Below are 144,179 nucleotides of genomic sequence, written 5' to 3' on the forward strand. Positions count from 1 at the left end.
GGTTATAGTGAGGCTGCTGGTATAGATGTCTAAATTTTATTTTGCCGGCACAGATTTTTTTTTTTCTTTAGTAAAACTCATGTTGACTTGATTAAGTCAGCCCAATAGTCAATAGGTGAATTTGGTCAATAAAATTCGGTTTTTGCTATAATTGGCACTGACTCTAACCTTTCACAGCCCAGATTAGCCTAAAAAAGGAGCGTACAGCCTATATAATAAAAATTTAAATTTATACTCTACATATTTTTCTCCCCAAATTTTATTTAAATATTTATTAAGTTTAGGTCTTCTATCTGTTTAAATTTAATTTTAAGTTAACTTGGCATTGATAAGATTTAAGTCAATTTTATTCTTTTTAAGAGAATTTCTTTTTCTCTTTTCTTTTTTTTTTTTGGTAACATCTTGTAAAGGAAATATTATATGATCTGCAAAGTGCAGGGAACATGTTTTCTTTTTGGATTAGAATCACAACATAATGTTCTGGGCCCAATACTGAATCTCAGGTCTGATAGTCTCATTCAGGCCCATCACAGGCAGAATTTGTCCCGACAAAAAAACACAGTAATTTGGCTTGCATAAGAACCACCCCGGTCCTGTCGGAAAAAAAAAAAAAGAACCACCCAAGCAAGCAGAAAAAAAAATTTCAACTACCATGAAGGTAACAAACGGGATAGTATTAGTGCTAGTATGATCGCAGCATGTGCTACTATCTACTAGTACTAATTTCTAATAAGAATAATTTTTTTGGACAGGAAAAAGGAATGTGTTGAGTTGGGTTGAAAAAGATGTATTTAAATAAATAAATAAATATCAAAGCGATTCTCCACGTGGCATTGAAGTTGAAACTTGAAAGTGCTGATAAGATGTGAAAGTCAACTAAGTTTTACTTATATCTAATTGAGTATTACCTTTTGACCACCATATTCTTGATTCATCACAAAGTCTCATTTGATCACGGGTTTTCTCCATGATTCAATTAGGTTTGATACTTGTTCAAGATATGTTCTGTTGGGAGATAAGTTTAGCACTTGAAAGTTGAAAAGGCATAATGCTGTTGGTTTTTCTTCTCTAAGCTTTTCATGTTGTGACAAATCATCCCCACCCCCAGAAAAAGCTTAAATGGTTAATTATAGAGACATTTATTAATTTATATTTAATCCATCCTTTCACACAAGAATCTCTTCATAAAGTTAAAGCATGGGTAATGCATTGACTTATCTTACCTTGTGTTAAACTGTTAATATTCAAATTTTACTCAGAAAATGAGATCAACTAGAAGCTATGCTGTCATTTTACTATCTAGAAAACTTTTTGTACAGAAACACGAAAATGATTTTGTATCTAATCATGCACATTAAAAAGGATAAATAATCAATTCCAACAGTTGTGATGTAATCATGTAAAAGGAAAGAGCTGATGTATACAACATAATAATTAACAAAGGATGATTCTACCCCTTGAGAGAGAGCTACTTGATCTTTCAATTATTGAGTATCATGGAGGAACAAGCCTATGACTCATGTAATGGTTGTTAATCACTTCACCTATCAATTAACAACCTCATAACTCCAGAAAAGAAAAAATGTTAGATGCCTGACCAACACCAGAAACCTTAAAAAAGAAATTGTACATCTAGTGGTTGGTGACAACAGGACACAAGATGACACATAATTATTGTATATGGTCCTATAAATGAAACTTTGAAGCAGATGACACATTCAGTATTCTATAAGAAATATGTTTAATTCCACTTATGGCTTAGCAATAATTCTCCATTATAAATTACTCCTGACGAAATTGACTTGTCAGAAGGTGAAATTGAAACTTGCACTAAAGATACCCCAAAAACTATGTTAAAACATAGGGCAAGGATGTAAGCTGGAAAATCATTAATGAAAGCCAAGCTTATTCTGAATCTCATTAAAACTTCTACCTCCTAAATTCCTTGGATTACATACTAAAGAGGGGAAAATTGCTTCTTTTACACAATTCTGCAAATTGTTACAGAAACTTCCCATCTTTGTCCTAAAGACTAGAGGCATCTCCCACCATAGCCTGCATTTCTGAATAGTGCTTGCTTTATCTCTTCAGGGTCAACACAATTTCTCTGCTCAGCTACCTATGACCATGAAAACAATAAAATTTATGAGTAACTCGATATATTAGATTTTGCAAGCCTGGAAACACATTGAGATCAATCAAGGAGGGTTATGATATGAACCTCTGAGCAAGATGCTTGCATTGAGAAATCATTGAAGCTACTTATAACACATTGCTGAATCTCAAGGCCTAATGCTTCCAATGTATTCACTGTTGACAATAATAATCCTGGCTTCGTGGCACAACAGATGCTGATCCTGGTGTCCTTGTCTCTCCTCTCAACATCGAACTGCACAAACATTATTGAGTCACATACATTCATCATTCACAAAATTGGGGAAAATCAAGCTAGGAATTTGAGTAACTAGTGCAAAATCCATTACCTTGGGTGAATTTCTAACCATCGCTTCATTTGGCTTGAGTTCCTTAGAAACCCCCAAGAGATTTTGCTGACTTGTGCCCTCCTCCACTTCTTCCTCTTGCAACTTGTTAATCCTCTCCAGAAGCTCTTTCATGTAGTCTATGGTATCTCCAAGAATGGAAGTTCTGTCCATCTGTTGAGTATGACATTCATCATGTTAGTGTGAAATTACCAAGATTTGAGAACAAACCAAGAAAAAAGAAAAAAAAAAAACAAATATAGGTTGTGCCTGGATTTAAGTGTAATAATCATGAATAGACCACAAAAATAAAAAGGGGAAAACAGAAAGAAAAAAGAAAATTCTAATTTCATTTCTAATGATTGAGACATTAATACAAACACATGGCATGATAAAGTCTGAGGTTAAAAAAAAGTGAACTTTTTGGGTTGGGGGGAATGGGATGACCTTGCTGATCTTGGGGACAATTGATCTTAGCATAGAGAGACGGTCATTGAGGCGCTTCCTTCTCCTTCTTTCAGCCATAAGATTCTTTGATGGCTGGCCTTCAAGCTTCTTGGACTTGTTCTTCTTCTCCCCTACCCCACACATGCCCATGTTGAAGACCACAGGAACATGAACCTGAACATCCACGACAGCTTGTTCCTCAACCTTGCAGCCAAGAAATCCAGCATCTTCATCGTCCAGGACTGAAGGGTTATTATTATCGTCATCAAGATGTTGATGGTTGTGTGGGAGTGGGGGTGGTGGTGCATCATCATATTCATATTCATACTTGGTGGTGTAGGAAGAGTCAAGGTCAGGCATTGTGAAGGCATCATCGGGAAAAGGGTATGAGGTGGTGAATGGGCAGTCTGGTAATGCAGAAGGAGGAAAGGAAGAAGAAGAAGGGGTATCAAGAAAAGGGTCAAAGTAGTTCCAAGAAGAAGGTGAGAAGACATCATTACTAGTACAACTACTCCATGTGTCTTTTCTTGGAGCAAGCATAAGTTCCTCAAGGAAACCAAGTTGAGATAGCTCCATAACTTCGCTCTCTCTCTGTTTTCTTCTCTTTGTTCGTTCTTGTGTGCTCAGACTTGAGACTTGAGACTTGAGACTTGAGACTTGAGACTGTGACTTAACCACACACACACACCGGGTGCTCAACTTCCCCACCATTTTCTTTAAATAATTCTAGGTCCTTTTACACATGCATTTTTCTTTATCATTTTCTAATTATTTAACCTTTCATACAATATATAATATTCTTAAAATATATACTTAAAACTCATTTTTGATAGTTTATTCTTTTAACAATAGATATATTGGGATTTAATTTTTATGTATTCACCACGTAAAATATTTTAATTTAATAGGATAATGTTATATTAGTAATTAATTAACTTTTAAATTTATTATTAAAATATTATTTAAAATTTGATTAAATAATTGTATAAAATTTTTTGTATTATTATTAATGAATTAAAATTAAACTCTTTCAAATATGAATTCATTACTTGTAAATTTCTTTTTATAAGTAGTTAATCTTTTCAATGATATATATATATATTCTTTTCGAGTTTAAGTTTCATATATGGTCATTTAAATGATTATGGCATAATCAATGGTTATTTTATTGACATGCTGTACGAATATATTTGTAAATAATCTTTATATTGAGAATTTTTTTTTTCAACTTATAGATTTTAGCACAAGAAAAAACTACACATAATTGAAAAAAAAAAAGGAGTTGACAGCTAAATTAGTCACTATAAGATAAAGGCATTTTTAAATTTATTTTTGAAAGATTTTTTTAATTAAATTAATACTTTAAACATTACGAATTAATTATATCTGTCTTTTAGTTATTTTGCTCATAATTTTTGTCAATAATTGATGATGTGAAATGTTAACTAATAACATATATGACACATAACATATTCAATTAGACATTAACTAAATATATTTACGAAAATCTATTAATTTAGACACTATATCATATTAGAAATAGAATTTTTATAATTAAAAAAATGACAAAATTAATAAATTTTTATAAATATATTTAGTCAATATCTAATTAGATATATCAGATATTATATATATTAATATATTATTAATTAACGTTTTACAAAATCAATCTTTTAAAACTAATTTGATTATTAACGTTAGGAAAAAAAAAAAGAGAATCCAAAAAAAATTCAGAAAATATATATGGAGAGAAAATAATGAGACAAGATAAACATATAAGAGCATTTAACAAGTAATTAAAAAGATGAGGTAGCGTAAGTAAACTTTAATGAAGTCCAATATGATGTAAAATAAAATAGAGGTGTCGGTAAAGGCTTTCTTGAATGTTATTCTTATACTATAATACTATCAGGGTTCAATAATCCCTTCATCGAAGTTTTGATCATTACAGAATGTATTACAGTTGAAAAGTGCATTGTAATAGCACCCAGAGAAAGATTTAATTAAGATTGAAATGGAATCTCAATCTCAATCTCAAGGTGAATTACAGAATTAATGTCCTTTTCATTAAACTAATTACATACGCAGACAGAATTTGTATTTAATTCCCTCTTCGATTCCTTGACAATTTTCTTTGACCTTTTTGTCTTGTTGTATGTCCTTTTACTCATTACTCCCCGACCTTTTCGTTGGATTTTCAAATGAAAGAGCATTTTATTTTGTTAAATTGTATTTTTGTCTTTACCTCTGTATTTATGTCATTTGATGCCCACGTACCTATATTTTTTATTTAATTAGTTCCTAGCACAAAATAGACAGGATTTATTTTATTTAATATTTATTAATTATTGCAAAGATTTGATTGATTAGTAAAGTTATAGAATATATATGTTGCTTGTATTGGATAAGTGATCGATAATAAAGTGAATAAGAATATAGCATGCATTATTGTAATATATGATTATTTTGAGGCACTCCCGAGGCAGAGTTGAAGTGTGTGATGGATCACATTGATTGAGGTAATATAATAATACTATACTACTATTATGCGACAACATGTAGCACATGCATGCAATGCAAGAACCCTAAATTAAATAAAATTGAGCCCAATGCAAAAACAACATCAATACACAGTTGATTGAAGACCGACCTATGGCTGATGATTCAGCGTTGTAGCCGGGGAACATGAAAATGAACAAAACCATAGTCACGAGCTCTTTCAATTTCTTTATATGTCCTTAATCCTTATAACAAGAACCACGAGACCCTCTTATGGGACAAGCTTCTACAGTATGTACTTAGTAGTGAACACATGTGAATATGTGATAGATCAATGTGATTTCCTCTCTTAGTTCAATTACGTACATGTTAATATACAAAAGTTTATATATTAATGTGTCTTTACCAAATAATCTAAATTTGTTAGAGAGAAATTCATAACATAGTAATCAATTATTATAATGTTTAAAATAGAATTGACACTAGGCCCACACACCACTGGTTTATATATATAGTGAAAATTTCTTGGTTGAGTTGGCTGCAATAAGTGAATTATTCGTTAGGGAAATAAATTAAATTAAAAGTATATAAAATGGTGGAAGAATGAGGAAGATTGGGTGGAATAATGTGTCCATTTAATGCTACATAATTGATACCTCTCATTTTGCCATGACAATAACAATGAATTATTAACCAACTTAGATGGTGGAGTGATGAGCTCACTCGTCCACTTAAACAAGTGTCAAGATTTTGTCTTATATATGCAGATATTCATTGACCAACGGTAAATTTCTTAGATGGGTGCGCTCAGATCCATGACGGATTAATTTTTGGCCTACCAGGTTGAAGAAAAAAAAAGAATTATTGAAGAGAATCTGCATTGTTCATTGATATGATGAAGAAGGGGGTGTATCGTGTATGTATAGTTGTGGTTCTGAATTTCTGATTTACATACGGATTCATCATAATCATGCCCTTTCGGAATAACCTCATTTTATTTTGTTTGTAAGGTAAGGACATTGTTGACGGGTTCTTTCAAGTCACAGTTCCAATATTCTTTGTTGGAAATAAAATCAAATTGAGTAGCTAGCGACATATTATACTAATAAGAGAGGGACAAACAACTGAAACAAGCAGGAAAATTAGTAGTAGTAATGAACACTATTAATTTCATGTAACAAATTTCACGTGCTAATTCATGGTTTGTAAATTAATTAAGACATTCTCTCTCTAGATATATATATATATATATATATATATATATATATATATACAATACGCATAATTAATTAAGATTGTAACATTTTCTTTCATTCCGGTATTACTCTATCTTATTTCTTCCCTCTACTTAATTTTCCTTCTCTTATTTAATTTGAATTTTGAACATATGCGTGATGTATATGTGATGCACAACTTGAAAATATAAGAATACGTTTTTCCTGAAACCCATCTTTTTAATAGCTTATTAGTGATTAGCCAATGAAGTTTGGTTCAATTAATTGCAGTGTCCACTCATTAAAATACATAATTAATAACACTCTCACTTACAGACTATTCATATTTTTTACTTATCGATTATTTTAAAATAAAAAATAAAATATAAAAATATAAAACAATTTCAATATTATTTTTATCTGATCATATTAGAATCAACTAATAAAGTATATAGAACAATTAAAAATAATGGATAATACTAAATATAATAAATGTGTAATTATAAATGTTATATGCATGTGACATTGTCAATATTAAAATAATATTGTTATACACTTTGCAAATAATATGTTGCATGGAATTGAGAATTATTATATATAATATGTATAAATATGGATGTTACATGTATACTTTATAGATGTTAATTTAACGATATTTTTTCAACAACTTCCATTATATAACTTATTCTTTACATAGATTGTTATAAGTAAAAAATAAAATATAGAAGAAAATTATGAAACAAATCTTAAAATAAATATTGAATAAAAAATAGCAAAAGAAAAGAATATAAAAAATACATAAAAGATTAAACACTTACGAAATTAAAATGTGTTAGAATATAATTAGGATTAATTAGTATCAATTAGTATTATTTAGCATATCTAAATATTTATTATAGAATATTACATTTTTATTATTATGATTCTCTTAATATCTATAAATACTATTTTATATTGTATCATTTAAGACAACTTGAATAAACAACTTGAATACATTCAATAATACATCAATCCTTTTTTTAGTTTAATCTCTTATTTCTAATAAAATGAATGATAAATATTTTCTACTGAGTATTGGGCGATTTTATATTTTGGTGCTTGTGTTTTGTTGACATATTATATAGACCTTATATAATATAATGAAAGAGAATAGAAGAGAAATATTGATCAAAACAATGAAAAAAAAATAAAAGGGAATTAGTCCGATATTTTAGACATATATTATTATTATTATTATTATTATTATTATTATTATTATTAGTAATAGTAGTAGGTTTAATTACTCGGTTGATCTTTATAGTTTTGTAAAATTTTTAATTAGGTTTCTATACTTTTTTTTCTTTTAGTTGGGTCTCTGCGCCATTTTTTTAATTAGGACTCAATTGAAAAATAAATTGGTGCAGGAACTCAATTAAAAGAAAAAAAAGTATAATGACCTAATTAAAAATTTTGTAAAACTATAAGAACCAATAGAATAATTAAACCTTATTATTATTATTATTATTATTACAATTAGTACATAATTTCAGCACATTATGTTGGTGTTATTATTATTATTATTATTATTATTATTATTATTATTATTATTATTATTATTATTATTATTATTATTATTATTATGTCAACGGTATCTCCTAGTTCCATAGGTTAAAAACTAATTCGTCGCGAATTTTAATTTCATTCAAGGGTTCTGTCGCTGGCCAATAAATTATTGTATACATAAGACGATATTCGAACATCCGACACTTATTTAAGTTGACGAATGAGCTGACTATTCGACCAATCTAAGTTGGTTTTATTATTTTATTTTATTTTATTGCTATTAATGCATATAAAAATCATTATGATATCTATCACCATTAATATCACATGGAGTGTTGAATTGAAGCTCTAGCCCGTAAGAAGAAGAAAGTTAAGAAAGATGTTATTTAATTAGTGAATGTAAAAAAGGAATTATCGGGCTGTTATTTGCTGTTTCTTAAATATTTCTGCTATAATTATAAGGAATATACAACAAGTTGCAATTTGACGCGTGTCAAGAAGAATTAATTAAGCATAGACAAATAAAAACAGAAGCAGCTATGCTACACGCCGAAAGAGTTAAGTTAATTATAGTTATAGATTGATTTAGAGCACGTTAGAAAAAATTGGAATTAGGCGTAGGGATGAGTCATGTATGATGTTCCATAAATAAATCATAATAATTTTGCGTCAAATAATATTCCAATGAATAAACACTATTATTGTTCTTGTCTTGTTTACTCAAACTAGCAAATTAGCAACGAGCGTGTACGCTTTCACATGTCATCTATTCTATTTCCAATGACTTCTTCTACGTAACACAAAAATTGATAAATATGAAAGGAGAATAAGAATATATCTGTCTCGATTTTTCTTTTTTTTTCTTTCTTTCTTTAGCTTAACAAGCAATCATTAAATTAAAGAATAATTCTATGATAATAACAAGTGAGATAGAAGATAAGCTAATAAGTACGTTTTTTTTTTCTTTTAGAAATGAAATGATTATGAGTATGACACGAAAAGGACGAGAAAGGAGCACATGTGTTATGTTGTGTGTATGGTAGAAGAAATGAAGAGAGAAGAAGAAGAAGAAGAAGTCACAAATCAGGAGGAAGCGCCCACGATATACATCGAAAACCGCTTTTGGGTTTTAACTTTTTTGTCTATTTCGTCTCTGTTTTTTTCTGCTTGGTTTATTTAATTTATTTTCCTTTCTTTCTATTTTACTACTTTGGGTCCCACTCTCCCCTTCTATAGTCTTCTAGATCATACCACTTGAATCAAACAACAATCTTTCATTTTTGTGCTTAGATTTATAAGCAAGATTGATTATTGTGGTTATTAATTGAGGAGGGGGCCGGGGGAAGAAGTGGAAGAAAGAGAGAGATTGCATGCAAGTGAGGGAGGAAGGGGCCAATTATATAGCTTGGTGGTAATGTGGTGAAAGTACAATGAGTGTGATGATTCATGATTCCATGTATGTCAGATAATTTGATTGCATTGCATGTGTTATACTCAATGATATGAAAATCACATAAGTGTTGCCTGTTGGGGATGCAAGGTTTGGTCACCAATTAACGTCAGAAGCGCCCCTTACCTTTGGTATTTTGGATCAATCCACCTGAGATACATATATGTATGTGTCAAGTGGGGTACCATGGTGGTTGTGATACATCATCACTCTTATGAATATGGGGTCATGACTCATATCCCTTCCTCATAGCCTCATAGCCATCATTTGATTTCACGCCACAATATATTATTATATAGGAAATTTTACTAAATTAATTGATAAAAGACATGTATATTACATGTGATTTTTTTTGTTATTCAAAAACACTTTTTACTGCAATATTACGTACGCTTAATTACCACCGGCTAATTTTTGTAGTTATGAAAGTTTAAAATGTGTTCTACTCAATTATAGAAAAATAATGTATTTTTTATGGATATAAAGATAATTTTTTTTAATTAAAATTCATAAATTGAAGGCTCAGTTTTGTTTCGGGTCAGATCTGAGGTAATAGAAAAATTTGAGCCTCAGATTTGTGTAAGCTAAAAATTTTTTTTAAGTGATAAGTAAATTGGTAGGTTAATTTTTTGGAAAAAAAAATTATAAACTTTCTTAGATTTGTATTTTTTAAAAGAAATTTAAAACCATAAATCTGACCATCAGATTTGTAGTATAAAAAAAAATTAAAATTCACATAACTGTGCTTTAAATTTGTGATCATCCATATAAAAATAAAAAAATATACCAATTTTTTACATTATTTAAAAACACCACTACAATCTCAATAATAAAAATAAAAAGTGAATTACTACATACTTGGCTCGATTTTTATTATTTAACCTATCTTTTTAATAAATTGGTATATGGAAGGTTACATGTGATTTATTTTGTTAATTTAATATTTTAATTTGACTTTTAAAAATATCGATTTGAGTTAAATTGATCATTTGATAATTTTTTGTTCGCGTATTATATAATTAAATATCATGTGACATATGACAAACTTATCTGAAGTGAAATTAATCATTTTGATTTACCTTATACATACGCCAGCATAAATTAATGGTGTGATCAATTTATCTCATGGAAATGTTATATATATATATATATATATATATATATATATTAAATACAGGAGTAAAACTCAAACATAAAATTTTTAGATAAGAATAGAAAGATTATACCATTTAAGTTAGATTTTGTTGGCGAAAATGTTGATATCTTGTATCGTATACATCAATACTTAACGATGATATCAATCATCACTATATAAATATATATCGCCAAAGAGAACTCAACATACAGAAGCTATCTATGTATGTGGGTAGCAATAATACCCCAAATAATGATGCCATAAAAGTCCCATAAAATAGGTGAATGTAACGAACATAGATATGTAGCTAGGGACACCTGCTCCATTTTCACAATCATGGCCGCGTCAAGATTATTATTATTATTATTATTATTATTTTCAATGCCACATTTGATGACATATATAGCTAACTATTTTGTATTGTACCGTGCTATAGCTAGCTCTCTATAGTCTACTCCGATCCCCCAGTCCCATCAATAATTTCTTTCAAGCAACCATGCAAACTTTAATGTACTCTAATCTAGGTTGAAATTTTTGTATATTCGTTAATGAAATGGTGACAATGATGATTAATCTGAAAATTGGAGATAACATATGTATGACAAATTATATTTGCTTGAGATGCAAGTCACTTCCCTTGTTGTTCCGTTTTGAGTTTTGACCCTTTCCTTGGTTCTTAGCAAAAATTGCGGTCTATAAGGAACGGAATTAATAATAGTATGAGACAGAATCTATAAAAGTTTTGGGTCAGGAATGGATATATGCTATAGCTAGCTATGATTCTTAGATATATAGTAACAACAAACACATGAAGACAAGTATATATGTCTATTCTATTTTTTGCTCGGCTGAATTCCCGGCTAAATCAGTTAATAGATTTCATATGCTTCTTACGTTCCTCTGCAACTAAAATCCACCAGTGTCTCGACAATCCTTTTTCTTGGATTTTACATACAACACACCACCTTCTTATACGCCAAATAAATATTGTCTCTCTCTCTCTCTCAATTCACTTTAATTTGTCAACGTAACAAATTAATAGATCCTAGTGTTGGTTATTGTATTCCTCTTCAATATTGGGTTTGGTTAAGATGTGCTCATATCTTAAAAAAAATAAATAAATAAAAAATGTAACTTTTTCATATTTTTAGGAACCAACACTTTTTATCAATATTAATCAACACCTTGGGTCAATACCTTAGTTTTATATATATTATTAGAATTTAAAATTTAATATTTAAAATTTAGAATTGATTAAAAATAATAAATTTTATTAGTTATATAATATTGTTTTTATTTTTAATGTCCATATCACGTGTTCTATAAACATGTATTAACTAATTTCTAATTATATTCTATTTTTTCACTCAATTACAAAAATATATACGCACATATATATACAGGGCAATTTCATGTGCTAGAATTGAACAATAAGTCCTTTAGCTTTCACTGAATGAGAAATGATAGGGACAAGAGCGAAAAAATGAAAAATTAACTAGTATTTTTTCAAATATAAAATAAAAATACTAGTCGCTTAATAATTGTCATATATAATCAAGTGAATATGAGTACGTCACATACATTACAAGAAATAAAAATGAATGAATAATTATTATATATATTACTAAAGTCGCATATGATAATACTTTATACAAATATATATATCAAATTTATAATTATATGGTTGCTAATTAATACAGCTTATAGCTAGTTATAGATAATTAAGAGCACATACACATACATGAGACATATAGGCACTAAATAATTTCTCTCTTAGCTTGCAATGCAACTTGTACATTCGCAATAACGGATGTAGAATTCGGAAACCCACCTTGCAATTGAAGTCAAAGATATATATTTATAGATGGGACATTAAGACAGAAAACACAATGGGAAATAGCTATCATGTTTATCTGGAAAATCTTTGATGGTAGTAATGATAATGTCTAAGGTGATGATTGCATCCATATCGCTTGGATTTAGTTAGGACTTTAATGCTGATCCAAAAAGGTGAATCTCTCAATCATATATAAATATTCTAATTCACAAACACTCCAACTTAGATTTTGTATTTTGGTATCATTTCCGTTTTGTTTCTTGGGCTAAATTGTGGTACCACAAACCACAACTTCCAAAAAATTTCCAATCGTTAGAAACTTTATCTACTATAGTAATTATTAAACCTAGCACTGCATGTGGAGCCATACTCCCAACTGCTTCAATATATATATCAACAAGTTTCCATGTCTTTTTATGTCTATTTTTTCATGCCACTATAATTCTGACATTATACCTTAATCATCATTACTGCTGCTAACTTTGTCAAAATTCACACGATAAAAGTCTCGATGGGATTTTTTATATTACAGAAAATTTTCCAAATTAGATCATTATTATACAACAAAAAGCTAAGAAAGAGAAACTCTAAATTAGGTGATCACCATATATATATAATAAAAAATTAATCATAGGGATATGTGCAGTATAATGGTGATCTTGAGTCTTATTTGGTGTATTCTTGTATGAAATAGAGTAATAATAATTAATGTTTTGGGTAACATTCGAATTAAATTCGACCACTCCAAAAATAATATTTTCTCTTATACACACAATCTGATATGATGAAAAAAAGAATATTAAGAACATGTATCTGATTAATAATCGTCCAAACTCTGATTCAATATTAAATTTGGTTGGTTATTATATTATTGTTTATGCTAGACTGTTAATTATTCGATAATAATTTCGTCAAGTGAGTAGTATCTGGCACTTCAATTAGACTCTGATTGACTATTGGTCAGATTGGGTCAAGATTCCTTGCAGCAACAGCCACAGCATGCAATGCAAGTAGCATAAACTATGAAAAATTTCCAGTACGAATATACATTAAGCTAATCAAAATTTATTCATAAGTTATGCTGATCGGATTGGTATTCTATATTAAAGATAATAATTGTAGGTATACCAGATTAGGGGAGAATGTCGTTTCTCCATATATACAATTTTTCTAGGATCAAGATTGTTTGCTCATTCCAGTCCAACAAACAATTTTATTTATTTGTTCTAGAAAATTGTGAGGGGAATATATTCCCTAAGTTCATGATATATACTATATGGTACTACTAAGTACTAATACTCTAAGTAATTAACTTTAATTTATTTATTAATATGCCCAAGAGCCAAGAATACTCTCTTCGTTCAATCAAGGCTAGAATATAGAACCCTATGCATCCATGCGACACAATCCAATTGTTTTTTCTTTTTCTTGTTTTGGGTCAACAATTTGAATATGGTTTCACTCCAGTGTATGGTCCTAATTAAATGGGCCACAAGTTCTGTCCAATGATTGTGAAACTGATTGTAATGCCCAAATAGATTTTTCTTTAGTTATCTGGGTTTGAAAGTTCAAAACTTGAAATCTTGCAATGCGCTATTTGATTGGTCGAATAGTCAACTCACTCGTCTACTTAAATAAATGTTGATGGTTTAAATTTGTTTTGTATATGTAACAATCTATTAATTAGTGGTAGACCCTTAAATGAAGTTCAGATCAAATTATCCTGTGGAATGGGAGATACCGTTACCAACCAAAAAAATTAAAGTTAAATTACACAGTTGGTCTCTACACTTTCAGTGAAATTGTAAATTGGTCTCTACACTTTAAAGGTTTATAATTGAGTCTCTAAAAAGAATTAAAATTTACAATTTAGTCCCTACCGTTCAAAAAGTGTTTGATTTGATAGAATATTCTCAGCATATTTTATATTTTAAACATGTGAGCTGCATATGTTTGACAACAGGGACCAATTTGCAATTTTAGTGAAGGTATAGGGACCAACCGTGTAATTTTACTATTTGAAAATAACCAAAAACTCCCTAGGCTATCTGAACCCACCTCGCCCCTCTCCAGCTCTCTCACTCTCACTTTCTCACTTTCTAAATTGATACCCCAACCTCAGCGTTCTCTGTCTCTCACCTGTAGAGGTGTTCAAATCAAAACCGATCCAAATTAAACTGCTCATCCAATCCAATCTAAACCAAAAATCGATTGAAACCGCACTAATTCGGATTTGATTGGATTTTATTTTTTGTAAACCGCTAGATCGGATCGGATTTTGGATCTACTTTTCACAATCGATCCAATGCAATCCAAACCGCACAATGTGTTATAATATTATTATTTTATTATTATATTTACAATTATACTTATAACATATTCAATCTGTTATACATTTTTATATTTTTCATATATTATTATTATTATTTAATAAATTTTTTATGTTTAAAATGTGATTTATTTATTTATTTTAACTAACCTATAATTTTATTTCTATTGTTATGTTATCATTGGTTTTTAAAAATATTGTTAAGACTTGCTATGTCATTGTTGGTTATTTAAAATTTGATGTTGAGACTTGTTATATATATTTAATTTTTTTAATTTACAAAACCGCAAATTCAATCCAATCCAAACCTCAAAATTGGATCAGATTGGATTGATTTTTTTTTTTAAAAATCATCTAATTCAAACCGCACCGCAAGAAAACATAGTGTTCGGATCGGATGAGTTTTTTTACTCAAAATCGATCCAAACCGCACTGCGAACACCCTTACTCACCTTGATTCACCGTCGCCATGCCGGATCCACAGCATTTATGCTCACGGGTCGGGCCTCGCCTCCTTCCTAGTTCCTGCAACTCACCTCTCTCATCCAACGATTTTTTCTTCTCTTCCAATCCCAATACTAAACACTGATAAATGAAAGAGAACAATTTCAATCCCAAACATGCTCAACGCGAACAATTCAATGTCTAAGAAAAAAATAGCAACAAATCAACATAAAAATAGTAACTCAATTTATTGGTGAATTCGGCGCGGCAATGGAGGCAGAGGCACGAGCCGAGGTGAGAGATAAAGAGCGTTGGGGTTGGGGTACCATTTTAGAAAGTGAGAAAATGAGAGTGAAAGAACTGGGGAGGGACGGGGTGGGTTCAGATAGCGTAGGGAGTTTTTGTTCATTTTTAAATGGTTAAATTACACGGTTGGTTCCTATACTTTCACTAAAATTGCAAATTGGTTCCTATTGTCAAATATGTGCAGCTCACATGTTTAAAATAGAGAATATATTGAGAATATTCTGTTAAATCAAACACTTTTTAAACGGTAGAAGCTAAATTACAAATTTTAATTTTTTTAGGGACCCAATTATAAACTTTTAAAGTGTAGAGACTAATTTACAATTTCACTAAAAGTATAGAGAGCAACGAGGTGTAATTTAACCAAAAATTAAATCTGTTTGTGAGTGAGAAAGGTCACGGGCAGAGTAATATGCTGTGGATTGGAATGAAAATTAGCATAGTGAAGTAAAAGTAATGAAACATTAAGAAAAAGCAAAGAATAATAATGTGTAAGTTGAGTAACAATGATTGTAAGTTGCTGTGCTTCATCATCCTTGTTCTCCTCTTTGATCACTTGACTTCAGAATCAGATAGTCTTGAATTCGCATGCAAGCCACCACGCCATAGCACCTATCCTTTCTGCAACACCTCCCTCACCATCTCAGTCAGAGCTCAATCCCTTATCTCACTCCTCACACTCTCCGAGAAGCTTCAGCGCCTCACAACCAATTCCTCATCCATTCCCAGGCTCGGCATTCCTCCCTACCAGTGGCGGAACCACGCTCTCCATGGTGTTGCAGCCACCACTGTTGCTTCCGCAACAAGCTTCCCTCAGGTGATACTCACAGCGGCTTCATTCAATAGGACGCTTTGGTATTTGATTGGTTCTGCCATTGGCGTGGAGGGAAGGGCTTTGTACAATGTTGGACTAGCTGGTTTGACTTTTTGGTCTCCAAATGTCAACGTTTTTAGGGACCCTCGGTGGGGGAGGGGACAAGAGACCCCTGGTGAGGATCCTATGGTTTCTTCTGCCTATGCTTCTGAGTTTGTGAGGGGCCTCCAGGGTGGTCCTCATGATCATGGACTCTTCGTCTCTGCTTGTTGCAAACATTTTACAGCTTATGATTTGGACAAGTGGGCCAATTTCACCAAGTATAACTTCAATGCTCTTGTAAGCTTTTACTTTCCTCTCAGGTACAATTATATTCATATTCAAAAGTTTAAGCTGTTAGGTAGAGACACATGAATGGTTATATTATTTGATTGCTTGTGTTATAGGTAACAGAGCAAGATTTGGAGGACACTTATCTGCCCCCATTTCGTAGTTGCATTCAACAAGGCGGAGCAAGCTGTTTGATGTGTTCTTTCAACCAAGTTAATGGTGTTCCAGCTTGTGCCAATGAGGATCTACTTGGACTAGCTAGAACCAAGTGGGGTTTTCAAGGGTAACAACCTTCCTCAAAAGAACAGGATTTTGATTGAGATTGGAAAAATAACTGTCATTGCTTGTTCGAGTGTAGGTATATCACCTCAGACTGTGATGCAGTGGCCACTGTTTATGAATATCACAAGTATGCAAAATCAGCAGAGGATGCTGTTGCTGATGTTCTCAGAGCAGGTGTTTTATTTCCCATTTTCATTTCAAGTGGATGAATGGTTTCATTGAATTCAATATACAATTTTTGTTATTGGTTTATTTTTAGGTGTGGACATTAATTGTGGAACATACATGCTTAGACATACTCAAACTGCTATCAAACAAGGAAAGGTAAAAGAAGAGGAGCTAGATAGAGCTCTTTTCAACCTATTCTCGGTTCAACTTCGCCTAGGAATGTTTGATGGCGACCCCAGAAAGGGGCAGTTTGGGAAATTGGGGCCATGGAATGTTTGTAGCACAGAGCACAGAACCCTGGCACTTGAGGCTGCAAGGCAAGGGATTGTGCTGCTGAAGAATGAGAATAAGATCCTTCCATTGGATAGAGATTTTATTACCTCTTTAGCTGTAATTGGTCCAATGGCAACAGAAACTAAATTAGGTGGTGACTACTCAGGTATGTTATGATTGTTACACGTTATTAGTTCTATACATATAACTTTGTAGTAAATACTAAATAATAATGGTTAGGAATAGGCTGCTCCTCAAGAAGCATATATGAGGAACTCCAAGAGTTTACAAAGGGATTCTTATCGATTTCATACGCTTCTGGTTGCCATGACATAGCATGCCAATCAGTTGAAGGTTTCAATGAAGCCATTGAAACTGCTAAAGAAGCTGACTATGTTATCATAGTTGCTGGAATTGACACAACACAAGAGGGAGAGGATCTTGACAGAGATAGTCTTGTATTACCTGGTGAACAGATGGCACTTATATCCGCCATAGCCGATGCTAGTAAGCGTCCAGTGATTCTAGTACTCACTGGTGGAGGCCCCCTTGATGTTTTGTCTGCTGATAGAAACCCTCTCATTTCAAGTATTCTGTGGGTCGGTTACCCTGGTGAGGCTGGTGCAAAAGCATTGGCTGAGATTATATTTGGACTCGTTAATCCAGGTTTGAATGAATGCAGTAATCTTAATAACTCTGAAATTTTGATGACTTAATTACCTCAGAGTTGGTATTTTTGCTGCAGCTGGAAGGCTTCCAATGACATGGTATCCAGAGTCATTTACCAATGTGCCCATGAGTGACATGAACATGAGGGCTGATCCATCTCGTGGCTATCCAGGAAGAACATACCGATTCTACACTGGCACTAGAATTTACGGATTTGGACATGGACTCAGTTACAGTGCTTTCTCATACAAGTTCTTATCATCATCACCAACTAAAATTAGTTTGCATAAAAGTCTAAAGGCAGAGAGATTAGAAGGTGTTGATGAGGTTCTAGTTGATGACATGCAAGATTGCAGCAAGTTGAGATTTGGAATGCAAGTTTCTGTGATGAACCTTGGTGACTTGGATGGAAGGCATGTTGTGATGTTGTTCTCTAGGTGGCCTAAAGTTCTACAAGGTTCTCCAACAACACAGCTGGTTGGTTTCAGCAGTGTGCACACTGTTTCTTATGAATCTATTGAAACAAGCATTTTGGTAGATCCTTGTCAACACTTGAGCCTTGCTCATGAGAGTGGAAAGAGGATATTACCCTTAGGCAGTTACACATTCAGTGTAGGGGATACACACCATACACTTTCACTTCAAATTTATTGATTGCATATTTTTCTGTTTCTTTTCAAGGCAAATTACATGTCTCGCACTTCTCATATTCTAATACCCTTATTTGACAACATGTATGCATGTACTTGCTACATTATGAATTAATAAATGCCATGAAAAATTTCTATTCCAAATTTTCTGTTGACATGACCAAAATGTTCCAGTAGACAAATTCAACTAGGCTATGTTTGATTGACTTCTTAATTAATCAAATTTTAATTACATGCTTGCTTACTCTCTAGATAATTCCTTGAGAAAAACTAAAAAGTCTTCTGCTATGGATTTATGCCAATTGCCCCTCTCATGATTATTTGTTTATCAAAGATAATGGAGGTCAAGTTTTCCCTCATAAACTTTTTTCTTTTTCTATTTTTTCTTTTGCCTTACATGTAGTATCATTTGACAAAGATCTAAAAGGGAATATTCCAATAAACGAGGCATCAAATTCACTTTGTCGCGTATAGGCAGACCAACTTTATTAGCCTCAGTTTATCATCGTAAACTAATGATTAAGTGTGTGATTACAGTTTACAAATATAAGTTTGTATAAAATTGATTTTGTAAATTTGATTCTGATGAAAAGTAAGTTTGTATTAAAATGATTTATGTTTGTTAATCTTTATATCAAAATAGATTATAGTAAAATAAATATTGTTTGGATTACACTACTCAAAATCACTTTTAAATAAAAAATTACTAAAATAGACATCAACTTAAATAATTTTTGTATATTATCTTATCATTTTAATTTAAATATTTGAATATATCTTATTAATTAATTTTATAATAAAATTAATATTTATATACTAAAATAAAAATAACATATAAAAATTGAAAAAATATTTTTAGTTAAAACTAATAAAATATAAATTTTAGAGAGTACTAAGAATAATAAAAAAAATTAAATATTTACTTTGCTAGTGATTGAAATAAATCAAAAAAAAATTTATGATATTTTTTATATAATATATTTTTAGTATTCTAAATACTCTTTTTTAGTATGTTATAATTTATTATTATTATTATTTACGATTAATTTTTTATTTAATTCATTTTACATAATAGGTTCAATAAATTATATTATAAAAAGATAATAAAAAAATAATTAAAAAAATCATAATTATAAAAATGTATAATGTCAAACAAATAATTAATACAAAATAAAAATAATAAATAATAAAAAAAGAGTTCATATAAACAGAAATAATAAGAATTTCATAAATAATACAATAACATGCATAAAGGATAAAGTTGATAAAATATAAATAAAGATTAAATGTTGATGACTAAAAGCCCGTTGGTAAAATGCAGAAGCTCAAAATTGTTACTTCCTATAGACGTGATTTTTGAATACAAAATCACTTCTGCGTTTATGAATAAAAAATTTACTGAGCCAAAAATTGAAGCTTTCAAAAAGTTTAAACTTACTTTTTCTCTTCCAACGTATTTCCAAACACACCCTAATTAGTAGTGATAGCAGTAAGCAACGTCTTTAGAGACAGTAGTTATAACAATATATTATACATGCAAGTAACAACCCTTAGTTATACCAAAGAGGTTTATTTATCAAGATTAATTTAATTATAATTTCAACTTTTTCTCTTTCATGCATGCTGAATTTTAAGGCTTGATTAGTGTAGGGGAGGCATGATCGGTGATCCTAATTAAACTACTAAGTCATGTCTCTGTTTAATTAATGATTTGAAGCGTTCTGGCTTTGAAAATACCGACAGTATTATGCGTTCCGTGAAACTTCTTATCAGACTTACTAAAACTAATTAAAATGATTTTATTCGTTTAATAATTCAAATATTATGCTAGTTGTATACTGTGAACTGAAAATGGACCAAGTAAAACGTTGTGTGCCACAGCCCACAGTGCCAGAAATATCAACATCTCTTCTATCTAATCAGTAAATATTAGAGTATAATTAGAATTAATTAGCATTAATTACAATTATTTAGTATAGGATATTATGTGTCAACGAGTTATAACTCAAATGGTAGTCTCTTTATAGTCACTTAGAAGTTGCGGGTTCAACCCAACATGTAATATAGATTCTTATTTCATAAATAGAGTAAAATATCGTTTTTGTTCCAACGTTTGGGATAAATCCTATTTGTGTCTCTGTCAATTATACATCATGAACGTTTTAGTTTGAGTTTTAAAAATCTCTTCTTGAAGTTAAAATAAAAATGTCTGGAATAGATTCGATAATCCACTCCGAAAAATAGCTCATCAAAAATTGAAACTAATTCCTACAACATTTACATAATTCACTTTTTTAGGGACATAATTGAATCTAAAGACAAATAGTGGGTATAATATTAAAATCGAACACATGCGAGTGAGACCTAATTGAGAATGAATACATCCAAGTGAGAATAATTGAAAAATATAATCTGATTTATTAGTATAATTGATATTAAGATAACATTGAATCACTTTTATAAACGTTAAGGATACAAATAGAACGATTTAAACGTTAGAGACACAAATAGAACTTACCCCAAACGTTGGGGACAAAAACAATACTTTACTCTTCATAAATATCTGATGCTTTATAGCTATAAAATATAACATTCATATAAACCACATTTTAAGATAAGTCGCGGATTCAAATATGTTTATTTTAAGAGTGAAAAATCAAAACTATACTAAAATACTTTATGATAAATGTTATAGATTACCATAGTTCTTTCATTTCTATAGACAATAATCCACCGAAATGCATGCGTTTCACTAAATCGAGAGAATGTGGTGGTGGCAGTGTAATCGTGTACGCAGAAGAATACGACACTTTGTTAATACTTAAGTGCACCTCAAATTAACAATAAGAAATCAACTGAGAATGCCGTTTCCAATTAGAATTGGAATTTGTGATAATCTCAGGTTGATGAATATGTATATAACAAATGTTTCATTGCCCAACTTTAATTACTTGCAAGTTTAGAATAACGGAAGCTTGGGACAAGGTTTGATGAAGCTCAAAGTATAGCGTCTTCCTTTTAATTTTTGGACCTTCAATTATATACTATAAGAAAATACTAATGTAGCTCTTTTTTTTTAAAGTTTTATTTACTGGTAACTCCTACTGTCCAAGTCAATGGGGGGTGCATGCTCTTTCTGCCTCTCATTGAGCCACTTCTGATTATCGTGTTGATTTCTCATCAGTTTCAAAGTTGAAAATCTGAAAGGGAATTACTGTTAAGCATAATATAAGGATAGTTGCATTGACACTCTTGACAATACAATTATTTATTCATTTTATATTATTTAACTCTATCTCCACAAAAATACGTAGAGAACAAATAGTTCCTTTTTTTTTTGTCTTATGTTTAATATCTTATTTTCAATCATGTTGCATCCATCGTTAGAGTGAAAGGGAGGGGGGAATGAAGGAAGAACAGGACCAATCAAGGACATTAATTACTCTCTCTAATTATATTAAATCACATAATCAAGTAAAGCAACAACAATTAATAAATATTTAGCATCAGTGATAATAGAACCGAAGAAAACATATTTAACTATGGATTTTGTACATAGTGCAAGCTCCCTAGCTAGCTAACTCCTCTTCTATCTCCTTGTTAGGAAGTTCCTACACGTTTCAAGTCAAACCCTTTATTCTTAACATCCATTCGAGTTCTATGATCTTCCATCTAACATTTGGATAAGTAATGATTTCAAATTCTTCCAATAGAAGAATTTTTATTGAGGTTCATGGTAGTAGTATACCGTAGGGTTGACCAAGGTGCCTTAGTTTTTGTTATCTGAATTAATAGTAGGACTAGTGAGTGTTGGTTGCATAAGGCAGAGAAAGAAGTGAGAAATTCAAGAGATTTGTATAGTGGCATGGCTTCATGTTTAGCAACCCCATGGGGTAACCTATAATGATGGAGAAATCAGATAATTTGGTATTATTAAGGCAGGTTGTGCCATATGTCTTATGTTTGTGCATATTTATCAGATCAGCTTCTGCAATTGAAGGTTAGTAAATATTACACTATGGTCATTATTACTAATGTGGAAAATAAAATCTTTAATAGTTGCATATTTTACCATCCTTAAAATTTTAACAATATCATTTGATAGTTTTAGTCTGATTTTGCTTAAATAATTAGTCTTAAGGGGAAGGGTCAGGTTTGGATAAGATTGTATGATATGCAGTTTTTTTCTCTGCAGGCTTTGAGAGCATAGCATGCTGTGCTGATTCAAACTATAAAGATCCATTGACCAACTTAGATTACAAAACAGATTATGCTTGGTTCTCTGATACAAGAAGTTGCAGGCCAATAACTAGTGTGTTAAAACATTCAACCTATGGAAGATTAAGAGTGTTTGACATAGAAAAGGGAAAGAGATGTTACAATTTGGCCACAACTAAGGATCAAGTGTATCTGATAAGGGGCACATTTCCATCTGAAAATGCACCAGGTAAAGGTTCCTTTGGTGTTTCTATAGGGGTAACAGTGTTAGGTACAGTGAGATCATCATCGCAGGACTTGAGAATTGAAGGAGTTTTCAGAGCCACAAAGAACAACACAGACTTTTGCCTAGTGACAGAAGAGGGTAACCCTTATATATCTCAGCTTGAGCTAAGATCAGTGTCTGAAGAGTATCTGCAGGGTTTGAATTCTAGTGTCCTGAAGCTGATCAACAGAAGTAATCTTGGGGGAAAAGAAGATGACATAAGGTACATAAATCTCTTGAGAATCCTAGGTTTAGGGGGCACTAGGTGGCGTCGCCTACATGGATTAACATTGATTTTTGTAGAGAATAAATACATCAGTAGTTGCAATTAGTGTTATGTCCTACCAGGCTTTAGACCAATTCCATCTAAGTAACTTGATGCATGAACCTATAAAACATGACACAGATTACATGCATCATTTATGATATACATATTTAATGTATTAATATTAAGTGATTTGTGCAATTTATAGTCTGTATCCTTATTTTGTTGCTCTTATGCTGTGAAATCTACAAGGACAAGAAAGACTTAATAATCTTATAATATGGGCCCATACTGGTTTTAGGTACCCAATTGATCAAAGTGATAGAATCTGGAAAAGAACTACTACAAGTCCATACACTCCTATATCATTCAATATTAGCATTTTGGACCACAAATCTAATGTGACACCTCCTCTGAAAGTTCTACAAACAGCTTTGACTCACCCTGAAAGGTTGGAATTCAATCACAATGGCCTTGAGGTTAAGGAGGATTACGAGTACCTTGTGTTTCTCTACTTCCTTGAATTGAATAACAGTGTTAGAGAAGGCCAAAGAGTGTTTGACATCTATGTTAACAGTGAGATTAAGAAGGCTAGTTTTGATGTATTAAGTGAAGGGTCAAATTATAGACACATTGTGTTGAATGCTTCTTCAGCAAATGGATCACTTAATCTAACATTGGTCAAGGCATCTGGATCTGTGTTTGGACCCTCTTGTAATGCTTATGAGATCATGCAGGTGCGACCATGGAAGCAAGAAACCAACCAAACAGATTGTAAGTATCATTGAAGGAATCATACAATGGCAATGATGACTTTAAATGTAAAAAAGAGAAATGCTTTCTAAACATAGATTTAAGTAACAATACTCATTCACTAATGGTTAGCATCATATTGTTCCTTTATATAATTCCACTTAGGTAACTAAAATCTATACTTATTTGTGTATGGTTCACTAGTGGAGGCGATTTTGAAGATAAGAGAAGAACTAATCACTGAAAACCATGATAACAAAGTCCTACAAAGCTGGACGGGTGACCCATGCATGCTTTTTGCATGGCAAGGAATATCATGTGATTTTTCCAATGATGCACCTGTTATCACTAAGCTGTAAGTCCTTTTATTCTTCTTGAAAATATGTTGCTAAGTTCATCAAACTGAGAGCAAGAATTACATCACTGAACTGTGGCTTCTTAATGATTTGATGACCGTATAAGATGTATATTATTGTTGGTTTTGCAGGGATCTTTCCTTAAGTAATCTGAAAGGACCACTTCCATCCAGTGTCACAGAGTTGACTAACTTACAAATAATGTATTACTTCCTTATAATAAGCCTTTGTTCAGTTGCTAGCATGTGTTTGTATTTTGGGACTCATTCCATTGGTGTATGTGCAGGAACCTTAGCCACAACAACTTCAATGGCTATATCCCCTCATTTCCAAGTTACTCAATGCTCACTTCACTGTAATGACTCTTTCCTCAATGAATTTTAACACCCAATTTTAGTTTTATTTGCTCTTACCTCTTATTAGATATCGATACTTCAATAAACACCTACTTTCAAATGTTGAAAAATAACATTTTTTTTGCTAAGAAAATAGTACTTACTTCCTCATCATAGAGCAATGTGCTGTTTGAAATTTTTCCAAATATTGATTAATTAGACTTTTTTTTTTTGGATCAGAGATCTGAGATACAATGATCTTATGGGGTCACTTCCACCGTCATATAACTCACTGCCACATTTAAAGTCAATGTAAGTTTTAGATTTTGCATTGTATTTCATCTTATATATTAAGATGTTGCTTCAGAATTCTAATCACTGTATGTTTGAGCAAACTCCATTATCTTGTATTCTATTATTACTTTGCAGATATTATGGCTGCAATGATCGCATGGACCATAAGCTTTCAGGAAACTTGAACATTTCAATCAATACAGAGTAAGAAGTATCTTCCTAAACAGGAAAAAAAAAAGAGTAGTTTTGAGACAAAGGAAATAAAATTGAGTGTGCTGCATTGATGTTTCAGTAATGGAAGTTGTCAGAAAGGGAATGATTTTCCACAACAAGTAGCAATTATTTCAGCCGTTGCATGTGGCTCTTTCTTGATTGCTATGGCTGTTGGAACAATTTTCATTTATCGTTATAGACAGAGATTAAATCCATTGGAAGCATTTGGAAGAAAAAGCAACCCAATGATAACAAGTAGGCATTAATTATTCTCATAGCCTCTAATGTTTGGTGTTCTTGGTCTTTTTGCATTATATACAAAATCAAGATTATAATTCATCTCATCATTTTTAAACTATCTCATAATGTTACTTAGAGTGTTCATTATATCAAAGAACATTGCTATCATCATATGATTTATTCTGTGTAGCATACCATATTATTTTGGTCCAAGATTCCAATCCAAACTGCAGGATTTATTCTGACATGTATTCCACAAACAAAATGCAGATGTGATATTCTCATTGAACAGCATAGACGATTTCTTGATAAAATCTATTTCAATTCAAGCATTCACTTTGGAATATATAGAGGTTGCAACCGAAAAGTACAACATTTTGATAGGTGAAGGAGGCTTTGGTTCTGTCTACCGTGGCACCCTAGAAAATGGTCAAGTTGTGGCTGTGAAGGTTCGGTCAGCCACATCAACGCAAGGCACTCGAGAATTTGATAATGAGGTGCACAAAACTTTTGTTTCAAATTTAATTGCTATATCAAAGTTCCAATAGCATTGTTTAATGATGTATAATAAAGTGACAGTGACAGAGCATAAAATAATGCATATGGCAATGATGAAATTTTGCTACTAGTCAATGATTTCTAACCAAAATAAAATTTGATACTAGTGGTATCTACACAGTGCCATCTAACTAGTCTATGATGGTACTTGCAGCTAAACCTGCTTTCTGCAATAAGGCATGAGAACCTGGTGCCTCTTCTTGGATATTGTAATGAAAATGATCAACAAATTCTGGTTTATCCTTTTATGTCCAATGGCTCTCTGCAAGATAGACTATATGGTAAGTACCCAATGATCATTTAAGCTGAAATGTTTTGATGGATGGGTTATGTTTCTAAAATTTCACTTGACAACAGGGGAACCTGCAAAGAGAAAAATACTAGACTGGCCAACCAGACTGTCTATTGCTCTTGGTGCCGCTCGAGGCAAGTAAATTTGATGTTGTATTTTTTACCAAGTGGTTCCAGATGCAAATATATAAAATCCATGCATCAGATTTGTTGGTTTATGGTATAAACAGAAATATTTAGGACAGAGATATAAGAAAAATACGTAGGTGAAAGGAATGGGAATCACTCAATTTTACTTTACTGAAGCAGTACATTTATAGGATTTTAATCCATGACACTACCACATCACCACTAAACTAGGAAGTGGGAACATACCCACTAGATAAGGAAGTGGAATAACAAAAACTACTTTTCTCCTAAAGTGCAGGAACCACTAATTGACTAAAACAACAAACTGAAACAATAATAAAAAAACTTAATGCAGTCCAAAAGCAAATAATTAACACTCCTCCTTGCTTTAGGATCTGCAAACTCCAATTTTCTGCCTCAATAGCTCAAACTTGCTGACAGGAAGTGGTTTTGTAAACAAATCTGCCAATTGATCTTCTGACCTGCAATAAACCAAAGTTATTTCTCCATTTTGCTGCATCTCTCTTAAGAAGTAGAGCTTGATGTTAAAATGTTTAGTCTTGCCATGACACACTGGATCCTTTGAAATCGCAATTGCTGCCTGGTTGTCGATAAACACTTCTGTCTTGTGATTCTGTTGGAGATGTAAATCACATAAGATCTTTTTCAGCCACAAAACTTGATTTACAGCTGCTGTTGCTGCTATGAATTCAGATTCTGCAGTGGATTGTGCTACTGTCTCCTGCTTCTTTGTGCACCATGAAAAAACTCCTGAGCCTAAACTGAAACAATATCCGGAAGTGCTCTTCATGTCATCAATGGATCCAGCCCAGTCACTATCAGAGAATCCACACAACTTGAAATTTTGACAGCTCTCAAACTTCACACCATAATCAACAGTACCTTTAATATATCTCAATACCCTTCTTGCTGCCTTTAAATGCATTTCACTAGCACAATGCATAAATCGAGAGAGAAGACTTACAGCAAACAAAATGTCCGGCCTTGTTGCAGTGAGATACATTAAACATCCAATCAAGCTCCTGTAATAGCCTTCATCAACTTTATCAGCACCATCTTCTTTGCTCAGCTTCTCCTTTGGTTTATTGGTGTGCTAACCGCTTTGCACTCCTCCATCTGGAATTTTTTTAAGATTTCCTTAGCATATTTTTTTGACATATGAACACATCATCCTCATTTTGTTTGATCTCAATTCCAAGAAAATAAGACATAAGACCAAGATCAGTCATTTCAAAAACTTGCATCATTTCTTGCTTGAATTCTTCAACCAAACTTGTATCATCTCCAGTTACTAAAAGATCATCAACATAGAGGGAAACTATGAGAAAATTTTTTCCCTTATGTTTTACATAAAGAGTGGCCTCAGACAAGCTTTTTACAAATCCTATGCTCAATAGGTGTTCATTTATCCTACTGTACCAAGCTCTTGGTGCTTGTTTTAATCCATAAAGGGCTTTTTTTAGTAGATAGACTTTATCTTCTTCTCCATGCATAACAAATCCCTCTGGCTGCTCCACATATCTCTTCTTGTAAAACTCCATTTAAAAAAGCTGATTTGACATCTAAATGGAATACTTTCCAGCCTTGTTGAGCAGCAACTGCTAACACCAATCTAATTGTATCTAATCTGGACACTGGTGCAAACGTGTCAGAATAATCAACACCAAAAATTTGTGCATACCCTTTTACTACAAGTCTGGCCTTGTATTTATTGATAGAGCAATCCGCATTAAGCTTTGTTCTGAACACCCATTTAACTCCAATAACTTTTCTGTCTTGAGGCTTGTCAACCTTTTCCCATGTGTTATTTTTTTGAATCATTGAAATCTCATCCTCCATTGCCTTTTTCCATTTTGGATCCTTGAGTGCTTCTTCACAGCAACTAGGTTCGCATACTGCTACATTGCATCTTTGATAAATGTCTGACAGCAGTCTTGTGCCTCTGATGGGATGATCATCTTCTAATTCATTTTGACACAACTCTGTTGTTTGGTTTCCGCCATAATCATCTTCAATATTGTTACAAGGTCCAATTGTTTTTCGTGGGTTCTTCCAATCCCATTGTTGATCTTCATTGAAATGCACATCCCTAGACACAGTCAACTTTTCAGATTGAGGATGATACACTTTGTAGGCTTTTGAAACAGAACTATAACCCACAAAAATACCCGGAATTGCTTTCTTGTCAAGCTTGTCGCGCTTAACCTGTGGAACATGTGCAAAACAAACACAACCAAACACTTTAAGAAAGGTTAGTGAAGGCTTATATCCATACCAAGCCTCAAAAGGAGTTTTGTCTTTCAAAGCCTTGGATGGAAGTCGATTTTGAAGAAAAACGGCTGTGTTGGCCGCTTCAGCCCAAAATTCTTTAGGCAATTCCTTCTCATGCAGCATGCATCTGGCCATCTCCATTACTGATCTATTTCTCCTTTCACTAACTCCATTTTGCTCTGGAGTGTATGGGGTTGTGAGTTGATGTACAATACCAGCTTCTTCACAAAATTGATCAAATTGTGTTGAGGTGTACTCCTTCCCATTATCTGATCTTAGAAATTGTATCTTGCACCCACTTTGAGTTTCCACCATATTCTTGAACTTTACAAAGACTCCAGCCACTTCATGCTTGAATTTCAAGAAAAAAATCCAGCACATTCTTGTAAAATCATCTATGAAAAGAATAAAGTATAGACTACCTTGTAACGATGGAGTTCTTTGAGGTCCTGCCACATCAGTGTGGATGAGTTGCAGCTTTTGAGAGGCTCTCCAAACTGTTTTGGGAAATGACACTCTATTTTGTTTACCAAATTGACAGGCATTACAATTTGGCAAATGATCAGAGAGTATTGGTAGACCTTCAATCATATCTTTTCTCTTCATGTTCAGCATCCTTTGAATATGACAGTGACCAAGTCGCTTATGCCAGAGTTCAGTGGGACTGACTTGGGTGATGTAAGCTGTCTGCTCCTCCACAATTGGATCAAATGAGAAGCTTTTTCCTCTCATTCCCTTAAAATCTCCCGACCGGTAGTGTCAAAGATAAGACAATGTAGATTTTCGAAAAAAACTTTAAATCCCTTTTCTAACAATTGACCCACACTAAGCAGATTTTGGTCAATGTCAGGCACATACAGAACATCTGAAATGGTTTTCATACCTGAGCTAGTTGAAATTACAATTGTTCCTTTTCCTTTTGCAGAAATATAGTCACCATTCCCAATTCTGACTTTTGAGAATTTAGCAGGCTTCAAATCCTTGAAAAAAGTTTTATCATATGTCATGTGGTTTGTACAACCACTATCAATCAGCCAGCATTCAGAACTACTCCTTGCTGAGAAGCATGTTGCCACAAAGATTTGATCTTCTTCATTTTGCTCTACAACATTGGCATTAGCTTCATGTTGTTGAAATTTGCCTTTGCAAATTACAGCTTCATGTCCAAGCTGATTGCACTTGTTGCACTTTGCGTCTGGTCTTCTCCAACATCTGAAGGGTGGGTGACCCATTTTGCCACAATGCTCACAAGGTGGGTAATTTTTCTTTTTACCTTTGTCTTTGCTTTGGCTGCTTTGACTACTTCCAACTTCATGATGCTTGGCTGGTAAAGCACCTTCAACCACGTGATCTTGTCTCATAAGCCTTCGCTGCTCTTGGGCCTGCAAGGCATGTAACACTCCTGCTAAGGTGATTTTGGACAGATCCTTCGTATTCTCCAAAGTAGTTATTGATGCTTCATATCTCTCTGGCACTGTAACTAGAATTTTTTCCACAATTCTAGAATCAGTGAATTCGGTGCCGAGTAATCTAACTTTGTTTGCAATAGAAAGCAACCTGTCAGAGTATTCTTTGATTTTCTCAGAATCTTTCATTCTCTGCATCTCGAATTCCCTCATCAAGTTGAGCACTTGCATGCCTCGAATCCTCTCATCCCCTGCGTATTCTTCCTTTAAATAGTCCCAAATTGCTTTTGGTGTTTTGAGAGTCATGATTCTGGTGAAGATTATTGATGAAACACCAGTAAAGAGACATGATCTTGCCTTTGCCTTCCTTGTTTTTTTCTCCTTGTGCAATTTTATTTGAGCCATGGTAGGATTGTTTGGCAGCGGAGGAATTTCGTAATCCTCTTCCACGGCTTCCCAAAGGTCCAATGCCTCCAAATAAGACTCCATTTTAACTGCCCAAAGGTCATAGTTTTCTCCATCAAAGGTGGGCGGAGCAATTTGTGAGAGACTTGCTTCACCTTCCATTTTCACAGGCCCCGTAAGAAGAATGCTGTGATACCAATTTGTTGGTTTATGGTATAAACAGAAATATTTAGGACAGAGATATAAGAAAAATACGTAGGTGAAAGGAATGGGAATCACTCAATTTTACTTTACTGAAGCAGTACATTTATAGGATTTTAATCCATGACATTACCACATCACCACTAAACTAGGAAGTGGGAACATACCCACTAGATAAGGAAGTGGAATAACAAAAACTACTTTTCTCCTAAAGTGCAGGAACCACTAATTGACTAAAACAACAAACTGAAACAATAATAAAAAAACTTAATGCAGTCCAAAAGCAAATAATTAACAAGATTCTTACCTAACTACAAATTCATATACAAGATGTTGGGACCACAGGAATATTTACTAGATTTCTGGTTGAACAGGTTTAGCATATTTGCACTCGTTCCCTGAGCGATCTGTAATTCACAGGGATGTGAAATCAAGCAATATACTTTTGGATCACAGCATGTGTGCTAAGGTTGCAGATTTTGGTTTTTCAAAATATGCTCCACAGGAAGGAGACAGTGCTGTTTCGCTTGAAGTAAGAGGAACTGCAGGATATCTTGATCCTGAGTAAGTGCACTTCTAGGATTTTGCCTTGATTTATTATACTGATCTCTTAGTAACTTTGGGAACAAAATATTTATTTCTGCAGCATTCTGTGTTTATTCATGAAAGTTAAGGTCATCACAAATCTTCCTGTGCAGGTACTACACAACCCAGCAATTATCTGCAAAGAGTGATGTCTTCAGCTTTGGTGTGGTTCTTCTTGAAATTGTGAGTGGCCGGGAGCCTCTCAACATCCATAGACCGCGGAATGAGTGGAGTTTGGTTGAATGGGTACGGAACAACTCCAAAAGCATGAGACTAGTTTCACCTTATTGCACCTACAAATGCATTCCATTTTTGCTTAGACTTTTTCAATTCTGTGATTTTCTAATCATAGAACTTGGTGTGCAGGCTAAACCGTACATAAGGGCATCAAAGATTGAGGAAATTGTGGATCCTGGCATCAAGGGAGGGTACCATGCAGAAGCAATGTGGAGAGTGTTGGAAGTAGCACTGCAATGTGTTGAACCTTTCTCAACAAATAGACCGGCCATGGATGACGTCATGCGCGAGTTGGAGGATGCTCTGATCATAGAAAACAATGCATCAGAGTACATGAAGTCCATAGAGAGCCTTGGATCCAACCGTTACTCTATTGTCATAGAGAAAAGGGTGCCACCCTCGACCTCGTCAATGGTAGAATCAACCATCATACCTCAATCCTTGAACCATCCGCAGCCGAGGTAGTATAAGGAAAAAACACTTGAGATGCACTTTCAGGGACTCCATAACGCATCTGGAAACTAAAATAATAGTTGTCTAGGACACTGGCATTCAAAGCTCCAGTTTTATTGTGACTCAATGTTTTCATCAATGCATTCAAATGGATAAACAAGTGGTAGGATTGCCACATACAACTAGGAAAAGATGCACCAACTTGCAAGTTTGATGACAGAATGCTCACTGTTTAACACAACTGCATTGACACCCCCTTCGTCAATTGTTTATGGGAGAGTACTACTGTACTAGTAGCAATATAGTTTGTTGAATTGAGCTAAAAGTTCAGACTCGGATTGTTTTCTTACACTTAGAATAGAGGCTGGTATACCCTTAAGTAAATCACGTTCTTGGGTATTGAATTTTTATTTGATCTGAGTAGTAAATAATTGTATGGTAGGTGAATACAGATTAAAAATATGACTAATTTTTTTATATGGATTAACAATGCGTTTAATACATTGTTATTAGAAGTGTGGGTGTTTTTCTTTGATATGGAATTTTTTTTAATTGATATTAATCAAATCAAACGGTCCAATTTATTTGAAAAAAAAAAACCAAGCTACAAATCGAAGGGTCTAATTTTAACTTTTAAATCTTTTATTTTTGAAAACAAAAATCAGAAAATCTAATTTCAATGTTCAAAATTTTTTAATTTTCAAAAAACGTAAATCTGATAGTCCGATTTGTGATTTTTTAAAAAAAGGTTAAACAACATAAATCCATAAATCCATAGATACGATTTTTGAATACCACTGTACAACCAAAAGAGAAATCAGAGGCACCGATTTCTTTAATCCCATACCATCGCAATCATATCTTGTGTCTCATCTTTTTGTCATACACACTCACATGCAGCATAGAAAAAATAATAAGCCTTAAAAATGTACCATGCGACATGTCTGAAAATCAGGTGGTGATTTTAAAGAGCGAAAAATGCTGTTCCTGTATTTTTTTTTTTTCGATTTCTCAAAGGGGCTGGATTAAGAAATTATCAATGACAATTGGACTTTTTTATTGATGTTTTCTGATAGATTAAGGTAAGTAAAGGTTACTTTTTGTTCAGTTGCACAGATTTGATATGGCAGTGTGAAACAAGCCATCTCCAAATCTCATGTATTGGTGATAAAATAACATGATGTTCTGCCTCCGATCTTCACCAAACATTAGATACTATACTCAAGCTGCAGCTGACAATAGGCCATTGTGCCTGAGCAATGCATCCGGTGTTGGTTCTCGTCCCCGGAATTGCACAAACACCTGAATACAGCAGCCAGACACGTTTCAGACATGAGATATGGATAAACATCAAGACAAGTGGATATCGAAGATACGTTCAGATGTGTTATCTGACCTCTAGGGGTGCCTTGCCGCCTCCAAGAGCAAGAATCGTCTCCCGGAACTTGCACCCTGTTTCTTTAACAGCCTGTGTAAAGAAGCATCAATCATGTAACTAGCAAAGGAGCATATTCTAACTAAACAAACAGTGAAATCCAGATTATAACGGAGAAAAACATTTCATAGGTTTGAAAAAAAAAAAATAGCGTAACTTGCAAGTCAATAGGTAATATAAGAAGAATACTGTTTATAATATTATATGTAAATAACAGGAGATTGGATATTTTGAAATTGATAATTGTTTTGCTATCAAATATACCTTGATGTCATCTAACCCAGCATCCTCAAATGCAGAGAAAGCATCTGCAGACAACACCTCAGCCCACTGCATCAAAGTCAAATTTACAAGAGTTTAGAATGTTTAGTGTTAAAAAACACACAAGTGAACGATATTGGCACCTCAAGATTTGAGAAAAATGTTGTTTAGTATTAAATCAACATATAAATACCTTGTAACTGTAATATCCAGCTGCATATCCACCTAAAAAATACAAAAACAGACATAGAATTAACAAGAACTTTTGTAAGATAACTGAGTGATTTCAATAAATACAAGCAGCATGGCAAACCTGCAAATATGTGGCTAAAACTGCAAAGAAACCTATCCTCTGGCAGTGGAGGAATCACTTGTGTTCTCTCAGAAACTCTCCGGTCAACATCATAGATGGATTCTGGTCCTCCAGGAACATATTTTGTATGAAGCTCTAGATCTACAGTTGCAAATCTTAACTGCAAATACAAAATTGGATATACATTAACAAACATATATAGGATTAATCAGGTAAGACTAGCGTAAGATCAGAAATAGCATAAAATATACATTAGGTAGTTCACTTTGGAGTTACATTGACCCATGAAAATAGTTTTGTTAAATGTAATTAATTCTTTGAAAAAAATAACTAAAATAAGTATTTTGCAAAAAAGAGTCACGCTGCAAATAAAGTATGTATTTCTATTAAAAATCTATTCCAACTGGGGTGTGTTTAAACAGACTTGATCCAATGATGAAAATCCAAGACAACAATCACAAGATGCCATCAAAAAGAGACAACAAATTTCTAAAATAATGAGCAGAAATAAGACGATTAAGTGTTAAATTTTACCAACCTGCCGAAGACTTAGAGACCCAGCACGATAAGTCCTAGCTGCAACAAGCTTCAAGTATACATCTTCGGGGAGAGACTCCCCAGTTTCAAAGTGCTTTGCAATACCCATTAGAGTCTCTCTGAAAAAAGAGACGATGTATCAAAATACATAATAGCAGTTAGAAAACCATTTTTTATAAATCAAAAGGTAATGTGAAAACAGATGACATATGAATGGTTAAAGATGGCTCCACTGACTAGAACAGTTGAACCAACCTGTCAAGAAGCACAATAATTGGGGTGCCCCATAGATAACAATTAAATGAGAAGAAACGGATGTCAATTCAAGAACATACTTTACAATACCCCAAAACAATGGTAGCAAGGAAAAGATGCAGCAGATAATTAATTATATAAAGGGTTTCACATATAAAGTTCACTCTATTTTACTCTAGTTTTGCCAAACGGAAGGCTTAAGCAACACCCATGTATGACAAAGACCACAAAGGTATAAAAACCAGTAAACCATGCACCGCATAATTCTTACCTATGATAGCACCAATTTTCCATGAACTGAGAAGGTAGCTCAACAGCATCCCACTCTATCCCTCGAATACCAGCAACCAAACCCTCATCCTGCTTGGTAAGCATGTGTTGTAGTGCATGACCAAATTCATGGAAGACGGTCTCAACCTGAGAAAAAGGCAAGTAAAAAGATTTGTTTGTTAGTGTTGTATTAAATGAAAAAGGTAGATTTGAACCTACATGTTATTCCCAATAGTAAAAAATCAATTTTAAACATAATGAGATTACAGTATTACACTTAAAATATGACCAAGAGTACATAGTCAATTGTAAAGATAGTGAGATTACATGTATGTTCAAACCAAAGCTTAAAGGTCAGAGCCAATCAATAAATGTCAATCTATTACAAACTTCTTATAGTCTGGCCCTTGACAGAGTCTGAAATTTGTGAGAACAACATGACTGGATACTCCCAGTTACCATTGCCTAATCGATTTGTTCCATTGTTTCACATATAATGATCACCGGTTTAAAAATATAACATGGATAAATATGTTAAGTACAGCTGACTTTACCTCACGGAATGTCATTAGGCTAGGCTTGTCCCCTACTGGTGGTGTTTGATTGCACACCATGTGGGCAACAGGTAACCTTGGCGAGATACCATCATGTGATAATACACGACTACGAGCAACAACTTCATCCATCCATGCACCTTGTTTTTTTTCAGAGGGACGACTGTATGGGTCAAAATAGAAGTATGCAATTGGACTACCTAAAGAATCTTTAACACGGAAGAACCTGACATCCTTATTCCAAACCTAAATATGAAAAAGAACAATCTTGCATGAGTAAAGTTAAAATACATTGACACCTAATAGCTAATATAAGAACCAAAACTGAATAAAAACAATTTAAGTTACCGGGGCTAGGCCATCAGCTGCCTCAATTTCAATACCAAAAAGAGTTTTTGCAAGGTTAAAGAGCCCATCAATAACCTTTGGGAGAGAGAAAAATGGGCGTAGTTCTTCCTAAAAGACACAACAACAAAGATCAGAGAATTCCGAGGAATATTTAATAAATTAAATAAAAAAACATAATTAAATGCAATGGAAACTTGAACGGTCATTTTATCATTAAATTGAAACAAAAGACCAGAAGCTCATATATGGTTGATATTAATAAAAAGGATGTGTATGAGCATATCAGAATTTGAAAAGAACAACAGACCAAAATATAAACTTATCGTATGATCTATATTATGTCAACATATGCTTATTATATAGGAAAATGCCAGAGGGCCAATACTTTTAGTGGAAGAAAATGGAGAGTTGGCCAGTGCTGGCTGAAATGCAAGGCAATGTAAGGAAAAAATGTTGGTCACCTAACATTTCTCAAATATATATCAGAAGACAGAAGTATAATTTTATTTGATTTTATTTTTTATGTTAAAATCACCAGAAGCATAAAATCAACAAAATATGAGTGTGTTCTTGATATATGATATCTCAAATTTAAATTATCTAACAAATTTTAGAATCAATTTTAACTGCAAGGGAATAATATGGACCAAGGTTCCATATACTGAATGGCAATAAGCAAAAGCCAATTGAAGATTTTTGGAGCTTCTTTGGAAAGCCTTGGTACATCAATTAGGTTGATTATGATGCTGTAGTTATGTATGTCTTTTTTCAATATAAATGATTAAACTTTTGGCCTTCCATTTTTTCTTCAAGAAAATAGGCAACCTTTATATCCAAGTAAAAAGGTTTTGCAGTTCATCCAACACTTCTTTTTTTTGGGTTTTTTTTTTTTGGGGGGGGGGGGGGGGGGGGGGTTGTGTGTGTGTGTGTGAGAGAGAGAGAGAGAGAACTACCTCATTAATATCATACTTTGATTCACGTAGCCTCTCACTCCAAAAGTTGATGTCCCAATGTGTCAAATCGTCAGCTTCAGCTGCACCTTGACTTTTGGCAAATTCCTTAAGATCTTCAATATCTGTAAGGAAAAAAGAAAGAATGGAACAGGTAACAATTTTCAAAATGCAACAAGTTACAGGACAATTTTAGAACTTAGTGTTATGCTTTGAATTCCTGCAAGAAGACACCTATGCTAAATGAACAATATTGAATGGCTCATCCATTTAGATAAGTAGCCAACAAGCCTATAAAAGATGCCATTTTCCCAGCAAAATTAATGAAGCAACCAGTAAGTAGCAACATAAAATTTAAATACTGACATAAGTACTAAATCTGAAGTGCATCAGATAGAATACCTTGCACGGCAGCATCCCAGGAAGCTTTGCGAAGCTTTTCCAGAAGTTCTTCTGCTTTATCAACAGTTGCCATTTTGGTAGCCATGCTAACCTGTGATGGATTGCATATCAGCAAGCAACCTACAACAGGACTATATCCTTAATATGAAAATAATTTATATACTCATACCTCAGCATAGTTGTTGTAATTGAGAAGCTTGGCCTTTTCCAGCCTAAGCTTTAAAATTTGATTAATTATGTCTGTATTATCCAAATCTCCACTTGAAGCACGCGTAACATATGCACGGTAGACTTCCTCACGCAAAGAACGATTACGAGCATGTTGCATTACAGCAATAAAACATGGAGCATCCAATGTGATAACCCATGGTCCATTCTCAGCCGAAGCATTTTCATGTCCCTGCATGTTTCCGCCAAGTAAACAACAAACAAAAGAAAGAAGAAAGGTAAATGTGAGATAAACAAAATGCATGTGAACAAATAATGAGTAATAAATGCTGTTTTGATTCCTTAACCTCTACCCCCCTTAAGAACATATGTTAACAAAACCATAATTATCAAAATGATATACCTTAGACACTGCACTTTGAGCCGCCAACCCAAGAGCAGTAGCAGGTAATCCTTCAATCTCTTTCTTATCAGTGATTTGCTTTTCAAACTTTTTTGTTGCATCCAAAACATTCTCCTCAAATTTTTGTGATAACCTTTCTAGTTCCTGTGAATGGAATCATGATAACCAAAATCAATAAAAAAAACCATCACCAGAATCTTCAGGTGTGAATGTCAATCACTTCCGTCAGAATTTGAGAAGCAAACAAAAAAAGAAAAAAAAAAACAGAAAAAAGAGGAAGTAGCATCATTAAATTCTAATCGCTAGCGAAGCCTCCATTGGAATTGATATTGTTAAAGAATTTCGGAGTTCAAGCTACCATGTATTGACCCTTTCCTATTAACAATTTTGGAAAAAGTACAGAAGTAATAGCAGTCAATGCAACTTTATCTAGATTATTTTTATGTCAAGCATACTCATAAGTTTAGATTTCAAATTCTGGCTAATCATAAACAAAGCCTTGATTTCATTTTCCAACATCATTTGACAAAGGAACGATCAACATACCTGTTCAATTTTGTTAAATTGCTCTCTTTTGTCATCTTCAAGAGAAACTCCATTAAGAACCGCCTCCTTTATTTGTGCTGCAAAGGCACAAGCAGTAAAGTGTAAAATGTGATAAAACGGAACTCATTCGACAAGACTGAAGTCAAATGCACGTGCATTATCAGATGAATTTTCTCATCTAACTTTTAACACCAATAAATTCAGTCAACTTAGTATCAGAACTAACATAGAGAGACAGAACAAAACAACATACTTCAATCACTTACTTTCAACTATACGCTTGCGAGCATCACTCAATGTGTTCCAATCAGGAGACTCCTGAATGGCTCGGAAGGCATTGTAAATGGGCTTGCTTTGCCCTAATCTAAGCTGGAACTTAACCTTCTCCGGCTGCAAACATAACGATAAAACATAAAGCTTAGCTAAAATACCAACAACGACTCTGAATTAGTGAAGTCTGAACTCACACTACAATCCGAGACAGATTTTTGAGAGAAAGTGTTCGGATTTAACCAGTAACGCGTACACATTTGATCAAATTTACCAACCAAACCAATACGTAATTAGTATAAATGTAAGAATGCGTATCACTCTGAATTAGATGATAAATTGAGCATTTTTTGGAAGATGAAAAGAGTACCTGAACATCTTCAATGGCGGAACGGAGGTCGGAATTATCCTTAACGGACTTGAGGTGGTTGACGATGCCCCAGACAACGGAGAGGCGATCGACGATCTTCTCCAAGGGTTCAACAAGTTTGGGCCAGGAGGGCTCAACAGTGCGTTCAAGTTCGTCCAAGTCAGCTTCCAGCTTCGTGAGGAGGCCGCGGATCCCCGGGCGCACGTGCTTCGCTTCCACCGCATCGAAAGGAGGGAAATCGAAGTCCTTCAGGAGTGGGTTATCGTCCTGTGTAGTTGCCGCCATTGTTGAATAAAGGAAATGAGAGTGTGCGTGAAAGAGTGAAAGAATGAGAGTTTTGTAACAAGCATAGAACCGAAGAGAATTGATTCGATGAGTGTTTAAACTTTAAATTGAATATTTTTTAAAATAAGTTTTCCGTAATTTTTTTTATTTTTGACAAATTTATAATTATGTTGATTTTTTTAATAATGACTAACGTATATTTTTTGTTTTTAAAATTTGACAAAAAATTTTAAAAATATTTTTAAATTTTATTTTGTTTTAATTTTGTCCCAAAAATTTTTAATTTGTATCAAATATATTTTTGACGGCTAATTTTTTTAAATATTTAAAACCAATTCAACAACAATTTCATAAGAACAACCCTCAAGAAAAGCAAATCAAGCATAAATTTTCATGTATTATTGTTAGATTGATCTTAAATTTTTTGAAAATTTAGCCGTCGAAAGTATATTTGCACTCAAAAATTTTTGAGACAAAATTTGCCAAATTTCAGAAAAAAAAAGTATACTTTATCCTTTAATAATTTAGTTTGACCCTAATTTTTTTAAATTGAACGAAACCACCTCCTTGAGCTAATTTAACGTGAAATTATCCATGCTTTTAGACAGCTGAACTACGAACTGAACCCTAAACCAAAAATCTTGCTGCTTCAGTTTTCAATTCAGTTGTTTAAAAAAATAAAACATCAATAAACTTATACATTTAAGTGTGCGATATGTTTCTTTTTTACAACTATGCTCAACTACCTGTATGCACTTTTTTTATGTACTCATATCAGTTTTGTTCTTCCTAAGGTGGAAATGAATGATTCTTTGCTTGTTCAAGTTAAAAAGAACAAACAGCATCGTTGTCAATGCTCCAAAAGATAAGGATTCTATTCCTATATCCAAGTTTGAAAGATCGATTTTTTATTAGAAAATTTACAACGAAAAAGGTTGAAGCTATGCCCAAGAATCATGCGAGAACATTCCTTTTCCATCAAATATCAAACACACTGATTTTAACCGGCAAAAAAAAAAAAAGAAAAAGGTAGTAATACCATTGAGGTTTAAGAATTTATATCAGCCCTATTCTGGTGTCAGTGAAAGAGACTCATTTGATTTATAAGAGATATATTTATTTCCTGCAATCGGAGGTGTCAACAAGCATCTATTCTGGAAATTTTGTAGTTGAAGCCTTTATTACATATGATATGCATTGATACATTTCAAGAAGATAATGATCAAGTTTTTCTAGATTCATACATAGACTAAATTTTATATGTTATCCTCTTATCGTCCTGTAACATGAATCAAGAAACTGATCATCTTGAATTGCATGCCAATAAGACCACGGTGTGACCTGTCACAATGCAAACTGAATCCGTGAGAGAAATTTCAACAAGGATTTTGAATGTGCCAGTTTAAGAAACTTGATCTTCAGTTAGAAATGTCAAATGCAAGATTTCTTTATCTTGAAGAACTAAAATACAGTACGAAATCATCAAGGAACTAGAATACCTGAAAACATGGTTACATCGTCAAAATGCATACCTATTGGAACATTTTCTCTCCTCAATCTTTGTATTTCATGGTTGCTTTATCGAAACCAATGGTTGGAAATTGCTTTGCATACTCCTCAACATTGTGGCGGAGCTTTGCAATCTCTGACTGAAAGGTTGAAGATGACTCGATTGTGGCCATAAAGTCCTTCAATTTCGTTCCTGATAAAAATATTCAACAAGAAACCACAAGTTAGCTTAATTAAGCAGCTGCAATCTCTCAGCAACAAGTTAAAATTTAAACCAGAATTTTCTGAATAGAAAACAATCATGCATATTGAAAGTTTTAAGGACCTTTGCTCTCTGCCTTTATCTTCACAGCCAATTTTACTGCTGCATCAAAAAACTCCGCTACCTTGACAAAATCCTCCTCAACAAATCCCCTAGAAGTAAGGGCAGGCGTTCCTGAAATCAACAAGAGCTATCAAGTTAATGACAAAAGACATTGAAATCTCAATATAAGCAATTGAAGAGTCTATACCCATCCTGATGCCACCAGGAACCATAGCAGAGACATCTCCAGGAACAGTGTTTTTATTTGCTGCAATATGAACAGCTTCCAACACCTTCTCAACTCTGGAGCCATCAATTCCCTGCACAAATAATTGGGAAAGGCATTGGTCTCACTTTAACATTACTTAATAAGATTATTTAGGATAAAATGCAGTCACAGCTCTAGTTTTTGGATCTGGCATAATATAGGCCTTTTTCAAGGGGATACAAAATGTTCCAGAATTAAAGCACAAGCAAAGCTAGTAACTTCGTGTTAGTGTGGTATGACTATGGATGTGTACTTGTTTGATAAAAAGGAGTGACTCTTTTTGAAAAAATAGGTAGGAGTTTCTTCCCATAAGGTCAATTCTGAATATTGTCTCACTTTCTCAAAAGCTTACCAAGTGATATCTAATAACACAAGCAACCAGCATTAGATGCAATAATTATTGTGTTAAAAGTACACCCATCTAAGCTTCTATTAAAGCAAGCCAGATGTGTCCGTTACCTTGTTCTTAAGATTCACCAAAACAAGATGATTCTCAGTTCCACCGGAAACCAGCTCATAGCCCCTCTCACTAAGAGCCTGCAAAATGTCAAAGATTCCATCAGTACATAACAAAGGTTATATATTTGGAACACTTTGTGGTATAGAATCCAATAGACACAACAAGAAATATTTGTCATTTGTAATGCACCTGTGCAAATTTTGAACAATTGCTGAGAACTTGCTCTTGATATGCCCTATACTCTGGAGTTGTAGCCTGCATTCACACGGGAAATGAATTATAAATACTGTACACAGAGCATATCTGAACATTCTTGCAATAGCAATATTTTACAAAGTTAAAATAATAAAGAACTCAGTATGGATTCAGACAATTTGGTTTCAAGAGTATCATTTAAAGATTTTGAAACTTATTCCTCCCACCCATTTGCATTATCCAATTGATATCATTCAAATTAGGTCAATCTCCAAATCCACCCCCAAGAAACCTTCATATTATGCTAAGATGAAAAAGCAGGGTACTACAAATCCAATTTATTGTCTCTGGCACTTGCAAATATATACATAAACGGTGAACCATAATAATATAATATGAATAAAAATAGACCCTTTCCATCAGAATCTGTCACAACTGAAAAAATATGAATCAAGAAACAAAGAGCATACCTGCTTCAATGCAACAGCCAAACCAGTAATGGTGTGGTTGTGCGGACCACCTTGCAGTCCTGGGAAGACAGCTTGGTTGATTCGGTCCTCGTAGTCATACAACACCTGAAAAAAAAAAAAGAATTACTGTATCGATGTTTGGCCAATGTCATGAATTTAAAACAGCACAAACCGGACCTATAAATAAAAGTGAAATTTCAGATTGAGAAAAGAACAAAACAAAGTCAAATGAATCTAAGCAATTTACCTCCTGTCCTTGTTTGTTAGTTTCTTTAACTCCCTTCCTGAAGAATATCATAGCTCCACGGGGGCCACGAAGTGACTTGTGAGTGGTGGTAGTCACTACATCTGCATAATCAAAAGGTGATGGGATAACACCAGCTGCAACCAATCCACTGATGTGTGCCATATCTGCCAACAGTATAGCTTTCTGTTTGTCGCACACCTGCAAAATGCTCATGAATTCAACCTTGGGCCTTCCTGAAAATCATTTAATGTGTACAACATAAAATCTACAAAAACTAACATACAATTTGTTACCTTGCGTACACGTGCATAATCATACAGGCGTGCATAAGCACTGGCTCCAGCAACAATTAACTTTGGCCTGAAGAGTTTAGCCATGTTTTCCATCTGCATTTTGAGATTTTCATGTCACAACGATGATAATATTACACAAAAGGGTACAAAAAATATCGGATTAGCTAGAGTTTGATTTTAAGAGGTTAGAGGTTCAAACAATTATTTACGATGAAGTAAAATTGTTTGATTTCTAATTTATATGCATGCAGTCTGTAACTAAACTTGCTATATGTATATCAGATGAATACTTTAATTCGTGGCGATTAAAATAAATATGATCAAGCTAATTATGCAAATAGCAATAATCTGTTATTAAGGAAGTAGCCAAATCAATACCTGATCATAGTCAATGTATCCTGTGCTTTCATTCAATCTATATGGCATTGTCTCAAAAAAAATCGAGACTGCAGAAATCTTTTTGGTGTCAGTCTGCATCGTGACAACAGCAACAATGTTAGTCTATCATATATATAATTAAACAGAAGGCAGAACAAATTAATGAAGAGAGCTTCTTGGATAGAGAAGAAAAAAGAAAGTTTGTTCACACATGTAAAGAATCCTAATTAACTGTCACAATCACACTAAGCAATGCCAATAGCAAACACAAAGTCTCAACTAATAAGAATTATACATAAATAGATATATAATAAAAGCATTAAATTTTTATGAATAACTACAAAGTGATTTCTATCTAATCCTTGAAGAAATTGCCAAAAGAAATTACCAATAACCCATGAACGTGATAGATTTCATTATCACAGGAAATGGTGGATGATGGAAGTTGAAAATACCTGGTATCCATGAGAAAGATGTCCACCATGAGGAAGATCAAGTGCCATGATTCTGTCATGAGGTTTTAGCAATGCAGTATAAACTTGAAAATTTGAAGGAGACCCAGATAGAGGCTGAACGTTCACTGCAGTTTATGGGTAATAACATATGAGAAAAATTGACACCTAAATATTTTAAAAGAATCTACTGAATATCAAGAAAGCTCATGAGCATTCATTTTGAAATTTAACCAGCAAAAAGTCTACAAGAGAATTCAACCTAAATGCTACTTCTGAATTCTGAACAAAAACTCGTGTGCCTTAAGTGGTAGAAGAAGAAAGGGGAAAAAAATAAAAAAAAAAGGTAATCACAAAGAATAGATCATGTCCACCTGCAAGCTTAGAACAATTAGAACAACAGGCCAATGACCAACAAGATGAAATAATGTGCAATCAACAAAGCCAAATAAAAGGGTATACCAATATAGTTATTGTGCAGTTACCTCCCCATTTAGCTGGATCCAACCTGAATGCCTCGAGGGCACGCTTCTGACATAGTCTTTCTGCCATATCAATGTACCTTGAGGAAGAAAGGCAACAATTTTTTAATTGGACTAGAAGCAGGAGTCCAATAATAAAATCCAAAATGCTAGCCACTGTATATTATTGTGTTTGTTGAATTATCGAGAGGTGAACGAACACAAAGAAGAAAAGTGAGTGACATACTCATTTCCACCATAATATCTTGCACCAGGATATCCTTCACTGTACTTGTTAGTCATGACTGAGCCAACAGCTTGCATTACAGAGACTGAAGTGAAATTCTCTGACGGTATCAGTTCAAGCCCCTTCACCCCCAAAAAAGTGATATTCAGATAAGTCATTCTAATAAGTACAAGCTACTGAAAAAAGAAAAAACTGAGTTCCAATCCTTATGTAATGTTCTCCCTAGGTGCGGTAATTTTGAACAGAACCACGATTAAAACAGAAATAATTTTGTTGTTCCATGGTCTCTGCAATCACATTGCACGCAACAATTGTGGCTGCATAAATGAAGAGTCTCATGACCAATAACATGTATGTAAATAAATTACCTTCCATTGCCTAGCTTTTTCGAGCTCAATTATATCAGCAATCTGAGGATCAACAACCTCAAGCGGGGCATTCAATTGCTTTGGCCACTGAAAATCCCAACAATTTGAAATCGAAACCATCACACTACAACCAAAATTAACCTTCTTTTTTTTCCTATAGTAGAAATGAATTGAAGTGATATCTTACTGTAACTCCTGGTCTCTCTTTGTCGTAGACAGCTTCATCAGGCAACGATGACTACAACAACCAATTTTGGAAAAGAAATAAAAGAAAGAAAGGAAATTAGTGAATAAAAACGGCAGCAACGAGAGAGAGAGAGAGAGAGAGAGAGAGAGAGAGAGAGAGAGAGAGAGAACAGACCTTGTAGCAAACGGAAGTGGCATTGAAGAGAGGGCGGAGAGGTTTGTCTATGGAAGATGAGAGCCTCCGAAGCGCCATTGCCATCGCCATCTCTCTCTCTCTCAGACAGAGAGTGTATTTGTGTGATAGTTAGTTGTTATTGTTATCCATCTTCAGAGTGCCTGTGACTCAGTAAGGAGAGCCATGGCGCCACGGTTTGGGAATTGGGACCCACCCTTCACACGTGCACTTCAATCATTGGCTCTATTTATAATATCATTATGTTTAAGTATTCAGATCTTGCTGATAAATTTTAATGAATAATTGACCATTTGTACCCATGAGAGTTCAGAACGCTGACAAATATATCCATCGTAGAACGAAACTGACTTTGTAACCACGAGAGATGGGCTCCGTGTGACAAAAATAGCCTGCCTTGGGTTGGCACCTGCTTCGGGTATGTAGCGTCCAACGTGGCTCTCCGAACCTCCCAAACATTAATCCACGTGGGCTATGCACGAACACGTAGCCACGAACCCTAATTCCCAATCCTCATCTCACCCTCTCAGTATCTCAGTCTCAACTCTCACCCTCTCACCCTCTGACGAACCTTAATAGCCACCACCATCGCCACCGCATCCCACCGCCATCGCCACCGCATCCCACAGCCCCTCTTCGTCGTCCCACCTATCCTCCATCGCCGTCGCAGAGCTCCTCTCCTCCATCGCCGTCGCGGAGCTCGTCTCCTCCATCGTCCTCGCCCAGCTCGCCACCTCCACCGTCGTCGCCGAGCTCTCCACCTCCACCGTCGTCGCCGGTAATACTCTGCCTTCCACCTCGGCTCCTATTCAATCGTCGCCTACTCTGTGCTTGATTTTATAATTTTTTGATTTTTCTGTTCATGATTTGTTAAGTCTGTGTTCATCTGTTCATGTTTTGTTAGCTGTGTTCATCAAAAGTTCAGAACATGTTTATAATTTGATTTTTCTGTTCATGTTTTTGTTCCTATTTGTTCATGCTGGATTACATGATTTTGGTTGCTACTTGATGTTTATCTAGAATACATGATTTTGAGTTGCTGCTTCATGTTTATCTGGATTACATGATTTTGGTTTCTGTTTGATGAATCTTCAATCTGTTTTTGGCTTTCTATTATGATGCGTTTATTGGTGACTTGGGATTGAATGATGATCATTGCAAGCAAATTGAGGCTGGGGCGTTGAAGGCAGTTGGGGAATATTTTTACTTTTTGCTGCTTCAATTTTGCTGCTTCATGAATCTGTTTAGAAATAGGGTTTTGTTGCTTCAATTTGATTTTTCTGTTCATGTTTCTGTTCCTATTTGTTCATGCTGGATTACATGATTTTGGTTGCTGCTTGATGTTTATCTGGATTACATGATTTTGAGTTGCTGCTTCATGTTTATCTGGATTACATGATTTTGGTTTCTGTTTGATGAATCTTCAATCTGTTTTTGGCTTTCTATTATGATCATTGCAAGCAAATTGAGGCTGGGGTGTTGAAGGAAGCTGGGGAATATTTTTAGTTTTTGCTGCTTCAATTTTGCTGCTTCATGAATCTGTTTAGAAACAGGGTTTTGTTGCTTCAATTTGATTTTTCTGTTCATGTTTCTGTTCCTATTTGTTCATGCTGGATTACATGATTTTGGTTGCTGCTTGATGTTTATCTGGATTACATGATTTGAGTTGCTGCTTCATGTTTATCTGGATTACATGATTTTGGTTTCTGTTTGATGAATCTTCAATCTGTTTTTGGCTTTCTATTATGATGCGTTTATTGGTGACTTGGGATTGAATGATGATCATTGCAAGCAAATTGAGGCTGGGGCGTTGAAGGCAGCTGGGGAATATTTTTACTTTTTGCTGCTTCAATTTTGCTGCTTCATGAATCTATTTAGAAATAGGGTTTTGTTGCTTCAATTTGATTTTTCTGTTCATGTTTCTGTTCCTATTTGTTCATGCTGGATTACATGATTTTGGTTGCTGCTTGATGTTTATCTGGATTACATGATTTTGAGTTGCTGCTTCATGTTTATCTGGATTACATGATTTTGGTTTCTGTTTGATGAATCTTCAATCTGTTTTTGGCTTTCTATTATGATGCATTTATTGGTGACTTGGGATTGAATAATGATCATTGCAAGCAAATTGAGGCTGGGACGTTGAAGGCAGCTGGGGAATATTTTTACTTTTTGCTGCTTCAATTTTGCTGCTTCATGAATCTGTTTAGAAATAGGGTTTTGTTGCTTCTGTTTGATTCAGTGACGAGTATAGGGGTAATTCATGATTCATCCATTGTTTGCTTCTATTTTCCTGCCACTTTGTTCTTATTGCTTCTTGCCATTGGTGTTTGATTTGGATCTGCCGATCTGATGCTTTTCGATTTGAGAGTAGTTAGACAGATTACATTACCATATGAAATCGTGGTTGAAAATTGCTAAATTAGTTGATTAGTTGATTTAGGCTTTGTGTTAGGTGCTTAAGTAGTTGATTTATGGTGTCTATTAGGTGTAGTAACATGCACTATTTTCTTAGAATGTGTTGGTTTATTTCACTTTCAGGAATGGTCACCATCCATATAACACTGTGTATTAATCATAGAGGACGGTTTGAGAGAGGGCCGTGTGGGAAGCTTAGTTACGTTGGTGGTGAAGTCACAGAGATAGAGAGGGTTAATGTTGATACCTTGAATGGTTTTTTCGTATCTGATTTGGTGAAGGACATAGGATATACATCTGTGTCTAATTTTTTCTGGCTGGAACCTGGGAAAGAGCTTGATGATGGATTGAGGGACCTTAAGGTTGACATGGATATAGTTAGGATGTATGAGGCAGCTGTGAAGAATAGTAACAGAATAAATGTATATACAGAGCATCCGGTGAATGAGCCTGTCTTAGTTGAGGAAAACAATATGACTCCATCAAAGATGAGGGTAAAGCGTTGTGCTAGAAGGGTTCCAACTCCGAAAAAGAGTCCAAAAAGAAGGTTGATAGTAGTGGAAGATGAGGATGATGCTGAAATTGTAAGTAATCTGCAAGTTAGGAAGGAGGACCGAAAAAGGAGTGAGACCCAGAACAGGGAAGAGGCCTATGAAGCACATAAACAGGCTGGTTTGGAGGCCCAAAAAAAGACAATATCAGTGCGGCCCAGGAGACAGCAGACCCACAACTTTCAGGATCTGTTGAGGCAGGACATGTTTCTCAGCCTCCCCCAACACCTGTCATACCAGATTTACCACCATCAACTCAGTCCCAACTTTTTCAGCCACCTATTGAACAAGATCAGCAACCAACAGCGTCTGCTTGTTCAGACTCAGTCCCTTCTTCTCAACCCAATGTCTCTGCACCTCTTGAACCAGAACAACTAACCCAATACACCCCACATCCATATGGGAATCCACTCTCACAATCAACCCCTCAGACAGTCCCACCATCTGAGACCAATAGGACTCCCCAAAATGATCAGAGCAATCCTTCAGAGGAGGTTCAGGGAAGGCCAAATGTGAACAAGAGGAGATCAACTAAGAGGCCCCCCTACAGGCCAGTCTTTCATCCCGAACCCCGATCCAGACAAGCCTCCAACCTTCTACGTCCCCGTTGATGATGATGATTTCTCTGATGAAAATCCTGGACATCATTGCTATGAATCAGAGGAATTGCATAGCATAGCAAGTGACGATGATACTGAGCAGACGCCAGTTTTTCCACAGAGCAATGTTGATGCCCCAGTTAACCAGGTTCGGTTGGAGGTTGGGATGGAGTTTGAAACTCTAAGCCACTTCAGGAAGGCTGTCAGAAAGTTTAATATCAATATTGGAAGGAGCATATTCTTTGCTCCTTGTGATTCTACAAGATCGAAGGCTATATGCTATGATAAGGATTGTCCTTGGCAAATATACTGTGCCAAGAGAACATTTCCAGCAAGTTTTCAGGTAAAGACATTTGTAAATGAACATACCTGTAGTAGGGACAATCACTGTAAGTCAGCAGATGGAAAGTGGGTCATAGATGAGTTGGAAGAGAGGATACGAGTGCAGCCAAACTTGACAATTAGGGAGGCTGACCAATACTTCAGATCCGAGTATAATGTACTAATCAATGAAAGGAAAATTTATAGATCTATGAAGAAAGCAAAAGAGCGAATAGAAGGTTCTGAAATTGCACAATATGCACGACTTCATGATTACGGTAACCAGATACTGAAGACTAATCCAGGTTCGACAGTAAGGATCCAAACGGATCCCGACTGCACAGCCACAGCCACCAGCAACAAATGCAACAACCAGAAAATAGGTTAAAAGGAGAAGTGTTAAACGCCCTCCTCCAGCCGGACAAAGACAGCAGCCAAGTACACCACCTACCAACCAGCCAGCAACAACTCCATCCACACACAACTCTCAAACTACACCACATCCACTGCAAGGTGCTAGTGCAGAAACAAGCACCCGGTTCATGCCCACACCTGGAGTTGTCACTCCAACTGCTACAGGTCGAGGCACATCTGATAGAGGGAGAGGTCAAGGTAGAGGTCGAGGCAGGATACGTGGAGCAAGCGGAGGAAAAAATAGTCTGTCAAGCGGGAGCAGTAACTTGACCCCAATATCATAGACTACTATTTGGGAATTCAGAATCTGGCTTTTTGTTGTTTTTAGTTTACACTTGTGAGATACATAACTCTTATGTTTTTTGATGCATTTTCATGCAATTGCTTAGATATGACTTAGTAAGGCTTTTTTTTAGGGTGTAAATTCAGTGGCCAGTATTTGACTTTTTTGTCTAATATCAGAATGCTTGGAACCTCCAGCATCCATATATATATAATGAACAATTTACTTGTTAAAGCAGTTATATACTTGCCTTCTTTTACCTCATTTTGATATCACTATTGTTATTGTTACAACACTTTCTTCATCCAATTTGGTCCTTACTCATATATTGAAAAGCAAAATTATCAGGTTGCTAATTTTCAGCTTTCTGTTTGATCCTTAAGGAGAAAGTACATATTTATGTCCATTTTGTTATCAGAATCATTTCAGATTGCAGCAACAGATTCAAACATTGTGTATCTACATCAATGTATCACATGTAAAGCAAACCAGTATAGATTAGAAACAATCCATATCATGCCAATATCATTCAAAAATTTTAACTATGATAGAACAAAGACCTCCAATTTTACAAGTCTTATGATTTCATAACCAAATACATCTCACAAAACAGACAAAATGCTACCCCCAGTGCAACAGTAATAATCATCACTCTAATTCCCCTAATTTCACCCTTAATTTCAACCCTAAATTTGTCTATCTTCTTAGCCATCATTGAGGATGCTTGCAAATTTCCCCCCTGTATTCAGAGTCAATCCATCATCAAGCGTTGCATAACAATGCTCGAACTTTCTCTTGGCTAAACATCTTGCCACGCCCTCCCATCCTTATTCGAGTTCATCCACCCAAACAAAGTATCTGCAATCTCTTGTCTGAGAGAAAAAAAAACCAAATTTGTCAACTAAAACTCAGAAATCATTGTCTCACCTCAACAACAACAGCAGCGGTCCCTTACCGCCCATAGAGGACATCTGATGAACCATCTGTTAGGGTTCGTAATCGTTCCAGACTCCATCAACACAACATCCCTCCCACAGAAACATTTGACGTCCAGCTTCTTCTCCTTCATCTTCTTCGAACTGGAAGAACTGCTGCGAGTTCCAAACTTGGCATCTGAGTTAAATCTGCGTGATGACATCGCTGGGGTTCTGAGATAACTCTTGGTGCGCTTGAATTGCAACAATGTTTCAGATTTGGGGTTATGGTTCGAATTGGGGAAGAGAACTTACTAGGATTTTCATTTCAACCATTACCTATATATACAAACGTTCAGATCCACGTGGATTAATGTTTGGGAGGTTCGGAGAGCCACGTTGGACGCTACATACCCGAAGCAAGTGCCAACCCAAGGTAGGCTATTTTTGTCACACGGAGCCCATCTCTCATGGTTACAAAGTCAGTTTTGTTCTACGATGAGTACATTTGTCAGCGTTCTGAACTCTCATGGGTACAAATGGTCAATTATTCAATTTTAATTCATTAATTATCACATTTTTTTACGTTTATATCCATCATATTTCGTGGACATAAAAAAATTAATAATTTATTTTTTATGTATACATAATATTTTTGTATTGATATATAGTTTGATTTTAGTATTATGATCTTCTGAGAAAAACGAAAGTTTTTATTCTATTTTATTTATGTTATACGTTAGTAATTCTAAAATTTAAATTTTGAATACTGATTTTTAAATAATAAAAAATAATTTACATTACTAATAAATATAAGATGAATAAAATAGGGAGAAAAAAGACTTTAGTTTAGACTTGAGACGCCTAATTCTCTGGTACCTGCATTTGCAGGAGCATGCATGTTAGCATGTATGTATGTGCAACTCATTGTCATTCATATTTTCAGTATTTTGTGTGAAAATAAAATGAACATAACTTGAAAATTGAGATATTTATGCACACACATTGGAAAGTAAAAGAGGCCATGAAAGGCCTATCCACAATGGCATATCCTCTCTTCTTGGCCACAACTTGATTAAGTCTGTCTGGGTGCGTTCAAAAGGCGGATTGGGTGTTCAACATTCTTGAAAGTGATGCTGCCACTTGCCACAAATCCACTCAAATTCTTCACGAGTCATAACAAAGCATAGATAATCCCAAACTCTAGCATGGTTGTTTTCTTGTTTCCCTGAATTCAATATACACCTTCGAACCAAATTCGTACTTTAGCTAAGAGGTTAATGTTTTCAAGAGTATAAAATAGTAGACCTTTTAATGCATTAAAAAGTCTCAAAAAAATAAGTAACTGATTCTTCTATAATTATAAAACATTAGTATAAACAATATTTTCAGTACAAAGCTTAACCGTTTGTTTTAACATTTTTTTTTTTGTCAATACAACACAGAACACACACCCACACTCCACTCACACACGCATTAGATACTCTCTTTTTAAGGGTGGACATTCTTTTTGCTTTTCCGTTATTTGGTCTATTTATTTTTTGTTAGATTACGTATCTGGTTTGAGACATTCATAGAGACATGGATTTTGATCCAGCTAGTATAAGAAGTCTTATGGCCTTTATCAGGGAACCATAAAGTTGTCTAAGCCCAATAAGATCTATAATATCTTAAATTGGACTAAAACCACAAGCCCACAACATGGCAAACCTACCCAGAAACGAAATACATTTCTCAATGAGATGAAGACTAAAAGTCAAAAGGCTCGCTAGAAGGAGGGCTTGAACCTCCGACCTTGTGGTTAACAGCCACACGCTCTAACCAACTGAGCTATTCCAGCTTTCAATATTATTTAAAATAAAACTAATATAATCTTAGAAAATACAAGATAAAACATTACCCTCCAGCATTTTTCACTCCTAACATTTCACTTGTTTCAATTTTTCATAATATTTAAAATAAATTTTAATTTTTTATTCATCATTATTTTTTTTAGTAGTGTTAGGGAGCCAATAACCTAAGCGTACAATGTATACAATTTTTTTATTTATCACTCTTGACCTTTCGGATCTAGAACTCTAATACCATATCCTGAAACCACTCATCCCAAAAGCGTAACCTGATAGGACAATGTAACACTAATAATCATATCTCTAATACTTTTTAAACCTTCATTGTACATATTGTACGCTTAGATCCTATACTTTCTCTTTTTTTTTTTTTTCCAAATTCTCCCAAAACAATCTCCTTAATCCTTATAACCCTCCCAGTCTCCCACACACTCTCTAGATCTCTCCCCTTCACTCTCTTACAACGCGTATTAGCACCACCACTACCACCCTTTCCACGCGCCTCTGTCATGTTTACTTCATCCTCCTCCTCCACTGATATTCCTTTCACCGCATCTTTCCTCTACGCATCATAATTACCATCGCGTTTTTTTTTTTGTTACCGTTTTTCTTTTCCCTCACTTTGTCATCAGCCATAGCTTTGCACCTTTGAGTTCGATGACGATTGTTGGAAGGATAGAATCGAAGAGCGCATAGTCGCATACCCCCTATCCATTGCTCATTTGCTTCGCTCAAAGTCGTTGTCCATGTCACCTCCACATCCATCACGTCTCTTTATGTTTCACCTTCTTATCTCCACTTTCACTTTCATGTTTCTGTTTCTCTTCTAAGCGCTATCTAACATGACTTCTATATGATTGGGTTAGAGTGGTAGCCTGGTAGCAGCAAGATGTGGGATAAGATGGAAATGAAATAGGGTTGCTAGTAGTGTTGGGATTGTTAGTGGTGAGAGAATTAGCATGTTATGACTGAATTTTGAATCGAGGTTAGAGTTGAGTTTAGGATTGAAATTGGGGTTAAGTTAGAATTATTTTAAAAGGGTTAGGTCCAATAACTTAATAATACAAGATTTTTAGATTATTGTTAATTATCACATCAATAATGTTACATTATTTCTATGTCATAGTTTTTTTAAATTGTACATAATATTCTTTTAATTTGGTAAGTGAATAATTAATTTATTATAAATTAAAATTTTATTTAAAAATTTATTATTAGTCAATAAATTATTACATACATAAAACAAAATTTAAATTCTGGTAACTTTTATACATGTGGCTGTAATTAGGGGTGTTCAAATCTAAACCGATTCAAATTAAACCGTTCATCCAATCTAATTTAAACCGAAAACTGATTAAAACCGCATTAATTTGAATTTGATTGGATTTTATTTTTTGCAAATTTTCGAATCGGATTGGATTTCGGATCTACTTTTTATAACCGATCCAATCTAATCCAAACCGCACAATGTGTTATAATATTATTATTTTATTATTATATTTACAATTATACTTATAATATGTTCAATTTTTTATACATTTTTATATTATTCATATATTATTATTATTTAATAAATATTTTATGTTCAAAATATTATTTATTTATTTATTTTAACTAACTTATAATTTTAATTCTATTATTACATTATGGTTGACTTTTTAAGATATTGTTAAGATTTGTTATATCATTGTTGATTATATAAAATTTGATGTTGAGACTTGTTATATATATTTAATTTTTTTAATTTACAAAACCGCAAATCCAATCCAATTTAAATCGCTTAAAATTGGATCGGATTGCATTGGATTTTTTTTAAAAAGTCATCACATCTAAATCGCACCACAAGTAAAATTAGTGTTCAAATCGAATGAGTTTTTGACTCAAAATCGATTCAAACCGTACCGCAAACACCCCTAACTGCAATAGTGCTTGATTTTTGGGGTAATAAAACGGCTTTAGGGTGAAAATTGAAGAGAATTAAGTTAGCCGAATTTGCTGTTACCGGCTGGCTAGTTTGCACTTTGCATGCATGTGGGCCAAACACTTGAGCCATCCCTACTCCCTCAACTCAACATGTGCATTGTACATTGCCCAAGTCAAACCCTTATCTACCCACTTAGCTTGCATTATTATTGGTCATGCATGTCCATCGCAAAATAGATATACAAACCTAAAATCTCAAACATACAGTAGCAATAGGTATTCGATAATGCTAAATAGACAAACTAATATGTAAAATTTATAATAATTAATAAATATTAAATAAAATTTATAAATAAATTTTGATTATTTTTTATTAATTTTTGTTGTTATCAAATATTTTTTATGTTTATTTTTAAATTATTACGTCACTACTTATTCAATTAAGATAGACCATTCAACAGCCGAATTTGGATACACAAACTAAATAAAAGTTATCTAAAATATTAAGAGAATGTTAATTGAGATCAATGTTTATAAATAAAAATAAAAAATAAATTAGTATTGAATAAAATAATATAAAATATTAATTATTTATAATATTTTGATATGAATAAATATAGAAAATTAATTTTAATAATTAGTTAATATTAATTAATTTTTTAATTATAAAATTATCTTTTTTTTACTTTAACTTTTTGGAGAAATTGGGACTTAGAATTAGAATTTAAAATTTATAATCTAAAATTTAAGACTTTAAAATTTAAAATAAAAATTTTAAAAAATTAATTAATATAACTAAAAAATTGACTTTTGTGGTCCTTAATTAAACTATTTTTTAAAAAAAAGAGCTCAACACAATAAGTAGAGTAAGAACAATAAGTAAACAGAAAAGTTAAAAAAAAACCAAAAAAAGCAAAAGAAATAATCGCAAACAAGCTCATCAGCTATTTTTTGCCTTTCTCCTTCTTATAGTGTACTCCTGATTTTTTACTCATAATTTTGTACTCGTAGAAACATCTCCAACCACTCCAAACTTACTAAAATTCTGTCAATCCGACTGCAATATTGACTTCTAAATCATGTAAACTTTCGATCTCTAAACGGAAGTTCACCAGTTGCATATCTTCTTGTATCCAATTCTTAGAATCGTCTAGTCGCTGTTAATCTGACAGCATCCTATCTTTCATCCACTTGTACAATCTCATTGAAGTCTCCCATAGAGATTGACATAACCCTGTAATATAACTCAATTCTTTCCACACAATAAATTTCTCTTCTCTTGTATGAGCCCCACACACCAAAGTAAGCACAATTGAAATTATTTTTAACTAAGACTCCTTCAACACACAATCAACGTATGACAACGACTCATTTTAAACATTATTTCACCCCAAATTAAATTATCCTAAGCACCCTTCGACCCAACATATTCCCATCCCCCATCATCATTCCCCAAATTCTTATTATATCATACTTCGTCACTATCTACCTCTTAGTTTCAAACAATCCTAACATATTCAATTTAATTTTTTTTCTCGAGGTTTTTGACCAAGCTCAATATTCTATCACTGTTTAACCCCTAAGATTTCAAGAACAAAATTATTTTAATAAATTATTACACACTTTTTTTATTTTTGGGTCTATAGCGTCATACTTTTTCTTTCTATTTTGTCAATATTCTTTTTTGAGCAATTTTATCATTCTGTACTTGGAGAATAGCCATGATATCATCTTTTTCATTGTATAAAATTGCACCTAATTTCAACGCAAAGTCTCAAGTTTTCCTATTTTCAAGCATCTAGTCCTTCAAAATACTGTCTCTATTTTCTTTACTTCCTTCATTCTTATCCGAACCACCATCATCAACAACCCTCTTCCTAGCTACTTCTTCATCGTGTTCTAGAAGCTCTCCCTCTCCCTTTGTTAATGTTTTTCTCTTTGTACCGGAACTCATGCTACTATCATTCATAATGTCATCCCTATCATTCGTTCCTTCATCAACATCTTCCACACTATCATCATCAACATACACACCCAACCCACCAATCCCTTCATCCAATGTCGCCATTGGGAGAGCAGCGGCTTATTTCACCACCACCAACTCCTCCTTGATCTCACGACCCAACATAGATGGCGTCAGAGTTGCGCATCTCCCTTGCTACGTTGAGCCTCTTCTGCTGCGTCCAGCCTTCAACTTCCCTCCTTCAACATCGGATCTTTCTCCCTCAGTCACCTTTGCTCCGGTCTCCAACGCAAGTGTCGCAGATGTAGCTTCTTGCACACTTGTCGTAGACCCTTCTCTAGCATGCCCATCTCTCTCGTGAAAATCGTGCTCCATTTTCATCAAGCTTGACTCGGGTTCTAGACCCAATCCAACATCATCGAACCAGTTGATTGAGAAAATCGGGCCCAATGATCCTTCTCTATTTTTTTTGACATCCTTAAATTGTTGGGTCTAGCACCAAACTTACAAAGAACCTTCTTTTTCTTATTCCTTTTGCCTTTCTTTTTCATCCCATTAAAGTTACCTTCATAAACTCATGTAACTGTATTTTCAAAGTCAGCTTCATAATTAATATAACCAAATCCCACACAATCCGCTCTCCCTTTTCATTCCTTCATAAATTGGTTGATATGTTATCATTTACACCTGATTTTGTTTTAAATGATCGTTAATCCACTCATTCAAAATAATTTCAAAAATTACCAATCTGTCATTGTCTTTTTCGTCTTTCTTCAGCTCTCCCATCACCACATCGGCTGCCTAGTAGTTGAAAACCATCGATTTTGTAACCTGTGTACTCTTTAAGCTCGTACTCACACACTCCCTTTCCGCAATTGTTCTTGGTTGTTCACATATATATATATATATATATATATATATATAGTCTTTTTTTCATTAGCTTCTTCGTAACAATTTAATCCAAAAGTATCTTGTCCCACTTCTTTCACTAGCACATTAAATCCGCTGATACCTATTGTGATATGGACCCATTCATTAATCATATCTATGATACAAGTATCAATTTGTCCTCATCCAACACTAAAAGACATACACGATTCTATCACTTTGTCATAACCGACTACTTTCCCCCATTGGCTTCCTAACATACTAAAGGTATCCATTGACCACGCATGTAACGGAACTCTGTAGTATTCTAACCACACTATTCGAGTTTCACATTACTCCGTCTCATCTCATCTCCATATACTATGGAAGAATTGCAAGAGACTATTCATTTTAAACGTATATGCTTTTTCTGCATTCAATACAGAATCAAAAGTCAAAAGAACTTTAGACACTCACAGTTCTCGTCCTTGGACAACTTGAGACATATTTTTTCCAATCATCTCCTTCAACGAACTAAAATCAATTGCCTTCGTCGTACCGCCGACCAGACTTCTTTGTAGCTAGTTCAGATTCTCTTTCATTATCAGTACTTTCACTTTCTTCATCCACCCATTTACATGCGTGTCTGGTTTTTTTTGGTGTCTCGTTAGTTTCTCTACCTATTATTTTTGGTTATCTCCTCTCTGATGCTAAGAATTTGTCTTGTTCCGACTATCACTTTCTTCTTAAACTGTCTTTCGAACTTTTGTTTCAATTGTCCTTCTATACTTCGCTTCTCTCACGTACACAACTTTTTCTTTCAATCTCATACGATTCATTTCTTATATAGCCTTTAGAGTTCTACTTTTCATTGTGTATCGAATAAACGCAAAAACATATATATTACCACTTTTTTATTTTCGTAATAGATAGATAGATCAGATGTCATTAATACGTCCAATCCAATTAAACAGATAGAATAATTCATTTTTTAAAATATTTTTAGAAAAATTATCAATAAAAATAAAAAAACTCATTTTTTAACTATTAATACTCTTCTCGATTCAAATTTGAGAATCTTTTGCATATTCCCTAATTAAACTATTTTCATAAATAAATACGTCGGTGGAATGCAATGCAAGCCTCACATCACATGCAGCAAATGGTGGAACTGTATATGCAGCTCGTGACTGATTGCACCAAAATCATATACATATACCCCATTACCACCTACAAATATTGTTCTCTCTTTAATTTATTTGTGATGTTTAATTCCTTGAAACGTGTAGCTTCCACGGATTTTATTATGCTCATGGTTTGACTTTGAATATAAAATTTACGTTCAATTTTCACACTATTATTCACAATGGTTTTTTTTCTTTAATTTCTTTTTTGGTGTCTTATTGACAATGGTCTTTGCAAGTAGTAAATGAATGCTTTTCGATTCTTTGAATTTTTATTCCATAAATTGCTCTTTTTTTTACCGTTGCTCACTTTCTCCTTTTTTTTGGTCGTAATATGCTCAATCAAATCTCTTACTTAATTCCATTAATTAGTTGGCCAAGATTGTCTTCGAACCTTTTTATTTTTTTATTGGGTTATGAAACACATATTTTAGTTTTGTGTGATATATTGCATTTTGAAATAATACAACAACAACAAAGCTTTGTCTCATTAAGTGGGATCGGCTACATGAAGCAAACGACGTTATTATACTCTATCATGTATCATACTTAAAGAGGGACCGTTTACATGTAGATCTCGTTTGACCACCTCATGAATGGTCTTCTTAGGTCTTCCTCTGTCTTTCGCCCATTGTCCATCTTCCATCTCATCCACCCTCCTGACTGGTTGTTCTATCGGTCTTCTTCTCACATGTCCAAACCACCTGAGACACGATTCAACCATCTTTTCCATAATAGGTGCTACTCCAACTCTCTCCCTTATATCTTCGTTTTTATTTTATCCAATCGCATATGACCACTCATCCATCTCAACATCTTCATCTCTGCCACACTCAGCTTATGTTCGTGCTCCCCTTTGGTCGCCCAACACTCCGTACCATAAAGCATAACCGGTTTTATAGCGGTGCGATAGAATTTACCTTTAAGTTTTAAAGGCATTTTTTTGTTGCATATAAAACCAGATGCACTCCGCCATTTTTACTAACCTGCTTGGATCCTATGATTTACATCCTGTTCAATCTCTCCATTATCCTGTATGATGCACCCAAGATACTTAAAATTTTTAACTTTTCGTAGGATATGTTCTTCAATATTCACCTCTATATTAGGGTTTTCCCTTCTCAAACTGAACTTACATTCCATATATTTCGTCTTGCTACGGCTTATGCGCAAACCATACACTTCTAGATCTTCTCTCCATAAGTCCAACTTCTTGTTTAGGTCTTCCCTTGACTCTCCCATAAGGACGATATCATCGGCAAAAAACATGCACCATGGCACAGGCTCTTGGATGTGCTCTGTGAGTACTTCCAAGACTAATGTGAAAAGGTATGGACTTAAGGATGATCCATGGTGTAATCCTATACCAATAGGAAATTTCTCTGTCGCACCACCTTGAGTCTTCACACTAGTTGTGACCCCATCATACATGTCTTTAATTGCATGAATATATGCGATCCTTACTCTCATCTTTTCTAAAACCTTCCATAAGACCTCCCTTGGCACCCTATCATACGCTTTTTCCAAATCAATAAACACTATATGTAGATCCCTTTTATTACTACGATACCTCTCCATCATCCTTCGTAATAGGTATATCGCTTCAGTAGTAGATCTGCCTGGCATAAATCCAAATTGATTCTCTGTTACTTGTGTCTCTTTTCTCAACCTTCGTTCTATCACCCTTTCCTATAACTTCATGGTATGACTCATGAGCTTGATCCCTCTATAGTTTTTGCAACTTTTTATATCCCCCTTATTCTTGTAGATAGGTACCAATGTATTCTTTCTCCACTCATCAGGCATCTTCTTTGACTTTAAAATCTCATTAAAAAGCTTGGTTAACCAGTTGATGCCTTTTTCTCCAATACCCTTCCAAACCTCAATCGGGATATTATCAGGTCCTACTGATGTCCTGCCATTTTTTATCTGCTTTAGAGTCTCTTTTACTTCGAAGTCTCGAATCTTTCGATATTAGTCAAAATTTTGATCTTCTTCCCTTGTGCATAACCGACCAAGGCTCGAAAGAGTCTTCTGTCCCTCATTAAATAACTCGTAGAAGTAGCTCTTCCACTTTTCATTAATCTTCTCCTCTTGAGCCAACACCTCTCCATCCTTATCCTTTATGCACTTAACCTGATCCAAATCGCTCGTTCTTCTTTCACGGCTCTTTGCGATTCTATATATACCTTTTTCTCATTCTTTCGTACCCAAAGATTGGTAGAGACCCTCATATGATCTTGTTCTTGCTTCACTTATATCCACTTTTGTCTCTTTCTTAGTCGCCTTATATTTTTCCCAATTATCTGCGTTGCGACATAAAGACCATTCATTAAAGCACTCCCTTTTTATCTTTATCTTTTATTGTACATTCGTATTCCACCACCAGGACTCCTTGTCTCTCGGTCCTATTCCTTTAGATTCACCAAAGCTTTCTTTTGCTGTTCTTCTAATAACTACTGCCATCTCCCTCCACATCTCTTTCGCGCTTCCATTCCCATTCCACTTTGCCTCTTCTCCTACCTGTCTTAGGAAGCATCTTTGTTTCTCACCTTTCATCCGCCACCACCTCGTTCCTGGGTTCTTCATATGATGTCTTTTCCTCAACTTTTACTCAATGCGAAAATTCATGACGAGCACCCTATGTTGTGCTGTCAAACTCTCTTCCGGGATAATTTTACAATTAATGCAAAATTTTCGGTCGATTCTCCTCAACAAGAAGAAGTCAATTTGAGAGCTTGTCATGCCACTCTTATAGGTTATAAGATGTTCGTCTCTCTTTTTAAAACATGTATTTGTGATGAAAAGATCAAAGGTCGAGGAAAAGTCCAAAATAGTTTTACCCTCAGTATTGATCACTCCGAAACCATGGCCTCCGTAAATACTCCCATACCAAGTCACTTATCTCCCAACATGGTCATTTAAATCTCCTCCTAAGAAAATCTTATCTCCCGAAAGTATGTCTTGAACCAAACTCTATAAATCCTCCCAAAACTTTATCTTGTGTTGTTTGCCTGAACCCACTTGCAGTGCATAAGCGCTAATCACATGGAAATCACCTCCTTCCACCACAAGTTTGATAGAGATAATCCGATCTCCCACCCTCTTGACATCCACTACGTCCTTTTTCCACTGCTTATCCACAATAATTCCAACCACATTCCTATTTTTCACCTTTCCTGTATACCAAAGTTTGAAACCAGAAGTATCCAACTCCGATCCCTAGCCTTCGCACCAACCCATTTTATTTCTTATAGGCACATAATGTTAATCTTCCTCCTTGTCATGGTGTCCACCCCTCCATGGACTTTTCTGTTAGAGTGCCTATGTTTCATGTCCCAAATCTCAACCTTCTGTCGCTCCGACCTTTACCTTTTACTTTGTGAACTAGCTTATTTACTCTCGTCCGTTCACGAAAACGCGAGAACCTTTACTCATTTAACACTACATCTGAGCACTGATGCAGCGGCTCTTGCTCATTTGACACCGTACTCGAGGCATACAGCGCATTGTTTTTGGGCAACGACCTAACTTTAGCGCAATAATGTCTTTGATTCATGTCATGGGATTCGACTGTAAAGCGATTTTTTTCTCTCTTTGTCCGATTTTGTTAATATGCAAGAAATATTTTTGTTTTGTTTAATGAGTTTAATTTTATTGCACTATTTTATACAATAATTATACATTTACAGCTGTTTTTTTTAGATGATTATTCATACGGTCAATGTAAAATATAATTATTTTGACTGATATAGCGTTATATAATTGGATGCACGTGTAAAACTATTTTAATTAATATCTTGCACTTTTTTTGAATTTGATCAACATTTATTTGATGAATGTGAATTTTTTTTATTTCTTTATTGGGTAGTTATATAGATGGTCAGCATCTATGACTCTGTTTTAGTAAACTCACTTAAATAAAATGCATGGATATGAAAATAGAAATAAAACCAAATTTTCTTATAAAAATATTTGTTAGAAAATAAAAAACAATCTAGAACATTTTAAAATTATTCTATTTTGTATTTGTTAATTACTGTTCATCTTATTTTTATATTTTTAATTATCATTAAAATAATTATTATTGTAAATATGTGTAATTACGAATATACATACACAAAATTATAAATATTAAATAAAATAAAATAATTTTAAATTATTGTTTCTCTAATATTATTGTTTTAATAATAATAATAATAATAATAATAATAATAATAATAATAATAATAATAATAATAATACCAAGAACTTGGATCCGGTATAATTTATTTTGCTATACTTTCTCTTTCTTTTGTTGATAATGTAAGAAGTTATTAACACTATTTCTTTGCTTGAACAAGACAATACACGTAAAATATAATGCTAGGGAACCAAAAGGGTATTAGCCAAAAATCAGCTAAATACCTTTGGGTGAATCTAAAATTTTTACGAGTTAATATATATGGATGTTTCTTCTGTTAAATATTGGAATGTTTCTTTTTCATACTAAATGGATGTTCTTTTATATATATTTTCGAATTTTTTTGTATTGCAAACGTGAATGTCTCTATTTCTTTAAGAATTTCATATTTTTTTAATTTTATAGATATTTAATTATTTTTGTTAAAATATAATTAGATGTTTCTTTTGTTAAATATTATGATTTTTTTTTTCATACTAAATGAATGTTTTTTTTTTTATATTTCTGTAATTGTTCAATTTTAGCTAAGATCAAGTGTGTATTTTACAGTCTCTTTAATCATCAAAACGACACCTAAATATCCACCAAACTATAGGAGAACGAAATGCACATTCCCCCTATTCATCATCAAAAAGATCTGAGGAATATCAACACTCTTCATGAACCACAAGAAATCCGACACGTTGAATTTCCCGCTCAGCGCCTCCGCTTCTCCTCCCCTTTCAGAACAACTCTTCTGCCTCATCGTCATCATCGATATCACATTGTTGGTCAGCATCATGAGTTCTGCCCCAATATCCACGGCCTCACCGGCCAACCCTTTCGCTAAGGAACCTCTTCCTCTCTTGCTGCCTCACGTGGAGGAGCTGGTGGAGCATTTTGCCGCCCAAGAGCTCCGACATGCACACCTTCTTCATGAACTTCCAATAGGATCCGTACGGGGCGAACACGAAGTCCTTGAATTCATAGGATAGGCTCTCCGCAGCTACTGTTTGTGTGTTGGGGGGTCGGAGAAGGAGGTTTCGTGGATTTTGAGGAACTCTCTGGCAACTTCAGCGGTGGAAGCCATGACGCAAAGCAGAGAGGGTTGAGAGAGAGAGGGGGTCTGTGTGATTGTTGGAGGTAGGTAGGTTAATGTGAGAGAAGAGAGGAAGATTTTTATAGATTTTAATTAGGTTTACCTAATCAATTTTAAATTTTTTAAATTTTGAATTTAAAAAATTTAAAATTAATTAATTATTAATATAAATTAATGTGGTTTTGTTTAATTTTTTACTGGTAAGCTTTTGGTTCTATATATTTTTCTAAAAGAAAAAAAAAACACAATGAACCAACTTTTAGTTGTTTAGGGTTTAAAATTTATAATTTTAATTATGAATTAAAAAATTATGATTTATGATATAAAATTTTAAATAAATAAAATAAATTTAAAATAATTAATTAGTATTATTGATTAAAAAATTCGCTCCCTACTGTCTCTAGCATTACTCATAAAAGAAATAGAGATATTTATTCTCTGTTTAATGAATAATGAAGTGGTAGATTGCCGTGAATAACTCATCATTATTGGCTGTACCAATTTTTTTTTTTTTCCGCGATCCTAGATGTCTTCACATGTAAATTATCAATAATTGACTACTCAATCATAACCAAAATATACATAAGTACATAACACATGGGCAAGTGAGACTGGCAGGACCCTTGTCCCTCATTTATTTTAGTGTGGTCCATACATACATATAAGATGAATATGGTCCTAAATACTTGAGTTTGTTATTAATTATAAGCTTAATTTTAACCACAAAAGTGTCAAGTGACAAACTATTGTTTTTAATTAACGAGACAAAATATCCGAATATGGCAAACAATTAATACATGTTCAATCTTCAATGTTCAGATTATGAAAAAGAAAAAAAGCTTCATAAAATAGTTATTTAGTTCTAATTAACACATATGTATACAGTATAGTATTAAGAGGCCTGCTACACATACAAACCTTTTTAATTTACAAGCTATACAAGTTGCTTCAAATCCAAGAAAAAAACACGCGCCCCTTCAACAACACGTTCACTCTTCGTCTTCTTCCTCAGTCAAAATGAAAACCATTAAAAAAAAATACGCGTCTCTTCCACAACACGTTCACTCTTCCCCTTCTTCCTCAATTAAAGTGCAAACCATCAAAATTCAAGGGACATTCGAAACAAATTACTACGATTCTGCAGAAATGTTCCAACTCCTCGCGAAAAGTAGAAGAAATCAAGAAGAAAAGGTACAAATCTCTATAAAAAATCACCAGAAAAAAGGAAGAAACATTATTCAAGGTACTATTCTAGATTGTCTCTGCCATGTGTCTCATCCTTAACCAGCAAAACATTAAAAAATTTCAAGAAAAAATATATTGTCTATCCCCGTTTTGGGTATATTTCTTAAATCCTTTGGGTGTATTTCTGTAATCCTTTGGGTGTATTTCTGTAACCGTTTGGGTGTATTTCTGTAATCCTTCCTGTAACCGTTTGGGTGTATTTCTGTAACCGTTTGGATGTATTTCCGTAATCGTTTAGGTGTATTTATGTAATCATTTGGGTGTATTTCTGAAATTCCATTATCTTCAAAACGATTTCAAAGCTTGATTTTAGAAACTAAGAAAATCGAAAAAAACAAAGCAAAGAGAGAACGCACGAAAGAGATCCAACAAATTTGGCAAGAAACACGAAAAAAGAAACGAAATCTTTTGAAAAATGGAAGTTATATATTTGTGCGTTAATTGATTTGAATTGATTTAAAATTCTGTTAAAAAGTCACGTAATATAAGCAAAACGTAAATGGGTGGATTTCATTCAGACTTGTAAATGCAAAACACTTATATGTAGAGATTAATCCTAATACTAAAATCTAGATATAAATGGTAATAAATTAATCCTCAGTCCAATTCAATAAGAAACTAAAAAAAAAAGAGAAGATGGAACAAAAAAAATCATACATATAAACCCACCTTAAAAACAAAGATTGAATAATTTCAACAAAAAACATAAGAGAAAGCTAAAATGGAAAAGGATGTCATAGCATCAAAGAGAGGTTCGTACTTAGGGTGCATGTTGTCACCGCCATGTTTTCCAGTGCACGATGAATTTCAGTACTCAAGAATCCACCATAAAAGCTGCAAAACAACCAGCAACAAGATTAGAGGAAGAAGGTGGAGGAGAATCCTTAGGAGGTTCATGAAGGAGAGCAAGAAGACAAGCATGTGCATTAGTGGATGTGGATCCAATAATAACAATAATAACAACAATAAAGCTCTGTCGTTTCAGTATGATCCTATCAGCTACGCTCAGAATTTTGATGAGGAGGCTAGAAGGCTTTCCCATGTCTTCCAAGATATTAGAGGTGGGATTATCTTCAATTCCTTGTGATACTGTAATTAAACGCTTGTTTAATTAATTTTGACTATCTAAGAAGGACAAATTGTATTCCCTTTTCCTTCTTATCAAGTACCAAAGGATCTGAGGGGATATATGTACAAATCTATATATCTTAAAGGTTGTAAATTAAATTATATTTCTATAAATTAAGAATTTCAACGGTTTTATAAACTGGATCTACACCATTGTTATCATGATCCAGATTTTTTTTCTTTCTTTTTTGTTATTTATTTGAACTTGTAAATCGCTTCAAACATATCATTTATGTTTTTATGTTATAATATGCTCCCTACTTTTTGAGAGATTCAATTATTTGATAAATGATCTATAAATATATTTGTAATTGTTTATTAAGCAAGCTTGAGATAACGTTATGAAGTGTATTTAATTTGTTCGTTGAGCTTGAAGTATCCTACGGTTATTTTGCTGCAATTAGTACTAATTGGAGCTTGAAGTTAACTGTTATTGGTGACTGGTGAGCTAATTCTTGACAAATCCAACCGAACATTTTTTCTTCTTCTTCTGTCTTTTTTTTTTCTTTGAAAAAAAATGAAAAATGAAATAATTTATCTACAGATAGTACATGCTTTTTTTTTTAATCAAATGAATTGGACAATCTTCGATCTTCAATCTTAAATATTATAACATCACAATTTACTCACAGTATACATTCATTCATATAACAGTAAAGAGTTCATATTCAATATTTAACGTATTCACCAAAGTTTAAATCCAAATATAACATATTAAGAGGCATATAATTTATCTCTAAGAGTTATGCCTCAACTGCTTAGTACAGGTTTATACTCCTATTGTATTTAAGTGTTTTCAATATTGAAATAATCTATAGCCCATTTTTATAATATATAGCCCAAGTTACCAAATAGGAAAGAAGATGGGTTAGAGGAAAAAAATATACCTTCTCTGCCCAAAAATAAATTGGATAAATGCTAAGACAAAGTTAGACTCAAAACCTTATGTCCAAATAAAAAAGTTAATCTCAAAACCTGAATCTTGTGGTCGAGGCCTTTTGTACAATGATAATTAATTTGTCCAGTACGTGAATAACCAGATCATCCAAAATCAAAATCTAACTGAGATCGTACACCCAAAAAAAAAAAAAAAATCCTAACTGAGAAATAGTAAATAGAAACTTTTAAAATATGATGCGTATGAGTGTATAAGACTATAATGTGACTGAATTTGTGAAATTATAGTGCCTAAAGTTAGAAGTTGTCTAACACATTTGAAAAAAAAATTATTAATGTATTTAAAAAAAAGTGTATTAGTGAATTATATGCTTTGAATTTTTTTTTATTTTATCTAAATACTAACAATAAATTATCTTTTCAGAATTCAGAATAATAAAGACACTTTTCAATATTTTTAACGAGTGTGAATATTAGATGGAAAAGTATAGGTAACTAATGACATTCTTGAACAATGTGTGAACAATGTGAATTAATATGGTTAAAAGAGTAAATTTAATGAGTAGCATTAAATTAGGATGTAATGTACTTGTATTTAATTGATGGTTGTTCATGTTGTTTAAGATAATCATTGTTCTCCTATCACTTCCCTTCTTATATTTAGGGTATACTGTAAAAAAAAAATTATCTTTATATAAAATGCAGGCCTAGCAGCAAGTCGGCAACTCTACCTGATGGTGTTTATTGATATAAGTAATAATTTATAACCTTGATTAGAAAGTGACCTAAAATTTATAGCGACTATGTTATTCAAATGAGTTATCAGTATAAAATATATATTGGAATATAAATACATATTAAAAATAAATTAAACCACATATATTTATACACAAATACATTAATAACTGATTTTAGTTGGTGTATGAAATATGAATAATATTTTTGGATTTCTAAGTCACATTATGACTTTTTCATGATGTTACTCCTAGCAGTCTGTTTCTCAACAATTTCCTTGCATCTTCAAATGTTAACTGTTGCAGACCAAGTAAAAATTAAACTACAGCTTTAAAGTTGACTGTATATAAAATATATACTGCCAGCTAAAAAAATCATCTTGATATACATCTTTTTTATGTTATCAGGGTATCTGTGATAATATTATATAAGTTGTCCTTGTGAAAAATAATATTAATTCCCTTTCATTGCTCTCAATTAGTATTAGTATATAAATATGTTTTATAATTTGAATTTTTTTTAACTATAGGAATCAAAATTTTATTTCTAAAAATCTGACTAGACTGAATGATTAAAATTTTATCAAAAAGATAAACTATTGCAAATGCAATTTATTCCTTTATTTATTTATTTAATTTCGAGAATTTTAATGCAGCTCATAGTCAATCTCTGCCGGATCTTCTTATTTTCTTCGAAGTTAGTTCCTTTATATATATTTCCAGGCACAAACGTTGACAAAACTATAATTGACTTATTCCATTAGTTGTTGTTTCTTTATGTTTTGTTGTGATTTTAGTTTTATCTCCAAGTTCTTTAAGACATCATTAAAAATATGAAAATGCTATTTGTACACTAAAATTAGTCACTAAAATCAACCATTAATGTATCTATGTATAAATACATGTGTGGTTTAATTCATTTTCAATGTATATTTGTATTCTAACATGTATTTTATACTGGTGATTAACTTTAGTAGCTGATTGTGGTGTACACTTAGCATAATTCTTAAAAATATTATCTCATTGTGCAGTGCACGGTTCATGTTGTAACCCTTCACTTAAAGCTAAATTTTAAAGTGTGTCCAAAGAATCCTAATTTACTACATTAGTATAATGTAACCTCGTCAAATCTATCGCATGTATCATCTATGATTCTATTGTCTTTTTTTTTTTTTGTTATAAGATTGTTTAATTTATCTGTAAAGACTCAGCATTGTCTTGTTCGTATGTCCAAACTCAACCTTTCTGATCTCCTTGAAACTCAGGGAACTAATGCATGGCTTCCACTTTCCACCATCATCATCCACATACCCTTATTCCACTAATCATCTTATACTCCATTTTCTTCTCTTTTTATCCTGCTTACTCAATTCAATTCCAAATCCCTTCTTTCAATCCTGGTGATGCCAACATACTCTACCTAGGAGCTGCAGCAACAAGGGATGGTTCTGCTGATTTCAATGTGAATGACTTATACACTTGCCAAGTTGGATGGACCATTTACTCCAAGAAGGTGTTACTTTGGGACTCAAGAACTGGTAAACTCACTGATTTCACAACTCACTATACATTCATCATTGACACAGGAAATAAAACCACCTATGGCCATGGTCTTGCATTCTTCCTTGCCCCTGTTGATTTTGAAATCCCACCCAATTCCTCTGGTGGATTTCTTGGATTATTCAACACCACAACAAAGGATTCAGCACAGAATCAAATTGTCCTGGTTGAGTTTGACTCTTACCCAAACTCTGAATGGGGTGAAACTGTGCAGCATGTTGGGATCAACAACAATTCAATTGTTTCGACAAAGTGGACCCCTTGGAATACTAGTTTACACAGTGGAGACACTGCTGATGTTTGGATTAGTTACAACTCCACAACTAAGAACTTGAGTGTATCTTGGAAGTACCAAAACTCATATGATCCTGAAGAACACACTAGTCTCCCTCTTGCAATTGATTTGACAAGGGTCTTACCTGAGTGGGTTACAATTGGATTTTCTGCTGCAACAGGTTCCTTTGGAGAGATTCACACTCTTCTGTCATGGGAGTTCAACTCAACTTTGGACAGAGCTGAAGGAAACAATTCAAAGAAGACAAGGTTAGTAGTGATTCTAACTGTTTCTTGTAGTGTTCTAGCAGTGGGAGCAATTGCAGCATTTGGAGTACTTTGGAATAGGAGGAAGAAGAAAAGCAAGAAAGATCAATTAGAGGCTATGAATTTAACCTCAATGAATGATGACCTTGAAAGAGGAGCAGGACCAAGAAGGTTCTCGTACAAAGAACTTGCTTTGGTTACCAACAACTTCTCCAAAGACAGGTTGTTGGGTAAAGGAGGGTTTGGATCTGTCTACAGAGGTTACTTTGCAAATCAAGACTTATCAGTTGCTGTGAAGAAGATATCAAGAGGGTCTAGACAAGGGAAGAAAGAGTATGTAACTGAGGTCAAAGTCATTAGCCAACTCAGGCACAGGAACCTTGTGCAACTCTTGGGTTGGTGCCATGACAAAGGTGAGTTCTTGCATACAACTTGACTCTCAATGAAAGAAAGTAGCAAATGTTAACATCAAGATTCAGAAATCCAATTTAAAAACTAAAACTCTAAACTTAAAACATCCTCTTAATTATGAGAATTGTTAAACTAGCTTCTAATAACTTCAGGGGAGTTCTTGCTTGTTTACGAGTTCATGCCGAATGGAAGCCTTGACTCTCACCTATTTGGTAGCAAAAAGTCACCAATACCATGGAATGTGAGGCACAAGATAGGACTTGGATTAGCATCTGCAGTGCTATATCTTCATGAAGAATGGGAGAGGTGTGTGGTGCATAGGGACATCAAATCAAGCAATGTCATGTTGGATTCCACCTTCAATGTGAAGCTAGGTGACTTTGGACTAGCCAAGCTCATGGACCATGAACTTGGTCCCCAAACAACAGGGATAGCTGGAACATTAGGGTACCTAGCACCAGAATATGTGAGCACAGGAAGGGCAAGTAAAGAATCCGATGTGTACAGCTTTGGTGTGGTGGCATTGGAGATAGCCACAGGGAAGAAAGCCCTTGATGTGATGGAAGATTGTGATGGTGAAAAGGGGTTGGTTGAGTGGGTTTGGGACCATTATGGAAGAGGAGAACTGGTTGTGGCAGTTGATGAGAGGTTGGGGAAAGATTTTGATGAAAGGGAAGCAGAGTGCTTGATGATTGTGGGGCTATGGTGTGCTCACCCTGATGCAACTATGAGACCGTCAATAAGACAAGCAGTTCATGTGCTTAATTTTGAAGCTGCCATGCCAATCAACCTTCCAACAAAGAGGCCTGTTGCAACATACCATGATCCTACTACTACACCAACACCAACACCATCAGTGCAAGATTCTATAACCACAAGCCTTCACACTGGTCGTTGATCATATCATTCCTGGTGCAGTTTCTTTTGTCTACACTTGTTCATCATGTAACTAATGTCTTCACTTGTTCATCATGTAACTAATGTCTTCACTTGTTAAACAATGAACAATAATATTTACAATTTGCAAACATAGACTATAATATATTTTTTTTTTCTATTTACAAAGAACACTACACATTGTTTATTAAAAAGAATAAGCTTGTAAGTTGTAATATAATTGATGTGGATGTTCTAGTTGGCTTTATCTATCTATCTCCGATTCATAGAAAATATCTACGTTTTTATTGTTCCATGCATGTGAGACAAGCTAATACCTTGGTTAAATTGATGTCTGATCCAAAGAAGTAGCAGGACTAGAGTTTTGCTTACTCAATACGTGCTCTATAATTTTTCCGACATTGGTCTGTAGAGAAGTGTCAGGAACAGTAATTTTTGTGATTTATAGTCATTAAATAACTATTAATAATGATTTTAATGATATGAGATTGGTGTAAGATTTCATCCAATAACTTATTTTTCTTTGGTGGTTACATGCTGATCCCTAAATTTTTTCTTTGTGTAATTTATTCTTATTTTTTTGTTCACAAGCTTTTAATTTTGTCGTAGTAAATAAAACATAACAATTCCAAAATTCGAGGTTTTAGCTGTAATTAACAAGGGCGCACCTCCCTAATTTTGGCGCAACTGGATGTATTTATAGATTTTGTCTTGCAATGTACAACAAAAAAATGGAAGATGTTAGCCACGTCGCTCCACACTAATTCCTTGTAGGATAAATTTTTGAAACTAAACCAAGTTGGGTTGGTCTAGTGGTTAGCTCACTAGTCCGCTTAAACAAGTGTCGGAAGTTTGAATTTCGTCTTGTGCATGCAGCAACTCATTGACCAGCAGCAAACCCTTAAATAGAGCTCAGACATAAATTAGTGTCACATATAGACGCAGACACAAATATATAAATTAAATGTTAATTTTATTTTTTATATTTTATGTATTGTATTTTATGTATGAAAAAATATAAGGAGTTAATGGAATATTTATACAATATGTACAATAAAAATTTAAAAAATATTAGAGATATAACCATTAGTATTACTCTTTTATATATTGATAATTTTAAAAATAATTTAAAAAAAGTTAAATTTATATGTCTTGAAAAAACACTCAATACATATATTTCGTGTATATATCTATATACCACTAAATTCATTTAAATTTATATATCAACAAACAAACAATCTAATAATTAGTGTCCATATTTCAACAAACAAACACATCATAGGAGACTAAATTATAAAGCACGGGCATTTCGCTAAGTTGACGTATTCGCATATCGGATACATTTCAGACACGACACTCACTAACACTTATCTGACACGCGTGTCTGTTATGTACAATCGTGTCTTAATAAAAAATAAAAAAATTTCCGGACACGCCTAGACACACCTAAATACCATCACGTGTCAGCGTGTCCAGTCTTATTCTTAACATATATTCTTAAAATAAATTTAAATATACTATATATTATTATTTATTAAAACAAAAAAATTTTAAATACTTGATATAATTAAAATAAGACATTAAAAATAATTAAAAATTTTAATTTATATTTTAATATCAATAAAATATCAAAATATCATTACGATTTATCTAAAAAATACATTATATTTTATATGTATGCGTATCCCTGTGTCATGTAAGATTTTAAAATTTGCGGGTCGACGTGTTCCGTATCGTATCGTGTCCTGTGTCCGTATCAGTGTCCGTACATCATAGATAAAAAATAAAAATAATTATCCTTTTTATCCACTAATCCAATATTTTAACTAAATTGATTATACGTTGGATATTAATAACTATAATCCCAAAACTACATTTAGAAACTGTCTAAAACAAAAATACGGAAACGAATGCATGTTCTCCCTTGAGTTGTGTCTCACATTATTATTTGAGTAAATATTCAATCCGGTCTCTGTCCATATTAAATTAGGACAACGCGATCTTTCACCAAAAAAGTAATTTATGCCAGTCCCTGTCTATGTATAAAATAACTCATCGCGTCCCCTCCCATATATTCCCGTTCATGGACAGGGATCGGCTTGGGTTACTTTTTTGGTGAAGGATGGCATTGTCCTAATTTAAAATGGACAGAAACCAGATTGTGTGTTTACTAAAAAAATATTAAAATTAGTAGTGTCAAAAAATATTACAAATTTTTTATTTTTTATTAAGATATAATTAGTTAAAAATATGACACTTATATATGTTGAATATATTTTAACACTTCTCGATATTCATCCGATACAGTAAATCAGTAAAAGTGTTGCACGTCATAATTAATATAACATGGAAAAAATATGTATTAAAATATTGAATCATTTGTTATATTGACACATTGTGTAATAAATACAAATAATACAACATAAATGTTAAAGATATAAAAGATAAGAGAAGATTGACGAAAAAGAATGACACAAAATTAAAAAAATTGATAATAGACAATAAAATTAGTAAATATTACCTTGGTCATAAGATGTTTCACATTGGCTATGTAAAAAGATTTTAGTAAAAAGAATTGGTAAAATATCTATTATACCCTTAGTAATGAACTAGTTATATTCGAAATTTCTTATTAACTTTTTTATTTTTCCACTGCCACAAAACAAAGTTAGGTTCTATACTTTCCAAAGAAAACAAAATCTGATATAAGAGAATAATAAATTTGTCAATAATAAAAAAATTAATTTTTTCATAACAAAAAAAGTTTTTTTTTTATGAATATTAAACTTATTTTTATATGGTGATTAATTTTTTGTGTTAAGGTAATATAATTGTATAAAATAAGTTCTATATCTACATTATTAAAATCTTTTAACTTTTTGAATTTATTGGAAAATTAATATATTTAGGTGAATTTTTTTTAATATATTAATTTTAATAAATTGAATAAGAATTAATTTAAAAATGAAAGAATATCATGACTTAATTTTTTTCTATAAAAAAGAATTTGGATATTTTTGTTGAAAATTGGTCTTTTATTGAAAAAAATTTGGATATTGCTGTAGGTGGAATAGGTCAAATATATAAGGTGGATCATAAGTCATAACTAAAACACAAAATACGTGTTGAACACTATATGTGCGCCATGCTTGGACGAATCTTTGACGACGCTGTAGTAACATCCCTTGCGAATCCAATTGTCAAATATCAATATTAGACAAAATATCACTTTTATTTATATACTTGCTAAAAATAATTTCTAAAATATCAACTGTAGTCAAGTAGTCTTTATATAATTTTTTTATAATATTAAATTTGTAATTTTTTTGACACTACTAATTTTAATATTTTTTTAGTAAACACCCAATTCAGTTTTTGTCCATTTTAAATTAGGACAACGCGATTCCTTACAAAAAAAGTAACCCAAGCCGGTTCCTATCCATGGACGGAAATACATGGGAAGGGGCGCGATAAGTTATTTTATGCATAGACAGAGACCGGCATGGGTTACTTTTTTTTTGGTGAAGGATCGCGTTGTCCTAATTTGATATGGATAGGGACCGGATTGGGTGTTTACTCTTATTATTTCAAATTAATAAGTAGGCCAGCAACCCTATATATATACCTACTCTCAACATGCACCATTATCATTGAACCAAAAAGACATGGCTGTAAGTCCCATCTCGGCCGTTTCGTTCATCTTAATCCTCTCCTTTGTCATCAATGTGAAATCATCATCATCACCATTTGACGTGTCTTTCAACTTCCCCCGTTTTACCCCAGATGATTTCATAGGTTTCGCCAACGATGCCACTATAAAACACGGTGCCATCAAACTCACAAAGAAGAACAAAACTGGATTCCCTCTCCAACACAGTGTTGGCCAAGCAGCATTCCTCCAACCTATCCGCATTTACAACAAAGCCAACGGTAAAGTCGCAAACTTCACCACAGAGTTCACCTTTCTGGTCAACAGAAATAGCGCAACAAACTACGGCGATGGTCTCGCCTTCTTCCTCATGCCACCGGATTTCAAACTCCCAGATAGAAAAGATTCCAGTGGTGGATTCCTAGGAATCTTCACTCATGAAAACACCCTAATAAATAATGATGACAATGGTCATAATAAGATCGTGCTTGTTGAGTTTGACAGCTTCAACAACGAGTGGGACCCGATTGAAGCGTACGAGATATCTCATATGGGAATCGATGTTGGGTCCATTAAGTCGGTGGCTACTGCGCCATGGTTAATTGAATTTGAGCCTGATGGAACCAAGGTGACCGCACGCATAAGCTATGATTCTAGGGCTAAGCGATTGAGCGTGAACGTGTTTTTTCATGATAAGGTTGCGGATTCGAGTTTGGTGTATGATATTGACTTGACTAAGGTTTTGCCAGAAGCGGTTTTTGTTGGATTCACTGCTGCCACTGGTGACTTGGTTGAGACACATGACATACTTTCTTGGTCCTTCAATTCTAAATTCTAGCTATAGGGACATGCATGCATGGAAATTGAAAGACACAACAATATATTGTTGATTGCATGCTTTAATTTGCTTTCTCTCATACACCATCATTCAATAGCTATATAAGGGCTTGATGGTTCTTATCTTATATCAGTGTCATGTATAACAAAATAATCATCATATCCTTTGAAGGATAAGAATAAAGCGAGTTGCTGCACACATCTGTATGAAGTATGAACTGTAAGCTGTACTCATTAATAATGGAAAAATAATCATGCTTAAAAAAATGATATATATCCATACTATTTTTTTATTAATTTTTTTTAATATACAAAGACAAAAATTTTATCTACTACTTCATATTTTAATTTTCACTTGCTTTGATTAATAAAGAACTTACGCATATATGTATTTTTAAAATGTTTAATAATTAATATTTAATATGCAAGTTTTATATAAAAAAATAAAAAATATTTTTTTCAACTTATAATTATTTAGGTGCCTATAAACTAATAATGAAAAATTAGTTATTATATTTAATGATAAATACTTAATTGATCAAAAAAAATATAAAATCTGAAATATATACTTGCAAATAATTAATATCATGTATAATTAACAACTCTCTAATAAAAGGGAAAATATGAGGAACCAATGAAAAATACTTATCTAATGATATTTTCACATAAAAATGACATGGTTAACTTTTAAATAATTTATTAAATATATTTAATTAAATATATAAAGCTATCTAACGATCGATAATGCTATATATCTTTATATGTAAAGATGTCAACCTTATGAGAGTATCTACCACGCACAGATAAAACCAGCTAAACAAAAAAATGTTATTAAAATCAAAAGTATTTAATTTGAGCCTTGGAAAAAGGAAATAAAAAAGCACAAGTTTTAGTAGCTAGTCTCAATATACGGGATAACATTTTTTGCAACGAAAAAGTTGTTGCAATTTGCAAACAATTTCTTTGCTTGCAATTGAATACTTTTGCAGCAAAAAATGTTGCTACACATACACGTTGCTGCATTAGCTAGAATTAGTTGCTAAAGATCATTTTAACCACATTCTGATTCGCTGCCAAATGATATAAATTTTCAGCTTCATTTCTAATCTATACTCATTGCTACAATTTTTTTTTTTTTTTTTTGCTATAATGAATTTTATTTAGCAGCCATGATGTTTTGTTGCTGAAAAAAGTAGAATATCAAAAAACCCTTGTTAACTACTATAACATCTTTAGTACGTAGCCACATAATGTCTCTACAAAATGTTTTAACCCACTACAAGAGTGTACCAATTTGACAGAGACTCTTCTATCTAGTATACAATCATGATTCGATGAAAATTGTAATCTTTTGTCTTTGTATTGATAATATAGCCTTGTAATGGCAATGCAAATTCGGTTGTATCTATTCGACATTCCTCATCTTTCTGTTGTTAGTGTCCAAGGAGACATGTACTATAGGACAAGTGACACTCAAGATCCTTGCACTATTATTTTGTTAACAGTCGGTATTTCCAATAATTTTCCATTCATCCAATTCAAAATCTTTCCTTGAATTTCCACCCAGGTTAAGTTGCTTCGTTGTGATAATGTTGAGTTAAAATTTACCAGAAATTAAAAAGGCGTATTCTTTTTCAAAAAAGAAACTACATAATATACTCTTTATGACTATATTATATATAAAAATATTATGTATATAATTTAACTTATTTTTAATATATATTTTTTATTAATAATTAATTTTAGTGTATATTTAATATAATTATTATATATCAAAAATATTATTTACACATTAAAATCAGTCACAAATTTTAATTATTATATATTTATATATAAATATATCAATAATTTAATTTATTTTTAATATATATTTTATATTTTAATATATATTTTATACTTAAAAATTAATTTTAATACGCAGTTAACATGATTCATTATATACATATATATAATCAACTGCTAAATAACTCCCAATCGAATTAACACACCAATATTTCTAATTCATTTTCCTGTTTAGTATCCACATACACAACAAGCATGGAGTGTAATGAATTGTTAATTTCTTTTCGCCCTCGTAGAAAATGTAAATGCTTTTTCTCCTATATGAGAAACAAGAAACAATGGAAGCTTATGCAAAAGTCAAAATGACATTGTTCAAGTCACCATTATTTTTCCAACGTTATTATTACTAGGTCAACTACTAAGCGTTCAAGTCTATAGAATTACAAATAAAAACTCTATAAATATAGTGGGTATAACACTTTGACATTATCCAAATCTCGATTATCTTAATTAGGTTTATTGAAGCCATGTCCTTATACAAATCAAAGCCCGTCTTCTTGATCCTCATTCCTCTTCTCATGCTGCACCGCAATTTAAGGACTAGTTTCGAATTCTCAGACTTTTCTAGTCCATACAGAAACGAACTCTTCATCTTCCAAGGCGATGCCTCTGCATCATCGAACGGTTCCATTCAACTCACGAAGATCGAAAACGGTAAACCAATCCCTAACAGTGTTGGTAGAGTCTCTTATGGCCTACCAGTGCGCCTCTGGGACTTGAAAACCCAGAAGCTAGCAAGCTTCACCACTAGTTTCTCTTTTCTCGTCTCACCAAATGGCGGAGACGGAATCTCATTCTTCATGGCACCTTTTCATTCTCCAATCCCCAAAGATTCACAAGGTGGATACCTTGGTCTCTTCAATCCCGACGCTTCACTAGCCCCCTTCAGAGATCCTACGGTTGCTGTAGAATTCGACACGTTTTCCAATCCATGGGATCCTAAGTTTTCGCACATCGGCATTGATGTGAACTCCATTGTTTCCGTTACTAGTGTGCCATGGCTGAATGGGATTGAGGGTTTTAACACTACAGTATTTGCCACTGTAAGCTATGAGGCAGTAACACAAAATTTAAGCGTGGTTGTGAGTTACTACAGTGGAAGCGTTCTTGGTGGGACTACGGTGAACGCCTCACTGTCGCATGTGATTGATTTGAGGAACGTTCTGCCGGAAAGGGTAAGCGTTGGATTCTCCGGTGCCACGGGACAGTTTGTTGAAGTAAACAATATTCTTTCTTGGAGTTTCAGTTCTGCCTTCTATTAGGCAATAATAATAAAACAAATAAGTTAATCAAATTGTATTGTATTAAGGAATTAGTTAATGAACAAATAATGTAAAAATATTATTGTTGATCCGAAAAATATTTTCGATGAAGGCATGTTGATTTGAAGTAATAAAGAGGTCAAAAACTTAAGCAGTTTTTGAAAAAATACAAGTGCAAGCATTAGATGGACGATCTCGACTTGAATTCGATCTCAAGGCCCTTCATTAAATTGAACAAGTCCAATTGAACAAGGTATTCGAGTTAGGTAATTGAATAAGTTATTCGAATAAATGGATCGATCAGTTATGATAGTGGAGAAGTTAAAGGTTCCCATCACGTTAGTAAATCATGGAAAACGTTTATAGAATCAAAAGGCGGGAACAGTTACCAACGAATATCATTCAGATTTTGTAATTAATTGTAATTAAGCGTCAGTTACCAAAAGTAGATTATAAATACTAGGAAGTCTTAGGGAATAAGGATTGGAACTTTAACTCAGAAAAACACTTAAGCATACTCACATCTCAGTAAATTCTTGAGTCTGCGATCGAGTAACTTTTTTGTAGGGTTCCTTCCATGTTTTCATTCTTTCAATTTATCTTTTTGTAAACTTTATCTTTTTTAAGTAAATTTATCTTTTAAGTACTCTTTATCTTCATTGTCTAATTTATATTTCTGCATCTTAGATTTTCATGTCAAAGCCCTTTGACCCTGTTAAAAAGGCTACTGCTTTTTTTCAATTTCAACACATATCTTTCCATTTTCAGCATCTTTCCTTTTCGAAAATCTTTCCTTTTCATTTCTTTCTTTGACTTATAAATTTTAATTTATCTTTATTCCTAATTTTCGTCTAATCAAAAATACGTTGATACACTTTTAAAAAATTGGTACCTGCAAAGAGGAGTGTGTTTTGCTCCCAAATCACTAGATATCGAACCACCATCAATTTACTAAAAATCAATAAAAGAATTATTTATACACTAAAATCAATCATCATATATTTATATATAATTTATTTTTAATATATATTTTATATTTTTATATTAATAATTAATTTTAATATAAGTTTAATATGGTTACAAATAAAAGGTTAACTAAATGCGAGACGACAATGACAATACAGCACGTGACGGCAAACTTGAGCACAAGATAATAAAAAGAAAAGAAATTGTCTAATCACCTTTTTATATAAGAATTATTACATACAAATTCTATATAAACATCTTGTAAAACTAATGCACTCACTAATTGAATATCTTTTACGTTTTTATCTCCGAGTTCAACTCCTATTTCTCTCATTCTCTCTCAACACATTTTCTCTCATCTTGCTTCACCATGGCTTGATACCTCATCTCCAATTTTTACATCCTCTATTTTTGGACATACACAATAGAACTTGATAAAAGCATAATTCTCTGTCTAGTATGTTTTTATAACTATCAAGATTTAACAAGGATCTAATTGAAAAAATATAAATTAATATAAAGACTTAATTAAAAAAAATAAAAATTTAATTAAAAATTTGATAAAATTATAAAAATTAATAGAATAATTAAGTTGTTAAGTTCATTTATTATAAAATGTAATTTGACAAAAATTGCTCATTTTTAAACCTAAAAATTACATATCCAATTAACCACTAAATGTGATTGTTATAAGATATCTTATTACTTAATGTGTTAATCATATATTCTAAAATAAATTTTGATCAAACAAAGATTATCTTTAATTCATCACGTCATATATCTATATATTCAATCGATTTTAATTTATACTATCAAGCTTGATTATTGTACGCAATAAAAATAGAGAAGTGTTAGATAAACAATGAACATAAGAATACGATGCTAATTAATATTGCCAAAATCTCATTGTTTTGATCATCCTTTACATTTTTGTCTAAGCACTAACTACCGCGTCATGTGCTCTATGCAAGTCATTTGGCTTCTTCATATAACATTTGATTTTTCTTTATTTATTTATTTATTTTTGGCAGGCTTTGAGAGTTGAGAGCTCCTTATATATACCTTAGTAATACATTGCTATTATCACAAATCCACAACAATAACAAACTCAATTAGAATAATTAATCATATTATAACCATGGCCATTATTATCCACATTAATTCATGGATTCAAATAATGACCATTTCATTCCTTATCCTAATCCACAATGTGAATTCAGCATCATTCACATTCCCAAACTTTTGGTCACCCACAAAGGACATTGTCTTCGAGGGTGATGCCGATTACTCAAACGGCGGTTTAACTCTCACAAAGATTGTAAACAGTGCTCCCATTGGCAACAGTGCCGGCCGAGCCTCCTATTCTTCCCCCGTGCGCCTCTGGGACGCCAACACCGGCAACCTCGCCGCTTTCACCACCACCTTCTCCTTCACCGTGGAACCATTCCTCTATAAACCCTTCGGTGATGGCATCGCCTTCTTCATTGCGCCCTTCGTATCAGAGCTGCCCAAAAATTCAAGTGGCGGATACCTAGGGCTCTTTAACGCCGACACTGCTTTGGATTCTTATAAAAATCAAATAGTTGGTGTTGAGTTTGATTCGTTTAGCAATGCATGGGACCCTAACACTGCTCATATTGGGATTGATGTGAATTCCATTGCTTCAGTAACAACAACGCCATGGCAACCGGGGAATGTTGCATCTGCCACAATTGATTATGAGCCTGTAAACACAAACTTAAGCGTTTCTGTGAGATATGTGAACGGGAGTTCGAGTAGTATCTCGTTTGTGATTGATTTGAGGACTGTGCTGCCTGAATGGGTTAGGGTTGGATTCTCTGGTTCAACCGGACAAGTTGTTGAAGTACACAGGATTCTTTCTTGGTCTTTCAATTCAACTTTCTACTAGCTGGCTTTGAAACATCATCTTTTCTATCTTTTGTTATTATTATTCCCACTCTATTGTTTGTGTTCTTTATTTATGTCTTCACTATCATTGAATGTTGAACTTGGCATTTCTACTTCTATCAAATTGAATGACATTGCTGTAATGCCCTGAAAAGTAGTAATGTGAATCGTTATAATTGCACGTCGCGCGCGTGCTTATATTAGCTTGTTCTTCATCATTTATAATTCTTCACATTTAACCATTTCTGCAATAAAAAAGAAATAAAAGAGTTGGGTACGTGAAGAATTGAAGATAGTTAAGATATTGAAACACTTCATGATATATACTGAGGTGATGATCAACATTTACTATTATATTTGTCTTATATCTAAATTTAATATAATTCATTTTCTATTTTTTATTAAAGTTAAAAATGTTGGCGTCTTTTATTCCTATTATTCTCTTACGATTTTTTTTGAACTTGTTAAAAAGTTTCAACGTAACTAGGTTATGTGCTTAATTGGTTCGCATATGCGCCTAAGCTTTCGTTTTTTTAGGAAACAAAATAAAAAACATTAACTTTTAGTTTGGTAATATAAGAGAGTTAACTATCAATTCACTATTCAAAAAATTCACGTGCTGACAAAAAAAATTATTAAAAAGATGTTATTAATAAAATAATCTTTAAATAATTTAAAAATACAATAAAAAAATTAATAAATATTATATTTTTTATAAGTGACAAAAAAATTTTATATTTAACAAACAACTTATTTATTTAATTTAAATTGTTGTGACAATATATAAATAAATATTAATTAATTTTTTATTTTAAAAATCTTATTTTGTGGTAATTTAGAATTTAACATTAAGTGTTTATGGTTTAAAAATCTAAAATTTAAGATAAATAAAATAATTTTATAAGATTCACTGAACAAAGCTCCTTAACATGACCTTTTTTTTATATGAACTTACCTTTTTAAATGTTTAATCCAATTAAATTATTTTTTTCTTGAAGCTAAGTAATAATTAATATTTATAAAATCTCACATGGTCTAAAATAAAAATTTGATAATTTTTCATGTCTTAAATTAGTTTTAGAATTGAATTAAATCCACTTAATTTATTATCGACTATATTACGTACATTAAAATCAGCTACTAGTATAATATATATATTAAAATATAAATACACATTACAAATAAATTAAACCACATATATATTTATATATAAATATATTAATGGCTGATTTTAATTATTGATTTTAGTGTACAAATTAAAAAGCATTTTTAATTTCCTACATATGAATATCTTGTTTAGTTTACGAGTATAAGGTTCCGTTAGAGACGCTTGCTTTTCTTTTAGGTCTAAAAGATTAGACTTAAAAGGTTGCATAAAAACCTGCTGCAACTTACAAAAACCATTTTGGGTACTTTTTTTTGTGTGGGTCAACTCATCAGGCAAACCATTTAAACCTCGGAGGATGTTAACGATTTAAGAGATGTGAAACGTAATTATTGGCATAATGAAGAGTTCAACACAGACACTACAAATATCATTCTCTAATGCAAACTCCAAACGATTCCAAGTTAATTAAATACTAAAGTTGTCAAGGTAAAGCTAAGTAATATATTCACAAGCACTGCATATGCTAGTACTCTATGAATAGCATTAGTTATCACAATTAAGACTGCTTTTTTTTTTTCAATATGATTAACTAAAATGGTTGAGAAGACATTTAGAGAAAAAAAAAATATTAAGGGGATAGAAATTGCCGGCATATCCTCCAAGAGAAATATATATTAAAAAAAAAAAAAGATGCCGGCATCGGCATATAGATGTTTCTTTTGTAACCACGTACCATGCATGCTGACTTGCTGAGCTCATAAATTGTATCTTCCGGTTGCCTGAGTTACTTAGTTTCTTAATTTCATGAATATACGTTTGGCCAACATATGCTTGTCCTATTCAATATTCTCATCCTCATGTCTTCACAAACAAAGTGCAGGCGGTAACGTTTGTTGATCAGGTCAAGCTATATTTAAAATTAATCGAGAGAGAGTATCTTCCAATAAACAAACAAAACTAATTGAAGAGAGAGTATCTTCGAAATATTGTTATAATTAGTTGGCTAAATAACCAACTTTGCTTCTGTCACTCTCCGTGTTTATAAACACTACCTTGGGTTTGGGGTTGGGTTGTCGCTAGTGATGACAGTCATAATTTAATACTAAAATTGAAGCAATTTAATTATTCATCTTTGAATTCCATGTTGCATATAGTTGAGGCAACTACTGTCTTGGCAAACTTCACCACCATTATTATTCTCTGCTTCTCGCCTTACAAAACGTAACATATGCCTTTCTTCTTGTGTCCTTCATAACTCAAATAATGGCCTTGTTTTCTATGTTTATGATCTTCACTTGGTTGACTTTTCTCTTTAACACCAAAACTGTAGAGTCTGTTTCATTCAACTTGGATAATTTCATGCCAAATCTATACCTAATTAAATTCGAGGGCGATGCATTTGTGTCGGAAAAAGTTTTACAGCTGACAAAGAACAGAATCGACGGCCCTATTACAAAAAGCGTGGGCCGCGCCTCGTTTGATCAACCGGTGAAGCTTTGGGATAAAGGAACAAGACAGCTCACTGATTTCACCACACATTTCTCTTTTATTATGAAAGCTATCAATCCCAACATGTTCGGTGATGGATTATCATTCTACATTGCACCTTTTGAATCAACCATCCCAAACAATTCAGTTGGAGGATTCCTTGGGCTCTTCAGCAGGGAATCTGCATTCAACACCACTGCCAATCAAATAGTCGCTGTCGAGTTTGACAGCTTTGAGAATCCATGGGATCCAAACCCTAATCATGTTGGGATCAATGTTAATTCTATAATATCTGTTGCAAACGTGAGTTGGAATAGGAACATGAAGAATGGATCCGTTGCTAATGCTTGGGTTTCATACAACTCCACCACCAAGAATCTCTCCGTGTTCCTTACTTATGCAGATAATCCAACATTCAACGGCAGTTTTAGTCTCTCACATGTCATTGATCTCAGGGAATTCTTGCCGGAATTTGTTAGGATTGGATTCTCCGCCGCCACCGGTGATTGGATCGAAATACACAACGTTCTGTCTTGGTCATTCAATTCAACCTTGGACTCTAGCGCGGGGAAAAGCAAGGTTGGTTTGGCAAGTGGTTTGAGTGTTGGATTCGGTATTCTAGCATGTTTAATAGGTGTTATTTGTTTTGTATTTTGGAGGAAGAAAAGAAACCGAGCGAGGAAAGACGAGGACGATACGGGGTTCGATGCTTCTATAGAAGATGAATTCGAAAGAGGAACCGGTCCGAAGCGGTTCACTCAGAAGGAGCTAAGCCAAGCGACGAACGGGTTCGCGGAAGAAGGAAAGCTGGGAGAAGGAGGATTTGGAGGTGTGTACAAAGGAGCAGTAGGGAATCCAAGAATAGAAGTTGCGGTGAAGAGAGTATCGAAAGGATCAAAACAGGGGAAAAAGGAGTACATATCAGAAGTAAGAGTAATAAGCAGGCTGAGGCACAGGAATTTGGTTCAACTCATAGGCTGGTGCCATGAGAAAGGTGAGTTTCTTCTTGTTTATGAGTACATGCCTAATGGTAGCCTTGACTCTCATTTGTTTGGAAAAGGAGTCATGCTTTCTTGGGCTGTAAGGTACAAGATTGCATTGGGTTTGGCATCTGCACTTGTTTATCTTCATGAAGAATGGGAACAATGTGTGGTGCATAGGGATATTAAGTCAAGTAATGTCATGTTAGATGCCAATTTCAATGCCAAACTCGGCGATTTCGGTCTAGCAAGGTTGGTGGACCATGAACTGGGGACTCAAACCACGGTTTTGGCCGGCACCATGGGGTACCTAGCCCCGGAGTGTGTCACCACTGGGAAATCAAGTAAGGAATCTGATGTGTATAGCTTTGGCGCCGTGGCGCTCGAGATAGCGTGCGGGCGAAGGCCGGTTCAAGTTAAAGAAGAGCCCGGCAAAGTGAGGCTCATAGAATGGGTGTGGAACTTGTATGGACAGGGGAAGCTTCTAGAAGCCGCTGATTGGAGGTTAGATTTGGAATTTGATGTGAAGCAAATGGAGTGCTTGATGACCGTTGGATTGTGGTGTTGTCACCCTGATTATGCTATGAGGCCTTCTATAAAGCAAGTGATAAATGTGCTTAATTTTGAAGCTCCTTTGCCAACACTTCCATCACAGTTACCTGTGCCTATGTACTTCGCACCTCCCATGGAGATGTGCAAATTCACCTACACTTCTTCTGGAACCACAGCCACATCTAAAGACTCCTCAAACTACTCATCCATGTCAGCAGGGTCCAGAAAATCTCTATTATAGCTTGCATATATGTATCGTGTATTTTTGTATCATGGCGAACGAAACAAGTTCCTTGTTTTTGTGTAAGTGATGATTGTCAACACTCTCAGCAGATGTAATTCTTCATATTTTGTATATGGTTTTTTGTTTTGCTTTGGGGTTCTGAAATTGGCCTGATTGCCTGAATAATTTAAGAGGTTCATACCAATTGTGCTAATTAAACGCAATCTTATATATTACTAATACGCTTTCTGCTATGATTACCACATTGCAATGGACAAAAAGTTGAGTGTGGCGAATTAAGTTTCTGTAGTATGTTTAGTATAACATGTATAAAATTAAATTATGTCTTAATATCTTATTTGATTCATAATAAATATAAAAATAAAATAAAAATATTTACTAAAATACTCTTGATTATTAAAAAAATATTAATAAAATTTTCGGTCTCCATTCTTTAAAATGTTAGTCCTTTGTATCTTGGAATTTTTTTTGGTCAAGAAGACTACTTTTTAGTTTTTATCTTTACTATATATCTCTTTCGTCTTGGGTCCTGTTAGATCTTATTGACCGATTGTACATAGCCCAAGTATTCTGGGCCAGAAAAATGCTGAATCGTTTCGCAGGGCCCAATCTAAAGGAGTATTCTACCAACCTTGGCTGCTAAGGAAATAGTAGTAAAATACCATGAGATCAAATTTTTAAATTGACAAACATTCTTAGACCAAAGAGAAAAAAAAAACATTGACCAAAATAAACAAATAAAATAATGTAACAAGACTAATTAACTTAAATTAGTCAACTAATTTACGATTTAAATCTCACATTATGCACCTAAGATTGGGGGTTGTCCAATCCATTGGGGTACCTAGGATTGGGGGTTGTCCAATCCACCGACCAAAAAAAAAAAAAAAAAATCTCACATTATGCATCTAACACCCTAAAAAGATGGATATTCTTAAAAATAATATTTTCACGTAAAAATAATATTACAAACTATTAGATCGTTTGACATGTGAATAGATATTTATGAAAGCATTTACCATCAAAAGAATATGCTAAAATATAAAACGAGTCAGCTAAATATTTTTGAAGGAAAAAAAAACCATTAATAATATTTTTATACGAGTAGTTAGATGATCCAATTAGACTTTTCTTTTCTTTTTTTCAGATTGGTTGTTACACACTCGATCTAAGCAAAAAGAGTTAAACAAGACATCATACAAAAACTAATTACTCCTCTTTAGCATTGCCATTAGAGAGAACGTTCCCGATCATTGTCAAAATAATCTAGTACATGTATACATTCTCCTATTGCAATTTATCTCAATGCTATTATGTAATAAATCACCATTCTACTACTAAAACACCTACTCCATGATATAATGTACATAACCCGACCACCACGACGCGTCACTTTAATAATGAAGTAAGCAATACATTATATTCTTAAAGCACATTCTTGACACTAATATGTCCACTAAGTGTTGTTGTTTACCGCTATTTGATTCATGCTTGTCTTATTTAGTATTTGCTCTCATCCTTATGTATCACCTGCACATTTTGAAACAAGTGGTTTAAATTTTTTTGTTTTATTCCTAAATAATCTTGATTTTCAATTTATCTCCTCTTTTCCTTCAATCCAAATATCCAATCAACAATATCTTTTTGGCTTACCACCATTGTAATATCTTTCTCAACAGCACTAATTTCTTTCAGTAAGAATTGAATTGCCACTTGTAACCTTTTAAGTAATGTTTCTCCTGCAGTATTTTCCTTCATTATGTTAATTGTTACCCATAAAGCACCTCACTTCACTACTATTATTTGTCAAGTACCTACCTACCACAAAGTTATTTACTTCCGGTAAGAATGTTACATATTGCCACCAAATCTAACATGTTCTTTTTTTATCTTGTCTTCTATTCTTTAGTATTGTCATTGCCTTTTATTTTGTAACACACCATTAATCAACATAATTTTTTACTTGCTCCTATCCACTATTTCATGTTGTTATCATATTTTCAAATACTTTTACATTACGACTCTTCCACACTACCCATATAACCGCAAAGAAATGAATACTTCATCTCCTCTTTTTGAGTTTATGAGTCTCTTGATTCATCCAACTCTCAAACCATGACCTCATATTATTATATCCTACTCACGATACATTTTCCTAACATAAAGATAGTGATGTGTGAGCATCTTCTTTATCTTTTTCTTGTGAATTTGTACTTAAATTGCTAAGTTTAATAAAAATTTAACACATTTTAACCATTATGAATACTACTTTGAGCTGTATGCAATTCTATTTATTATAGGTAGTATTTTGGACGGATTTCGCGGAGTTTAAGCCAAGGCTAGAGAATGAAGAAAACGAAAAATTATTGCTGACCACTCCATGCTGAACTTGGAATTTTCCGAATTCAGCGTGGAACTAATCCTCCATACAATACAATTCAGCCTTGTCCACGCTGAACTTGGGATTTAGCGTGGAAGTCACGCACTAAGGGAGAACTTCTTCTCATCCCACACTGAACTTGAAAAAATCCAAGTTTAGCGTGAATTCAAAGGTAAAGCGTGGAATTTATCACTGCCTCCTCCACGCTGAACTTGCACGCATGTCACCACGTTGAACTTGAGTTAATCCAAATTCAGCGTGGGCTCAAAGGAATACAAACAAGACGCCACTGCCTTCTCCACGCTGAACTTGGGGTTTTCCAAGTTCAGTGTGGATCCTCAATACACCAGTGGTCCCCAACCTCGTCTAAAGGGCTCGCGCAAATCATTCCTTTAATTTTGATTTAAACTTTTATTTTATTTTTTAATTAGGAAAAGATATTATTTAGTTTAGGAAATATATTTTACATTAATTAGAATTAGATATAAAAGGAAAAGGAATCAGCCATTCGAGCCACTTCCTTCTCCTCTCTTCTACCTCATTCTACAATTTACAATTTACCTGAATCCTAGTTTTTTCTCTGAACCATGAGCAACTAAATCTCCACTGTTAAGGTTAGGAGCTCTGTCTACTGTATGGATTGATACTATTATTTTTCTATTTTAATTCATGTACTGATTTATATTTCAAGAATTGTTTTCGTTCTTTATTTTATGAATTTGGGTGGAACGGAAGTATGACCCTTGTTCTAATTGAGTTCTTGTATAACTTGAAAAAGCTCTTTACTTGAACAACAGTTTGAAAACATATTCTCCTAAATTTTTAATTATCTGGACTTAACGGGATACATAACATATAATCCTCTTATATTTGGGTAATTAGGATCATAGTTGTAAAAATCGGACCGGACCGACCAGTTCGACCAAAAAACTGGTGAACCGGACTTTATATCGGTCCGATTTAGTATTCTGACCGCCTAAGGAAATGAACCGGTCAAAACCAACACGGTTCAGAATCGAACCGATCCGGTCAACAACGCGGTCAATGGTCAACCTGCGTGCCGATGACGCCAGCATGCGGGTTGTGAAATTAGAAAAGATGTATTACAAGCAATGGGAGTTGAACTTGGCTCTCCTAGAATGAAGACCAAGTTGACAACCACTACACTAACCCATTTCTTTAACGTTTTGAATGCTTTTTAAAATATATATATATCAAGTCTTTCTAACTAATACATATATATATATATAAACATGGAAATACTTAACCCATTTTTTAATTGAAGTATAAATTAATTAATTTTAAAATAAAAAATGATAATGAATAAAAAAATAAAATAAAAATTACTTATTCTAAAAAAAATAAATATATATAATTATTTAATTATATAAAAATATTTAGACCTTGAAATTATTTTTTGGATATAATTCATAAATTGTTATTCTTATTGTATCTAATTAAGATACTATATAGTAGTATGAACTAATTATATGTTTATCTTTATATTAGTTATTTATAGAATTTGACTTAATTGTTTTTAAAATGTTAGTAAAAATATGTATTTCAAATTTTAATTTTAAGTTTTTGACTATTTTATATTTTTTATTTATGTGAGAGCGATTTTACCGGTTGAACCAGTAACTTATCGGTTGAACCAATAAACCAATAAACCAGTAAACCAGTAACCTGATCGGTTCGATTACCGGTTTGGTTTTGACAACTATGATTAGGATTTCTGTGGTATATAAACTAGAATTGAACTTCACCCTCTAATTGAAATTAAGTGACCAAGGAATTGGCGGTTGATGAATTTTAGAGGAGACTAAAAAGGTCTAAGGAATTAGGGTTTAGTCACATATAATTTACCATGAATTAAATCTTGCATGATTAAAATAGTTAATAAAAAAGTCAATCCAGAAAATAAATATCTCTGAAGCCTTAACTGTTTTCTCTATATATTATTCACAACTTGTTTACTGCTGGCTTTATTAATTTTCTGAATTTACTGTTTGATGCAATTGAGATCCACACGCTCTTTTCTGTTTGTCTAACTAAGTAAATCACTTAACCATTGTTGCTTAGTCCATCAATCCTTGTGGGATCGACCCTCACTCACCTGAGGTATTACTTGGTACCCGGTGCACTTGTCGGTTAGTTTGTGGGTTATAAATTTCGCACCAAATTTTTGACGCCGTTACCGGAAATTGACTGTGATTAATAACTACTCGTTGTCTGATTGCTTAGATTAGATAATTTTTTCTTTAATCAGTTTTTTTAGTATTATTAATTTTACTTTTATTTTCCATTTTTTCTTCATTCTTTTCCTTTTTCGTTTACTTTTTTTTTGTTTATCTTTTTTTTATTATTTAAAAATAAAAACCACTGTTGATTTCTATTTTTATCTTTCTTTTTAAATTTTTTTTCCGTTTTTTTCTTTCGTTAGGTTTCTCAGTTTAAATTTCCTTTTGCATTCCTTCTTTTTATTTCAATTTTTTGTTTTTGTTTTGTTTTATTTTATTTTATTTTCTTTTATTCTTTTACGACATTTCTCTTTCTTTTAACTTCCATTTCTTTTTTTTTAGTTTTAGTTTTATTTAATTTTTGTCATTAGTTTCAAAAAATTGCATTATATATATATTTATTCCCCTTCCCAATATTTTTTTATTTTCATTTTCTTTTACTTTCGTTTTATTTCTGTCCATTACTATTTTTTATCTTTTTATATTTTATTGATTTTATTTTATTTTTGTCTTTAATAAAAAAATATTTTAATTTATTTTATTTAATTTTTTTCTGTTAATTTCTGAAATTAAGTTTGGTGTCCCTTTAATTATTTTATTCTTCCTAATTATTTTACTTATTGAATTTGAATTTTATACTCCATTTTGTTTATTAGTTGTTTTATATTTTTATTCAGTTTATTTTTTTATTTTATTTTTCTTTTATTTCGTTTTCTTTTATATTTTATTTTAATTTCACTTTTTTTATTATTTTTATTTTTCTTTATGTTCTTTCTTCTTTTCTTGCCTGTTTACCATATGGTGCGTTTAATTCTGTTTGGTGTTTTGTGTTAAGGAAAAATAATGAAGAGAGATCACATGAGTTACTACTCACAGCCAAGGAGTAATTCATATTATTGTGGATGGAGGAACTACCCGGATTTTGGTTGGCAAAGTCAAAACCAAAGAAACTTCAGTGCTCCATGTTCCAACTATCAAGAACCACCATCTCCATATTCATACCACGAATCATCACCTCTTTATCCATATCAAGAACCATCATCTTTCTACCCATATCAAGAGTCACCATCTCCCTATTCATACAAAGAGCCATCCTCTTTTTACTCTCATCAAGAATCACCATCTCCTTCTTATTCATATCAAGAGCCACCATCTCCTTATTCATATCAAGACCCATCATCTCTTGAGCTTCTTATGAAAGAATTCATACATGATATAAAGACGAGTGTCAAAAATATAGAGAAATATGTGGAGTTGATTATCAAGCCCCAGGAAGAGGAACAAGTAAATTCCTTCCCAAGAGATACAATGCAAGATCCTATGGAAGAAAGTGAGAAAATTAATCAAAGGAGTGCATACTCCAGTGAATTAGAGAACTATTCACCCTCACATATGGAAGAAGAGGAAGATGCACAAAAAAGAAGGAAGATGCACAAACAAAGTAGGTTGTAAGGGATGAAACAATTTTGGAAATCTATACTCCAATGAAGCAGAGAGTGGCATAGAGGGTGAGTTTATTGAACCACCAATTCAAGAAATTCTTGATGAAGGGAACACTCCAACCATCACACAACACCCAAATCTTGAAATTAATGAAGTGAAAGCAACCAAGGAAAGCACTGAAAAGGGGATTGTGACCAAGAAATACAAGAAAAAACCATGAAAAAGAGAAGGTCAGTATAAAATAATCCAACCTCTACCCCAACGAGCAAGGTGAATCAAGCTAACCTCAGTAAAAGAAAGCTTGTTAGGAGGAATTTATATCAGGGATACTAATTTTCACCTCTCTCCCCTTGGAGACATTTCTTTTAACCAATTGGAAGAAGAGGAAGAAAATTTAACAATCAAGTGTTAAGTTAGTAACATTAAAGAAGCGCTTATTGGGAGACAACCCAACTACTAGTATCCTTAGTTTTGCAGTTGCTTTGGTTTTAATTTTATAGTTATTTTGATTTTTTAGCATTATAGTTATTTTAGTTTTGGTTTTAAATTACTTTATCTAATTTTTTTTAGAATTTATCATGTTTTACATGTGTTTTGGTCATGCAGAATGATTAGAACAGGAACAAGAGCAATTAAGAAGAATTTTTAATGCCCTGTTTTCAATTTTTCTTTGCTTGAGGATAAGCAAATTTTTAAGTTTGGTGTTGTCGCTTCGCTTTTGGCCTTTTCTGTTTATTTTAATAGCACCAAAGGGAGATGAATATTTTTCATGGAGGAATGAGATGGCCACCAGCATAACTGAGGTGGTTGAGTTCCTTTCATTCTATTTCTCTTCCGTTCTTATTTTGTTGTCTTCTGTTTTCTGTTGCTTTGATTGTTTGCATGATATTTAGTACTTTCAGTTCTTAGATTTAGTTTCATTCAGTTATTTGTTTTTAGTTAAAAAAAAAAAGAAAAAATTGTCTCATATATTGCTCACTGAACTTGAATTAAAAAAAAAATGATGTATTGCATGAGAAATTTAGTTATATTTAAGAGTAGTCTTATTTACTTAAATATGGTGGTATTATTTGTGATTTTGAATGAATGACATGAACATTGCATATTTGAATTTGAATCAAAAGATGTTGATGTATGAGGAACAGAAATTTAGAGAACTATTGTGAATTCTCTGAATTAAACAAAAACTTAATCCTTGAAACAAAAGAAACAACAAAAAAAAAAAAGCAAGGTCCAAGGCTCTGAGTATCAATGGTAGGAAGGTCAAATATGATTAAAAGCTCAAAGAGTTGTTTTCCTAGCCATATGCTTGTGGTGTGTATGTGTCAAGTAATCCTTGAGACAAAGCACTAAGAGTCGAGATCAAGTGCATTTAACAGAGTATGCCAAAGGCTTTGAGCACCACTGGCTGGGAGTAACTAAAAGAAGAATCTGAACTAAAAGAGAGTTCCCTAGTCAAGTGCTTGTGGTATTTTTGTGTCAAGTGAAACTTGAGACAAAACATTTAAAGTCACAGTTAGGCTCAAGGTGCAAAGCACCTAAAAAAATAGAATTAAAGGAAGTTTGCTGTGTTCAAGGATTAATCCGAAGTAAAAAGGTTAGAAAATTCATAATATAATTTGGATTCTAATTCCGAATAACATTGACATTCTCCTGACTCAAAGGAGAGTGAGGTGCCAAAACTGTTCAGAATTAGAATGAATAAATCCCATTTTAAGAATAGACATGAGCATAAATGAACTCTCACTTCTCATGCAAATTCACATCTTAATCATGTACTAATTCTGGTTGCTTGAGGACAAGCAACAATTCAAGTTTGGTGTTGTGATACGTGAGCATCTTGTCTATTTTTTCCTTGTGAATTTGTACTTGAATTGCTAAGTTTAATCAAAATTTAATACATTTTAGCCACTATGAATGCTACTTTGAGCTGTGTGCAATTCTGTTTATTATAGGTAGCATTTTGGACGAATTTCGTGGAGTTTAAGCCAATGCTAGAGAATGGAGAAAACGAAAAATTATTGCTGACCACTCCACGCTGAATTTGGAATTTTTCAAGTTCAACATGGAACTAATCCTCCATACAATGCAATTCGGCCTTGTCCACGCTGAACTTGGGATTTTCCAAGTTCAATGTGGAAGTCACGCACTAAGGGAGAACTTCTTCTCATCCCACGCTGAACTTGAAAAAATCCAAATTCAGCATGAATTCAAAGGAAAAGCGTGGAATTTATCACTGTCCCTTCCACGCTGGACTTGGAAACTTCCAAGTTCAGCGTGGAGTCCACTTATAAAGGAGGAAGCACGCATGTCACCACGCTGAACTTGAGTTAATCCAAGTTCAGTGTGGGCTCAAAGGAACACAAACAAGATGCCACTACCTTCTCCACGCTGAATTTGGGGTTTTTCAAGTTCAGCGTGGATCCTCAATACACCAGTGGTCTCCAACCTCGCCTAAAGGGCTCGTGCAAATCATTCCTTTAATTTTGATTTAAACTTTTATTTTATTTTTTAATTAGGAAAAGATATTATTTAGTTTATGAAATATATTTTACATTAATTAGGATTAGATATAAAAGGGAAAGGAATCAGCCCTTCGGGCCACTCCTTTCTCTTCTCTTCTACCTCATTCCGCAATTTACAATTTACCTGAATCCTAGTTTTTTCTCTGAACCATGAGCAACTAAATCTCCACTGTTAAGGTTAGGAGCTCTGTCTATTGTATGGATTGATACTATTATTTTTCTATTTTAATTTATGTACTGATTTATATTTCAAGAACTATTTTCATTCTTTATTTTATGAATTTGGGTGGAACGGATGTATGACCCTTGTTCTAATTGAATTCTTGTTTAACTTGGAAAAGCTCTTTACTTGAACAACAGCTTGAAAACATAGTCTCCTAAATTTCTAATTATTTGGATTTAACGGGATACGTGACATATAATCCTCTTATATTTGAATAATTAGGATTTCTGTGGCATATAAATTAGAATTGAACTTCACCCTCTAATTGGAATTAAGTGACCAAGGAATTAGCGGTTGATGAATTTTAGAGGAGACTAAAAAGGTCTAAGGAATTAGGGTTTAGTCACATATAGTTTGCCATGAATTAAATCTTCCATGATTAAAATAGTTAATAAGAAAAGTCAATCCGGAAAATACATATCTCTGAAGTCTTAACTGTTTTCTCCATATATTATTCACAACTTGTTTACTGCTTGCTTTATTAATTTTCTGAATTTACTGTTTGATGCAATTGAGACCCAAACGCTCTTTTCTATTTGTCTAACTAAGTAAATCACTTAACCATTGTTGCTTAGTCCATCAATCCTTGTGGGATCGACCCTCACTCACCTGAGGTATTACTTGGTACGACCTAGTGTACTTGTCAGTTAGTTTGTGAGTTATAAATTCCGCACTAGACAACCACAACAATTTGCTCACAAAAACGATGATGTATAAAAAAAATGATTTACTGTCTCATCTTTGGTATCACACGTGGCACATTTTCCTTCTCCTGATTATATAATATTTCTTCTCAACAAGGTATCTTTTGTATTAGTCTCCTTGTTAAGGCGAACCATGTAAGTATTTCTACTCTTGGCGGCACTAATCTATATAAAATATCATCAAAATATGTAAGGTAAGTTATTGGATTTTCTCTTTGGGGGATACTAAAGTAAGTTATTGGTAATGAATCCACACTACATTGCATTGCGCTACTCAACCTAATTACCAGCTAAAGTTCACGGTTCACTGGGATGACAACTGATTTCTCAAAATTAATTTCTAACTCCGACATCATGCCTAAACATTGTAGAATGCGCCTATAGCATATCAGAACTGCTAGATCAGCTGGGCAAAACAAAACTGTGTCATCCATAAATTCAAGATACGTTAATGACACTTTTTTCTTACCCACTTCTAGTCCTTGAACCAATTGTTCCCCCACTACTCGCTGAATCATCTTATTTAAGGCTTTTGCTACTAACACAAATAGGAAAGGTGATATTGTTGGATTACCTTGCTTAAGTCTTCTCTCCATCGCAAATGACTTTGTTAGAGAGCCATTTTTTAAGACCGACATCGTTGCTGTTTCTAACATTCCAGGTATCCACCATTCTAGGACATGATCAATAAAGCACCACTTTACCGAGTCAAAGGCCTTTCTAAAATCTAGTTTTACAAGCACTCCTTCCTTTCTTGTTTTTTAAGACATGCTAATGTATCACATGCGATTAATGCTCCATCCAAAATTTGTCGACTCTACACAAACGCTATTTAGGTATCTCCAACTAATCCACTCATTAGAGGTCTCAGCCTTGCAACCAGAACTTTAGATACCACTTTATAAATACTTCCCATTATAGCGATCCTCAGTTTTAAAAATAAAAATATAAATAAGTTATAATTTATTTTATAAATTGGAGTTTTTTACTTTTAGAAATTATTTTTATTATCAATAATAAACTAATTTTATAATAATTTAAATTTAATCAAATTCATATTATTATTATTATTATTATTATTATTATTATTATTATTATTATTATATATAATTACAGTAAGTATTAAATTGCATTACAAGTTTATATATATTATATTCATTGCATTACTATTATTATTACTATTATTACGTTTATTATTATTATTATTACATGATCATCATTACTATTTCTAATATGATCGTTACTATTATTAATTATGAAGCATGAAAATCAAAAGCGGTTTACATTTCTCATTAAGTTAGATATATATTATTATTATCATTGTGCATATATATAATAATAATAATAATAATAATAATAATAATAATAATAATAATAATAATAATAAAAGAAAGCCAAAAGCGGCTTAACAGCTTACTAATTAAGCATGCATATATATGTATATGATGAGCATATGCGGGAGAGAAAAAAAAAAGAAAAAGAAAACGGGAGAGAGAAGAACGTAACAAACCGTAAATCCCACCAAATTTCTGGCTTTGATTTCTTGCAATCCGTAACTCCAATAAAAAATCTAATCCGGTGAAAGTATTCGTAACCTCCTCCTCTACACGTTGGCACCATTTTTGATTAGTGGAAGTTGACAATGACGTAGCTCCTCTTTCCTTTGGATTTGGCCAACGGGAGTTTTAGGAGGCAAAGACGATTCTGGACGTTTTCTTCTTCGATAGCTCGGTCAGAAAGCTTCTCCAGAGCTTTGAATATTTTGATTCCGTACGAAGGTATGGTTTTGGTTTCTCGTAGTTAATGTTTAATGTCACGTGAAAACTTAGGCTAGAAGACCTTAAGATAGGAATGAACTGAATGTATAATTGATGGATTGTGTATATGGTATAAAATGTGAGGTTTAGTTATTGTTAATAATTTGCTGTTGAAGTTGGTCGGTTTGAAAAAAGATTTAATATTGGTATTTGTTTGATTTTTGAAATAATTTGTTACTGAAAATGATTTGAAGGATTGAGAGGTGTTTGGTTTGATAGTTGGGACCCTTGAAGGGTGGCAGAAATTTGAGTCTTAGAAGAGATATTGCCAAAATTTCTATAAGAATTGGAGTTTGGATTTGAGGTAATATTTTAAAAGGGAAAGAGATTATTATGTGGCTTGTGTATTTGAGACTATTTGTTGACCCTCTGTCGCAAGATGTGACCGGGCACTTTAACTCCCCGGATTCCCCCATGGGCATGCATATAAATATGAATACTGAATATTATTGAGATTGGAGTTTGACTCCATGGAATATTATTGAACTTGGGGATGCGCGCACAGAGGGACTGTCCAATGGTTAACTACCAGGACTTGTCGGGTTGGCTGTATAACCGACAGATGAGACTCATCAGCCATAGGACAAGCATGCATCATATGCATTTGTATGTATTGCTTGAGTTTGAATTTATTTTGGTTTGCCCAACTGTTAAATTGACATTAACTGCTATCTGATTTATGTGCTGTAACTGTTATCTATACATGTGTTTTCCTTGCTTGAATTGTACGTGTATGTTTTCTGAGAAACCCCTCTTGGCGGAGGTGTGAAGAGGGTTATCCTACGAGTGATTCAGAGGATTAGAAGTGACAGAAAGTAGAATGTTAGGTTAAAGTTAGATTCAGAACTAGAATACCTTAGATAACTTACCTAATTCTGGTTTAGTTGAATCATTAAGATGAAGTCCGAGTGTCGAAGTTCTAGGAATGCCTCTGGCTTTCCCGGGACCTTTTATATTAACTATGCGGGCACCTTTACCATACTGAGAACCTCCGGTTCTCATTCCATACTATGTTGTTGTTTTTTAGATGCAGGTCGAAAGATATCTCATTAGGCGTCTGGACACCTGAAGCGAAGTGGTTACTGGGTTATTTTGGTGTGTAGTGATGTATATACACGTACTTAGCTTTCTCTCCGCATAACTTATTCTTTTTGATCCTCCTAGAGGTTTATGGAGAGGCAGGGTTTTGTTTATGTACATTTTGGGTTTTGGATATGTATATATATATGTAAATATTCTCCGGTCAGCCTTGACTTCGCGGACTGAGTGAGGAGCTTGTTATTTTATACCTTTGGCTTTCTATTCATACTTTTATTATCTTACGTTTGATAGTTATAGTTTGACTCACACGCAAGTTATTCCGCTTCCAGAGCGTGGCGCTTTTCATTTTGCGGTTTTGTTTTACCCATTTTTCAAGGCTCCTAGTCTATTATCTTCTTTCTACTACTATAAGTATGTATTTTATTTTTTTTAGAAGTCGTAATACCTCACCACCTCTGCTTTACGACTTAAGCGTAAGGCTCTATGTGGTAGGGTGTTACATTATGGTATCAGAGCAGTTCATTCCTATAGAGCATGAGGGATGGACTGATTATGCTTCTGGGCATACTTTGGGTGTGTGTATGTGCTATTAGGATATCTTATTGATATATGTGGCATAAATGTTCATGAGCATGCATTTGGAACTTGAAGCATTAAACTTGCGATATTGAGATTGATCAACTTAATATCACTTGTTTGGTGTGAACAGGGACCAAATGTCGTCTTGTGGATCCGAACGAGGTATGCGGAGAGGAAATCCCGTGGTTGAACCAAAGCAAGGACGTCGAGGTGGAAACTCTAGTGCTATTACGAGTAACATAAGTCGATACTATAGGTCAATGACCCTTACTGATTTCCTCAAGAATGGTCCACCTCGGTTTAACGGAAACGCCAATGCCCTGGAGGCTGACCAGTGGTTTTGAGAAGTGGAGAGGTTTTTGTACACTCAGCATGTTCCTGAAGTACATTCAGTAGAGATAGTGACTCATATGTTGGAGGAAGATGCTCAGAATTGGTGGTAAGAATTGTGTCATACCTTGCAGGTGGAGTTAACGGATGTCCCTTGGAAAAGATTCAAGACAGAGTTTTACGGGAGATACTTCTTGCATGCGTTTCGCATTGCAAAGGAATTGGAATTAATGCAGCTGAAGCAAAAGGATATGTCTATTGCCGACTATACCCGTGAATTCGACAACCTGTGCCGTTTCTCAAAAACTTGTCAAGGAAATCCAGCCGATTATGAGGAATGGAAGTGTGCTCAGTATGAGAAAGGACTAAGGAGAGATATCTTTAATTACGTATATCCACAAAAGCTAACAAATTTCACGGAGTTAGTTAAGAAGATCCAGCTCGCAGAGGATTGCTCCATGAAGTGGACACTGCTACAGGAAGGCTTTGGTGAGACCACTCCAGAGGAGCCGCACAGGGCTGGACTGAGAATGTGCTTTCGATATAGAGCACCAGGACACATGTCTAGGGATTGTCCGTGAGGAAGAGCCGCAAATGCGGGTTGGCCATGACAGGATTGAGGTAAGTATGATACAAAATGCGTAGGACATATTTGTTCTATGTAGAACTAGGACTTCGTTTCCGATTAGGTTACATAGCCATATATGGAAGTTTAGGACTGGAAAGACTTGACGTAGTTTTGGACTTGGATACGGACTAGGAATTTAGGCCGATAGAAATATCTCTTTGATAACCAGTTAGGTGTCGAGAGAAAAAGTAAGTTGTGATAGATTTAGTGTTAGAGGCTGAACCAGTTTCGATTGTATTACGTAAGGTGACACCAATAGAATTGGCAGAACTTAAGAGCTAGATGAAGTGAGTATTAGAAGTGATAAACCCGTTATTCTATTACCAACCTGCCTTATAACCTTTCTGCATCGAGTTTATCTTGTACCTTCTGTTTTGCATAGACTTTTAAGCCATAAGAATATTCTGGATTTACAAACAAAGCATGTCAAATTTTTCTGTTTTTCTTTGACATGTTTAAGAAGGGAAGTTACATTAGTATGAATCTTTTCTATTTTATATCAATTTTCGAGGGCAAAAATTTTTGTAAGGTGGGTAGAATGCAGTGACCCTCAGTTTTAAAAATATAAATATAAATAAGTTATAATTTATTTCATAAATTGGAGTTTTTTATTTTTAAAAATTATTTTTATTATCAATAATGAACTAATTTTATAATAATTTAAATTTAATCAAATTCATATTATTATTATTATTATTATTATTATTATTATTATTATTATTAACATTGTATATAATTACAGTAAGTATTAAATTGCATTATAAGTTTATATATATTATATTCATTGCATTACTATTATTATTACTATTATTACGTTTATTATTATTATTATTACATGATCATCATTAGTATTTCTAGTATGATCGTTACTATTATTAATTATGAAGCATGGAAATCAAAGGCGGTTTACATTTTTCATTAAGTTAGATATATATTATCATTATCATTATATATATATATATATATATATATAATAATAATAATAATAATAATAATAATAATAATAATAATAATAAAAAGAAAGTCAAAGGCGGCTTAACAGCTTACTAATTAAGCATGCATATATATGTATATGATGAGCATATGCGGGAGAGAAAAAAAAAAGAAAAAGAAAACGGGAGAGAGAAGAACGTAACAAACCATAAATCCCACCAAACATCCGGCTTCGATTTCTTACAATCCGTAATTTCAATAAAAAATCTAATCTGGTGAAAGTATTCGTAACCTCCTCCTCTACACGTTGGCACCATTTTTGATTAGTGAAAGTTGACAATGACGTAGCTCCTCTTTCCTTTGGATTTAGCCAACGGGAGTTTTAGGAGGCAAAGACGATTCTGGACGTTTTCTTCTTCGATAGCTCGGTCAGAAAGCTTCTCCAGAGCTTTGAATATTTTGATTCCGTACGAAGATATGGTTTTGGTTTTTCGTAGTTAATGTTTAATGTCACGTGAAAACTTAGGCTAGAAGACCTTAAGATAGGAATGAACTGAATGTATAATTGATGGATTGTGTATATGGTATAAAACGTGAGGTTTAACTGTTGTTAATAATTTGCTGTTCAAGTTGGTCGGTTTGGAAAAAGATTTAATATTGGTATTTGTTTGATTTTTGAAATAATTTGTTACTGGAAATTATTTGAAGGATTGAGAGGTGTTTGGTTTGATAGTTGGGACCCTTGAAGGGTGGCAGAAATTTGAGTCTTAGAAGAGATATTGCCAAAATTTCTATAAGAATTGGAGTTTGGATTTGAGGTAATATTTTAAAAGGAAAAAAGATTATTATGTGGCTTGTGTATTTGAGACTATTTGTTGATCCTTTGTCGCAAAATGTGACCAGACACTTTAACTCCCCAGATTCCCCCATGGGCATGCATATAAATATGAATATTGAATATTATTGAGCTTGGAGTTTGACTCCATGGAATATTATTGAACTTGGGGATGCACGCACAGAGGGACTGTCCAATGGTTAACTACTAGGACTTGTCGGGTTGGTTGTATAACCGACAGATGAGACTTATCAGCCATAGGACAGGCATGCATCATATGCATTTGTATGTATTGCTTGAGTTTTCCTTGCTTTGGTTTGCCTAACTGTTAAATTGACATTAACTGCTATCTGATTTATGTGCTGTAACTGTTATCTATACATGTGTTTTCCTTGCTTGAATTGTACGTGTATGTTTTCTGAGAAACCCCTCTTGGCGGAGGTGTGAAGAGGGTTATCCTACGAGTGATTCAGAGGATTAGAAGTGACAGAAAGTAGAATGTTAGGTTAAAGTTAGATTCAGAACTAGAATACCTTAGATAACTTACTTAATTCTGGTTTAGTTGAATCATTAAGATGAAGTCTGAGTGTCGAAGTTCTAGAAATGCCTCTGGCTTTCCCGGGACCTTTTATATTAACTATGCGGACACCTTTACCATACTGAGAACCTCCGATTCTCATTTCATACTATGTTGTTGTTTTTCAGATGCAGGTCGAAAGGTATCTCATTAGGCGTCTGGACACCTGAAGCGAAGTGGTTACTGGGTTATTTTGGTGTGTAGTGATGTATATACACGTATTTAGCTTTCTCTCCGCATAACTTATTCTTTTTTATCCTCCTAGAGGTTTATGGAGAGGCAGTGTTTTGTTTATGTACATTTTGGGTTTTGGATATGTATATATATATGCAAATATTCTCCAGCCAGCCTTGACTTCGCGGACTGAGTGATGAGCTTGTTATTTTGTACTTTTGGCTTTCTATTCATACTTTTATTATCTTACGTTTGATAGTTATAGTTTGACTCACACGCAAGTTATTCCGCTTCCGGAGTGTGGCGCTTTTTATTTTGCGGTTTTGTTTTACCCATTTTTCAAGGCTCCTAGTCTATTATATTCTTTCTACTACTATAAGTATGTATTTTATTTTTTTTAGAAGTCGTAATACCTCGCCACCTCTGCTTTGCGACTTAAGCGTAAGGCTCTGTGTGGTAGGGTATTACACCCACCATACTGATGGGCCTTAAATCCTTGATTTCTCTACCCTCACTCGGTTTCGTGGCCAACGCAACCCATGTCATGTCATGTTAGACTAATAAGCAATGTTACTAAAGACACGTGTTTTTTTTAATTTAAATTATCTCTTACGCCTTAGTTAAGGTATAGGTCGAAAAATTTTTTTGTCTCTAACTTTTTTTTACATATAAAATCGTCACTAAAGTTTAAAATTAAGTTTTAAAAATTCGTCCTTTTAATTTAAATATTAAAATTTTGGACCAAATTATTTATAACAAAAAAAATTATAAAATAAAAAAATAAGAGAAAGAGAGTGTTTCTACTCCTGCGAACGAGAAAGAAAAAAATAAAAAAGTTGTGTATGATTTATCTTTACCTCTGTTTTTGCCGCCACCTCCATACGATTTTGGCTCTTATAATAAAGACAATTTTAAAATCAAATTAAATTTTAAAGACGATTTTATATATAAAAAAATAAAAAATAAAAAAATTCAGCTTATACCATAAAAATTAAAATTGTACTTAACCCTTAACGAACATTATTAGTTTGCTTGAATTTAAAATCTTAGTTAAGTGGAATAAAACAATGTACGAATTCAACAATTTATTGTTGGTTGCATGACTTCATCTTTCACAAGCCACAAGTGACCAATGCAAAGGGATTATTTTTTACCTTATTTTCTTGTGTTTGGCCTTTCGGTTGAGCAGACAATAATTGTTGTCAAAGTTTAATGGTAGAATATTCTCATTCACGGAACATTACAAATTCAACTAATTGAATAAATTAACGACCAACTTTGTTAAGCAAATGCAGAGACCTGGTGAGTCATCCTTGCTATAGGGTCTGTGGATAATCCTCTAATAAGTGCACCTGGCTTAAGTCCATGGAGCCATTGTCTTTAGAGAAGAAAAATAATTATCGTCGCTAAACTTTCTAGAATCTAGACCGCACCAAATGTCCTTGCCAGTTCAATTTATATATTATAATAATATTTCTCACGTTTTATTTAATCTCTTTGGTTCTTAGTTAGGGGTGAACGCAGATCGAATCGGATCGGATATAGTTAAAAGTTTGATCCGATCCACACTAAAATTATCGGATCGAATCGAATTCAATATCCACAATTTTTAACCTTAGATCTGATCCGCATATTTACGGATCGGATATATTAGATATCAGATATATCTGCAAAATACAAAAATATTTTTTAAAGTTTATCAATAAAATTCATTTTTTCTATTCTTTTAAATATGTTTACTCTTAAAATAATATTAAACATACATTTTTTAAATAATAAATTAAAATAATACAATATATATGATAATTATTAGTTTAATACATTTTTTAAATATTTTTTTCTTTATTTTTACGAATACGCAGATATACGAATCGGATATGCGAATATCTATACAAAATCTGCAATCTAATTCGATTAGTGTGCAGATTTAATCCGATCTAATTTGATAGCCTTGCAGATCAGATCTATATCCATAATTTTTAAATCGAATTCGAATAAATACCGCGAATATACGAATCGAATCTGATCTATAAACACCCTATTCTTGGTTCTAGTTAACAGGTTGTGTCGCTTATATATATATATATATATATATACACACACAAGCCTAGCTTGTGCTGTGATTAAGTGGTCGACTAATTATTTCTTATGTTTATCTTTTAATAATCGATAACAAGAGTATCATTTATTTATACAAAGCTTTTATGGTGTATAGTTATTAGTTAGTCATGATTTGTGAATAATAAAATTAAGGCTAACGATATAATTTGATAGATATAATATTATAAAAGTTGAGATACTTACTACAACACAAATCGTACTTAATTTTAAGGCAAAGTCTTTGGTATAGATACCAAGGTAGTATCTACATGTGTAGATAATGGGTGGCAAGCTGTGGCGATGACATGTGGCATATGGAGGAGACAAAGTGATCAGGCCTGAACAGGAGTTGCAGGAAAAGCTGATGGGAGCACGTGAGGGAAGGGGTTTGGTTAGATGGGGTAATTAGGTGTTAAAACTGGTAATCACTTTTTGCTGATTAGGGGCTCAAGCCTTGTGGCCCGTTTGGTGTTGTTGGACAAAAAATTTTGATCTATTCTGAATCTGAAAAAAAAAAAAGGGATCCAGGCAAACCTCAAGCCTCCCTCGTGACCCAACCCCCTAACCTTGTTCCATGAAACAATAGTTGATACACGTACAGGAGACAGCCGATTCAAGGAAACCCCGACGGTGATGACCTCCGCCCAGCCCTGCATGGTCGCCGAATGACAGAGATCGTCGGCGCCGACGCCGTCCAACCTCGCAACCACTGCAGCTTCTTTCTCCGTCCTCGCCGCCTAACCCAGATCCTCCATCGTCACCGCGTGACCCAGTAGGTCGGGAGGTCCTCGCCCGGTAATCATCTTTGCTGGCTTCTCGGCACGGACCCAGGTTAGTGGCTTATCGTCCTCATCTTCACTGAGGGTGTGGTCTTCTTCTTCGCTTTTGCCTTGCGTTTTTGTTCTGAAGTTCGGTTCTTGGATTCTTCTGCTTGGACCTTGGGTTGGGTCTTGGTTTGAAGATTGATTCCGGCTGTTTTTTGCAATGTTAGTAGTGTGGAACTTTATATGTATGGTTGCTATGGGTGAAAACTCACTGTGTTAGGCGGAGTTTACACTGTGAGGTTGCTGATGGCAGAACCTTAGTCTTATGCCAATGGTGGAAATTTGTGTATTGTTGAATGCTATAAGCAGAATTTGAATGTATCTGAAGTGCCTGGATTATTGGATTTGAATGTCTCTGATTCATTGAGTATTGAGTTGTGTTTTTGATATGAAATTTGGGATAAAAGATAACTGACTTCTCGTGATTATGAAATTTGTGTTTTACCTCTAGTTTAATTTGGTTAATGTGATTTAATTGGGGTTTAGGGCAGGAACCGAAGAGGTATTTTTAATTGGATTTGGGAGGTGATTTTTGGTTGACTTTTGGTTTAATTTGGTAACATTGTTTATGATTGGGTTTATCTGGTTTTCATTGTCTTTGAAGTTGGTAATAGTGTGACTTCCCTTTGTTGCCGAATGATGGTTGTTCTCTCTTGCCTCTGTTTAGTAATGTTTATTGAAATTATGTACATGTTGAATGCATAGAGGTTAAGGCTGTTGTGGTTCTCTGTTTGTTAAAATGTTGTTGTGTAGAGGCTAAGGCTGTGCATGAATATAGCAAGTTAAAAGTTTTTATTTAAAAAACCAAATATTACAACTTAATAGATGGAGTGCTATGGTGGGATGGGCAAGGCAAACGGTTTGTCTGCAGATGAAAGTGAAAACGAGATATGCGTTTCAAACAACAACGTTGTTGACGAGAATGACTTAAGAAAGGCTGAGTTGTTGTCGGATGAAGATGGTCGTGAATATGGTTACATGACTGGGTTGAGTGCAGAGGACATAATGAAAAAGGTGTTTCGAAGTGAAGAGCATGCATATGAGTTTTATGGTAGGTTAGGGAAATGCAACGGATTTGGGGTCCGTAAGGGAGATTATGCAAAGAATGAAGATGGGAGTGTAGTGAGAAGGAGGTTCTTCTGTAATCGGGCTGGCCTAAGGGATGGAAAACACTACAACAGGCTAGACAGGAAGAGATGCCATAGGCCTGAGACACGCACGAATTGCCAGGCCCTGATGTCTGTATACCTTGATAAGGGCAGCTCGGTTTGGAAGGTTCGGAAAGTAATCCTCGAGCATAACCACGAGTTGATACCGACGGGAATGGTTCATATGATCCGAAGTTTTCGAGTGATATCAGATTCTGCAAAGGCCCACATGGATGGAATGCATACGTATGGGTTTCCGACATCTAAGATATTGGGGTACATGGCTGGGATTGCGGGTGGTTATTCTTCTTTGGGTTTTACCAAGAAAGACGCATACAACTATATGGATCGGTCGAAGCGTGCAAAGGTGGTTGATGGAGACATGAACGCTGCTATAGTATACCTGGAAGGCAAGGCAGCTGCCGATCCCATGTCTATGGCCCGGTACAATTTGAATGAGGAAGGTATGTTGGGAAACATGTTCTGGGCAGATGGTCCTAGCAGGGTTGATTTTCAACACTTTGGAGACGTAGTTGCATTCGATTCGACGTATAAGAAGAACAAGTACAATAGACCCCTTGTCATATTCTTAGGTTCAAACAATCACAAGCAAACAACAATTTTTGGTTTCGGTTTGGTTTTAGATGAGACAATCGGTTCATACAAGTGGATGTTGGAGAACTTGTTAGAAGTCATGTGTGGGAAGCTGCCCTCTGTAGTCGTTACCGATGGAGATGAATCAATGATTGCTGCAGTTAGGGAGGTGTTGCCCCAGGCAACCCATAGGTTGTGTGCATGGCATCTGCAGAAGAATGTGACCTCGAACAGCAACGAGCAGATGTTCCGTGATGTCTTTGCGAAGTGGTTGTATGCTGACATGGAGGTTGAAGAGTTTGAGTGTGAATGGGCACAGGTTGCTGAACAGTTTGGGTTACTTAATAAGTATTGGGCGTTACAGCTGTATGAAAAGAGGAAGATGTGGGCAAATGCGTACTTGCGTCGCAAGTTTTGTGCTGGGTTTCGCACGACGTCTCGGTGTGAGGGAATAAATTCCCATCTAAAAAAATTTTTGTCGTCTAGGCACACTATTCTAGAGCTTGTGCAAAACCTGGAGCTACTAGTACGGGAGTACCGGAACAATGAGCTGGTTGCACAGTTCAGTTCAATTTACGGTGTTCCCGTTTTGACGACCCGTCTTGATCCGATCGAACATTTTGCTGCATCGGTGTACACGAAGGTCATATTCACGGAAGTGAAGAAGGAGATTGAGTCTATCTCGATCGTTAACTTCGTAAGCAAACGAAGGGTCTCAACAACCATGGTGTACACGGTTGAGGAGTATGGATTTCCCGGGCAGAATGTGGTGGCAATGTATGATCCAAAAAGAGGTAGGTTGGTATGTCGATGTGGATTTTGGGAGAAAGAAGGTTTTCCTTGCAGGCATATGTTTTTTGTCATGAAGCACGAGCACGTAAAAAGAATTCCCGAAAGCTTGATTTTGAGACGATGGAGGAAGGATGTGAAGACAGTCAACGAATACACTGAGAAGACGGGACTAGAGGATGAGCGGGGTTTCTTGTTGAGACATGGAGCCCTGCATGCCGCTTCGCAGTGGATGCTGTTCGTCGGATCAAAAAACGACGATTTGTATAAGAAATGCATGAGCGGGATCAGGCAGATCTGCTATGATCTAGAAGCCCGCAGCGGCAATGACACGATGGATAGGAGTCAGAATGCTGCCGGCGCTGTTCGGGATCCAAGCGTTGTGCGCACCAAAGGGGCACCCAGCACACGGGGACACAAAGGTAAAAAAAGAAAGTGCACGAGATGCAGGAAAACCGGGCACACAAAGCGGAGGTGCACGGAACCACAAAAAATGTCAACCTCGACACGATATAAACAATGTCCGAAGAAGGAAACGACAGTTAGCAAACTCGAGGTAAACACTTGGTTGCAAGCCCTATAGTCACTACTTAATTAGTTTTACCTCTTTAAGTAAGCAATTTTATATCAAATTTGTTGTCATGTAGGTTGGTTCTCCGCACTTTGACGTGCACGCTGATCAAGGCAAACGGTTAGAAGAGGGAGATCATTGTCGTAGTGAGCAAGATGGCGGAGCTAACGAGAAATGGGAGCATGTAATAGGCACGGCGCAAAGCCAAACCAGGAACATGCGCGGAGTGGGTAACACCGTCGACTGGAACATTGAGGTAATCGACTTGTGGCTTGTTAATCTCCCTTTTGATTGTTCCTGGTGTTCTGATTTCTCCATCCGCAGAACATGCTTTGTGGCGGATATTGTGTTTGGGAATTCCTTGATCTTTTATTTGATGGTGCTGTTTGTATTATGAGTTTACTGGTATGGAACTTGCAAAATAGCTGGATGTACTTGATTTTGTTATAGTCATCGTGCAGTGGAAGTAATTACTGTGATTCATTAATCTTGGGTGAGTTTGGATTAATGTCAGGTTCTTTGTTTTAGGTGTTGGAAATATTGCGCTTGTTACAAGATCGCTGTTGAAGGTATGGAGCACATGGTGTTCTTTGTATGGATGGACAAATGTTTTATACGTGACAAACCTTTTAAGGGTTCTGACTTTCCTTTGTTTGTATTCCGTTAATGTGGCTGATGCTCGGAATTGTGCAGCTGCTTCCAAGTTAGAATGAAAAGTAAATTATGGTGTTGTTATAGCTCAACATATTGGATGAAATACTATTGCAGTTGAGGGCATGTTGAAAGACAGCAGCATCTCTGTTTGTTAGGCACGCAATTTATAAATTTTTTTCAATTTTCCTGCTCCCACTTTTCATTGGATTTTAAGGCTAAAGAAATATCAGATGATTTACAATGACAACGGGTACAGGAATTTGTTTCTTCGGGCATTGCCAGCGCAATGTAACCCATGGAGAGTTATAAAAGTTTTCATACATTTGTCTCAACCATGAACATGCATGCAGGGAAGTTAAGTTTGCCCAGTTGGAGTATTACAATTTCACCTTCAATGAAAAATCTTTTCTTATTGTACTAGTAAACATTTCTCGAGTGTACGTTAATTCCAATTCTCGACTATAAGTTATTTCAATTATTGACATGGCATGTGCTTTCTTACTTTGGTTTACAACATATTCCTAATTGGATACCAATATCTTCTATAGGTAAAAAATGTTATGGAATAATTGAAAGGTTTTTTCCTAAGTTACAAAGAAGGAGAACTAAAAATTTTAAAAACTTTAGTTGCACATTTTCTTCAAAGAGAATTAGTTAAGCTTATTATTTCTAACATGTAACATATACAATTAAGAGTTCAAGGATAATCCGAAACTTTGATATATTTATAAAGTCTAAGAAAATTAACGCTTAACTAAATTAGATATCCCGGCATGACTAGAAGGTGTGTTGTGTGAAAGGTTTCATTGATATTAGTCAAAGCTGATGATTTAAAATCCATCACAAATTATGTACCCTTCTAATGGGTTGAGGCCATCAGTGTGGCACATCTTTTCAATTTAATTACCTATTTTGGTAGGCCAAAATAAAATACCCCTAAACTGCATGCAATATAACAAAAACAAAAGGTTAAATGCAATCATAGAAGGAATATTTGGAATCACAATAGCACTTTTCAATTTCATTACCAATTTTGGTAGCCCAAAATAAAATACCCCTAAACTGCATGCAACATAACAAAAACAAAAGGTTGCATGCAATGATAGAAGGAATATTTGGAATGACAATAGCACTTTTCAATTTAATTACCAATTTTGGTCGCCCAAAATAAAATACCCCTAAACTGCATGCAACATAACAAAAACAAAAGGTTGCATGCAATGATAGAAGGAATATTTGGAATCACAATAGCGCGTTAGGAGAACGAAGTTCGTCCCCACACATGAGGAGTTTTCCAAAAAAACACAATCCTCAACGTTGTTAACTTAGATGGTTAGGCTTTGGCTGCTCATGCTGCCGGCTGCTGCATCCTCTTGTCCGCCATCCTTTGCGTCACACACATCACTGTCGAAGTAGCTCTTCACGGAGTTATCCCAAAAATATCCAGCCTTCTGACAGACCTCCTCCCTCTTAGGGTTCGACTTCGACATAACTAGATCCACGGCCAACCTCATCCGAGTTTCATCATCAACCCTCTAAAAACAATAAAATGAGCCATTGTGTTATTTCCAAACAGGTTCAAAGGTTGAGGGCGTTTCCAAAACATATTGGATGACAGAATGTAATATAAGTCACAAGATGACATAAACCCACGCAGTAGTGGACACGAAGCAAATTGCAGTCCGCTTAAAAGAATACCTACACATACCTCCAAGTCAAAGAATCCCCAAAGGTGTGACAGCTCCATCCATTGGGCAACCCATATGCCACAATCATTGGATGATGGTGCTTGTTGACCCGTCGAAGGCTCTAAAAACTTGAAATTGGTGAGTTGAGGTGGTTTGATTTCTGGCCTCTCGTAGAATTTTCCTTCTCGCAGTAGTTGTTGAATGTACCTGGCCTGCAATGCCAAATAGGCATGAGAGTCAAGTATAGTGAAATTAAAGGTTGCTGGTCATCTTTATTAAGTATCACAAGAGGGATTGTGACAATGTCAAAATACCACAAAATACATCTGGTTGATCCTGGCGGCCCGTGTGCTTTGTGACTTGAGAGAGTCTAGATAAATCAGGGATTCATTCTGGATATCGATGATCATTAGATACCAATGACGATTTAAGTGCATCGGTACAAATATCTGCGGGAAAAAATTTTTTTACTTTTGGCAGGGACATGTATAGATGGAAGAAACCACAACTCCATAGTCATTTGGAATACAGGGGTATACCTTGGTGAGGTCATCAGCCCAGCCCATGTAGTGTTCTCTGATGAAGGACAATGTCTCCTGACAGAATGCAACTGGGTTCAGGGCCACCTGCTGCAATATGAATGTTGTCCGTTATTTTCGATATTGGCACTCATGATTACAATATACACAAGAGAAGTTGAAGCTGTTGGCCAATGGTTGCTAAAACATCGTTTTAAAAACTTAATATAGTCCAGAATGGTATAAATAAGTTCGGGCGGACAGATCCCATGCTTCGGGTCTGAGGCAACATACTGCAAATGTCGTTGGAAGCCACCAGATGCGCCTATCTGCTCGCTCATCAGTCAACATAGTAGCCAGCAGAGTCAGGACCTGCACATAGCGTCACAGGTGACGTAAAAAGTGACTGTTCAAACAAAGCTTATGAATACAAATGCTTAAACTAAGACAGGTAACACTGAGCAAACTTAATAGTAGTGAGTGAATAATTTACATCGTCCACAACTTCTTCTCCAGGTCGCAACGTCCACAAAGCCTGCCTGTCTCCCTGGCAGTGTTCATTGGGGATCAGCACCTCCCTGCAAGGTTCCATCAAGTGAAATCGGAATCAAAGAAACCAAACCGTAGGGTCGAATACTTGGAAAATATAGCAGCAAAGTAAAGGGAATAAATTTATTGAGACTTCAACGTAAAAGTAGGAATGTTCTGAAACACATTACAACGAATTACTCATGCTGGTTATTTATAATGCATGGTTTTGGTAAATATTATATGGCAAGTAGTTTTCCGTTGGACTTGATGAGTCTCTTAAGTTTTAATGGACTTGGGAATTTGATTGGAGTGGATCAGCCAAAAATCTAACTTTCTTGGGCTGCAGTATATGTAGTTTGGAAACGGGCCTAAGGCCTTTCTTTAATTTTCCAATTCTTACAGAACTTGAATTTTTGATGGGCTGAACATGCATGCTTCTTTGAGTTTGCCACTAATCGAAAAAAAAGGGGGGGCAGCATCACTAAACCATTTGGGATTGAGCAAAATATGGAAAACTTTGGTGCGTAGCCATGCAGAAAGACCCAAAATTTCACGAACTAATAAAACCTTCATGTAATTAGCCAATAAGAAATACACAGTGCTAAACAGATGACTTATTATGATACTTCATGAAAGACTCAAATTAATGACCAACTTGAGGAATGAAGTCACGAAGGTAACATGCATACGGTGATGGCTAAAGAACCTTTACAAACCACAAGGACATGCAAGTAACAAGTGCAAAAATCAAACTTTTAAGGTAAGTTGAAGAATGAAGGAACGTACTTCATTGACAACTTCCGACCGAAGACGTACGCTGCGACCGCTAACTCAACAGTCATAAACTTGACACCGGCGGGAGGGCGGAAGACAACCTCAATACACTGCACAGGTTTCGGGCATGATATTTTATTTCTGCCACTGACAAATGTCGTGTAAAGAACACAAACGCGGAACCAAGGGAGGTTATACGACTTACATGTGGGAGGTCTCCACCGTCCATGAAGCCCGGTGCATCAACTCGATAAAAGAGAGGGACTTCGTTACGAGCATTGCCGCGAATGGGGTATGGACTGGAATCATTGCCAGAAACGAACTCTAGCCGCCGCTACAAAAAAAATTTTCAAACGATTCCAGGAAACAAATAAGCATTAGCTCCTCCTCAAAAAGAAAAATACCTGTTAAGAACCTCCAAATAATACAGTGTTCATGTGAGAGACCATCAGTGAAGAGTATGCAGCATTGCTACCTTGAGTGGTTGTTGCTTCACAGTGCTAGACTGTGCGACTGGCCTTGTACCATTGTTGATGTCAGTATTTTCTGGAAGGTTGGGATTTGTGTTTACAGCATTCATCCCCGCACCGATCTTCGCTATTATAGCATCGACATCGGTGGTTAAATCCACCTCGTGCACATCGTCTGAGGCCAGCTTCAGCTTTCGGTGCCGCTCCATCTTTTGCTTCTTTGAATCGTGAACACCAACAGCTTTAGTTGAACCGTACCTCTCCTGGTGCGTTAGCGGCCTATCTCGTCCTTTTGCATATTCCGACCACAGTATCTCCAGTAGGGTTCCGTGACCGTCAACCGTACGCTTAAGCTTCTTAATCTCCTCTGCCTGGGTCTCAACTACAGACCTAGTTGCTCCATCAGATCTGAGCAAAATCTGCAAACCCAACGAAAACAAATGTCATACAAACAAAATATACACACGGTTTAAATATAAAATCAACAAGATAGGACCATTTGGAACTGATCCTTATGCAACCCACCTCACGAACTTTGTTGAAGACGTCGAGGACAAGATCATCTGATGTGGAAAATGCCTCCTCCGTCACAGCCGGCATCTGCTTTGCGTCTTCCACACCGGAGTCATCTTTTGAGGTCACAGGAGGAGCCCCAACCTTCTGCAAAGGAGCCTTCCCCTTGTTTTTCATGTCTGCCTCGAACGACCCAGAGCACAGAAGATTGCAACAACGTACTTGGCGCCAACTTTGCACGGTCCAAATAATGAGATTCTCAGATACAGTATTTTGGAGATATGAAATACCTCATAAAGAAAACGTTGATGTAATGGGCTTGTATATCATAGGGCCCAATTGTTGTAGGTTCATGAGAATATTGGCTTTCAGTACTACGGTAAAGTCACAGTCTAAAAGAAGCACACGGTAGGAGTATTCAGCAAAAAGCAGCAAAGCAGGTCCATTTTAGAGAGAGAGGGTTTCAGAAATTGGATTCTTGCTTCGCACACATTCCTAGGTATTCATTATGCGATGTTGCTTCCAAAACACCCTCTCCTCCTGCAACACTCAACCCCTCAAAAGATTGATTGATTGAATGGAAATGTCATTCATGAGGCCCACCTTGCAGGGCCGAGTAAAAACCTGTATTTGTAAATTAGACAACAGAACCACAACCTTATGGCATTGTGATTTCTGCCCTCAGAGTTTAACGCTGGTAAGTTTGGAACAAGTTGGACCCACGGATCTAGTAGACATTGACATATCTTAGGTTGGAAAAAATGTTGAGGCTGAAGCAACCTCTTAGAAAATACTAATTTCTTTTCATCGAACAATTTTTCATTACTATACCAATATGAAAGAGTTAAGTGGTCATAATGGAATAGATTGTTATTATGCAAAAAATTAAGAGATCCTCTTTTGTTCCAGTCCTTTGGATATTACATGTGCAGCGACTTCAACATAAATTATCATGAAAACACATGCGTATCTAACCCCAAAATCAAATGGCATAACATTGACGACTAGATTTAATGTAAGTCATTACGCAAAACATGAACAAGACAGCAACACTAATATTAGTCCCAATCGGATATTGACCAACCACCCAGTAAGTCTAGCCAGCAACACAACATTAACAAAATACAGCCAAATTACTAGTCATAAAATACACTAACATAGAAATCCTAAATACTGGAATACCTCCATCCAAAACATGCATTACATCCCCCAGCATGCAACCTATTCCTCTAACATCTCCCGAAACATTTCAATTTGTCCAGAAAGTTCCTCATTTTCTTTTTCTAGTGTACGAATTCGTTCCCATAATCTACCCACTTCTTCAGCCCTCGACTTATTCAAACTTTCTTTGACCCGGGTCAGGATACGATAGTTGTAATCATGAATGGTATAACCAGTAGCAACAAGAACTCTATCTAGCATTGTGAAGGAAACTTCTTGACGAGCAACACGTTCGTCATAACACAGAGGACCATGAGCCACGAGATCTATACCTCTGCTGTTGTGAGGCAGGACCACGGTAAATCCGAACAGCACACACTCATCGTTCGTGTTGATCTCCTGAGGAACAAAAACCGGAGAACCAATTTGAAGAAAGGAGCACGCCCTCATCAACATCAACTCCATATCTTCCAGATACACAAAACGGTCATCTGTCCCGGTATCCTTAACTGCACGAGCCAAACCAGTTGGTTCATTTTAGAGTAAATTAAAATCTACATCATTACCAAAACTCTGCATTTACAGGAATGCTACATGAAAAAACCGATTCAAATTTGAAAATTATAAAATTCACGTCGTGCTCACCAGTAACTCCAGAGGGGTTGCTTCCACCACTACCATCCCCACGGTCCAAATTCTCAGCAGCCATGACGACGGATGAAGTTTTCTGAGACGATCGGAGTTCACGGAAAGCACCTTCTAGCAATTTGGACGGTCTTCTTGTCACCGATTGAGCATGTGGTGTTGGCCGACGAGCAGGAGGAGATTTTGCACTACACAGCCAAGCCAAGGCTTCCGACAGATAATGGAAGCCACGGTGTTCATTGTTCCGGAACCCGTTCACCTGAAGCTCGCAATCCTCCCATGACTTGTAAATTCCTGGGACACGTCCTCTTCGAACAGCGTAGAAGGGAAAATGACCACCTTCACTCGCCATGAGCATTAACGCATGCAACGGTTGAGGTATCTTCCAGGATTGCAAAGGAAACCAACAGTCCTGACACCACTACGAAAAGTAAGATGATGGCCTTTTATACTTCATAAAGTATGCGGAAAGTATTTTACACTTCTTCTTATCCATTACCACCCCCTCCCCCTCCCACCGGCCCAACCAAAAATAAAAGTGAATCCGAATGCACGTGTAACATTACACGAATTATATTCAAATAAAATGAAAAAACGATTTTTTTTAAACTGTTTCCTTACTCACATTTAAAAATATGCGTTATAAAATATAAATTAATAATAAATTATAGATTATAAATATGACGACTTAGTCAGCAAGTAAATTAAGAAATTAATTTTTAAATTTACAAAAACGGAAATATTTTAAAAATATTAGACAAACACTCAATCCAGTAAAATTTGTTACATTATCAATATACAAAAGTTTTAAAATGACAGCGACATAAAAACAAGAACATAATATTTTATATTCACAACTAATAATGAAAATAAGAAAATATAAACAAAAACATATAAATATATGTTCTTATATTTGTATACTTTATTTCAGTTAATTAACGATAGGATAATAAGAATTTAACAAAAAACAAATGTCTGAAACTCTCTATATACACTTGCATTTAATTTCATTAAAACCGCGAAGCGTTTTTTTAGAGAAATATGTCACTTTGCATTCATTTTTTGGCCTTTCCTGTGTGCAAGAAAATTATACTTGCCTCTAGAATTGTCAACCAATCACACCTTAATCGTATGGTTATTATTTTATGATATAAAATCATACAAAAAATACAACGTGGTTAGTACCTCATGTAATTTTAACCAATTATTAATGTAACTTAGATACATGATTCAACTACTACTCAATTGAATAGGAAAAAAAGATATTTGCTTTCTTTTCCATCATATTTGTTTCTTTTTTCTTTATAAAAACCAATATATATGAATTAAAAACTGTTTCAAGGACCATGATGACATGTTACTCTTTTCAAACAGTAACCAAAAGAAATTAAGAATTCTGAACTAAATAAGCATTAGGTATTCACCGAAAGAAATTAAGAATTCTTAACTTTATTCATTATCACCCCCAAAACTGTCCCCTCTAAACTTTCATCGTCATTTGTGCAACTGAAATTCTTCTGATGTCCTGTTTGACTCTTTTCATAACCCATCCAAATCTCCTCATATTTTTTGTGAGACCTAATCTCATGTATTTGAACTCACACTATAGATGCATCATTATAACAACCCAAAAACTCCCACAACAACTAATAATAATAATAATAATAATAATAATAATAATAATAATGAAATTAATAATAACATCGTAATTAAATTAATAAACAGTTGATTTCACCATAAATAGTTGACATGCTAACAATGTAATAATAACCATGGTTCTATGAGTGAACTGTTGTTAGACTACTGAGTCTCTAGTCCACCTACTTAGGTTGCTAGACTAGTGAGTCTCTTGTCCTACCACAAGTCGGCGATTAAACGATAACACTGCCACTCAGGCTCAGAATTAACTTAAAAACCACAACAAATACAGTTATTTATACAATTATTACATTACGTTTTACATCCGACCTATGCATGCAAAAGCAATACAAAACTTTGCAACAACGACACCAACTGATCCTCCTCCCTAATTGAGTGCTTCTCCAGATAGTCTGTGCGTGACACCATAGCGTTTCACCGTCAGGGCTAATCATACTTAACAGCCATTGATTCCTTCATGACAAAGTGAACATCATCAATCGGAGCAACCCAAGCTTCGTGATACCACCTCACAAGCAACAACGATGAGCTGCTGAAGAATGCGCGACGATGAAGTTTTGAAAGCAGCAGCACCAACCAAATTTAGAAAGTCACGTGTAACTCTCCTCACAACAGCGGCCTCGGATATTTACCTAATTCAAGAGAACAGCCATTACTACAAATCTCATACTAACCTTCACACCTACTTCCACACATAATTTAACAAAGAAATGATACCATGATAAGAGGCTGCTTTCTATCGTACTCTTCTGACACGGCCAGATTCTGAATCCCCCAGTAACCAGTTCAATGGTAGCCATTCTTACCCGGACATGTTCCACTATTCTTTGCAGCGTCCACAGAAGATGTTGTTCCTCTGCCGCTACATGCAACACCAAGTAATTACCACAGAGCATGACATTGCCTCGTCCTCCTCGGTGTCCTCGTCAACAGTTAATGTCAGAAATTAACATAACTCATATAAGGTATTCTGTTAAAAAATTCGATATAACAGTTTTTTGCCGAGTAAAAATTAATTTACTATTCCATAATCAAACAGAAAACGAGGTTCATCATCCATCTTAATAATGAGTCTTCTTTGTCGCTTGTTAATATGTAGTTTAGCACGTGTTGCCAACTGCGTCAATTTTCCGGAGTTTTTTTTTTCATAATAACTGGAAAGGAATATCAAATCCGATATAGTTGTATTTTTTCTGCCGCGAATGGACTAAAAGCAAAATGGATCAACCAAGAACTCGATAATGTTTACTAGAATGCAGATTGGCACGGACTTGTGGAGCTATACAGCTTAAAGCACCAGTATTTTGTAATTTTTAAGTATAATGGTGAATCTAAATTTAATCTCCTCGTGATCTATTCGATTGCTTCGGATATTGATTACTCAAGTGTGAGAGGTTTCCATAATGCTCCCCCCCTTATGATTCGGAAAATTATTTCCCACAAGTTGGTGAACGTCATGGAAACCTGTCACACTCGAGTAATCGATATCCGAGTCACTCGAACGGATCACCGGGAAATTAAATTTAGGTCCTCCGGTACACTTTAAAATCACAAAATACCAATGCCCTAGACCCAATAGCTTTACAATTCTGTACCAACATTCATTAAACCAAACACTAACATATCCTTCTTACTCCATTTTACCTTTATTCCTTCCCCGCCTGATGCCTTCACCTATATCGGATCCGACACCCCTCTCCAAAAATCCTTTAAAAATATACCTGACTTTACGGCAGCACGTACTCAACTAATTACTAACAACAGGGACAGAAATCTTAAGCACACACCAGTATTGTCTGTTCTAACGACTTCTAATTTATGCAGTAATTTTCACTTTGATGAATGCAATCTATACATGTCCTGATTGATTATTTCGCTTTTCTTTTTTTCCACAATACAAATGATCGTTTGGAACACAAAAAACTTTTCTTCATCCAGGAAAGCTTTATACCCATGAATACTTACTACATTACTAACTGATAGGTCAAGAGGTATAGAAGGACGGAACCACGACCCAGCAAAACAAATTTTTGGCTGCTCCTTTGTGTTGAAATTCTCGTTCCGTTCTCCTCTCGCGGCTGAGGCGAAGCATTCCAATGCGGGGGAACCGAGTAAGAAATCAAAAAATAGAAAATCGAATTAGATAGGACTATCAATAATCAGTCAGCCGATAAACATGGACATAAAATCCAACATCAACAGCAATCATGCTCCCTAAAAAAAATCCTTCCATAATGCAATTCCCCATACACATATACCCTCCTTTTATGTTCCATTCCGTCACCCACGACTATCCTAACATTAATTAATTGTAGATGTTCGACTACACTACAGTCTTTATATATTTTTTAAACAGATCTCTTGCCTTCTGAACTGGACAACATGCAAGCATCAACCAAACAGATCGCAAATCATAGATGCAAAAATGTATGGTCAGTCTTTTGAAAACGCAGTTTTTACGTAAATTTAGGTTTACATTTGATTCTCTAACTCATACATAACATACTCACAAGAACAGTATGGAGTTGGTCACTTTACTTGGATTCATCAACACTAACCTTTCAGCTGGTATCCGGTTGAAGTTAAAAAGCACCACCAACACAAACTCGGTCACGGTCTTCATCAGTCATAACCTCCGGAACAACAACATCCTATAATAAACATAACTTATATAAAATAACATAATTACATCAACTCGACAAACCTTTCACCTCCTTCGTTACCAAAATTCATATATCAGAAAAAACATTGCTAATTCAACGTACCTTTTTTTTCAAGATGTAGTTGACGCCACCTACACAAATCCCTCCTCATCGCACATACCAACGGTAATCGCCCCCGTGATAGCTCCGGATCTCTTCTTCCTTATCCCACGTTGTCTTTCTTTCAAGGTTATCCAGATCTCTCCCCCACTCATAGCCCCACCTCACAGTTAATCAAACACTGAATCAGAGCGACACACAGTGGCGTTACAATATATATAATTCAGAAATTCACACTTGTGAAATACCAAACCACAAGACCGACGACTTACCTTACAGACCTAACCGTTACATCCGTAACAATGGGTCGACGTTTCTGCTGCTAGGTTTCATTACCTGGGGTTAGGGTTCTCCTTCTTATAGAACGGCAGCTGCTGCACTCTCGTTAAACCTATCAACTCTTACCCGTCTTGGCCTAAGCCCAAACAAAATTACCCCAACCCAATACCCTTCCAGCCCAATCCAAATCCAGCCTCATAGTCCGCGGATACTATAGACGTCTCACAAAGCCACTACTTTCCATTGTTGCTGGCACCAACGATGACCCCAAACCAAAAACCAAAGTACCACGGCCCAGCCCATTTTCATAATCCAATTCGGGTTCCATTAACTTTCTTGTCATTCTACCTTGTTTTCATTAGCCGGCTACAACCTCCGCAACCAAGGGAGTCATGCTTACAGAGCTCTGCGGACCCTGTTACCTCCAACCAACCTTCTTGCCACTTGTCATCAAGTTATTCAATCTGCATCCATAATTCCGTACCATATAATTGGCCATAACCAAATCATCATTCATTCGAAAATTCAAAACACAACATTCGAATTATTTGAGAAGAAAACTTTTAAGTTGCTATATTCATGCACAGCCTTAGCCTCTACACAACAACATTTTAACAAACAGAGAACCACAACAGCCTTAACCTCTATGCATTGAACATGTACATAATTTCAATAAACATTACTAAACAGAGGCAAGAGAGAATATCCGCCATAATATTAATGTGTGTAGGTGGAGAGTGGTGAGTATGAGTACAACACGTGATGCAAGAAAGCGAATAACACTTATTGGTATGGTATATATATAGACGAAAATGGTGGTGCCATAGAATGGGAATAAGGTTGAAGTTGTAATTGAGAAGGTGGTGATTGAAAGCAATTTTCTTGTGAGGGATCTATCTCTACTTCACTAGCTAGAACATTCACCATTGAATTGAACTATCCATAATTGTTTTGATTGGTTTAGTTCATGAAAGCATAGAGGTTTTTTGGTTAAGTTATCAACAAGAAGGAAGAAGATATCATTACTCATTAACACAACAAATCTTAACTACTACTACCTTTTACTTTTGTTTTTTTGTTTCGGCCATTTAAGCAAACCGTTTATTTAAACAATTCTTTTAAAGTTACTTTAGGGAATTTGACCAAATCAAGCACTAGATTAAATTAAATTAAAAACAATACTACATAAATATTTTTTTTTGTCAGTATTTAGTCAATAATAATTTACATAAAAAAATATTAAACATTGTGGATCCAAGAATTTTTTCTATATACAATTCCATTATATATTATAAATTATAGAGGAAAAATGACGAAAGATATATAGCACATCTTTTAAAACTAATAAATTAACTGTTCTTATTGGAAAGTGACTGATCTGATTAGATACCATCCAAGGTGAGAACTTCCACTTATTATCACAACAAAACTTCCCAAAAAAAAAAATCAGCCAACAACTCCTTCCACCAATTTTATCATTTCAAGCATACCCAAACAGGCATGGATCATAATGCAATCCTGATCACTACACCTCAAACTCTCAAAGACATATAACATATCACCAAACTGAAAACACACCGAACAAGCAATCCAAACAAATCAAAAGTAGTAGTACTCAAATTTGATAACATATCAATATAAATTTCACTACATCAAAATCCAATCCACCACTGCATCTTTGACTCTTGAGATGCTTGCTGATAGAAAAGGTCAAACACTTTCTTTTCACTAATCTATCCAAGTCCGGCATTGACTAGCACAGTAAGAATCCTCTTCAATCACACGTTACCAAAATCAAACCCTAAGGCTTGTAATTAATTCTACAAATACATCTCACCAACGGAAATTATCGCCATTTCTACCCACATATAAAGCACCTAACACAATATACAAATTTTCAATGATCCGGCCACTTCAGAGACATTCAAATTCTGCTTATAGCATTCAACAATATACAAATTTCCACCATTAGCATAAGACTAAGGTTCTGCCATCAGCAACCTCACAGTGTAAACTCCGCCTAACACAGTGAGTTTTCACCCATAGCAACCATACATATAAAGTTCCACAGTACTAATATTGCAAATAACAGACGGAATCAATCTTCAAACCAAGACCCAACCCAAGGTCCAAGCAGAAGAATCCAAGAACCCAACTTCAGAACAAAAACGCAAGGCAAAAGCGAAGAAGAAGACCACACCCTCAGTGAAGATGAGGACGATAAGCCACTAACCTGGGTCCGTGCCGAGAAGCCAGCAAAGATGATTACCGGGCGAGGACCTCCCGACCTACTGGGTCACGCGGTGACGATGGAGGATCTGGGTTAGGCGGCGAGGATGGAGGAAGAAGCTGCAGTGGTTGCGAGGTTGGACGGCGTCGGCGCCGACGATCTCTGTCAGTCGGCTACCTTGCAGGGCTGGGCGGAGGTCGTCACCGTGGGGGTTTCCTTCAATCGGCTGTCTCCTGTATGTGTATGAATTATTGTTTCAGGGAACAAGGTTAGGGGGTTGGGTCACGAGGGAGGTTTGAGGTTTACCTGGATCCTTTTTATTTTTTTTGCAGATTCATAATAGATCAAAATTTTTGGTCCAACAACACCAAACGAGCCACAAGGCTTGGGCCCCTAATCAGCAAAAAGTGATTACCAGTTTTAACACCTAATTACCCCATCTAACCAAACCCCTTCCCTCACGTGCTCCCATCAGCTTTTCCTGCAACTCCTGTTAATGCCTGATCACTTTGTCTCCTCCATATGCCACATGTCATTGCCACAGCTTGCCACCCATTATCTACACATGTAGATACTACCTTGGTATCTATACCAAAGACTTTGCCTAATTTTAATAGCACAAATTAGTTAAAAACTGGTTATATACAATTTTTTTTGCTAGGCCAATCCCACTTTTAATTTTATTTTTTTTTAAAAAAATGGAAGATAAGTTTAAAAAGTTCAAATTAGTGTTACATATTATCCAATATTTTTATTAAAACGTATTAGTTATATAATTCATCCAATGGAAAGTATTGTAAGCCACTTTTTGTCACCAAAGCTTCCACAATTGGGCCAAAAAAGTATTAATTAGCATAATTAAATGTTGTTGTCCCACTTTTCTAATATGCGGTCCTGTTCTCTAGATATTGTACTTTACCATGAAACATCCCAGGCTAAAACAGAAGTGCCCCCACATAAACAAAAAAGTAGTGGTTCAGACTTCAGAGGCTTTTAGGGTTTATAAAGTAGAAAGAAATCTTCTAAAATAAATAGTAATAAAATATTATTATTACATTTGTAATTTTTATAAATTTTATTATTTTAATTCTATAGTGAGTACCTATTATTTTTTATTTCATCAATTTTTTTTTTACTTTCAAAACAAATTAAAGAATAACTAAAAATTTTAATTCATTTTTTATTTTTTTTTTAATTTTTAAATAAATAAAATTTTAAAGCTTTAACCTTTTTATATTAAAAATTATTAAAAAATCAATAATTTTTATCAATATTATCCAACACTTTTCTAATATTTTATTTTTATATTATTAGAATTTAAAATTTAAAATTTTAGTACGTAATATCATTCTTTTATATTTTTAAGAAATAATATATGTTTAAATGTTATTTTTTTAAATATTTAAAGGATCATTAATACGATGAGTTAGAAACTTAGAATTATTTTCAATCATTATTCTTACAATCGTACAAATGATCTAAGCAAAGGTCTCACGGGAGTTACTTTTGCCCGTAAACCACGTCCAACAAGGAATAGTGGGTGCCATATTCACACATAAACAGAACTATCGCTTTGTTTTTTAGTTGCTTACATTATTTTCTGTTCAAGCCTTCAAGGACTAATTCGTTGCTGATATGAATTTTAAAATTCAAATGTTTATTATTAATCAATAAATTATTATATGTATAAGACAAAATTTAAATCCAACATTTGTTTAAACAAATGAATAAACTAATTACTGGATCAACTTAAGTTAGTTTATGACCTTATGGTTATGGAGCATCAACTCACACCAATGTTGGATTTATTTGGTTGTCAATAACTTTGTCGATTGTTATAGGGGGCGGTTCCAATAACGATATTAATTTTTCTCCATTTTGGGGTGGTGTTGACGAAATAATATTCAATTCGAGGCTATTCTTTTCTTACCTATTCTCTTTATGGTTCGGGACTAGATATGATATTAAAAAAAAATGTATTAAGTAAAACAGAACTATAATATACTTTGTATGCATGTTAGGCATTTTTTTATGAAATGATCATAACTAAGTGTTATGGTTTTCTAACAAGAAGGATTAGGTATATACCAACGCCTCCATTATTTTACCAAGTACCATTTATAATTAGAAGACTAGACTAGAAGTTCTTCGGGGCAAGTATTATATCAATTTTACCACCAGTCACGTCTCTTATTTCGTCAACCTTTTGGTATAACGCCACAAAACAACTTCATTAACATAAGCTTATATTTTTTTATTTTATTAAAGAAAAAAAATATTGGTCAACAATTTGCTTTATTCGGAATTAATTATTGTTGATTTTCTCAGTAAACACATCATTATTACTACATTTTCTTTTGAGATTCTTACCTTATTCTACGTCTCCACCTAACCACACCATGTATGAGGGGCTGCAAATGATTTTCTGAAACTCGAAGACTATTTGTAAAAGACCGATATGACCCTGAAGAGTGGACAATGTCCTACGCTGAAGGGAAGACTTCCTTAATGTGAAATCATAGAAAAAATAGGGGTAGCTGTATGTGGCTTCCCAACCCATTTAGGCAAAGTAAAAAAGATAAATTAAATAATAGAATATATAGCCGAAAAATATAATGTAGTAGCATGAAAGAAAAGGCAGAGTTGTTTACTTGTTTTGGTGATTGAGTTTCCAGTTATATATTATATATAGGCCAATCACTTCTCATTATGTTAATGTCAGCACGTTTTTTTAAGGTGCGAATTATTAAGGTTCCAAAGAGAACTTAAAGTAACGAAGAGAGTTATAGAAAGAGAGAGAGAGAACACAAAACATTTGTTATATTTCCCATACCCTGTTTCTGTTGTTGCTCATTCACCTTCGTCTTCTATAAATCTCAGAAACAACTGAAAAACAAACACTTTTTCCTAAAGGTTCGTCCATGTCTTTTACAAAACTCTCTGTTTATTCTTAAATTCCATTTAATTTAATTAATTATCAACATATGCTAAGGTAGTTTCACAGTGCTCTTTACTTTTCCAACCATTCAAACGGCATTTTCTTGGTTCATTATGCCATTTTGTAATCTCTGCATCTCTCAAATGAAGCTTGTTAATATTAATATTATTGTTTTTTCTTTTTAATTAATTAATATGTATGATTTTTTAAAGGGTAATAACATTGAGGAAACAAGGTTTCTTGTTGTGGCGGTTTGGAATGACTATGCAACTCTGCTTCTTCTTCTTGTTGTTGCTTGGTGCCTCCTCTTCTGATAAGACAACATTAAGGTAATTGTATCATCAATTCATCTCTCAACTTTTGGCTTATATAGCATTTTTTGCATTTTAATTTGGTGCTTAATAATCTTTACGTGTGTCAGAGAGAACATAAAAAGGAAAAAGAAAATAAAACAAGGTGGAGAGGAGTATGTATGAATGTTTTTTAAAATGAAGACATTCTATGTTGATGATGTTGTTTTTATTCTTTCCATGACAACTATAGTTTATAAGCAAACAATAAAAAAAACTTATAAGCAAAATAAAAAAGGTCACGGTTTCTTTGTCTTTTTTGTAACCATTTCTTTTCTTCTCACATGACAACTTTTTAGGACTTCCATCTCCTGAATTCTTTTTTGTTTTACCCTCTTTCAAAAAGGTTATTTATATTTATTGTTTTAATCACGAATATAATAGTACATAAAATATATGTAACAAAATATAAAAGAAATAAGTTAACAAGTATTATATTAGGAAGAATGTTTTCAATATTTTGACGAGAAAATAGTTAAATTCGTCTTTTTCTTTAAATAATTTTTTAATTATATTCGTTTAAGTTAGTCATATTAATTTTTTTTTTATTTTTGTTGACACCACACCTGACACTCTTCATGAGTCACTAACATAATAAGTTTATAAATTTAAATAAAATTAACGGTAATACTAAGGATATAAAAAAAAATAGTAAGAATTTACTTTATTAGTCTTCATTAATTATTGCAAAATTTAATGAATACTAAATAAGATAAATTATGATTATTTTTGGCTAATTTTTTTTTATTACTAAATATTTATATAAAATTAATACTAAAATAAAATTTCTTTTAATTTGATCTAATTTCATAAATTTATTATACTAGTAATTAATTAAAATTATGAGGTGTGTATTGTAATAAATGTGATATCACTTAAAATACTATATCATTAAATTAAATTTTGAGAAGTAAGCAATGGAAGTGATGGAAGATTGCAATATTAGCAAAGTCAAATAATATTTAATTGAAGGGCATTGAAGGATATACGAAAATGAACATTTTCAAATAATCTACGCATTGATAACTTACCAATCATATTTTTCCCTCTAAAAAACTTTTAATTACTAATCAACAAAATACTTAATTCGTTCATGCATTATAACTTTTAGTAAATTTATTACATTTATTTAATCAAAAATTTTTTGTTATATATAGGTCCAGTTGTTTAAATAGTATAATTAAATTTTTTTCTAAAAATAGTTTAAATAATAAATGCTTATATAAAGTAACTTATAAATAAAATATTTTGTATTTAATTTTTTAATTTTAAAAATATTTATTTAAAAAAAATATGATAAAAAATTTTTTATTATGAGAAAAGTAATTTTTTTAATTTTTTCATAAATACTTAAATAAATTTTTAAAAAATAACAATTTAATTTTAAAAATTACATTAGACATTAATATTATATCTTTTCATAAATTAAAAATAAAAAAAGTTACTAATAAATCTATCCACTACCCTTAAATTATGTTATTAATCTCTTGAAGGAATGTTACATATGAATATAGCATGAGAACATTTATTTGACCAATATACATGCCAATTCTCTAAAACTGATTTTTATTTTTATGTTTATGGAGATGTTTTTTTAAAAAAAAATCACCAAAAAAAATCAAAATTCAATAACTTTTCTTCGAACAAAAAAATCTAATAATTATCCATGGCTGATAATATCTTAAAAAATATTCATATGATGACATTTTCATACAAATATGATATTGTAAATCGATAAATAATTTAAATTAATAAATTTAATTAAATATATTAAATTATCTAATAATTTATAATATTATTTTTATACAAAGAAGTCACCACAATAATATCTACCTAATTCCTTTTCTGAAATAGAAATTTTGTTTGTGGTGTCTTCATTGCTTTTACCGTAATCACAATTGAAAAGCTACTTTGCAAGTTAGTGATTCTCTTGGGGCCATGAAAAGAAAGGAACCTATATATTATATTACACATCTTCCCCTGCACTTTCTGACACTTCTGGTGTCACGTGCTGCACATATAATTTCTATCTAGAAAATGCAATTAACTAACTATTATGTTCTTGAATTAAAATAAAATTCAGTATTAACAAAATTATTAAAAATTATGAAAGTAAAACTATTGCTTATAAAAGTAAAAGTAAAAATAAGATAAGAAGATAACATAAAAATAAGATAAAATAAGATAATAATGATTAGAACTTAATTTATATATTCTGTTGGGTTGAATTTATAGGTCATGAGACTTCTTTATTATTATCATGTGATAAGATAGAAGAGTATTTAATAAATATACTGCATTCTCAATTCTCATCGATGGCCATTGTTCTAAGGAGCTATATGTCTACTATCTATCAATTTTGGAAGGAATCTTATAGGTTCTTCTATTACGAATCTTATTATTAAAATAAGATTTTTATGATTTGTAAATACCTTCTTACTAAGCTTTTGAAACTGAAATAGAAATAGGATTAAGAGGTTCAACTTTTGTTTTAAACATGAATTGATTCCAAGTAAAAGGTTACCTAATTTTATAAAGATTATCAACCAATAATTTATAGAAAAGAATATATTTTCAAAATTTTAAAAAAATAGAGGTTTAAAATTTATGTTGTGTGTTTGTTATTATTTCTTTAGATTTATGGTATATCTAAACTTATTCTATATAATGTGGGATATTGCAATATAAAAAGTTAGCAACATAGCATAACATAATCAATTCTCATAATTCAACTGTGAAAGTGAAATTACACTAGCCAATTCCCATATTGGTTAGGATATATAGTATCTAGGAATAGGAATAGAAATTAGCAGCTAGCTACGTGCATTCAATAACAGAGACTACATTTTCTCCCATTAACTAACTACAGTAGCAATAATACAAGTTACAAGAAGCAATCTTTTGAAAAAAGAAATGATGGGCACTTTGACCATAACTGGAATATGTATTGCTATTCAATTGGCCGTCATCAAATTCTTTAATTTCTCTTATTTTCTTTTGCCCTGTTGATAACGCAAGCCAATGCTATATAATATTTTTATTATTATTATTATTATTGTTGTAATATATTTTTTTTAATGTACTGTATTCATTTTATTTCAGAAAAAGTTTAAGAAAAAACAACAGTATACAAACACCATCATCTTCCAATTTTGCAGTTAAGCTTAATGAAGAAAACCATGAGCAGGTGAATTAATAATGAATTAAATCAATTAATTTACTAAGTTTTATTTTTATTAGAAAAAAAACTAAGAAGTACTTATTTAATTAATATATTGACTTTAATATAACTGGATTTGAATTTTATTTGTTTTCAGTTGGTGATTGACAACGGTATCGTTTCAATAACTTTATCTATACCAGAGGGTTATGTCATTGGTGTATCCTATAACGGAATTGAGAATGTACTTGAACCTCAAAATGAAGAACAAGATAGAGGGTATCTAATCAAATCTAAGCAAGCTACATACTTCAAATCAAATAAACAAATATAACGTCTTTATATTTTCAGGTACTTCGATGTTGTTTGGAATGAACCAGGAAAACCCAGTACCTTTCAAAGGTAAAAATATGTTTGTATTCATTTATTTTTGTGCACATTTTTTTTAAGTATAAACACAAAGTCATCTTTAAATAATCATTTTTAATTGATTATATTATAATAAAATATAGTATTTTTTATAAAATAAAATAATGCATGAGAAGAGAGTAGTATTTGATCACTGTCTATATTTACAAATCTATGTTTATGAATCAAATTTAGAAGGACATACTACATACAAAATACATGTTTTTAGTGTTGTACTTGAAAATTAGAAATCACATATTAGACATGAAACAAAAAAAAAATTCAAAATCTATATATGTTTTTGTATTTATGTTTTCATTATTTTAAACAATAAACAAACACATCATAATTAAAATTGAGTAGAACATGTTGATGGATGCATAGTGCAGAATCCACGGGACAAATTTTTCGGTTATAGCTTCTGACGAGAATATGGTGGAGCTTTCATTTTTAAGGGCATGGACAGCTTCCATGGAGGGCTCAAATGTCCCCATTAATATAGACATAAGGTATCTACACTGTGAGTTAATAATGCTGTGAATGAATGAAGTAGTAGTAGTAGTAATATTTACATATACAGGTACATTTTGCGAAGAGGTGATTCAGGATTTTATTCATATGCAATATTTGATCGGCCTGATGAAGGATTTCCAGGCGTGGAAGTTGATCAAATTAGATTTGTTTATAAGCTCTTGAAAGATAGGTTCAGCTATATGGCTCTATCTAGTACGAGACAAAGAACTATGCCAACAATGAGAGATAGAGAAACGGGACAAATTCTGGCTTACCCTGAAGCCGTTCTCTTAACGAAACCAAGCAACCCTCAATTTAGAGGAGAGGTACTTTAAAAAGGACCCGTAAATGTGTAAATGATTTGAGTTGTTTTATTGTGTAATTATTTGTGTTGGTTTCAGGTGGATGACAAATATCAATACTCATGTGAGAACAATGAAAACAACGTTCATGGATGGATTAGCCTTCAGCCTGATGAACCGGTGGGTTTCTGGATAATTACTCCTTCCAATGAGTTCCGCAATGGTGGCCCCATCAAGCAAGACCTCACTTCTCACGTTGGTCCCTTTACTCTTTCTATGTTTGTCAGCACTCACTATGCCGGCAAAGAAGTAACTATGTCTTTCCAACAAGGCGACACTTATAAAAAGGTTTTTGGACCTGTTTTTGTCTATCTTAACTCTGCTTCAATCTCTGACGATCCCTTGTCTCTCTGGTCAGATGCTATTAACCAGGTTTCTCTCTTACATATTAATTATTATTTGAGGGTAAAAATAATTTCAATAATTAATTATTTGTTTTTTTATTATTAGCTCTCCAAAGAAGTCAAAGCCTGGCCTTACGATTTTCCACTATCACCAGATTACTTTCCACCCGATCAACGAGGAACAGTGTTAGGAAGATTGTTAGTCCAAGATTGGTACAACAATTTGATACAATGTTTTTCATATGTTTATTTTTTCTATTTAATTTCACACCATAACTTATATAAAATGTAGCAGGTGTGTTAAGGGTGGGAGATTGCAGTATGCTAACAATGCTTATGTTGGACTAGCATTACCTGGAGATGCAGGATCATGGCAGAAAGAGAGCAAGGTACATTTCCATTATTCGAATTTCATTTCTTGAATGAATGAATATGTCATTCAATTATCACATGCAGGGTTACCAATTTTGGACTCAAGCTGATTCCAAAGGATACTTTGCAATTAAAAATGTTGTACCTGGGGATTATAACTTGTATGCTTGGGTACCTGGCTTTCTTGGTGATTACAAATATAATTCTACAATCACAATAACACCAGGTACAATTAAATTATCTTATTACATTATCATCATGTATATTATGATGATTACCTCAACTAAAAATTAGAATTTCTTTTGAACATTTAGGAGGAGTCATCAAATTGGATCAACTTGTATATAGTCCTCCTAGAAATGGACCAACCATATGGGAAATTGGTATCCCAGACAGAACAGCTGTAGAGTTCTACGTACCAGATCCTTACCCGACTCTCATGAACAAATTATACACTGAACAACGCAAAGACAAGTTAGTTAATAACATGCTCCAACTATATATATATATTCTGCACATTTTTTTTTCTCTCCATTTTAGTGTCTGTTTTTTTGACAGGTTTAGGCAATATGGGTTGTGGGAACGTTATTCTGACATGTATCCAAATGAAGATCTTGTTTACACTGTTGGTGTCAACAAGTACAATAGAGATTGGTTTTATGCCCATGTTACAAGGTAATAATTAATTAAGTTCTGTCCATAACTATATAGATTATAGCGAATAACATTGATGTGACCATGAATGCAGGAATATGGGGAATAAGACATACGAACCAACAACGTGGCAAATTATATTTGAACATCGCAATGACATAATAGAAGGGAACTACACACTACAATTAGCCCTAGCATCTGCTGCTGATGCTGAACTTCAGGTACATGATTTCCTGTGACCAAATTATGGCTCTGTTTTATGCTATGCACACTATTAGTAACATGTTTTTTTATATTTGATGATCAGGTTCGGTTCAATGACCCAAGTGTTTATCCTGCCCATTTTGGAACAGGGCCAATAGGAGGAGATAATGCCATAGCAAGACATGGAATCCATGGATTGCATAGGCTGTATAGTATTGATGTGCCTAGTCATCACTTTGTGAAAGGAAAGAATATCATTTATCTGAGACAGTCTAGAGCTATAAACCAATTTCAAGGAGTTATGTATGATTATATCCGTTTAGAAAGACCACCAAACCCAACCAATTGATTTATTGTGTCTCTACCTTTTTGTGGACACAGTAAATGGAGCTTTGTAATTAATTAGACTTTAGCATTGCAATTAATTTGTACAATAGAATAATAAAAATGTCGATTTTTAATTTTCAACTTAGTTTTAATTGTCAATACAGAATTGTTATCGATCTTGTGATAATTATAACTTACTTGATACAGCATGAAGAATTTCAGAAACCATAATAGTATAGGCTTCCAATACTATTTCTTTTTAAATATATTTATCAAACTTAATAAAAAATCGTTGAAACTCAATATATTTTTATAAATATAAGGTCTTAAATTTGGGCGTAATTTTCTTATCAATTCATACTTTTATATTATTGCAAAGTTGATTATTCTTCCTCCATGTCCCATTGCTTTCCCAAAATTTCACTCTATTAAAGCCAATGGAGAAGGAACAATCAACTTTGCAATAATATAAAAGTACGAATTGGATCATAAAAAAGTGGTCTGCTCCCCACCACGATTCTTCTAGCTTCTAAGGTGTTCTACACTTCTACTGGTGAATGCTAGCCTACACCTGTCCAATTGAGGTGGTTGGCACGCCTGCCACCGGCTGGCACAGGCTTGTGACTTTCATGTTGCTTTTCGGTTTAACCCCTATACGTTTCTTTTATTTTATTATGACCAGCATAGTTAGTATTAGTAACACTACAAAAACTCCCCAAATAAAATGAGATTTTCTGTTTTGATCATTTGGTCCTGTCTGCTTTGAAGCTTTTTTTTTTTGGTATTTTGCTTTGAAGCTTTGATACACATGAAATTACCTTTTTCTGAACAATGTCCAGGCTGGACAGCCCAACCCGAACCAAGCTTGGCTCCAGGCCCCGTCCAGCAGCCCAACCTTCCGCAATCTTCATCTTCTTTGTCGTAGTTCCAACTTCTTATCCCCTTTTAACGCCTAATAATTCACCACTAATTGACACGGTACTTATCACTTTATAGTTTATAGTATGAATAGATTGAGTCCCCAAAGAGTAGGTGCTCTGTCAAAATACTTCAAAGTTCTTCTCATCCGGGATCTGGCCTGGACCCAGCGCCATACTTTCTCGAAATTTAATTCATCACGGCTTATTTTTGGGCTCAAATATTGCAATAGCGTTTCTTCAAACTATTTCCCACAATACATAACCCAACATATTAGCTCATTAACAAGCCCAGTCGAGTGGCCCAGTATGAATAAAAAATATATGACTATATGTTCTCATTTATTTCCACTTTTGCCATCGGCAATTTTATTAAATATTGGCCTAACCAGAAAAAAAAAAAGTGAATAATTTCATACTATTAAATAAAATTTTATACAATTAAAAATATTATTAATAACTATTTGATAACTATAAATCATAAAAATTTCTGACTAACAATATATCAAATACTGATGTATCAATTATTTTAACCGTTAATTTTAATTAATATATATTATATATATTTTTTATAATTTAGATTAAGAGTTAAAATAACTGGGACTGCCGATTCTCTTGAAATGTTTCTTATATCATTTTCCCCCACAAGGAATGCATATAATGATAATATGCGCTGGGTCGAAACAGCAAAAAGTGGCAGGCGTACCATCCACCTCAATTGGACAGGTGTAGGCTAGCATTCACTATGTTGTGTAGAAAGAGCTAATAAATTTGTGTTGCTCTTTCGCTTTCGCATCAAAGTGAATCCTCGAGAACCAACATACATATTAAACAAGCAAGGTGTTTCTGGTTCAGACAGAAATGGAGCATCCAAGAAAGGCTTTTGGTTGGGCAGCTAGGGACGCATCTGGCATTCTCTCCCCCTTCAACTTCTCAAGAAGGTACTATTCTGTGGCTTTTATGTTCTTTTCACGGTAACATGCCTGCTATAACAGACTCTACTCTCTGCAGGGAAACTGGAGACAAAGATGTTACTTTCAAAGTGCTCTACTGTGGGATATGCCACTCAGATCTCCACATGCTCAAGAACGAATGGGGCAACTCCACTTACCCCTTAGTACCTGGGTATCTATCTACGAATAAATGCTCATAAATAAAACAAATAATATTGGATTATTGTAATTCTAATTTGAGTATCAAATTATATATAGGCATGAGATTGTGGGGATAGTAACAGAGGTGGGAAGTAAGGTAGAAAAGTTCCAGGTTGGAGACAAGGTGGGAGTTGGGTGCATGGTCCAATCCTGCCGCAACTGCCAAAACTGCGCTCACGATCTTGAAAACTACTGTCCACAAATGGTCCTCACGTACGGCGCCAAGAACGTTGATGACACCATCACCTATGGAGGTTACTCAGATTTCATGGTTGCCGATGAACACTTTGTGATCCGAATTCCGGATGCCCTGCCTCTTGACTGTGCCGCTCCTCTCCTCTGTGCCGGCATCACTGTGTACAGCCCCATGATATATTTTGGGCTCAACAAGCCCGGTCTGCATTTGGGCGTGGTTGGGCTGGGCGGGTTAGGCCATATGGCTGTGAAGTTCGCTAAAGCCTTTGGGATGGAGGTGAGTGTGATTAGCTCTTCTCCCGGTAAGAAAAATGAAGCCATTGAACATCTTGGAGCCGATTCGTTTGTGCTTAGCACTGACCAACATCAGATGAAGGTAATTAAATAACTAACAAACTAAACTCTTTGAAACGTGATTTATTGTGAATAAGTAATAGATGGAACTTTTGTTCTGTGTATCCACCAGGCTGCAATGGGCACCTTGGATGGTATTATTGACACAGTTTCTGCGGTTCACCCTTTGGTTCCTTTGATTGGTCTGTTGAAGTCTCATGGGAAGATTATCATGGTTGGTGCACCAGAGAAGCCTCTAGAACTACCAGTCTTTCCTTTAATTATGGGTAAGTCCATCATAGTACAATCATAATCATGCCTTCTGTCTCTAATATTCAAGGCCGGTAAAATTAAAACTTCAAAAATTTAAAATTTTGACTGAGGTTAATCAAAATCTGAGAATATATAATAAAATTAAATAATAAGTTTTTAAATTAGTTAACATGTGTTTTTAAGATCACTGCTTAAAATTATTAATTGAAATTTTTTTATATAAAAAAACTATATTAACATTAATTATATATATTTCTAAGACACCTGTTAGTTAAATTTTAAAATAATATATTTATATAAAATATATAAAATTTTAAAGATTTTTTTGTTTTATAAATTTTTTGAATTAGTCAACTATATAAAGGGTTCAAATAATTTACAGATCATGTCATATTTTTAATTCTTGACTAATTTTTTAGCAATCGAATTTTAACCAACGTCTACATACACCAAATAAATGACAAAATTTCAATCACGTCAGTTTTGTTACCCTATCCATCCAGTTCTCAGAACATTGGATTTCATGATTGTTAAAATGACGATGTTAATTACAAATGTTATGTGTTTTTGTAGGGAGAAAGTTAGTAGCTGGGAGTTGTATTGGAGGGATTAAAGAGACACAAGAGATGATTGATTTTGCTGCCAAACATGGTGTTAAACCTCACATTGAGGTTATCCCTATCGATTATGTGAACACAGCAATGGAGCGTCTCCTCAAAGCGGATGTGAAGTATAGATTTGTCATTGACATTGGAAACACATTGAAGCCAAGTTCTTAATAAATTTACGTCATTCATGTATCAAAGAGTGAACTTAGGAGAATTATTTTCTTAATTATGCATCATGAAGTATTAAAATAAAATAAAAACAGTGGTCCATGAGTTTTAAAATGAAGAAATTTATTTTTGCATTAATAAAAATGTTTGTTATATTACTAAGTTATCTTTTTTTTTTGTTATTCATTTTCTTTTTCATCCACCTTTATTCTTTATTCTTTATACCCTAGATAATTCTTTATAAACATATAATTTTGAGTTACCTTTATTATTTATTACTGATACAAAATTTATAAAAAAATGTAATACTATCGTAATTGAATAAACATGACGAATCTTGCCTATCATATATGAAGAATTAATTTGAGTTAAGAATTTCAAAAATTACAACACAAATTATACTACCATTAGAAATTAAAGACTCATCACCAAATAGCCAATGGCCAATTATACAATATAGATTTCTATATACAGATATTCTCTTAGAAGGGTATGATGATGAGACGTGGAATAATGTTGGTAGGTAGGAGAATAGTTTGCAGATGTAGTTCAGAGAGCTTGAGAGTTTGAGAGCGTGATGGGAGAGTTGAGAGGCAAGCCATGCTACTGACATTGGCTTGACTTGGATATAGTGGAAGTGAATTTTTGAATGTTTGGCCCAATAATGGAATATTGGACTGTGATACTAGGTCTCGAAGTAGATCTTTCATTGTTTGGCTTTATTATTAATTTGTTATGCTTTTTCTTCTTTATTGAACTTCCTTATGTGGTTTGGTCTCCAAAGTCCAAACCCACATCATAAATACTTTAGAAATTATTGGACTATGGTACTGAGTCTTTTTAAATAGTTTTTGAACTATTAAATATTTTTGTTAATCAAAAAAAAAGGAAGAAGGCTTGGTTGATTAACACTAATAGTTCAATAACATCAAGTAATTAGTATGAAAATATTTTAGAAACTATTTAGAAGTATAAATTAATTTTAGTATATAATCAATTTTGAACATACCAATAATATGATTGAAATAGTTATTATTTAAACTGAATTGAATTATCTCTATTAATTTTTTTTTTAAGTTTTGAATTTTAAAAATAATCTTTTTTCTTAATTAATAGTTATGTGGTGTAATATATCTCTGTGTGCGTACGTGCGTGAGCATTTAATGAAGAAAGAAGAAGATCAATATTTTAACAAATGTAATAAATAATCTTCTAAAAGAAAGAAAAAAATAAACTTATTTTTTATGTCATAAATATTATAATAATTTTTTTTTAAATTGAGTGAGAGATAATCAATATTTGTTTATAACTTTGGTTTTCTTTTTTTAATTCTTTTTTTTTTCCTTCGGTTTGTTTCTCATGCCAACATTTAATTTTTTCTTGTTTTGTCAAGTACAAAGTACATAAAAAATTCAAAATTAAATTTTGAATTGAAAAAAGTAATCATTTCTCTTTGCTTCAAAATAAATTTATTTAATTTTGTTTGTTGTTTGTGAAATTATAAGTGCTATTTAATTGTTGATACTATGTTTTGTGATTTAATTAAATCCTATTGTAATGTCAGAGATTTAGGTTAAATCATGAAATGTAAACATTTCTAAAAGTTAAGAATTTAATAGAATTTGAATTCTGCTTACAATTTTTAAGATGAGTTTTAAACTACACTCTTAAAAATGATGAGATTTAAGCTATACTCTTAAAAATATTAAGAAAAAGAAGTATATACAAAGCAGCACGTATGTGTGTAAGTGAGTGAGATTTACAAATCACAAAGAGAATTTGTAACGGTGGTGGAATTATCAGCTTGTCATATTTTGATATGTGAATTAAAAATCTTTATATAATATGTATAATGTATTCAAAATTTTAACATGATAATATTTATTGATTGTTTTTTTTGTGTCTTTAATTTTATTGGATCCAAATTATAATTAAATGCTTAAATTACGAGAAAAATGCTAAAATGTAACTATGGTACTACCATAAGAAAAAAGCAATAATTTTAAAATATTTTGTACAGTAATCAAATCTTCAATTCTTTCTTTCCTCAATTGATGACATTCCATTTCAAACCATTCATAAAATAAAATGAATAAGAAAGGAAAAACTAGAAAATGGGCTAAAATGTCACTTGATCACCTTGTGGCATCCAAGTTGTACGAAAAGAATCTCTTCATTTTCTGCTACTAAAGCTGTATTGATCCCTATAACCATGAAACATTTTTTTCTTGAACTTGATTCAACTGTTTGTGTGTTTCCTAGTACATGAGAATCATTCATAAAAAATTTAGAACTCTACAAAGGTAACCAAATATTCACTCCAAAGTTGATATTATCTTACTCTGTTTCCTGCAATTCGTAAACAGTAGGTTTAGCATCAGATTACTTTTGATAGGTATGTAAGTAAATTCACAGCAAACAAGAACGGGCTTAGCTTACCTGATGACATATTATGTATTTGAAACTTCGACTTGACTGTAATTAGAGTTAGGCTTTACAACCTTTGAATAAAGACAAATATTATGAAAGAAAAGTGTCACCATCACAGATTTTTCCCTCTAAATAACAAAACATGCAGCAAGAATTCATAAAGCCAGAGACTTAAGTATAGAAATCTAGAGTTACATAAGACAGAGAAAAATTTTTTCCTTGAACAAATCTTGACTTGCATCGCAGACTTAATATTTAAAACAAAGTAGAGTCCTTACATGACATTAGACTGTCTACAAAGCGACAGGTCAACCGTTGTGGCACAATCTTATATCAAAATTAAGCACTTTGAAATGAATAGCTTCAAGCCCAAAGGGATTTAACATGATGGACTATTATAACAAACCAAATCAAGTTTACCCCCTACTACTATATACAAATCTAGAACACTAAGATCCATTAATAACATTTTAACCATTGAATTATACCAGATATAAGCAGCACAAGTAGGTAATGACAGAATTAGAGACTAGAAAAAGGGTAAGATTGACAGACTTACTAGATTTACATTACAATCCTTAGAGTTTAATTTGTGGAAGCAACTAAATATGGAAGGAAGAGTTGAATGTTAGACACTTGTTAATCACTTCAACATGACATTTTGAATACTATAAAATCAAACAGAGCAACAACAATGAAATTCATACCTGCAGGAAAGTGTTCGACTCAGAATAAGGAAGACATCGTGGGTCTCTGTCAAAAGCTTGATTCAAGGAGCCAGCAAAACATTGCCGTCTGTTTCAAAAACTTCAACCTCTTAGTGCCTCGGGACGGCAGATCGAGCCCCCTTCCATTCCGTGGCACGCGGTGAAGGTAATTAAAAACAAATCAAAACAATGAATAGGAGGGCTTTAGGTCTCCAGCAAAGCGAGAGGAAAGACTTTCTGATCCACTCCTCCTCGCCAAGCCTGAAGAAAGGAGCAACTGAGACAACCAAGAACCTGGTATAGGAAGCCTACCCTCTCGGGTAGATAGGGCTCTGATCAGTGTGGGGAGAGGGAATCTTTGGCTCTATCGAACATACAGGTGGCCGTTTATTTTTATGGTGATGATAGTTATAATTTAGTGTTTTTTCAATTGCGGATCAAACTAGAACAGCCACAATTACCGATCGCACCAGCAGCGGATGCGTGAACGGCCATACACAGGCAATGCAACACCCACTAGGCTATGACATGAATTCGCATCTTCGATCAATATCGATTTCCAGTCGTGATCCTTCGCGACGGCTCCACCACGGCGATTGTATCCCTCTCCTTGCAACCTAGGGTTTCATTTTTGGGGAGATCTTTGTTCTTACTTCACCCTCCATGGATACTGCTGAACCTGGTTTTTCCTTTTTTTTCCCATTCACAAAAAAAAAAAATTCAGGTCCTTTTTGGCTACCCAATCCACTGCTGCTAAAGCCCACTTCAACAAATCTACCAGTTTACATTTTTTTGTCAGGTGAATTGGACAACCTCCAATCTTAAGTATCACAACACACCTACACTACACACTCACCACACAATATTTAAGGATTTATATTCAACACTTGGTGCACTCACCAGGGTTTGAATCTGGATACAACATATTAATAAGCATATGGTTTAACCAATTGAGCTAAACCAGCTTACATTTAAATCAAGTAAGTTTGGCTAACAGGCTCAGCCACCCTTAAGACAAACAAGCCCTACAAAACAGCACTAGGTATCAATCCCATATTCATTCAAAAGAAATATCTCTGTATCAATTTACATTTATATCATAATTTGACCCATAGCCAATATTTACTAAGAAGATAAAAGATTAAGATTTGATTTGATATCTGTATCTAAAAAATATCAAAGGATAAACAAATAAATTTTATAACTAAATGAATAAACAATACATCTATACTCCACAAGTTGTATATCAAAATTTAATAACTAGTTCAGTATAAAAAAAGAATCCTTAGATTAGAATTTAATATTATATATTGGGCGACTTCATCTTTATTGGTAATCCTTTTTATAGTGTGACATAGTAGATTAATCGCGTGTAGCCTATACTTTTGGCTAGTATCTTCCCTAATTGAAATAACAACACACATCTACAGCTAACGTCACTGTAATTAGCTATAATTTTTAAATTAGAATCTCTCAAACCATTCAAAACATCGGGTATTATTAGGGGTGGCAAACGGGCCTAAATCCGTCGGACCGGTTCGTGTAATTCGCTAAAAAAAACGGATTGGGCTGAAAAATTAGGACAGTCAAAGAGCAAAAATCAGTCTAATCCGTACCGCTTAAACCGCGGGTCTTGACGGGGTAGGGCGGGTTTAATTTTTTTTTGCAAGGGGATATTTTCGTAATTTTTTTCCAAAACTCAACTTGTCCCAACCCAACTTACAAGAGTATAAAGATGAAAATTGAATATTTTGGATTATGTTTATGTTGCATTTGAGACAATATTTATAATTATGTTTTAGATTATGTTTATTTGCTTTGGAGACAATATTTATATTTATGTTTTAAATGAAAACTTAGTTTATAATTATGTTTATTCGATATTTATAATTACAAAGACTTTAATATTTGTGAATACAAAAAATATAATTTTTTATGCTTTTAGAAATTATAAATTTATTCATATGGTTGTGAAATTATATATATTATTTAGTAGTTAATAATAAAAAAAAGGAGTTTTGGTGGGTTTAGCCCGTCAGCCCGCAGTTAAGCAGGGCGGGGTGGAATTCTAGGATTGCCTCACTAGGCGGGGCATGGTGGGCTTCCCCGCTTGCCACCCTTAGGTATTATTCAATATTTACAAAATACCAAACTTGAGAACAATTAAGTAGATATTGATTTCGAATGGTGTTTTAAAATAAGCAAATGGCATATTTGCGAATAATACAATTTTGTGAATAGTACTAAATTTCGGTGCATTTTAGCATGCGTAGGCCCAGTTCAGAGTTCACGATGCCGGTCGCTTTTTGTCAGGAAGAGTCAGAAGTTTATTGGTTTATTAGAATATTCATTTGCTCCTATGTAACTTGTATTATTTGCAAAGGTGAACCCTTGTTTCTCTTGTAATTGTCTCCGTGGCGCAAGAAAGATTAGCTAGGCTGGAGAAGCTATTAATGACTTAACTTGTCTGGGTCTTTCTTTTTGTTATAGTTGACCTGCATGCTTATTTTTTGTATGTAATGGAAGAAAAAATGTAAAATGTGGGAAGCCAAAATCCATTAAAAAAACTTCACAAAGGCTTCAGTATAATAAAAAAAGAAAGGGAAAAAAGAAGAAGAAGATAAGTACGATATCATTATCTAAAAGTGGGTTGTGTGAAACTCATATCTCCAAATTGTCAAACTAATGGTTTTTTATCCGAGAGATTGATTGCGGCATGCGGCAGTTGTGATGATCGATAACTGATGGTAAGCAGTTCATTCTGTTTGATTTTTCTATATGGAGTTATACATTATACATCGAAGTACCTTTGCATGCTTTTCTCCATCCTTTAAAATTGGTGTCTCAATGGAGCCAAGCCAATAGACCCTCTATTGTGTCTATTTGTTGAGCCTATGTCTCTTTATACTCGTAACCTAAATCCAATCCGAGTATTACCCCAAATCATTCCCTAAGAAATTTTAGACCGGACACTTTAGTCTTCAAGGATTAAAAATACCCAGATCGATCCCCAACGTTAAATGTCGTTACTCGTTACAGTCCTCGTCCGTCAGAAGCTAACGTCCGCTGCTGAGGTGTAGCATTAAGTTCTCCACGTGGCTGTTAAGTGCCACGTGGAGGGCAGAGGACAATTTATTCCCTGTAGACACAAAGAGAACGACGCCGTTTTAGAGGCATGAACGCTGCATTTTGAATGGAATATTACTCTGTCTCATTGTTACCCCTTACTCCTTCACAAGGCTTCACACAAAAAGACCTGAGACCCCAATCCCTTTTCTTCTTTTTACAGAGAATTGCCCTAATCCTCTCCACCGTCATCTCCCACCTCATATCCTACATCACCCTCAACACGCTCTCTAATCCATTTATTCTTTGCCGTTACTCTGTCATCCATGAACGTAACGTCCGTTTGCTGCACCGTAACCGCCAAAGCGTAGGAGCAAAATAGTGGGAAGGCTCGATTGTTGATCAAGCCTTAATTGCGTTGACCATGGTAACCCCGTGAAACCAAGAATATAGTGCTCACTGCAAATATTGAAGGTGTTTATTATATTATATGGTTAATTAAATTTTGAGTAGGGATTAATATGTTTTCATTGATAATAGCAGAGTATCTTCGTAGCATAGTGTGTTCTTATTATATCATTCTATAGTTCTTATGTTTCATTGCATTGTATCTTTGTAGCCCGTGATTATACTTGAATATGTTATGATGCTTATTTAGAATAGTTAAATAGAATACTTTATGAAATTGAAAATTAATCTTGTTTTTTTTTCTGGGTTTATGGTGTATGTAATTTATGAAATTAATATTTTTCCACCATATATTGCAGATGGAGGATATGGTGGTTCATGTGTTCCACCATGGAGGCAATATTGTAAGGGATAATAAAGGTGTTATGCTATACATTGATGGAAAGGTTGAGACATTCCCTAAGATGGATATTAACTTCATTTGCTTCTTTGATCTTCAAACTCTGTTCAAAGGACTAGGATACAGTGATTACAAGACAATGTATTGGTTTGATCCTACTACTTCAGACTTTGAGTCTGGATTACACCCAATTAATGGAGATAAGGAGATAAATGAGTTGCGAGAGAATAAACAGAATAATAGGAAAATTGATGAGTTTTACTTGAACTTTGATCACCCAATAATGGACACTCCATTGGATGATTCAGAATTTGAACTTGATACAGTTGAAGGTGATGATGACTCTAGCGATGACGGGTATGAGAGCACGGAGGACGAGCCGTACAGACCACCTTCACCAGGAATGGAGGATAACAGTGAAGAAGATTCTGTAGTTGTGAGGAAGAAGACAAAGAAAAAAATAGAGAGTAAGTTAGTCTCCAAGAAGAAGGTGAGGAAGAGAAGCACAATAACAAATCCAATTGCTCCAAGGCAAACCAAAAAAGCTTATGTTTTACGAAGTGCTGGAGGAAGTTCTAGTAGACCAAATACTGTTGAGCCCACACCTGTTGATGCAAGGCCTAAACCTACACCAACAAATACTGATCCGCCCAATTCCAGAGGACAAAAATCTGCTAGGCCCAAGGGAGGTACATCAAATTCTGCTAGGCTTGTTTTTGGTGATACACATCATGAGAGGGAGATTAAAGATGAAGGAGAGGTAGAAGAGGAGGACCCTGTATTTGATTATGAGTCTAAAACATTGTTGACACCATAGAGCTCAGAGGATGAGCGAGACAGATATGAATGGCCACAATTTAATGAAGGTGCCGAGTTTGGTCATGTTTGGTTTCAATTAGGAATGGAGTTTACAACCCTTGAGTCCTTCAACAATATATTGAAAAATCATGTGATTTATGAAGGAAGGAGGATTAGATACATTAAGAATGA

General features: G+C 33.9%; 14 protein-coding genes, 1 long non-coding RNA gene and 1 other non-coding gene across 21 annotated transcripts; 11 read left to right on the top strand and 5 right to left on the bottom strand.

The window, feature by feature from the left end:
* Positions 1-1,443: 1,443 nt before the first annotated feature.
* On the bottom strand, positions 1,444-3,601 carry LOC130969576 (transcription factor bHLH93-like). Its single transcript, XM_057895362.1, has 4 exons — positions 2,928-3,601; positions 2,484-2,654; positions 2,222-2,389; positions 1,444-2,119 (listed from the first exon to the last, which is right to left on the bottom strand). Exons 1-4 carry the CDS (start codon positions 3,501-3,503, stop codon positions 2,033-2,035), a joined length of 1,002 nt encoding a protein of 333 aa, XP_057751345.1. The 5' UTR covers positions 3,504-3,601; the 3' UTR covers positions 1,444-2,032.
* Positions 3,602-16,137: 12,536 nt separating this feature from the next.
* Positions 16,138-18,873, top strand: LOC130967707 (probable beta-D-xylosidase 6). Of its 4 annotated transcripts, none has more exons than XM_057892691.1 (6): positions 16,138-16,836; positions 16,944-17,110; positions 17,186-17,283; positions 17,369-17,716; positions 17,791-18,216; positions 18,296-18,873. In XM_057892691.1, exons 1-6 carry the CDS (start codon positions 16,171-16,173, stop codon positions 18,871-18,873), a joined length of 2,283 nt encoding a protein of 760 aa, XP_057748674.1. In that variant the 5' UTR covers positions 16,138-16,170. The 4 variants fall into 4 exon arrangements, with proteins under 4 accessions (XP_057748674.1, XP_057748675.1, XP_057748677.1 ...); XM_057892692.1 differs by having other exon boundaries at positions 17,797-18,216; XM_057892694.1 differs by having other exon boundaries at positions 17,887-18,216.
* Positions 18,874-22,318: 3,445 nt separating this feature from the next.
* On the top strand, positions 22,319-32,864 carry LOC130968498 (nodulation receptor kinase-like). Its single transcript, XM_057893798.1, has 15 exons — positions 22,319-22,869; positions 23,065-23,575; positions 23,919-24,391; positions 24,575-24,725; positions 24,858-24,929; positions 25,013-25,081; positions 25,302-25,373; positions 25,491-25,559; positions 25,648-25,823; positions 26,079-26,305; positions 26,521-26,647; positions 26,724-26,792; positions 31,465-31,654; positions 31,789-31,921; positions 32,042-32,864. Exons 1-15 carry the CDS (start codon positions 22,773-22,775, stop codon positions 32,375-32,377), a joined length of 2,772 nt encoding a protein of 923 aa, XP_057749781.1. The 5' UTR covers positions 22,319-22,772; the 3' UTR covers positions 32,378-32,864.
* Positions 32,865-33,398: 534 nt separating this feature from the next.
* Positions 33,399-39,797, bottom strand: LOC130969509 (organellar oligopeptidase A, chloroplastic/mitochondrial-like). Its single transcript, XM_057895263.1, has 16 exons — positions 39,448-39,797; positions 39,074-39,197; positions 38,808-38,884; positions 38,262-38,405; positions 37,860-38,090; positions 37,691-37,781; positions 37,292-37,413; positions 36,339-36,446; positions 35,991-36,236; positions 35,438-35,583; positions 34,913-35,030; positions 34,375-34,534; positions 34,255-34,286; positions 34,065-34,130; positions 33,762-33,833; positions 33,399-33,667 (listed from the first exon to the last, which is right to left on the bottom strand). The coding sequence occupies exons 1-16, from the start codon at positions 39,730-39,732 to the stop codon at positions 33,587-33,589; spliced, it is 2,103 nt and encodes a 700-aa protein (XP_057751246.1). The 5' UTR covers positions 39,733-39,797; the 3' UTR covers positions 33,399-33,586.
* A 1,030-nt stretch (positions 39,798-40,827) lies between these two features.
* LOC130969127 (serine hydroxymethyltransferase, mitochondrial) lies at positions 40,828-45,959 on the bottom strand. Of its 2 annotated transcripts, none has more exons than XR_009081791.1 (16): positions 45,746-45,959; positions 45,572-45,622; positions 45,385-45,471; positions 45,017-45,138; positions 44,794-44,870; positions 44,312-44,436; positions 43,857-43,949; positions 43,479-43,571; positions 43,186-43,383; positions 42,939-43,043; positions 42,463-42,528; positions 42,273-42,350; positions 41,754-41,865; positions 41,567-41,677; positions 41,232-41,434; positions 40,828-41,073 (listed from the first exon to the last, which is right to left on the bottom strand). XR_009081791.1 is itself a non-coding variant. In XM_057894723.1 (16 exons), exons 1-15 carry the CDS (start codon positions 45,833-45,835, stop codon positions 41,286-41,288), a joined length of 1,557 nt encoding a protein of 518 aa, XP_057750706.1. In that variant the 5' UTR covers positions 45,836-45,959; the 3' UTR covers positions 40,828-41,073; positions 41,265-41,285. The 2 variants fall into 2 exon arrangements, 1 of the variants encoding a protein (XP_057750706.1); XM_057894723.1 differs by having other exon boundaries at positions 41,265-41,434.
* Positions 45,960-53,029: 7,070 nt separating this feature from the next.
* On the bottom strand, positions 53,030-53,103 carry TRNAN-GUU (transfer RNA asparagine (anticodon GUU)). The gene has a single exon. It is a non-coding gene; the product is annotated as a tRNA-Asn (tRNA).
* Positions 53,104-69,507: 16,404 nt separating this feature from the next.
* On the top strand, positions 69,508-71,845 carry LOC130969630 (L-type lectin-domain containing receptor kinase IX.1-like). The gene is made up of 2 exons (XM_057895451.1): positions 69,508-70,828; positions 70,979-71,845. The coding sequence occupies exons 1-2, from the start codon at positions 69,592-69,594 to the stop codon at positions 71,722-71,724; spliced, it is 1,983 nt and encodes a 660-aa protein (XP_057751434.1). The 5' UTR covers positions 69,508-69,591; the 3' UTR covers positions 71,725-71,845.
* A 3,543-nt stretch (positions 71,846-75,388) lies between these two features.
* On the top strand, positions 75,389-76,210 carry LOC130967083 (lectin 11-like). The gene has a single exon (XM_057891903.1). It carries the CDS (start codon positions 75,389-75,391, stop codon positions 76,208-76,210), a length of 822 nt encoding a protein of 273 aa, XP_057747886.1.
* A 2,285-nt stretch (positions 76,211-78,495) lies between these two features.
* On the top strand, positions 78,496-79,355 carry LOC130970291 (lectin 7-like). The gene has a single exon (XM_057896329.1). It carries the CDS (start codon positions 78,519-78,521, stop codon positions 79,311-79,313), a length of 795 nt encoding a protein of 264 aa, XP_057752312.1. The 5' UTR covers positions 78,496-78,518; the 3' UTR covers positions 79,314-79,355.
* Positions 79,356-81,382: 2,027 nt separating this feature from the next.
* On the top strand, positions 81,383-82,362 carry LOC130970292 (lectin 7-like). Its single transcript, XM_057896330.1, has one exon. The coding sequence runs from the start codon at positions 81,418-81,420 to the stop codon at positions 82,186-82,188; it is 771 nt and encodes a 256-aa protein (XP_057752313.1). The 5' UTR covers positions 81,383-81,417; the 3' UTR covers positions 82,189-82,362.
* A 2,030-nt stretch (positions 82,363-84,392) lies between these two features.
* LOC130970290 (L-type lectin-domain containing receptor kinase IX.1-like) lies at positions 84,393-86,780 on the top strand. Its single transcript, XM_057896327.1, has 2 exons — positions 84,393-85,362; positions 85,447-86,780. Exons 1-2 carry the CDS (start codon positions 84,559-84,561, stop codon positions 86,554-86,556), a joined length of 1,914 nt encoding a protein of 637 aa, XP_057752310.1. The 5' UTR covers positions 84,393-84,558; the 3' UTR covers positions 86,557-86,780.
* Positions 86,781-99,435: 12,655 nt separating this feature from the next.
* Positions 99,436-100,422, top strand: LOC130967084 (uncharacterized). The gene is made up of 3 exons (XM_057891905.1): positions 99,436-99,511; positions 99,642-99,745; positions 99,976-100,422. The coding sequence occupies exons 1-3, from the start codon at positions 99,436-99,438 to the stop codon at positions 100,420-100,422; spliced, it is 627 nt and encodes a 208-aa protein (XP_057747888.1).
* A 6,315-nt stretch (positions 100,423-106,737) lies between these two features.
* On the top strand, positions 106,738-109,727 carry LOC130967085 (protein FAR1-RELATED SEQUENCE 5-like). Its single transcript, XM_057891906.1, has 4 exons — positions 106,738-108,999; positions 109,091-109,270; positions 109,339-109,445; positions 109,529-109,727. Exons 1-4 carry the CDS (start codon positions 106,738-106,740, stop codon positions 109,725-109,727), a joined length of 2,748 nt encoding a protein of 915 aa, XP_057747889.1.
* Positions 109,728-125,629: 15,902 nt separating this feature from the next.
* On the top strand, positions 125,630-132,650 carry LOC130969358 (probable rhamnogalacturonate lyase B). Of its 2 annotated transcripts, XM_057895035.1 has the most exons (15): positions 125,630-125,811; positions 126,049-126,165; positions 129,289-129,373; positions 129,504-129,625; positions 129,698-129,748; positions 130,144-130,263; positions 130,335-130,593; positions 130,669-131,001; positions 131,080-131,186; positions 131,269-131,362; positions 131,430-131,571; positions 131,660-131,819; positions 131,904-132,020; positions 132,094-132,220; positions 132,307-132,650. In XM_057895035.1, the coding sequence occupies exons 2-15, from the start codon at positions 126,095-126,097 to the stop codon at positions 132,550-132,552; spliced, it is 2,034 nt and encodes a 677-aa protein (XP_057751018.1). In that variant the 5' UTR covers positions 125,630-125,811; positions 126,049-126,094; the 3' UTR covers positions 132,553-132,650. The 2 variants fall into 2 exon arrangements, with proteins under 2 accessions (XP_057751018.1, XP_057751019.1); XM_057895036.1 differs by lacking the exons at positions 125,630-125,811; positions 126,049-126,165; positions 129,289-129,373 and having other exon boundaries at positions 129,588-129,625; positions 130,139-130,263.
* A 1,628-nt stretch (positions 132,651-134,278) lies between these two features.
* LOC130967086 (probable mannitol dehydrogenase) lies at positions 134,279-136,298 on the top strand (the record flags this gene model as incomplete). The annotated part of the gene is made up of 5 exons (XM_057891907.1): positions 134,279-134,388; positions 134,459-134,572; positions 134,659-135,172; positions 135,263-135,416; positions 135,976-136,298. Coding segments are annotated over 5 exons (1,098 nt in total), but the record flags the coding sequence as incomplete, so codon positions are not given.
* Positions 136,299-138,200: 1,902 nt separating this feature from the next.
* LOC130969835 (uncharacterized) lies at positions 138,201-140,214 on the bottom strand. The gene is made up of 3 exons (XR_009081930.1): positions 139,316-140,214; positions 138,618-138,679; positions 138,201-138,527 (listed from the first exon to the last, which is right to left on the bottom strand). It is a non-coding gene; the product is annotated as an uncharacterized LOC130969835 (long non-coding RNA).
* Between the last annotated feature and the right edge of the window lie 3,965 nt (positions 140,215-144,179).

This window comes from Arachis stenosperma, chromosome 3 (genome assembly GCF_014773155.1).
Source record: "Arachis stenosperma cultivar V10309 chromosome 3, arast.V10309.gnm1.PFL2, whole genome shotgun sequence".
NCBI lineage: Eukaryota > Viridiplantae > Streptophyta > Magnoliopsida > Fabales > Fabaceae > Arachis > Arachis stenosperma.

Bases quoted from the DNA above. Each gene is read 5' to 3' on its own strand.
- LOC130969576 (XM_057895362.1), bottom strand. From the start codon at position 3,503: ATGGAGCTATCTCAACTTGGTTTCCTTGAGGAACTTATGCTTGCTCCA. The intron at 2,390-2,483 runs GTAATGGATTTT...ATGTTTGTGCAG, and splicing joins TGGTTAGAAATTCACCCAAG to TTCGATGTTGAGAGGAGAGA. The intron at 2,120-2,221 runs GTTCATATCATA...TCATGGTCATAG, and splicing joins TGCAAGCATCTTGCTCAGAG to GTAGCTGAGCAGAGAAATTG.
- LOC130967707 (XM_057892691.1), top strand. From the start codon at position 16,171: ATGTGTAAGTTGAGTAACAATGATTGTAAGTTGCTGTGCTTCATCATC. The intron at 16,837-16,943 runs GTAAGCTTTTAC...CTTGTGTTATAG, and splicing joins AGTATAACTTCAATGCTCTT to GTAACAGAGCAAGATTTGGA. The intron at 17,284-17,368 runs GTGTTTTATTTC...GTTTATTTTTAG, and splicing joins TGCTGATGTTCTCAGAGCAG to GTGTGGACATTAATTGTGGA.
- LOC130968498 (XM_057893798.1), top strand. From the start codon at position 22,773: ATGATGGAGAAATCAGATAATTTGGTATTATTAAGGCAGGTTGTGCCA. The intron at 23,576-23,918 runs GTACATAAATCT...TACTGGTTTTAG, and splicing joins GGAAAAGAAGATGACATAAG to GTACCCAATTGATCAAAGTG. The intron at 25,560-25,647 runs GTAAGAAGTATC...TTGATGTTTCAG, and splicing joins AACATTTCAATCAATACAGA to TAATGGAAGTTGTCAGAAAG.
- LOC130969509 (XM_057895263.1), bottom strand. From the start codon at position 39,732: ATGGCGGCAACTACACAGGACGATAACCCACTCCTGAAGGACTTCGAT. The intron at 35,584-35,990 runs GTAAAGTCAGCT...CCTTTTTCTCAG, and splicing joins GCCTAATGACATTCCGTGAG to GTTGAGACCGTCTTCCATGA. The intron at 34,287-34,374 runs GTTTGCCATGCT...TGTATTTTTTAG, and splicing joins TTTTAGCCACATATTTGCAG to GTGGATATGCAGCTGGATAT.
- LOC130969127 (XM_057894723.1), bottom strand. From the start codon at position 45,835: ATGGCGATGGCAATGGCGCTTCGGAGGCTCTCATCTTCCATAGACAAA. The intron at 43,384-43,478 runs GTAACAAATTGT...AGCATTTTGCAG, and splicing joins ATTATGCACGTGTACGCAAG to GTGTGCGACAAACAGAAAGC. The intron at 41,866-42,272 runs GTAACGGACACA...TTATTTGTGCAG, and splicing joins TGGTGAATCTTAAGAACAAG to GGAATTGATGGCTCCAGAGT.
- LOC130969630 (XM_057895451.1), top strand. From the start codon at position 69,592: ATGGCTTCCACTTTCCACCATCATCATCCACATACCCTTATTCCACTA. The intron at 70,829-70,978 runs GTGAGTTCTTGC...TAATAACTTCAG, and splicing joins GGGTTGGTGCCATGACAAAG to GGGAGTTCTTGCTTGTTTAC.
- LOC130967083 (XM_057891903.1), top strand. From the start codon at position 75,389: ATGGCTGTAAGTCCCATCTCGGCCGTTTCGTTCATCTTAATCCTCTCC.
- LOC130970291 (XM_057896329.1), top strand. From the start codon at position 78,519: ATGTCCTTATACAAATCAAAGCCCGTCTTCTTGATCCTCATTCCTCTT.
- LOC130970292 (XM_057896330.1), top strand. From the start codon at position 81,418: ATGGCCATTATTATCCACATTAATTCATGGATTCAAATAATGACCATT.
- LOC130970290 (XM_057896327.1), top strand. From the start codon at position 84,559: ATGGCCTTGTTTTCTATGTTTATGATCTTCACTTGGTTGACTTTTCTC. The intron at 85,363-85,446 runs GTTGGTTTGGCA...TTTTGGAGGAAG, and splicing joins CTAGCGCGGGGAAAAGCAAG to AAAAGAAACCGAGCGAGGAA.
- LOC130967084 (XM_057891905.1), top strand. From the start codon at position 99,436: ATGGTATCAGAGCAGTTCATTCCTATAGAGCATGAGGGATGGACTGAT. The intron at 99,512-99,641 runs GTATGTGCTATT...TGGTGTGAACAG, and splicing joins TGGGCATACTTTGGGTGTGT to GGACCAAATGTCGTCTTGTG. The intron at 99,746-99,975 runs GTAACATAAGTC...CATACCTTGCAG, and splicing joins AAACTCTAGTGCTATTACGA to GTGGAGTTAACGGATGTCCC.
- LOC130967085 (XM_057891906.1), top strand. From the start codon at position 106,738: ATGGAGTGCTATGGTGGGATGGGCAAGGCAAACGGTTTGTCTGCAGAT. The intron at 109,000-109,090 runs GTAAACACTTGG...GTTGTCATGTAG, and splicing joins CGACAGTTAGCAAACTCGAG to GTTGGTTCTCCGCACTTTGA. The intron at 109,446-109,528 runs GTACTTGATTTT...GATTAATGTCAG, and splicing joins AACTTGCAAAATAGCTGGAT to GTTCTTTGTTTTAGGTGTTG.
- LOC130969358 (XM_057895035.1), top strand. From the start codon at position 126,095: ATGACTATGCAACTCTGCTTCTTCTTCTTGTTGTTGCTTGGTGCCTCC. The intron at 126,166-129,288 runs GTAATTGTATCA...ATTTTATTTCAG, and splicing joins TCTGATAAGACAACATTAAG to AAAAAGTTTAAGAAAAAACA. The intron at 131,187-131,268 runs GTACAACAATTT...AAAATGTAGCAG, and splicing joins AGATTGTTAGTCCAAGATTG to GTGTGTTAAGGGTGGGAGAT.